The 140,994-nt window shown below is 38.3% G+C and overlaps 12 protein-coding genes, 2 long non-coding RNA genes, 1 other non-coding gene and 2 pseudogenes across 22 annotated transcripts; 8 read left to right on the top strand and 9 right to left on the bottom strand.

The window, feature by feature from the left end:
- Positions 1–13,608: 13,608 nt before the first annotated feature.
- On the top strand, positions 13,609–20,162 carry LOC137737596 (glucose-6-phosphate isomerase 1, chloroplastic). Its single transcript, XM_068477132.2, has 14 exons — positions 13,609–14,524; positions 14,648–14,770; positions 15,015–15,113; positions 15,524–15,607; positions 16,405–16,548; positions 16,632–16,697; positions 17,383–17,451; positions 17,561–17,668; positions 18,279–18,331; positions 18,413–18,551; positions 18,692–18,848; positions 19,050–19,128; positions 19,592–19,658; positions 19,761–20,162. The coding sequence occupies exons 1-14, from the start codon at positions 13,991–13,993 to the stop codon at positions 19,893–19,895; spliced, it is 1,857 nt and encodes a 618-aa protein (XP_068333233.2). The 5' UTR covers positions 13,609–13,990; the 3' UTR covers positions 19,896–20,162.
- Positions 20,163–24,433: 4,271 nt separating this feature from the next.
- LOC137708068 (uncharacterized) lies at positions 24,434–34,202 on the top strand. The gene is made up of 23 exons (XM_068447054.2): positions 24,434–24,747; positions 24,839–24,908; positions 25,145–25,678; positions 25,998–26,221; positions 26,423–26,488; positions 26,584–26,718; positions 27,131–27,249; positions 27,333–27,638; positions 28,209–28,296; positions 28,372–28,477; positions 28,571–28,678; positions 29,397–29,560; positions 29,697–29,817; positions 29,942–30,166; positions 30,253–30,443; positions 31,237–31,404; positions 31,496–31,601; positions 31,794–31,931; positions 32,500–32,661; positions 32,752–32,952; positions 33,379–33,573; positions 33,661–33,732; positions 33,828–34,202. The coding sequence occupies exons 2-23, from the start codon at positions 24,861–24,863 to the stop codon at positions 33,978–33,980; spliced, it is 3,630 nt and encodes a 1,209-aa protein (XP_068303155.2). The 5' UTR covers positions 24,434–24,747; positions 24,839–24,860; the 3' UTR covers positions 33,981–34,202.
- Positions 34,203–34,653: 451 nt separating this feature from the next.
- LOC137708077 (phosphoribosylformylglycinamidine cyclo-ligase, chloroplastic/mitochondrial) lies at positions 34,654–37,020 on the bottom strand. Its single transcript, XM_068447066.2, has 8 exons — positions 36,543–37,020; positions 36,331–36,425; positions 36,142–36,243; positions 35,987–36,046; positions 35,561–35,733; positions 35,359–35,461; positions 35,098–35,256; positions 34,654–34,973 (listed from the first exon to the last, which is right to left on the bottom strand). The coding sequence occupies exons 1-8, from the start codon at positions 36,886–36,888 to the stop codon at positions 34,803–34,805; spliced, it is 1,209 nt and encodes a 402-aa protein (XP_068303167.2). The 5' UTR covers positions 36,889–37,020; the 3' UTR covers positions 34,654–34,802.
- Positions 37,021–38,150: 1,130 nt separating this feature from the next.
- On the bottom strand, positions 38,151–40,418 carry LOC137717824 (phosphoribosylformylglycinamidine cyclo-ligase, chloroplastic/mitochondrial-like). The gene is made up of 7 exons (XM_068457349.2): positions 39,939–40,418; positions 39,745–39,833; positions 39,520–39,621; positions 39,374–39,439; positions 39,026–39,198; positions 38,718–38,823; positions 38,151–38,567 (listed from the first exon to the last, which is right to left on the bottom strand). The coding sequence occupies exons 1-7, from the start codon at positions 40,264–40,266 to the stop codon at positions 38,244–38,246; spliced, it is 1,188 nt and encodes a 395-aa protein (XP_068313450.2). The 5' UTR covers positions 40,267–40,418; the 3' UTR covers positions 38,151–38,243.
- A 2,436-nt stretch (positions 40,419–42,854) lies between these two features.
- Positions 42,855–46,447, bottom strand: LOC137739589 (uncharacterized). Of its 2 annotated transcripts, none has more exons than XM_068479222.2 (6): positions 45,944–46,447; positions 45,208–45,298; positions 44,965–45,125; positions 43,687–43,714; positions 43,417–43,525; positions 42,855–43,208 (listed from the first exon to the last, which is right to left on the bottom strand). In XM_068479222.2, exons 1-6 carry the CDS (start codon positions 46,235–46,237, stop codon positions 43,127–43,129), a joined length of 765 nt encoding a protein of 254 aa, XP_068335323.1. In that variant the 5' UTR covers positions 46,238–46,447; the 3' UTR covers positions 42,855–43,126. The 2 variants fall into 2 exon arrangements, with proteins under 2 accessions (XP_068335323.1, XP_068335316.1); XM_068479215.2 differs by having other exon boundaries at positions 44,965–45,128; positions 45,944–46,427.
- A 3,276-nt stretch (positions 46,448–49,723) lies between these two features.
- On the top strand, positions 49,724–51,925 carry LOC137727311 (BURP domain protein RD22 pseudogene; annotated as a pseudogene).
- Positions 51,926–57,269: 5,344 nt separating this feature from the next.
- Positions 57,270–59,132, top strand: LOC148690417 (uncharacterized). Of its 2 annotated transcripts, none has more exons than XR_015957088.1 (4): positions 57,270–57,339; positions 57,434–57,543; positions 58,075–58,141; positions 58,966–59,132. It is a non-coding gene; the product is annotated as an uncharacterized LOC148690417 (long non-coding RNA). The 2 variants fall into 2 exon arrangements; XR_015957089.1 differs by having other exon boundaries at positions 58,060–58,141.
- A 5,323-nt stretch (positions 59,133–64,455) lies between these two features.
- Positions 64,456–66,318, top strand: LOC148690416 (uncharacterized). 2 transcript variants are annotated; one of them, XR_015957086.1, is made up of 4 exons: positions 64,456–64,525; positions 64,620–64,729; positions 65,261–65,327; positions 66,152–66,318. It is a non-coding gene; the product is annotated as an uncharacterized LOC148690416 (long non-coding RNA). The 2 variants fall into 2 exon arrangements; XR_015957087.1 differs by having other exon boundaries at positions 65,246–65,327.
- Positions 66,319–67,198: 880 nt separating this feature from the next.
- LOC137727321 (BURP domain protein RD22 pseudogene) lies at positions 67,199–67,746 on the top strand (annotated as a pseudogene).
- Positions 67,747–70,753: 3,007 nt separating this feature from the next.
- On the top strand, positions 70,754–81,107 carry LOC137708105 (rho GTPase-activating protein REN1). 4 transcript variants are annotated; one of them, XM_088686319.1, is made up of 23 exons: positions 70,754–71,118; positions 71,289–71,377; positions 71,567–71,650; positions 72,117–72,230; positions 72,366–72,433; positions 72,523–72,601; positions 73,330–73,477; positions 74,032–74,151; positions 74,607–74,684; positions 75,121–75,176; positions 75,273–75,351; positions 76,290–76,374; positions 76,823–77,066; positions 77,327–77,533; positions 77,763–78,077; positions 78,267–78,316; positions 78,606–78,666; positions 78,791–78,874; positions 79,032–79,145; positions 79,234–79,403; positions 79,600–79,666; positions 80,025–80,189; positions 80,543–81,107. In XM_088686319.1, exons 2-23 carry the CDS (start codon positions 71,348–71,350, stop codon positions 80,816–80,818), a joined length of 2,694 nt encoding a protein of 897 aa, XP_088542445.1. In that variant the 5' UTR covers positions 70,754–71,118; positions 71,289–71,347; the 3' UTR covers positions 80,819–81,107. The 4 variants fall into 4 exon arrangements, with proteins under 4 accessions (XP_088542445.1, XP_088542444.1, XP_088542446.1 ...); XM_088686318.1 differs by having other exon boundaries at positions 70,763–70,905; positions 80,483–81,107; XM_088686320.1 differs by having other exon boundaries at positions 70,764–70,905.
- A 597-nt stretch (positions 81,108–81,704) lies between these two features.
- On the bottom strand, positions 81,705–83,117 carry LOC137708115 (mitochondrial uncoupling protein 5). The gene has a single exon (XM_068447111.2). It carries the CDS (start codon positions 82,756–82,758, stop codon positions 81,805–81,807), a length of 954 nt encoding a protein of 317 aa, XP_068303212.2. The 5' UTR covers positions 82,759–83,117; the 3' UTR covers positions 81,705–81,804.
- A 9,008-nt stretch (positions 83,118–92,125) lies between these two features.
- Positions 92,126–92,207, bottom strand: TRNAS-GCU (transfer RNA serine (anticodon GCU)). The gene has a single exon. It is a non-coding gene; the product is annotated as a tRNA-Ser (tRNA).
- Positions 92,208–94,712: 2,505 nt separating this feature from the next.
- On the bottom strand, positions 94,713–100,966 carry LOC148690415 (uncharacterized). The gene has a single exon (XM_088684884.1). The coding sequence runs from the start codon at positions 100,954–100,956 to the stop codon at positions 99,160–99,162; it is 1,797 nt and encodes a 598-aa protein (XP_088541010.1). The 5' UTR covers positions 100,957–100,966; the 3' UTR covers positions 94,713–99,159.
- Positions 100,967–106,219: 5,253 nt separating this feature from the next.
- On the top strand, positions 106,220–108,625 carry LOC137708125 (uncharacterized). Its single transcript, XM_068447122.2, has one exon. It carries the CDS (start codon positions 106,868–106,870, stop codon positions 108,104–108,106), a length of 1,239 nt encoding a protein of 412 aa, XP_068303223.2. The 5' UTR covers positions 106,220–106,867; the 3' UTR covers positions 108,107–108,625.
- A 1,092-nt stretch (positions 108,626–109,717) lies between these two features.
- On the bottom strand, positions 109,718–111,419 carry LOC137708133 (aspartyl protease AED3). Its single transcript, XM_068447136.2, has one exon. It carries the CDS (start codon positions 111,291–111,293, stop codon positions 109,965–109,967), a length of 1,329 nt encoding a protein of 442 aa, XP_068303237.2. The 5' UTR covers positions 111,294–111,419; the 3' UTR covers positions 109,718–109,964.
- A 2,606-nt stretch (positions 111,420–114,025) lies between these two features.
- Positions 114,026–118,221, bottom strand: LOC137708142 (Adenine nucleotide alpha hydrolases-like superfamily protein). 2 transcript variants are annotated; one of them, XM_068447154.2, is made up of 5 exons: positions 117,759–118,221; positions 117,506–117,609; positions 117,255–117,373; positions 115,898–115,991; positions 114,026–114,426 (listed from the first exon to the last, which is right to left on the bottom strand). In XM_068447154.2, exons 1-4 carry the CDS (start codon positions 117,967–117,969, stop codon positions 115,907–115,909), a joined length of 519 nt encoding a protein of 172 aa, XP_068303255.2. In that variant the 5' UTR covers positions 117,970–118,221; the 3' UTR covers positions 114,026–114,426; positions 115,898–115,906. The 2 variants fall into 2 exon arrangements, with proteins under 2 accessions (XP_068303255.2, XP_068303247.2); XM_068447146.2 differs by having other exon boundaries at positions 114,026–114,394.
- Positions 118,222–122,188: 3,967 nt separating this feature from the next.
- LOC137708164 (eukaryotic translation initiation factor 3 subunit C) lies at positions 122,189–126,983 on the bottom strand. Its single transcript, XM_068447177.2, has 4 exons — positions 126,796–126,983; positions 126,330–126,401; positions 124,418–126,199; positions 122,189–123,392 (listed from the first exon to the last, which is right to left on the bottom strand). The coding sequence occupies exons 2-4, from the start codon at positions 126,351–126,353 to the stop codon at positions 122,418–122,420; spliced, it is 2,781 nt and encodes a 926-aa protein (XP_068303278.2). The 5' UTR covers positions 126,354–126,401; positions 126,796–126,983; the 3' UTR covers positions 122,189–122,417.
- Between the last annotated feature and the right edge of the window lie 14,011 nt (positions 126,984–140,994).

Raw genomic sequence — 140,994 nt, 5'->3', positions numbered from 1 at the left:
ACTGAGTTGAGGTTGAAGTAGTTGTTTATTAGATTGGCATACGACATCGTTCTGTTTCGTAGGTTGTAAGAACGACCAGCAATAGAGTCACCCCATTGAGGTTGTTCCTCAGTTGACTGACACACCATGCCCGCAGTCATGACTGCTACTCTGTTTTGTTTGTTGCGCCTTACTTGAACTTCTTCATTAGACTCCTCATCTTCTCATCTCATTTGCGCCAATTTTGTTAAAAATGGGCTTAGGTTCCCATCCTTCATTTTTTTACTCCATTGATTAAAACCTTATTCCTTTTTAATTTTTGATCAAGATCCTTGGTATTAATAACATCATTAATTATTTCAATAATAAAATATTTGTTATTTTTAAATACATTCCTTTAGTGTTAAAAATGTTACAATTAGTATATTGTTGTAAAATTGACGGTGTGTGCAGTGGAATAAATAAACAAGACACAAAATTTACAAGATTCTTCTACAGTCAGTGTAACTGGAGTACGTCCTTGGGCAAACAGTAGTGCTTTCATTATAATATGGAATAATAAGATTACAAAGATAACTCTTTCTATTATGTCTTCTCTTCTTCCTCTCTTCTTTCTTCCTCTACCAACCGTATGTCTATCTGTGTATATTTGCTTTCCTTCTTTTCATCCATTTTATAGACAAAACTTTAGACAAAGTTGTGGTGGGATGAACAATGGATTGGTAGTGGGATAGGTGGCCATCCGTAATGAATGGCCTGTGAATTACAACACTCCCCCTTGGATGACCACAAGTTTTCAATTAACTTATTAAAATCTTGATCTGTTTTGGATGCTCCCCCTGATGAGTATCTCCCCTTGATTTCAAATTCTTTAGGTTGATTATTGATCATTCTGCTTTAGTCTCTTAGCGGGGAGAGTTGCCAAATAAGGTGCTTTACTTGTTGTTAACTTTCCACAGGCTTTTTCTTGAACTAGGTTTTAGGACTTTCTGCTAGACTTGCACCAAAGGTCTGAATTTACTCCTTTTATCTGGAACGGAATTTGATTCAAGGGTGGTAGACACTTGATCTTGAATCGGACTTATGATTTCTTCAAAATATTTGGGACTTGTCCTTGAATGAAATAGAACCATGAGCAGCTCCACATGACAAGTGATCTTCGGCTCCGTCGGGGATGAATCAGTTCGTGTTTTGTTGTGCTTGTCTCTGCATGCTTCAATGTATCATTTTCGCTTACCTTATCTGCTCCCCTTGCAGAAGTGGTATTTTCCCTATGCAAGTTTGGCACCTTCTCTTTCAGTATTTGTCCTCTGATGCATGAGTGGAATGCAAACCTTGCATTTGAAAGGTCCTTTAGAACATCACTTCTTAATGACTCATCATGCTTGGCAGCTCCAATCATTATATCAGCAGTTTGAAAATGAGTACTCAAGAGCAATGCTAGGTAAGCAATCAAGAAAGTTTCTAGGCAGTCCGTTCTTGACTGGAAATTTGATTTCAAGTTCCGACTGATTGCTTTCTTTCTCCTTAGTCCTCCAGATGAGAATAAGGACAAAGAAAAAGATAGGGAGATTGCATGATATGAGATACTTTTGCTTCGTCCTTGATGATATGAGATATTCTTACTCTAGTGTGACTTATTTGAAGAGGTATTCTTGGAGAGGAAGAAAACTGAGTATTTCGAGATGTTTTGTTAAAGATGCATTCTCATAAAGGATGAAGAGTTAGATATTTTTGTAGGTCTGCCTTGTTATGGAAGATAAAGGTCGACATATATAGGGATTTCCCAATAACAGGTAGTGGTGATGTGTTTTTGCTCTTGTTAGCAACTGTGGTGTAATTAGAACAGTAAGATTCACGCGTTTTCAACTTTATCATAGATCTTTGACAAAGTTGCACATGATATCCAAAAGATGAGATTGCGTCTGAGAAATGTTGACGAACTTTATCCTGAAAATCTGGCTTTTGAAATTCGAAGAGCGGTGTCTCTTCGATTTTTGAACAAGTGGTCATGTTGCTTCTTCTTTTATAAAGGCATCAATTGTGCTAAAAATGTATGCTCGAAAAACTACTGCATGTAGAATTTTCCCTTTCTTGTACTTTTGAGATTTTATCTGACCTCCTTTTTCCTTCATCATTTCTGAAAAATGGATTGCCCATCTAACATTTGCTTAGATTTGAGTCTTAAGAATGGTATAGACGAGCCGCATCAGGATAATATATGGCGCCCGTCCTTCTTATCTTTTAATGGTTCTTTTACGGTTGGGGACTCTGTGATGAAGAATAACCTAACCGCTGCAGTGGTAGCTAGGAATCTTCTCACTCCCAATTATAACAAAATCCTTTCAAACCGGTCTGATGAGTCGGCCGTTCAAGACTCATTGGCTTTCAGTATTCAGTGTGAGGGCTCTGTTTCTAATATAAGTCAACGCCTACTTACTTGAACTCACCAAGTTGAATCATTGATGATTGAGGTGGCAAGTCTTAAACAAGAGATTAGAAGGCTCAAGCACGAGAATAGAATGTTACACATGCTTGCAAATAATTACTCGACGAGCATGAAAAGAAAGCTCGACAGCTATTGGAATCCGAAGGTCAGACTCAAAATGACAATTAGGGGTTCGAGTCTTTATTCCAAAGACACCCATTGTCTCAGCCGTCTGGAGTTTCACCAAGTATTGAGGCTCCAAATAATCAACCTCTGGTGCCTTCCCATTCTGGGGTACTTCCGAGTAATGAGGCTTCACATGAGCAACCTTTGTGAAGGTTCCCTCCTGTTTTTTTGTTTTAACTCATGTGTATGTAATTTCTCGGAGATATTAATAGATAAGCTTTATTTCATCCAATGTATTGTGTAAATACAATAAAGTATAAACTTCACTAAGATGTGGTACTTCTGGACCAAACATCCATTCATCTTTTCCTCATGAGGATGAATGATTTTTTTTAGTGTCTATATATTAATTAACCACTTGAGTGTTCAACTCATGATTATCAATCCATATGGTTCTTTAATACCATAAACATCATGGATAAAATTCGTATTGGCATATTGTTCAATCTGCAGCTTGAGATAATATTTTTCTCAATACTTTATAATCTCTCTTGACTCTTCAGGAGTTCCAATTTAATAATATCAAGAGATTTTAGTATGTTGCAATAATATCATATTGATAGTACTCACCAAGGTAATTCATATCATTCATTGGTATTGAGTACATAATTTATGTTTTACCCTTCTAGGACTTACTTCAAGCAATTTGAATCATTCAAGGATTTTCTACACTTCATGACACATTCTCCTTTGAAATTTATACAGAGCAACTTGCTTCCACATATACTTAAGGGATTTACTTGTAGAGATACGCTTCAAGCATCTCATAAAGTTTTGTGTAATATATAATTTTCCATTTAAATGGACAAGCTTCATAATGAGAAATCATGTTTCCAAGAGTGTATTACAATTTCAGGTTTCAACTAAGAACCTTGTGTCATATCATTTGAGTGTAGCTCACTGTATTACAAATGCCCTATGTAACCTTCTGGGTTCAACATCATTTGGCGATTTGTACAATAGGTCCATTTTCCACGTTCTTGGTAAAGTGATATGGAGTTGCCTTTCTCCATCTTTTGGCCAATAATTTTTTCTTTTGTCGATGAACAAAAGAACGCAGCTCAATATCAACACAGCTCATTGATGAATTTAGTAGCTACTTGTAAAAACCAAAATTACCATTGGTTATCATCAATCCGAGATCCCATATTCTCATGTGCATGCGCATGCATAAAATCTTTTCATTTCTTTGGATATCCATTGCCTCTTCAAGGGCATTACACTCTCTCTTTCAAGATAGTCATAATTTAGAGAATGTGAATCTTAACCTCATTTGGAGCGTTATAGAGCTTGGATTCTAATCTCCGCTTCTGGTAGTTGAGTCATTGGAACCTATACGTCTATCATGTTTCATGCATGAGATATCAAAATTCCCCTGTCCGCGAATTGTCCTTTCTAGGACGTGTATCCATGCGGTGACCGTCATGCTTCTGGCATGCAACATTTATGTTTCAAGAATGCAATAGTTCAGTAGTGTCATATTATTCTTCTTTCGAATGATTGAACCTTCTGAATCTAAGGGTCTGCCACGCTTCAGGCGTGTAACAGATAAATCATTTGCTACCACATTATTTTGTCCAACAGGAGCATCAATTCTTGTAGGCACATTTGTAGCAAGTACATTGATTTTATCACTTTCGTTGCATCATTCAATTATTCTTACTTCATTTTCTCATTTATTGCTTCGTGAATCAAAATTAGACAAATTCTCTTTGTTTTTCTAGAACGATCTTTTTTCATCATTCTTCTGGAATGATATTTTCTCATCGTTCTTCTGGAACGATGTCATTTTTTCCCCTAAAGACGGGAAAACTGTCTTACCAAAATCATAGTTCGTAAATTAGTACATTGTGGCAATACAACATGCACATGGATAACACAACAAAAAACTCGTAAATGTGTAATGTTTAGCTGGTGTCCAAACACAAGTTGTACTGAGAAATATTGATGGTTGACAACTGGTCTCAACCGACGTTAATAATGAATTATGTAAAATGGTATGTACCCATCTTGCAATTTCTTTTTCATGAGCAGAGCGCGGGTAATCAATTTCATCCGCTTAATAAAAGTTTATGCTGAACCATTTTTGGGTATGGACATGAGGAACATGGCGTTCAATATCAATGCCCAGTGATATGCAATAATCATCAAGACTTTGAGATGTAAACTCTACAGCAAATATGCATTATATCATCATTTACATACATCAAGGAACTTCTAGTCCTTATTTAATAGTATGTGGACTGAGACTCTTATGTCATTTATTACAATTAAGTTGTGGCACTTCGGCTCTTCAAACTTAAGGTACTCATCAAGGAACTTCATGTCTGATCTTGAGGATCTAAGGACTTCATGCCTGATCTTTTTGCATGATGGAACTTCAGGTCCAATCATTTTATGTGATGAGGATCAAGAAACTTCAGGTTCTGATCTAATCAAGGAACTTCGGATCCAATATGCACTCATCGTAACAAAAAAAAGTACAATAAATAAATTAATTAAAGCAATAGGCGGTAATTCCAATCATGGTAAATAAATTGCTTTTAAGTAAATAAAGATTGTGACAGGGCTTTGATTCAGCACCATTCACATAAATATCAAAGCTTTAGAGCAAAGGGTAATAATTCTACCCACTATAAATAAATAGAACTTGTGATAGAGCTTTAAACCAACAACATGCACATAAATATGCCAAAACAGAAAATGCAATGATTAAGTCCTCATCTTTTGCCTTTTCTTTTTCTTGGTATTATTATTATTTCAACTCACAACTCTAAGACCTGATTTGGTACTGAGGTGATTCTGAAAAAAGCTGGTATCAAAAAAAGCTGGGAGCTGTTTTTGTGTTTGGTAAACATTCAGCTTCAGCTTTTTTTCACAGTTTTGGGTGAAAAAAGCCAAAAACAAGAAGCTGCAAAACCCAGCTTTGAAAAATCAGTTTTTTTTCACATCTGTTTTACATAAAAGTTTACCAAACACTATAATACTGTTTTTTTTTTTTTTTTCAAAAGCACTTTTAAAAAAAAGTTTACCAAACACTTTGCTGCTTTATTTCACAGCCGCTTATTCTCACAGCACAGCAGAATCAGCTTTTTTTTCAAAGTACAGTAATACCAAACCAGCCCAAGTCCTTTTAGTTACTCAGGAAGTAATAGTAACAATAAGTTCCAATTTTTGTTCCTCCTCCAGTGAATTTTGAAAAAGTCGAAACAGTTCCTATAAGTTTTGGAGTCAAAAGTGTCTGCAACTTATGAGAATATCAAACCGTTAGATTCAGCTCAAATTTTAATATGATATGGATAAGAGGATACCGAACAACTTTCGTGAAGAAATGATTTTGATCTGAGCTACTGAAATGGAGTTTTGGTACTCATAAGGTGCCTGTCCAATTTTCTGCGGAAATTGGAAACTGGTTTGGTATTTCAGACATTTGCGATGATCGCATAGTTGGAATTTTCTGAAAATTTGATAGGTTGCAGGTACTAGGCATACGAACAACTTTGAAGAGGAAAGTATTTCAATCTGCGGTTTGCAAGTTGGAGTTCCAAGGCCGTTTACATGGCTGCCAGATTCTCTACGAATTTTGAGTCTGTACTATTTTGCTTCTGCAAATGATGATATACAGTCATACGACAACATATATATATTTGCTTCAGGAAAATAGGTAGTACAAAGATTTTAAGATGAAATGAAAAGATTTTCTTATCTGTGAGATTCCAGGCAACATAGGTGAACAGGATTTGTGGCTTTGTGCTTTCCACTGACGCGAGAGCTTCTCGTGCTGATAACATGTTGTAAAATCAACGATGTGTGCAGTGGAATAAATAAACATGACACAAAATTTATGAGGTTCCTCTACAGTCAGTGTGACTGGAGTACGTCCTCGGGGCAGCAGTGGTGCTTTCATTATAATATGAAATAATAAGATCACAAAGATAACTATTTCTATTATCTCCTTTCTTCTTCCTCTCTTCTTTCTTCCTTTATCAGCCGTATGTCTATCTGTGTATATTTGCTCTCCTTCTTCTCATCCATTTTATAGACAAGGCTTTAGACAAAGTTGTGGTAGGATGAACAATGGATGGGTAGTGGGATAGGTGGCCATCCACAATGAATAGTCTGTGAATTACAACATATATTTATATTTATGGCTAAATTTTATATCATATATTTTTATTTTTAGTTTGTACCCATTTTTAATTTGCAAACATTTTTTAATTTGTACCAATTTTCTTTTCCGTTTTAATTTGTACCCATATATAAATTTCTTTTTGTGCTCATATTTTTAAAAGTTTTATTTGTATTTGTGCCCATGTGTTTACCGTCACGTGACATTGTATAATGAATCAATGATAGAAAAATTACATATGGTATATTGATGTTTTATGGCTAAACTTTGTATCATATATTTGTATTTTTAGTTTGTACCCACTTTTAATTTGCAACCTTTTTTTTTAATTTTAATTTGTAGTATTTTTTTTTTTAGTTTTAATTTGTACCCATGTATTAATTTCTTTTTACGCCCATATTTTTTAAAATTTCATTTGCACTGATAATTTTTTAATCTTTTAGTTGTACCTAATTTATTTATAATGTACCCATTCTTCTTTATTAATGTACCACTTTGTTATATGTGAAATGTACCAATTTTTTAACACTATGGATACATTCTTTTGCCATTTATTATTTCTTATTGTTACATAGTTTTTATCCATTTATTCAATCAATATGTTTGAATTTTTTTTATTGTAGCCGTTTCTAATAGTATTATAATGAGGGATTTTAAATTTATAGAATTATAAATCTCATAAAATATCAAACAATAAATGTCAAAACTATAAAAATATAAATATTAATAGTAATATAATGAGGTGTATAAAGTCAAGGGACTTTGATCAAACCTTGAATATCATTAAGGTTTTAGTCAAAGAGTGTTAGAGACTAGGGACCACATCCAAAGTATTCCTAAAGAAAATATCTATTTTTATTTTAAATTAGGCAAGATTTTATTTAAGCTTTGAGGAATACCACTAACAAGAGAGTAACACAAAATTTCTTATGGTCCTCTAGAATAAGACGTGTATTCAATTGAGATTTTTTTTCAAGGATTTTAATGCTTTATACACATTCAGGACTATTAAATCAAAATTTTAAAAGATTCTTTAAAAGTGACGTATTCAATTGATTTTTAAGAGAGTTTATAAAAATTTACAAAATCCAGGTTTATTCAATTATAATTTTAAAATAACTCGCAAAATTCAGGTGTATTAAGAGAGCCTATAAATTAGGAATTAGAATTTTAAGAGAGTTTATAAGTTAGGAATTGATTTCTGGAACTATTATTGGTAGTCTCAAGTCAAAAACTTTTAAAATGGAAGTTTAATTCTACTAAGAAAAGGAAATTTTCATTCTATAAGTCTTTCTGAATAACACCTTTTGTTTTATAAATGTAATCACCCAAAGTAAGGGTCTTCATTGCTTGCTCTTTGAGTTTTGAATTGAGTTTTGGTTCACCATTTATGAAGCTTTAAATTTCATGGGAAACAATTTTTTTTTTTTTGTTTTTTTTTGTTCATGTTAATATGTGTTTCCTTCAATCGCATTTAAAATGTATGTGTTACTCAAATACTCCTCTTTCAAACAAAATTTTCCTTCAATTAGAGACTTAGTGGAGCCTTCCTATACTTACTTAGGCGGCCTATAGGTAGAGATACGAAGGTCCGACGACCATGTCCCCTAAAGAGAAACATATCTGCTTGTGGGTCATTTGAGTTAGATCAGCTTACTTCATACACAAGAGGTTGGTCGAGACACTTGAATCTTAACTAGCCACATTTGCGTTGGATCAGCCTACATCATGTACGAGAAGATACCACCCCTACCTTCCTAATATGAACTAAAGGTATTGCGAAACCATTTGAAGATCCAACAAGAAAAAAGTGAACAAAATAGCTTGACTGCCTCAGAGATTAGAGTTATGATCTTTACACCTTCATTTATGGGATCAGATCAAATTGTGGGTCTAGAAAAGGGGCAAGCATGACTATCTAAGGCATGGTGCGAAGCAAGACCTATAAAAACTGATACCCAAATCTGCCTCGAATCAATATCCGAAGCTAACCTCATCAATACTTGTTACACAAATTCACTATAAACTGACTAGTCAACTTCCTTCTACTCCCAACCAATGGTGGACTAAGGCCCATTGAAGAAAATTATGGTATTATCTTAGGAAAGTAGTTTTGAAAGAACGTTCCCTTTGGTCAAAACGACAGACATTTATTTTCATTCATTCTATCAACCCAAGCAGTGTTTTAAAAATTGGCCTAGGTGTTCGGCGGTGGTGTTCCGATCCGATTCAAGCCAAAACGTTCAGAAAATTAAGGAGGATTTAGGCGGCTCTAGACAGCAGTCTAGGCAATGTGAGCGATGTGGACATTCAGCGAAAACATCAACTTGCCATCGAACAACTCGCATCAATTTGCTTTGCTTATTATGAATCCTGAAACGATGTACACCAGTGGTTTAGATATCGACTGATATGGTCGGATTTCAAACTTAATGAAAGCCAAAATCAACCAAAAGCAAAAAAATCAAATCCAAATCACCGTCGACGGGTTAAGTTGTAGACATTCGCAAGGGAAAAGAAGCCTCTGAACTCCTCTATTTTTTTCTTTCTAAGAGATGACGTTGTCTGAGTAGTTAGTAAAGTGAAATGTGTCTGGGGAAAAGTGAAGCAAGCCTGTTTGGTGTTGATGTGGCATTAAATCCCTAATTCCTATAATCCTAATGATTTATAATACAGAAAAAATTGAAAAAGAAAATTATTCGTAGAATTGTGACATCCCACATCACCTAGGGGAGTGATCCTTAAATGTATATTCTCATCCCTACCTAGCACGAGGCCTTTTGGGAGCTCACTGGCTTCGGGTTCCGTAGGAACTCCGAAGTTAAGCGAGAAGGAGGCTTGAGCACTCCCATGATGGGTGACCCACTGGGAAGTTGCTCGTGAGTTCCCAAAAACAAAACCGTGAGGGAATGGTAAGCCCAAAGCGGACAATATCGTGCTACGGTGGTGGAGCGGGCCCGGGAAGTGGTCCGCCCCGGGCCGGGATGTGACAATTTGGTATCAGAGCCTAACCCTAGTCGCGTGTGTGCCGACGAGGACGTCGGGCCCCTAAGGGGGGTGGATTGTGACATCCCACATCGCCCAGGGGAATGATCCTTAAATGAATATTCTCATCCCTACCTAGCACGAGGCTTTTTGGGAGCTCACTGGCTTCGGGTTCCGTAGGAACTCCGAAGTTAAGCGAGAAGGGGACTTGAGCACTCCTATGATGGGTGACCCACTGGGAAGTTGCTCGTGAGTTCCCAAAAACAAAACCGTGAGGGAATGGTAAGCCCAAAGCGGACAATATCGTGCTACGGTGGTGGAGCGGGCTCGGGAAGTGGTCCGTCCCGGGCCGGGATGTGACAAGAATCCTAATACCACGTAATCACACATAAAAGAGAACTGTTAATAAAATTTATTCAAATACTCATAATATTTAGTATGTACTATAATTTGTAATTAAATATATGTAACATATATGTTTTTTAGTTCTTTATTTCTTAGATGAGTTATATATGGTTTTTAGTATAATGACATAACCTAATTTTTATACAAAATATATAATTTTTTAAGTATAAGTGTGCACTTATTTATTTTTTTATACAATAAATTTCCTTAAACCGCCTAATCCACCTGAACCCAAGGCTTTAACAAGTAGCTTCGTTTCTTCCCCATATCTGAATAGTGCATAAGGGATATTTTCTTGCTGGTCGAGCCCATTTCTCTCAACTTCAACGCAAGGAAAAGAAATTGTTCCATGATATACTCCCTTCGGTAATTTAAAACATTCACATATATATGCAGTTAACGGAATAGCAGCAACCTTCCATTCTTCAGTAGACTAATATGCTTAGCCCATTAGGGTTGAGGTAGCGGTCTGCTCACACAGTCTGTCACATCCCAGTCTCGACTCCGCCGTAGCACGATATTTTCCGTTTTGGGCCCCAGCCACGCCCTCACGATTTGGTTTCTAAGAACTCACACGAGAATTTCCTAGTGGGTCACCCATCCTGGAATGCTTTCGCCCAAACTCGCTTAACTTTGGAGTTCTGATGGAATCCAAAGTCAGTGAATTCCGAAAAGGCCTCGTGCTATATGGAGGTGGGCATGTACATATAAGGCACATCACCTCATCTTCGTTGGTTGATGTGGGATGTTACAATCCACCCCCTTAGGGGCCCGACGTCCTCGTCACTCGCACCACTCAATAGAGTGGCTCTAATACCATTCTGTCACATCCCAATCTCGACTTCGTCGTAGCACGATATTGTCTGCTTTGGGCCATGGCCACGCCCTCACGGTTTTGTTTCTAGGAACTCACGCGAGAACTTCCCAATGGGTCACCCATCCTAGGAATGCTCTTGCCTGAACTCGCTTAACTTCGGAGTTCCGATGGAATCCGAAGCCAGTGAGTTCCCAAAATGCCTCGTGCTATATGGAGGTGGGCATGTACATATAAGGCACATCACCCCCTCTCCATTGGTCAATGTAAGATGTTACGATTTTTGGGATTCTGTCATGCCCCGAACCTGGGATAGGTAATTAAAACTCGAACCCGAATCCGTAACGTGAGTTAAAAGCTTAATAAATAAAAGGAAATTGACACGGGTTGGAAAAATAAACTTCTCTTATTAAAATAACTCCAAAACCTTACAAGGTGTACAAAAGTAATAAATTAAAATCATTAAATTTCTCCTCAATCACAACCTCAGCTCGTCTATCACCTGTCTTGCCAAATAACTAATCTGTAAAATAATAGGTGAGAAGTGAGCAACAACCACCATCGCTCAGTGAGAAGAATATGTAATATGCCAGTTAAGCGATGCCTTTTTACACACTCTAGAAAATAGGATAATAATATCAAAGCTTTAACCACGTAATTTCATATCACATCATCTCTTTACGTGTTCATTACATCCTTCATAAGTTGTAACTCACCACGTGACCCCTACTGGCCCTTCCGCCTTAATGTCCCCGTGTGCAGTTTACATTTATCCCTCAGATTAATGCAACACTAAAGTTCTCATGCTCCATGAACATATCCAAATAATCCACATATCACCATATTAATAATTCCAAAAGCATTTCAACAAATCCAACATGCTTGACTTAAAATAGATAGAGATTTATAAATAGATAAAACCCACGTTAGTTCATGGTAAACCCCACGATAGTTCGTGGTTTTCATTTATCAGAAAATAAGAATACTTTGAAACATATTACATAAACCACTCACCTTGATCGATAGCTAGAACCTCGGCAAGACAAGTATACAAAGAATCTCCACACAACAAACCCTAAACCCTATTCTTTCTCTCTTTACCCTCACTCCCATTCTCTACGTTGAACCTTCGATGCATGCTCTACATGTTTCCTTCTTTTTATGCTCCAAAAATAATGGTGCAAGCTCCTATTTATACTAGGAGAAGACGGCAAAGATTAAGCCATTTAATTGGTTGGAAGTGCAACGCATGACAGCTAGACCTAGGTTTTTCGTAAAAATCCGACACCTCAAGCAATAGAGTGGTGACTCACCTTAGTATCTAATAGCTCTTGCTTAAAATTCATGAGTCACAGAGGCCGCCGGAAACCCTAGGATTGGTGCCCCTTGAATTGTCATCCACTTGGACTCCAACGCCTCAATCTATGCTTAGGACTTGTTCCTGGGTTCAAGGGGAATCTACTAGTGTTGGTGGTCAAGGGAATAACCTTCAAAAAGGGCAGATCGCCACCGCGGAATCCACGAACTCGCCAAAGGAGTTCATCATGAAATTGGGGAAAAACCGAGTTGAGTTTGGGTGGAAATTGAAGAGGAAAGGTCGGTGAGTAGTGTGGTGGTGATGGGTGGTTTCATCTCGTCAAAAAATCGATCGAAATGACTTCGAAAATTTCGCCAAGGACCGGGTTGGAAGTCGGGTTTCACGCGGGTCAAGAGTATCTGGGTGCTGGCTCCCCCTTCTTTTTTTTTTTTTTTTTTTTTTCTTCTTTCTTTCTCATTTCCCTCTTTTCTTCCTCTCCTCCTTGGGCAAGTCCCTCTCTCATTTCTCTCATTTCCTTCCCTTCTCCAATCACAGCCACACACGTGGCTTTTCTTTACCAGAATACTGCTCCAGCAAGCTGGAGCCTTCTAGAAATTAATGGTCCAATGACCATTTTGCCTTTGTCTTTGCTCGTTTATAAATCCTTCATTATAATTTCGATTTACAAACAGTTTTCATGTACGCGCTTATGTGATCGAGCTCTATCCAAATATACCAAGAAATATGATGAAACATGGAAGGATAAAGTATGTCCCCACATAATTCTATTTAACCAATTACGGGCATTTTCGTCTTTTTAACTTATCGAAAAAATTATACACCGTAAATAATAAATATAAATGCATCGTAACTCTGAATACGAATACGAAATACTTAATTTAATAATACTCTGCGGGAACGGGATTTCACATTTCTCTTCATTTGAATTTCATAACCATCAATTGATTTGTCTTCAACTTCCTCCACATAATCATAAAAATGAATAACTAAATCATATACCTAAAAATACACTGGGTATTACATTTTTGAAGTAGCGAAATGATCAAATTACTCTTCCATAGTGTGCAATGTTTCTATTTAACGGCAATGTGGATGAAATGAATAGAAAATAGAAGTCGAGGGAAATTAGCTAAAAAAAATTGTTTGAGTCCTTAACTCTCAACATAATGTCTTTTTATTTAAGAATTAAAAAATCAAAAGTAGTTATCAAACAATGGAAACTGAAAACTCAATTGGAAACCAATCGACGAAATGAAAAAAGACAAAATTACAAGAACTCAAGTGGAAACCTCCATAATCTACAGGGCCTCTCAGTGCAATTTGGCCAAACAAAAGAACTCTGGGTTGATTCCACGCAGGATTTAAATAATCAACGGCACTGAAGCGGATGGATGCCTTTTGACCAAATTGTCCTTTCGAGACATCCGGTAGCCAGGTCCGCGCGCCGGCAAATGACCAAGAGCACAAAAGAGCGCGATGAATAGGAAACGCAAGATTATTCGCGGGCATTCCCGTAATAACACCACCAACGGAGGCCGTTTCCGTCAACGAAATAATAAACCGCCAACTAATCAATGTGTGAACCATGTCAAACGCCGCCCGCTCACGCCTAAAATACATACCGAGAGAGAGAAAGGGCCAAAAAGCCGAACGCATTTCTCAACCGCAACTCCCGAGCACACATCCATGGTGTGACTGAGTGTGGGAGCACCAAAATCCTCAAAAGTTCCTCAATCGGCGATTCCAATGGCTTCAATCTCCGGCATTTACTCTGCTTCTCCGACGATCAAGCGCCAGCTGAAACCGGCGAGTTCGCTGCGGAAGGACTCCGTTTCGGTTTCGGTTGCGTTTCCCGGCCGGGTCAAATCGGCCGATCGCGGCTTTGATCTGTCGGTGGCTCGGGAGGTCTCGGCGGAGTTAGCGAAGACCACCGATGGGGCTCCGAGTAAGAAGAAGGGGCTGGTGAAGGACCCACACGCGCTGTGGCGGAGGTACGTTGACTGGCTGTACCAGCACAAGGAGCTCGGGTTGTTTCTGGATGTGAGTCGGGTCGGGTTCACGGACGAGTTCGTTTCCGAAATGGAGCCCCGGTTCCAGGCGGCGTTCAAGGCCATGGAGGAGCTGGAGAAAGGCGCGATTGCTAATCCCGATGAGGGCCGCATGGTCGGCCATTACTGGCTCCGAAACCCAAAGCTCGCCCCCACCTCGTTCCTCAGGTTGCAGATTGAGAACACCCTCGAGGCACTTCTGAAGTTCTCGAACGACGTCGTCAGCGGTAAGGTCAGATTTTTGTGTTTTAATATCCGTTCGTTAATTGGTTAATCTGATTAGCTACTGATAATTTGATAAATAGATATGTTCGTATATGTGATTTGATGAAATGGGATTTGTTGGAAATTGCAGATTAAGCCGCCATCTTCGCCGGAAGGTCGGTTTACTCAGGTACTATCAGTTGGAATTGGAGGCTCAGCACTTGGACCACAGTTCGTTGCTGAGGCATTAGCTCCGGATAACCCTCCTCTTAAGGTACATTTACAAGTGCATTCTACTTTCTGCCCACATGCAAGCTTTTCTGTGACATTATAGGCTTCCCCTATCGAACCAAAATCGGTGTACCATATTTACATGCTTGAAGAATGCTAAGATTCGGTTCTGGTATGAAATATGCTAGCTACTGGGTGTAGTTCAATGCCAATCACTCTATCCCCTCCTATTTTGATCCTTTATATATTTGTGTAAATGATTATTTTTGTTTTTGTCTTGTTTCCAGATAAGATTTATTGACAATACCGATCCAGCAGGAATTGATCATCAGATTGCACAGCTTGGGCCCGAGCTGGCTTCAACACTTGTCATTGTGATTTCAAAGGTTTGAATACAATATCTCTTTGCCTTTTTTCTGTTATTATGCATTAATTTTACTACACGTCCGGTGAAATATGTGTGATGGTATGGTTTAAAACACATATAATTAGTGATTGATAAACCTAAGAGAATATTTTTCACTTTACGCTATAATGAACAATTTTACTTCATCCACACTTTCATGACAAAGCCACATGGACTGCAGTTTTTTTTCCAATTAGTTTCTAGTATCCCCAGATTTAAGAAAAATAAGCCTTTTTTGGTACCATAAATGTGAGAAACTAATATGAGAGGAGACACGATGTGTGCATTCAGTGTACATTTCCATCTAATTTTGTATTCTAAATTCTTTGTCTTGATTATGTTGTAATCCAAGTTGCTGATATGATGTCAATTTCAAATTATTAATTGCAGAGTGGAGGTACTCCTGAAACTAGAAATGGGTTACTGGAAGTACAGAAGGCCTTCCGTGAGGCTGGCCTGAACTTTGCAAAACAGGTTTTGATCTCAGGTTTTTCTTTCTGCTTTATTAATGTTCTGACAGTCAACTTATCAAATGTTAAATCTCGTCATTATAGAAAACTAGTAATCTGTGATAGCACTATTGGAGCTAGAGTTGTGGAGTAGGATATTAGGTTTATTAGGTTGTAGAAGGGGATGTTAAGCTCTATTTTATTTATTTATTATCATTTATGGTGTCCAACACTCTGACTGACGAACATGCCACATGCATTAGGAAATTGCATTGATCATCTTCCTTTTCTATGATTTAAGATGATGGGGAGCGTAGGTACCTGTCATGGTATATTGTTCCTATTGGCTGTATCTTCAAAAACCTTTCCTTGAAAACACTATTGTTTTGTTCTGATTTACCAGTTTTAGCCAACAATTCTCACAAATCCCTTGCAATTCCTTTTGTCTAAAGTGATGGTTAAACCTCTAACCTCTTATTCTAATGAGTGCTTTGGACTATTAATCAAAAGGGCTTAGTTGTCTACACAACACCACCATTTGATGTTTAATTTCAATCAATTTTTATGGCTGGCTTCTTTTCATAATTTATAAGGAGTTTTAGAGCTATTAGGATTTCTCTATTTGTCTGCATCAGATTCCCTATTTTAAAGGTGAGATAGAACCTCATTGATCGACCTTTCACCTCATATTTAGTGTTGGGCAGTGCTTGCTGCTATATGGTGATGTAACTTATAGTTTCATTTTTGCCAGTACTCTTATTTAGGTCTTTCTTCTCTTATTGTAATCGTCAACTTGTCATGTATTGCTATGTGTATGTGTAGGGTGTCGCTATAACTCAAGAAAATTCATTATTGGACAACACTGCCAGAATTGAGGGATGGTTAGCTAGACTCCCCATGTTTGACTGGGTTGGTGGCAGAACATCCGAAATGTCTGCAGTTGGTCTTCTTCCGGCAGCACTGCAGGTTGGAGACCTTAAATTCAGGTTTTGATATGATCACCATTCATTTTTATCATGGGTAACTCTTATATAATTGATCCTCTTCAGGGGATTGATATTAAAGAAATGCTCGCTGGTGGACACTTGATGGATGAGGCAAACCGAACCACTGTGGTGAGCATCAGTTCACTACCTCTGTTTTTTATGGTTGATTGGATATAGTGCTGCCTGGTTGGTCAGAGCGAATTTTCTGAATCACAATATCAGTGGGGTTGTATACGATAGTTAACATATTGAAAAAATCATTTTATCTATTTTGATGGATAATTCTGCTGTTTTGCAAATTTTTCTATAATTTAACTTGATGTAATAGGAGTTGTGTAATATAGGTGTGAAACCTTTTCGGTTGGAAATTATTCCTTTACCTTGTAATGAAAAAGAATTACCCAGCTGGCAGTAAAAAAAATAAAAATAGAAGTACTGGCTGAGCTGCACCTTTCAGAGAACCTTCAGTGAAGTCAATTCCAGTGTACTTACATGCCTTACACCACCGGCTCCCCAAATTTGATAGTTCTCTTTGGAAAAGTCATTGACTTACTTGCTCTGTTGCTGCTATATTCTGTTACTCTCAGCAGTAAAGTTATTTCTTCGGTTTAGTTTTTGGTAATACAGTTAGTTGTTTTCCCCAACGGTGAATGATTTTCCAGTCTGACCTCAAGTTGAACTCCATGAGAGTAAAATTGCATAACTAAGTGGGAAGTAATGAGTAATGACTAGTTATGTTGTTTGGCTAGTACTCCCCTAACCGAAATAGGAGTGGAAAACAAATAACCAATGTATTTCATGCTTTTTTGTTCAGCTTAGGAATAATCCGGCTGCGTTGCTTGCTTTATGCTGGTATTGGGCTTCTGATGGGGTGGGATCAAAGGTACTTTTTATTCGCTCTATTCTACTCCTTAAATACTGTCAAATTTTAGTGTGATCTCTTTATGATGTTTTTCATTTTGAAGTTATGTTTGCCCTTCGCACTTTGTCAGGATATGGTTGTTCTTCCTTACAAGGATAGCCTATTATTATTTAGTCGGTATTTACAACAGCTGGTCATGGAATCTATTGGGAAGGAATTTGACCTTGATGGAAATCGGGTATGTGCAACAATCTGTATACCATTCTTTTGTTCATTTAGTTCTATTTTGAGTGGGAAAAAGTTGATCACCTGAAAACATTTAGTTAGTTTCCAAGATAGACTTGGATTTTGCGATATTTTTAGATTTTGCCTTCTGCGGGTAGGTATTTGCACTAAAAAATGGGAGTCTAGTTTAGTTTTGACTTCCGTACCATGTTTTTGCCCTTGTATAAGTTCCCAAGGCGATCAGGCTTCAATGCTTCATCACTTAGACTGGTTCGCATATGTGACGTGTTTAGTGCTAGCATGGAATAATATGATATTTAAATGTGAACAAGCTTTGAATTTGTGTATGTAGCCTCGCAGATAGTGTCAAGCTTTTATTAAGTTCTGTAAGTCCTGCTCCTTGAATTTTGATCCCTCTCATAATGTGTGTAGCTCCATTAGTTGATTACATAGGAATTTAGCATAGATTGCTTTCTGAACCCTCTTGATGATCAACATACTAGATTATTTAAGACTGTTCATACCCTAATTAGTAGTATCTGTTAGAGGTGCTCCAATGGTGGGTTATTTTTTGGGTCAATATTTTGTAATTGATAGTTTTAGTGCGCACCTTTCTTTCACAGGTGAATCAAGGACTTACTGTCTATGGAAATAAAGGGAGCACAGATCAGCATGCGTAAGTTTTCAATTTTCATTACTAAGTTGATCCATAAATTGATGTATACTATTTGTGAGCTTCATGAACCTGTTTCAACAGCTACATTCAACAACTAAGAGACGGCGTGCACAATTTCTTTGTGACATTCATTGAGGTACTACGTGATAGGCCACCAGGTCATGATTGGGAGCTTGAACCCGGCGTCACATGTGGTGACTACCTGTTCGGAATGCTGCAGGTTAGATTCATTATAAATGACTACCTGTTGGGTGTCACTTCCTTTTATTTTTTTTGTTTTATTAGCTATAACTGGTTTGCTACGTTTTTATTTCCTAGCATACATGCATCAATGTTAAGATTCTAAACTGAGTTTTGCAGGGAACAAGGTCAGCTCTTTATTCAAACAACCGGGAGTCAATTACGGTTACAGTGGAAGAAGTGACACCAAGATCTGTTGGCGCTCTCATAGCACTTTATGAGAGAGCAGTTGGGATATATGCTTCACTTGTCAACATTAACGCTTACCATCAACCTGGTAAATAACATGTTTTGACCATCCTTGGGTCTGGAAGTGAATGAGTAGAAATGAAAGGTTATTTGTTTTATTTAGTTTTTGTGCATTATGCATTTGTCCCCGATATAGGTAGTAACTGAGAACGTTCATTTGTTATTGATATGTGACGTGAGTTACCTTCTTTTGTCTCTGTTAATCCTCTGTATTTAATTTTTGTCTCAGGTGTTGAAGCTGGGAAAAAGGCAGCTGGAGAAGTATTAGCCCTTCAGAAGCGGGTTTTAGCAGTGCTCAATGAGGCCAGGTATGCCGTCAAATTATTAGAAATCCAGCTCATTCTATGCATAGGTTCTGAAATGAACACTTTCGCAATTCTCTGTTCATCGTCCTTGCATATGATTTTATATTTTCACTGAATTAAGGTACAAAACCAATTTCTTACAAACATTTCCCAAATGAAGGAAAACTTCTGGAACTGTAACAACAGGATCATTATTTGAAAGATTCTTACAGAGAATCCGAATCAAATAATTTTGTATTTTTACGAAATAAAAGGAGTGGCAATTTGCTGCGGAAATTTTTTGCTGTCACATCCTTGTGAGAAAGGTCTTATCTGTTGCACTAATACGAAAATCACAACCTTGTCATTGATTGGAAAAGAAACAAAATCCGAATGAAGGACCACTTCTACCGTGTGTCACATAAGCAATGTGACCGGGGTTGTCATTGTTTGTTTCTAATTCTCACCACCACTATCTGTGTTTCAGCTGCAAGGATCCTGTCGAACCATTGACGCTTGAAGAAGTAGCTGACCGGTGCCACGCTACTGAAGATGTATTACCAGTTTCCCCTTTTCATATCTTCCTTTTTAACAGAAAAATCTGTTTCACTGTGCAGTTCATTTCTTTCACTAACGTTGTTACCTGGTTCCTTCAGATCGAAATGATCTACAAGATCATCGCTCACGTGGCTGCCAATGACAGAGCAATTATCGCTGAAGGCAACTGCGGTTCGCCACGAAGCATCAAAGTTTTCCTCGGGGAGTGTAATGTCGATGCGTTGTACGGTTAAGTTGTGTGCTTTCCTGTATTATGCATGTATTGGAACTTACACATCCGGAAAACTTCATCTTCTTCCCTTTGTATTTTGTCTTGTATTTTTATTTTTTTTTTCTTTTGAGAAGAAACTTTAACAATTTATTTGGAATCGCGAATCTGGTCGAGTTAACCCGGAAATAAAATTCCATTTACGGCTTGTCGTTTTGAGCGTGTCACAAACGATGACGATGTAATTAGGAATAATATGGTGGTTTATTTCAGAATATTATACTTTAAATCATCCTCCTTTGTCAACATTTTCTGCACGCTTTGTCAACATTTTCTGCACACTATCGGTTTTGGCACGCTAATTGTGTTAGTGCTATATTCTAATGTTGATTTGATTATAGTAATAATAATTGCAGACATTCCAATGACTCAATTGTCTTATTGCATTATTTTCACGAGAGGTTCTTATGTGAGACTGTCGGACGTGGTTGGTCATGGAAGAACATGATTTTATTTGGATCTTTTTTGTGAGGATCTTAAGGATCAATTCATCTTATTCATTTGTTAGTTATTATGTAGTCATAAATTATTTTGATTTTTTATTTAAATTTGAAGATAAATAATATTTAACGAAAACTGGCTGCATGATGTACGATAAATGATTAAGATGAATTGATTCCTAAGATCCTCATAAGGAGGATCCGGAGAGAATCCTCATTCGGTCATGGATGTGGTGGGAGGAGGTGTGACACAAAATGAGGGGTGAGTAGGGAAATTTCCTGGTGTCTAGTATCTGCAAGGACACATGGTCCAAGTGTCCGACTCTAGAATTTCTTTATTTTCATACATTATTTTTAACGTCTCTTACAATTTTCTTTATTTTTGATTGTTGAATGAACAAATCAAATAAAAATAACAGACATAATTAAACAAAAGTGTGTAGAAAATTGAAAATAATGTGTGTTTGTCATTTTTCTAATCGAAAAGAGCACATGAAAGTTTTGTTGATGGAATGAAGGATTGAATATTCAAATGGTTTTTGTCCAGCACTAGAAAATGACAGACAGTCATAGTCAATAATCAAAAGGAAAATTAATGAAAAGTGTTTGAAAACTTTGAATTTTAACGATAAAGACAAAATAAAGGGTAAAATGAATAGTATCATAATTAACTTTTTAATATAAAAATATAGTTTTTCGTTAAATTCAATAGTCCCGAAAACTTTTCGTTAAAATTCCTATAATCAAATGCGGAGAGATTCAAATCCAATTTGTCAATATCAGTCGGTCATTGTCCATCTCCAACTGTTGCCTGCTAATTATTTCCCCTTTAAGCCAGCCAGCACACGCCTAATTAAGGCTTATTGTCTCCAATTATTTGAAAATTCTATTTGTGGAAACCGACTGAAACTCTTGATTTTTAGTACTTGAAGCGTTTTTTAATGAAAATATTTTAAATAAATGCGTTTATGAGTATAAATATTTTTTATATAAGTATTTTCTAATGGTTCTAAATGCGTTTATGAGTACAAATATATTTTAGTTTTAGCCCTTTTTTAGTTATTTGAAATAAATTTTTAGTCATTAAAAAAATAGTTTCAAACAAATTCTAAACTTTATTGTGGGACAAAGTTAGCGAAATTCCATCATGTGCATACAATTATTATGTCCTTGTAAGCAGAGAGAAAAATTTATTATGTTTTCAATTTTTTTGGTACACAAATATTCTCTCACCTTTCATAATGTAGTAGCATCTTTCATCGATTTTATGATTTTTATAGTTATTGTACATTTTAAGAAAAAAATATCAGTTGGTGGCTTCGCATTGAATATATTGAAATTCTGAAACTCACTACTTTATAAAATAAAAATAAGCATCAGATTACTTGCACTCGGATTAGCCGATTAGGATTTAAAGATGCTACATCAATATGGTATCCAATATAATCAAAGATATAAGATTTGGAAAATGATTCATATATGAGATAAATCTTTACCTTGACGACCTAGAACCAAAAAGTCCTTCCTACTATTCATTTTATGTGTTTAGCTTCTGTGTATCACCAAAGAAAATTGTCAAGTTAATCCAAAATACATATATGCATAATCTCTAAGAAGTCAATCTAGTGGAAAGCAAGTAAGTGTTTGAAACTTCCCACTTGAGTTCAAATTTCCGCAAATTCAAACATATCCATTTTTTGGAGACGCTAATGCTAATTTGAAATACTGTTTGACTTGAGAGCTAAAATTATCTTGCTGCCACATGTGATTCGAAAAGTAGATTGAGAGGGATATAGCTACAATTTACTGTTGTGTCACGGCTGATGCGCATGATAATATTTCTTCCAAACTTGTTGACGTTGTTTCACATCGCCCGTACCCGTTTTTATGTTTGAGTACAAGGAAAATTGCGAAATATTTGGTAGGAGAGTGAGTTTTAGAGTTAGGCTTCTAGATGTGTACAGCTCATGTGCGTACAACGTCAGACCAAAAAGACAGAGAGGAATTAAAAGTTTTTGAGGGTGTTTGGTTGGCAGTGTGAGTAGCATGTGGCCGGTGGCTCCCACCCCATGCAGAAATAGCTTAAGGGTTAAGGCACTAAACCACCACTAATCTAGTAGATTTAGTCATTAAGCACTGGGTTGGTCAATTCCAATCTCAAGTGGTATAATTTTTTGTTTCAAATTAAAGTGCCCAGACCCCACCAATGACTTAACGGTTGACCCAAAACAGGCCAAGTGAAGTCGGTCATCTGCTTTTCTGTAAATTACAGTTACATACACAAAAGTAATTTAATAAAGTTACAAATTCAGTGTTATAAGTTTTTTAATGTCAAGAGGTATTCTATATGAAATTGATCTAAATGATAAAGAGAAAGATTCAATCATAATTACATAAATGATAGCAAGTGATCATTTATTACAGTGGTGGAGATGAGTCTTGCCCTCACGGTGTGGTTCGAACCTATTTGACTCTCTAATTTAACAAATCTATTGTTTGACATAAGAAAAATATAGTTAATTGGGTTCGAGGGAAGGAGGAAAAAATGTGGGAGATTGTCGATGTGAGGAGGGCTATAAGACTGTTTGATTTCACTATACCACTAACTTATTTATGTTGTTACAGTTAACTTGACTAAGCCTATTTCCGCTACAATTAACATAATTTTTGTTTAGCTGCATGCCGCAAAATCACAATCACAATGTATAATTTTTGTTTAGCTGCATGCCGCAAAATCACAATCACAATGTATGTATAAAAAAAATATTAAAATTACAAAAATCTCTTGTCATGCATATCTTCTATATATAAAACCAGTAGGGCTTTTGAACAGTGGTTTTTGGGATCACAAGCTTCATAAAAAATAAGTGGATAGAAATGCCCTTCAAATAAAAAACTTCAAAAACAATCTAAAATAATACATCAAATGTGGCAGGGGTATTTTCATCATATAAACAATGTTTTTAATAAGTAACTTTTTCCTGTACAGTGTTTTTTTATTATTATTTATAATTAGTACCTCACAATGAGCTAGTAATAATGTGATTCAATCAGTTTTTTATTAAATATTATTTTCTCTATTCTTAATGTAAATTCAATTGAATGTGGATCGAAATTGAAAGACTAATTTTATTATGTTGATTTAGCTACTTTGATTGATTTATGAGGGATTTCTTCTCGCATGGTCTAATATTATTCATTTAAAACGTGTAAGTCGCACGTAGCATGCCGTGATTCAAAAAATATCTTCTCGTGCGTGCATAAAGGCCAGTCGAATTGTAATTTAACACTTAGAAAAATTGATTTCACCTAAAAAATAGGTATTTTTCATTGCCAATAAGTTACAAAAGATTTGCATGCAGTCTAATATCCTACGAAATACTGTATTAAATTCTACCTATGTGCCCCACGTTCTAAACTTCCAATCCTCTTCATTTGTAATAGTTCCGAATAGTTCCCTTCTCGATAATAACAAAATTGAAAAGAAAATTACAAAAGAAGAAAAGTATGGTATGTGGGACCCCACTGCAGAACCAATCCATGTGAGTGGAAAATCTGGTTTAGCGCGAAATTAGGACCACCATCCTCTCCGATGAGTATCCTCATGATTAAGGAATGTGGATCGTTTGATGAAAATTCAACGGTTACAAATAAGAGGATCCCTTTAAAGTTATAATAATTATAATCGTTGGATTTTCATCCAACGATCCATATCCCATGATCATAAGGATCCTCATCCTTAGATTAAGAGAGGAGCCTGATCCCGAAATTAGACCAAAAAAGCGTGTTCCCATTACAACGTTCGGAATTTAGGAACATTATTATTATTTTTTTCGGCTGATATAAATAATTAAAAAAAAGCTAAAAAACAAAAGCTCCGGGCTCCGCTCTGCCACGTCGACTACCCGTTACTTGTTGACGGCTACGTCGGAAAAGCATTTTATTTTCCATTAATAATCTAACGTTAGAACTTTTAATTAATTTAATAAATTACCTTTTTTGATGAAGATTAATTAATTACACAATCCAATTTATTTCCTTCTACGTCGCCGTTTTGGCTTCCAAATCCAAAATATTCTTGCCTATTCGACCGCGTACGAGATTCGTTGGGATTTTTGAAAATCTATAACAAAGAAAAGGAAAGCAGTAGACGAAATCCTAAATTAATTAAGAAAAGAAAATAGAAAGAAAGAAGTCAGAATATAGTTCACAGTGTGTGAGATTTCCACACCCAGAAGAAACAGAGAGATCATTAAACAAGCACGTCTTCTGAAATAGCTTTTCGCAGAAGCACTTTTCTCTTCCAAAATCTCGCTGATTTTACTTCTTCTTCTCTGAAATCCCTCTCTCTCATTTGGGTTTTCTGCATTGCCATATGTAAGTTGTTTGTGGGTGGTGGGAAGATTCTGGAGAAAAAAAGTTGATTTTTTTTTATTTTAAAATTTTTGGTTTGTGGGTTTTGAATCAGGTAAAGGAAGAATCCAGAAGAGATGTTCACTGAAGGACTTGATAGGAGCGCCCTTCGTTGGGTTAGAGAGGTTTGTGAAGATAAATCATACCCTGTTTCCTTTTTCTTTTTTTTTTAATTAAAAATAAATAAATAATAAAGTAGAGTTTGATTTATACTGTTGTTTGAGTGAATACTGCTTCTTGTTCTAGTGTGTTTGGGAATTTAGGATCTGGGTTTGTGTTAATTTTGCATGTGCGCTTCAAAGTCAGAAAATTTTGTTCTGAATTCTGAAATTTGGATTTATGGGTTGTGTTGCTTAATCAGAAGGAGGAAGTTCCATTTTCGGGTTCTAATTTGCGGCCTAGGATTGATCCGATTATGCACATTCGCAATGGTAGTGGTGGCAGGGGGTTTGGACTCCCCCCTCCGTCTAAATTTAGAAGTGGACACTTGCCCTCCAATGCCATACCGGTTCGGACAATTCCAGCCGATGGGGATGAGAGTGGGTCTGCTTCTGATAATGACAGAACCACTGATTCAGAAGATGGAGTTTATGGAGGCAGGTACTCGCTTGATTCGTCACCGCAAGATGATAGGGTTCCCAGTGCTGCTGCTCATAGGTATGGGAAGCCGTCGCAAGGGCAGACCAATTATGGCAGTGATTATACTTACTCAGATGTCAGTTCCTCGATGGACACTGTTGTGGGGAGACAGAAACCTGTGGCAGAGAGATTGGTGAGGGGAGCGAGGAAGTATCCAGTTGCGCAGAATGGTTATATGGAGGACGAGTCATCTGATTCAGCTGCAAGCTCAGAGTTTTCTACTTCACGTAGGAACTTGGAAAGTGCTGCTGAAAAGGTTTGTATATTTATATCTTTAATTGTATCTGGATTGTTGTTTGACATCCAAGACAGCATGCTATCACTTACACTCCTACTTGAGATTCTAAAGTTATGCTGACTAAATCATTGTTAGTTAATAACTGTTGGATAACATTTCCTTTTATTCACCCCTACTAAAAAGAGTTGGTAAAGCTAAAATTGGTAAGGCAAAAGTTTTATTTATGTATCGAGGGACTCTCTATCTAACAGACCAGCATTGCAGCATAATAATTATCAAGGTATCTAAATGGTGTACTACCGCACTGATTCTCTTTCTGAACCTGTCCATTTTGCAGAATTTGCATTCCACAAACCTGCAGAGTAAAAATTTTCCTGATGACGATGTTCCCAGTGCACCACCCTTTAGTGGTGCAACTCAGGAAATTAGACAAGATGATGAGAAAAGTCCTACTAGAGTGCATAGGACACCGCATGCTACTTCTCCATCTGAATTCAAAACAACCCCTGGTAAAAAGCAGGATGTTGTTACTGGAAATGGGAATCTTGAACAGTTTGCAAGGTATGCATATTACTGCAGTCCTATTTGGAAACAATGGCATGCATCTGTGCTTATGTTGGAAAGAAACATGAAACTTTTTGTTTCACAAACTTAAGTACTTGAAGCATGCTGCTATTTTACATTTCTCAGTCATACAGTTTGTCACATAAGTATGTTTTAGTTTTGGTAACTGGACCAACTTATGTCAATCTCTGTTCACAGAACTACAACTAGTTCCGAAGCTGCTGCGCCATCATGCCCAGCTCGGCTCCCAACATATTATGCAAGGTATCTCTAACCAATGCCATAATTGTTTTTTAGGTTTAACCTTTGTTTCTGTCATCTAAAATGTATTGACTTTATGTGCCATAAACCAATATCAGTGCTCTAGGGCCATGGCATGGTGTCATTGCATATGATGCATGTGTGCGTTTGTGCCTTCATGCTTGGGCAATGGAATGCATGGAAGCTCCCATGTTCTTGGAAAATGAATGTGCTCTTCTACGAGATGCATTTAGGTGAGTCCATTCTCTTTATCACCTTATTCTCCTATCTTAAACTTAATTTAGACGGCTTTTCATGGCATTCTTATTAGACCCTGTATAATTACGTGTCTGTTGCCAGTTTCGTGTTCAAATCCTCACATGGATTCATATTCTAAAAAAAGTTATGCAACATAGCAAATTAATATAATTGAGTTTATGGTTTGACTAAGCCAGAAGTGAATTAGGTTACGATGGGTTTTGAGAAAAAAAGTTTGAACCTTATGGGAGTTCAGTGATGTTGACATTGTTTCTGATCAGGCGATTAGTAAAATATTTAGTGTTGAAAGCTTAAACTAGTACAGTGAATGATGTGAAAAACTTCTTTACTTTTATCTTTTCCACCATTGACACTCCATCTCATTAAAACCTTGCTGTCAAACTGTAGTTTACGACAAGTGCTTTTACAATCAGAGGAAGAACTGTTGGCAAAGCAGACTTCAGAGCTTGCAAGTGAGAAAGCTGCTCCAAAACCAAAGAAAGTTGTTGGCAAAATGAAAGTGCAAGGTAGCATCTAACGCCTGTTTTTAAATTCTTACTATTCAAGTGCGTGGTTATGAGATCATTCTGAATTCTTTTTCATTGTACAGTGCGCAGAATTAAAATGGGCCTGGACCCACCTACCGGGTGCAGTATTTCGTCTATAAGGCCACCAGTAATCAAACTGGAATCCATTCGTTATCATCTCTCCAGCTTCCAGTCTACACTTGCCTCTGGATGGCAAGCCCTTCGAAAGATTCGAGTTGCACCTCGGGTACCTGCAAATGGTTCTTTTTCACGTCAAAGCTTGGCATATGTGCATGCTGGTACTCAGTATATAAAACAGGTGTCTGGACTTTTGAAAACTGGTGTAACAAGTCTACGTGACAGTTCGTCCTCATATGAAGTTGTGCATGGTATGAGCATGGAAAATTCAACTCTCTCTCTCTCTCTACATTTTATTTTGAAATGCCCCTTGTACCACAAGGATTGATGATAAAATTTCGTTCATTCAACCTGCACCATCTTTTACAATAATCTCGATATCCCACTTCACAGGGAAAGATCTTTTGTCTTTAGGAGTATAATTGATAGTGTGCAACCTTTCGTACAACTTAGATGAGGGAAACCCATAGATATAGATATAGAAATATGCAATGAAACTCCACGCCCTAGTGCTTCCTGACAATTGGTGTACTCTAATCTGTATATCGAGACTATCTTAAAGCCTTGAAGGTTTATGTGCTTATTCTGTCATTAAATCATAGATTTAGTTTGTAAGTGTTTACTTTTAAACTGTGACTAGCATTTCTTGTATCCGTAACTTATGGCCACTTATAAGGGTGCCTCATTTTGTTTCTTTTTTGCATGCTACGGTTTTCTGATAGTCTGCTGTGTTTGTACTTTGTAGTGTATATAACATAATTCTTTCCAAATGTCTTTCATGAATTACTGGAATGTTAACCTTCACTTTTAACTGGCATCAGAAACGTACTCTTGTTTGTTAAGACTGAAAAGTTCAACTGAAGAAGATGCTGTCAAGATGCAACCTGGATCCGGTGAAACTCATGTCTTGTATGCTCTCTTGTTCTTTTTTACTAAGCAATATCTGCTTGAGAATGTTGAGAAAGGTACTGACACCTCTTACAGCTTTCCAGATAGTTTGGGAGATGATCTAATAGTTGAAGTCTTTGATTCGAAGGGAAAGCATTTTGGTAGAGTCATTGTTCAAGTGGCAACAGTTGTTGATGACCCAGTAATGCCTTCTTAATCCTTAGGGTGGTAGCTTTAGGATAAATAAAAGCTATAATGGTTCTGGCAGAAAGGCTAATTTTATTGTTGATTGCAGGCTGACAAGCAACGCTGGTTCTCTGTCTATCGTGAACCAGAACATGAACCTGTGGGAAAGATGCAGCTATCTACATATTATTCAACAAGTTCAGATGACAATCCCAAGGTGTTTATTTGTTACTTCAGTATCCTTAAAGATATATTAGCCTTGTTTATAAAGAGTTTCTCCATTTGTTGTTTCATTTATGAATTAGTTTTTTTTGTAATCTAATACAATGGTAATCCTTAAGAAAAAAAAAAAATCTTAGTTTAATTGTCGTACAAGGTTAACTACACACTTGTATCTTGACGGGTTCAAGAAGTGGATGTAGAAATGATCGTCTGATTGCTTTTTGTTATCAGGTGTTAGGATCCATAGATATATAGTATATATTTGGTATGACTGACAGGACCTTAGAAGAGAATCTCTTCAATTTTAGTTAACTGGTGTATAACAGTATTTAGCTCAAGGGTTTCTTCCAATAGCACAATAATGTATACCCTCATTAAATATTGTGCTGTAATCTTCTAAAGATGAAGGAATGATAAGATTTGAATCTTTTCTTGAGTGATTTCTCGTATTATTCCTCAGCAATGTATATTAGCCACCATGTTCCAGTCCTGGGCCAAAAAAGGATAAGGAAAAAAAAAAAAAAAAAAAAAAACAAGAAAAGGGAAGAAAGTATATAGTTATTTATTTTATTATTATTTATAATTTGGACTTTAATATCGTACAAAGAATGATTATTAATCCATTAGCTGAATGTGGGAACATGGATACTTCCATTATATACGATGTATTGCAAAATGCCTTTTGTGATATTGGTTTTGCTTTTGTGGTTCAGTGTGGCTCTGTTGCAGAAACAGTTGCATATGACCTTGTTTTAGAAGCTGCTATGAAGGTTCAGCATTTTCAACAAAGGAATCTAGTGGTGCAGGGTCCATGGAAATGGCTTTTAACTGAGTTTGCAACATATTATGGTGTTTCTGATGTATACACCAAGCTGAGGTAATGGAATGTTGTTGGATTGATAGCTTGTTTCTGTTAAAATGATATGCCCATGTGAATGATTGTTATAAGCCGCTTCTTTTTGTTCACTGATTCCATATCCGAGTCTTGCTTCTAATATGAACATCTTGATTAGGTATCTCTCTTATGTTATGGATGTAGCTACACCAACAGCTGATTGCCTCAACTTGGTGTACGATTTGCTAAGGCCTGTTTTGATGAAAGGCCATAACAAGAGCACGCTGAGTCACCAAGAGGTATTCTTGAATCATTGTTGCTTTTGATATTAACTTTTATGTTGTGGCATGCTTTTTGCTTATTGCATTTTACTTTCTTGTCATTTCTATCATAACAAAATGTCTAATACTTTTGTTTTCACAGAACCGAATCTTAGGAGAAACTAAGGATCAGATTCAACAAACTCTTGCTCTAGCTTTTGAGAATTACAAGTCCTTGGATGAGTCATCACTTTCAGGAATTATGGAGGTCTTTCGACCTGCGACTGGGCATGCTGCACCTGCATTGGAGCCTGCTGTCAAACTTTACACGCTTCTTCATGATATCTTGTCTCCCGAGGCGCAGACTGCTTTATGCCACCATTTCCAGGTTTGAGAAATTTCCCTTTATTTAACAATGATTTGCGTGGGTGATATATCTGTTCTTTTCTCTAATTGTTTTAAGTGACTGGCCAGGTTGCTGCGAGAAAGAGATCACGGAGGCACTTAGCTGAGACAGATGAATATATTACTAGCAATAGCGATGGTACATTGCTTGATAGTTTGAGTATGGCGACTGCTTACCAGAAAATGAAATCTTTGTGCCTTAACATTAGGAATGAAATCCACACTGATATTGAGATCCATAATCAGCATATACTCCCCAGGTACACAGGTGAAACCGTCAAGTGATACTCTCTCAAATCTGATTTCATTTTTTTTTGGCAAAATATTTGTCCATTAGAGGCACTATCTAGTATTTGTAAACAGTTGGCTTGTTTTATTGTTATGAAATGAAATGATGATAAAAAGCTATCACTTGTGGTTACATTATTGAAAACCTACGCCAATTGATATTTTGACATATGGTGCTGAATCTTGTGTTGAGGTCTGACGTCTTATGTATATATGATCCTGTTCCTATCACACTATCTTTAGCAAAAATAATTATTTCATGTGCATAGGTGCTCTGAGGTGAAATTCTTATGCTATCTGCTGTACACTAATGATCCATTGGTTTAACTGAATAGCTCAAAATAGATACACTTCCCCTATCTCTGGTCAATGGATCTTGCTATGGAATGTGAGAGGATGCCCCTTGAAAATTTAGGCCCTAGGTGAAAGGAAAACTAGAAATTACCCTTTTGATATTTTATATTTAGTATGAATAGTGTCAACTAAATCTCCATATTATTAAGAAGAGTTTTATTAGTCATTTTCCTCACATTTTGAGATGCAAAAACCACTGATTTAAGTCTTTGTTAACATTTTAATATATGCTTTAGTTTGTTTAATATTTCTTACGACATGGCTGATCATAGTTAAGATATTAATTTGACTTTCTTTGTGATTGTGAAAATATAGAAAAGCTGTATTGTTTACTCAAACCAGTGCAGTGGTTTGTTTGGCTGTTTGATGTTGGACAGATATAATTCTGATGCTTTATTTTTCATTGCACAGTTTTGTAGACCTCCCACATCTGTCAGCATCAATATACAGCACAGACCTATGCAGTAGATTGCGTGCTTTCCTCATTGCTTGCCCCCCAACGGGTCCTTCATCCCCTGTAGGAGACCTTGTTATAGCCACATCAGATTTCCAAAGAGACCTTTCCAGTTGGAACATCGGGTAATGTTAATTTTGTTACTACTACTATTGTTAACACTTAATTATATTATTTGGTTTGCATTGTCCTAATTCATTTTCTTTGTTATCTCAGTCATATTAAAGCTGGCGTTGATGCAAAAGAATTGTTCCACCTCTATATTATGCTGTGGATTCAAAATAAGCGTGGATCTTTGCTCGAAGCATGCAAATTAGACAAGGTACTTATGTTATTAAGTGTTATTGTGTATGAAATTTATCTCAAATGAGTCGGTACTCTTTTTGTGGTGGTTTATCAACAATTTTATACCTGCATCTTTGGAGGGCTATGCTAAACGATGCTTCTAAAGATATCCTCACTCATATAAACTGGTGTACGTTCAATAAGGTATCTAAAGATTATACACTTGTAGGTAAAATGGTCAGGAGTTAGGACACAGCATTCGACGACTCCTTTTGTGGATGAAATGTATGATCGTCTGAAAGCAACTTTGAGTGACTATGAGATCATCATTTCCAGATGGCCTGAATATGCCTGCATTCTGGAGAATGTAAGTTGGATTCCTCATGTCGTCTTTGGTCTACTTTGGTTTTTCTCATCACCATCGTTCATTTTGAACTTATCCAACAATTTATTGTTGGACTTACACATATGTACCACATCCATGAATGTGGGATCCACCTTCTTCATTCATTTGCTTAATTAATTAATCTTTTTCCTACTTTAAACATGATGGTTAAAGAATAGAATACAGAGCTATTTGTTTTGCTTAAGGAATATGACATTTAGTGTTATAACAGTCTTGTTCATCCACATATTTTTGTATCCAGTTTATAAAAAATAATCGTTTCCTTATTTTATAATTTTTATTTTATTTTTGGTTTTTTGGAGGTTTACAAATTGAGTTTCTTGTCATCCGGTTATGGCTTCTTATTTTCTTGGCTTGCTTAGTTCAGAGTGAATCTCTCTTTATGCATCATTTTTGTCCTTATATTCCACATTAGAATTTGAATCCAGAAAATTGTCCTTGTGCGTTATGACGTTATCATATTAGAAATAGAAATAAATATACATATATTAAGCTTGTTTGGTAATTCCAAGTACGTTTCAATACAAAGGCTATTGCTGATGTCGAGAAGGCAATCATAGAATCTCTAGACAAGCAGTATGCAGACATCCTGTCACCATTAAAGGAAAATTTGGCCCCAAAGAAATTTGGCCTCAAGTATGTTCAGAAGCTTGCCAAAAGGTCTGTGAGCGCCTATACAGTCCCTGAAGAGGTTAGTTGACTATTAGAACTTTGGGGTTATCTTCAAGTGTGTATTCAATGTTTTAAAAAATAAAACTAAAAATTGATGATTGCATTCCAGTTGGGAATTCTATTGAATTCGTTGAAGAGAATGCTTGATGTCCTTCGTCCCCAAATCGAAGTTCAGTTCAAATCATGGGGTTCCTGCATTCCGGATGGTGGGAACACAGTTCCTGGAGAGCGTCTCAGTGAAGTCACTGTAATGTTGAGAGCCAAGTTCAAAAATTACATACAAGCAGTTGTTGAAAAACTTGCAGAGAATGTGAGTATCATTGTGGTTTGCACCTTTCTGTTTGAATTAGTTGTTGTGTGATAGTGTTACAAAATTAACGCGTATATGTTAACAGAAAAAGAAAATGGCTCGGGAGATGATCTAAGTATAGATAAGATGGATATAAAGGTTAAACATGTTAATTGCCAATCTGTCATAATGTACAAAATGCCTAATTTTTCCATCGAAGAATAATTAAAGCGTGTATTAATGCATGTTCTGGTGTATAAAGATCTGAATTACTGGTATATTCGTGTAACGATCTGAATTACTTGACCAATAAAAAGAACTGCTAGGCTTCTGCACATGTTTGCAGTAAGCAACCACTATCTGCTTCCATTCACTACCTGTGTGGATGCTTAAAATTATTAAGTAGTGATTTTTGTCAAGTGTCACTGATTTTCATGTTTATTGCAGTCAAAGTTGCAGAGTGCTACAAAACTGAAGAAGATTCTGCAAGATTCAAAAGAAACCGTTGTAGAATCTGATGTGAGAAGTAGAATGCAGCTTCTGAAAGACCAGCTGGCAACCACAGTTACTCACCTGCATACTGTGTTTGGGACTCACGTCTTCATTGCAATTTGTCGAGGTTATTGGGACCGAATGGGACAGGTAAATTCTTCAATCTAGCATTTCAAGAATTCAGGGCTCTGTGCTGATGCTTTTGCTCATCTAATGTCGGCTCTTTTTCTGTCGCAGGATGTTCTGAGTTTCTTAGAGAACCGAAAAGAAAATAAGTCGTGGTATAAGGGTTCTCGCATTGCTGTCTCTGTAAGTAGTGGTTGAAACCTTCCAACCTCTTTGCCTCTTTTTCTTCTTGGTATGGTTGTTTTCATTCTAATGTGCAACCTCTTTCGTATTTGCAGATTCTGGATGATACATTTGCATCACAGATGCAGCAGCTGTTGGGGAACACACTGCAGGAGAAGGACGTGCAGCCTCCTAGATCCATAATGGAAGTCCGGTCTATTCTTTGCAAGGATGCTGCCAATCCGAAGGACAATACCTACTACTTTTAGGTGCAAGTGTATGAGGTGGGGAGACAGATTGCCTTTTTGTATCGACATGTATAAGCCGGGTGCTGCTTATTTTTATAGAGGGAGCAAGCAACTCGGCTGCTCTTGAGTCACAAGAGAACTCAATGTTTCACATGTTTTTGCTCGAAAATATAGGATTGATAAACAATTTTTGTATTGACCAAATATTGGCTTAATAGATTTCCTTTTCACGATTTTATCCAACTATTTCTGAGTTTGTTCTTAGAAGTTACGATACCGATTTTGACATTCCTCTTTTGGCCGTCTGCACTCCCTGACGGAATTTTAGTGTGTTAAAATCAAGTTGAATCTTAGAAATCTGATCGGTAAAATCCTTGTGAAATGAGCAAGTCGTTAATCTTACAAGCAAGCAAATCCTGTAAATGGTGTTCATCGGTTTGGCTTGCGAGCATCGACCAAAACAGGTTCAGGACCTTTTTTCTGTACAACTACCGTTTCAATGCACACCAACACGAAAAACGCAAAGGCATATCAGCGCAGATGAGGTACCTTTGGTACATTGAACAGAAGATTCAGAATCAAAATTGGATCATTTGCGGTGAAAGCGAATATAGTTTAAGCACGTATTAGAAACGGATTAGAAAACAGACTTGATAACTTAAACAGAGCCCTGCCATCCTTAATGAACTCAAGCTTTCATGACAACTCTGACAAATCCCATTTAACTTGTGAACGTCAAGACTCAAGATACATAAACTGCAAAATCCAAGCCGCACTTACATTACCTTGCATCTCACTTCGTCAAATAGGCTCAAAAGAGCATACATTACCTCGTATCTCATTTCAACTATAACTAACTCCTTCACCACGTACAACCTCACCAATGCGGTAAGCTTTATTAGCTCCATTTGCATCCTCAAGTATTCTATGGGCTGCCTTTCGACTCACAACAAGAACCATCCCAACACCCATGTTAAACGTTCGCAACATTTCAGCCTCTTCTATTCTTCCGGCCTAGGGTTAGAAATAAGGACAGTCAGAAAACTAGATTATGTAGTTTCAAGATGCCAGCTCAAAGCGATATATCTAACAAAAATTAGAATTCCGAAATTGGTTGCTGGATGTAATATATTTATACCTCTTGGATCCATTTGAAAACAGCTGGGACTTCCCAAGAACCATTATAGATGACAGCGCCTAGGCCTTTCGGAAATACTCGAGGTATATTGTCCGTGAAACCACCCCCTGTGATGTGGGCTATCCCCTTTACGCCCCCCTTACTGATTATGTCAAGAACCTGTTATTGGTGCATGGAAAAAAAGAGGAGAGCGTTTTCAGCAACTAGCAAAACACCAGACAAGCACAAATGCAAAAGAATTGGAAGCGGGTTAGCATTCACCTGCTTAACGTATATCACAGTTGGGGCCATTAAAGCTTCACCTAACGTAATATCTTCCCCATGCAGCTGATCCTTCAGAGAAAGACCACTGTGAGCCAGAACCCTGTAAAGATATACCAGAAAAATTCTTGAGGTTGATTGCTTCCGTTACATTTAGTATATGAAAACCACTACACACTAATGTTGTTTGAGCAGCACCAACCTTCTCACGAGAGAGAAACCATTAGAATGAACCCCACTGGAGGGTAAGCCAATGAGCACATCTCCAGCCACAATGTTTTTCCCATCAACCACTGCATCTTTTTTCACACTTCCAACAGCAAAACCACTGAGGTCATACTCACCATCTGCGTAAAAATCTGGCATCTCTGCAGTCTGAAAATATATGCAATTCAGTGAGCCCTCCCTTAGCCAAAATATGTATAACAAGTGTACCAAATATAAGCACAAACACCATATATATACTAATTAACCGCAAGAAGACATGCTCGGCATATGCAATTCAGGGATCCATACCTTGTCAAAGTATTAATAAAGCGAGCGTGAAAGTAAAATGCTATTCATTCAAATTAACTGCAAAAAAATGCTTGATATACATATTAACACAAGAATTGATTATTTAGCATACCTCTCCACCTAAAAGAACACAGTCAGATTGTTTGCAACCATCGACAATACCTTTTACAACCTAGAAAAAGGTAAAACAAACAAAAAACGTGAGTAAGCTTCAATTAGTGATATGTATTTACACAACCCAAGAAACTCAGGCACTGTGAGCTCTACCTTTTCAGCAAGATCAACATCGAGCCGGCTTGTAGCATAGTAATCAAGGAAAAATAACGGCTTAGCACCAGAAGTAACAATATCATTGACACTCATAGCAACCTGAGAATCGAAACTGATTTAGAGCAGCAGTTTTCAACGACACATTGTGTACCACATGACAATTCATTCGAACAAGATTAGCATTACCAAATCAATACCAATGGTGTCGTGAATTCCAGTATCGAAAGCAAGCTTAAGCTTCGTCCCGACGCCATCTGTGCCGGCAACAAGGTATTTATCATCTGCAATCACCACAAAACTTGATCAGCGCGAGTAATCAAAAGTTCAAACAAACAGTGCACAAAAATTTCATCACCCCAAGTACTAAAAAATTCAAACAGCTAGCATGATATTCGTACCGAAGGGGAAAAGACCCCCAAAACCTCCAATCCCAGGAGCCATTTTTTTAATTCGCTGAACAAGTTCCGCGCCGGCGTCAATATCCACACCGGCGCCCTTATACGTCAGACCGACATTCCCGCTACCACTTTCTCCGGACTCGTTTTTTGAAGCTGAAAGCACGTGGCTTTTCCGGGAAGTTTCGGCAGAGGAAGACATGGACAGGGGGGAGAAGGCAGCGGAGTGAGACCCGGGTGAGAGTCTGCAGAGTTGGGTTTGGGCGGGGTTGGCGTTGGAGAAGGAGGGTCTGGGCGAAGTGGGAAAGCAGCGAGAGAGCTGAGTGTTTGGTATCAAGGAGGAGACCATGGCAACTGAACAGATGAGTCACTGAATAGCTGAGTTTCTGCCGAGAGCGACGGAGCTCAAAAAGAGAGAGTGGCGGGAATAAAACGCGAGCTGAAGCTCCACCTAGGGTTGTTGCTGTTGTTTTGTTAATTCTCCCGTCAACGAAACAGCTTTTGACTTATGCCTTATTTACCTTTTTGCCCTTGTAAGTACATTGGATTTTTTTTTTGAAGAACTAGTACATTGGATTTTGGAACTGTATGGTCGTCACATATTTGTGTCTCCCTTACTTCTTTGTCTTGGGCTTCATTTAAAATTGACTTACGTGTTAAAAGTTGAATTTTTTTTTTATATACAATATTAGGATCTGTTTGGTACTTTACTTGAATACAACTTTTTAAATTCAAAAATAATTTTTAAGTTTTAGGCCTTAAAAACTTGTTTCGTAAGATTATTTTAAAAAACTGAACTCAAAAATATATTTTATTTTCTAAACCATAAAAAATGAGTTTTTAGAGTTTTTAAACTTAAATTCAATCTTTTCATTTCTCTCACTCCTCCCCTCTCACTCCAAATCTCTCTCTCTCTCTCTCTCCTCTTTTTTTTACATTTCTCGTCTCTCTTTCAATCTGCTGTCTTCATTCTCTCGGTTCTTTCTCTCAATCCTCTTCCTCTCTATCTCGTCCGATCCTCTCTCTTCTTTCTCTTTCCTTCAATCATATCTTACTTTCTTTCCTCCTCTCTCCTCTTTCTCCTTCTCCTGCGACCCTCTCTTTTTAGATCTCTTTATCTAGTTTAAGTCGTAAGATTTAAAAATTTTAAATCAAGTTTTTGAGTCTTAAAGAAAATTGTTTTCAAGAAATGTTCTGAAAAATGTAAAAATTTTCAAACAGGATACCAGACAAGTCCTTAATTTTTTAAAAATTGTGAAAGCGTACGTGTCGCTTAGTTACTTCTTCATCTTAGTCCGAGTGTAAGTGTGGCTTCCACATCAAATTATAAATAGATCTCTAGCTTGTCAAGACATCAATTTACCAAAAGATTAGACAATCAATCAATCAAACAAACAAACAAAAGACATGAATTGAAATGATTTCAAACCATCGATGCAATGTTTGTGACTAATTTTGAAAATTACTTGAAACCTAAAAAGTCTAAAACGTAGTTGGCCCTATTTTTAACAATCACCATCTCCTTCACCACTCTTCTACATCCCTAATTTTTCCTATGTATCTTCTACGCGTAAAACTAAACAGAAAGCACATTAAATATTACCATCAAAGAAACAGAAAGCGCGTTAACGTTGACTTTTTTTTTCTTTTATCAAAGTGACAATAAAAACTGGAACAAGAAAAGTTGTGGTTCCGTCAAATCAACTATACATAAGCCACCCCATCATGACTGCTTACAACCTCACCAATGCGGTAAACATTCCTATCCTCCTCAAGTATCCTCTGGGATGCCTCCGGACTCACAACAAGAACCATTTCAATTCCCAGGTTAAAAGTCCGTCTCATCTCAGCCTCTTCTACTCTTCCGGCCTTCTGGATCCATTTGAAAATACATGGGACTTCCCATGAGTCTTTATAAATGTCCGCTCCTAGGCCTTTCGGGAACACTCGACGTATATTTTCTGTGAAACCACCCCCTGTGATATGAGCTACTCCTTTCACACCTCCCTTGCTTATTAGGTCAAGGACCTGCATGTTTTGGTGCAAAGCAATAATAAGTTAACAAAGAGTTCAATGATGGGAGCACTTGCACGTTGATTTTCAGCAGCTAGTTATTTAGTTAAACACAAACATGTATCTGCATAGTATAATAATGGGTTTGATCGATGTCGACCCTACCTGCTTAACATATATCACAGTCGGGACCATCAAAGCTTCGCCAAATGTAATACCTTCTCCACCAGGCAGTTGGTCCTTGAGAGAAACCCCAGCATCAGCCAGAACCCTGTAACAATATGAATGCAACAGTAGTAAGGTAGGACTATTTTGTAATGAGTCAGCGAGTCAACCGACCGGCCAGCGAGACAAAATTTAATCGCATACTGCAAGCTACTTGCCATAGACTACAATAGTGTCGTAGCTAACAAAAACTGAAAGTTAATTTTTATTTTAATTTTTTTAAATTTGTAATAGGCTGAAGCACCAACCTTCTCACAAGAGAGAAACCATTGGAATGAACGCCGCTGGACGGCAGGCCAATGATGACATCTCCGGGAACAATGTTTTTCCCATCAATGATCGAATCCTTTTTCACAGCTCCAACAGCAGAGCCACCCAGGTCATACTCCCCGTGTTTGTAAAGGCCCGGCATCTCTGCAGTCTAAAAACGTCCGCAGTTATCAGCAAGACGTGTATACCTTATAAAAAAGTTTGTATAAATTAAGGATTGCAAACATTAAGATTTATTCTGCATGTTCGGAAAGATTTAATCTCCAGCTCACAGAGTCACAGGCAATTAATGACGCGATTCAAAAAGACTAGTTAGTTACGAATACCTCTCCGCCTGACAGTTTACAGCTGCAGCCGGATTGTTGGCAACCATCGCGAATACCTTGTATAACCTAAACGACAGTGCAGAAGAAGAAACTTGGAATAAGCGATAGTGCAGTTAGTGGGCATACACACTGTCTGTGAACTGTACCTTAACAGCGATGTCAACATCAAGGCGGCCTGTAGCAAAGTAATCCTGCAAAGATAATGGCTTCGCCCCACAAGTAACGATATCATTGACATTCATGGCAACCTGAGAGTCGAACGGACGAACAAAGGAACAAACAAACGAAGATATAATGATTATAGTCGAGGTATTGCAAAAGCAATTATCAATTGAAAACAATATGTATATTAGAAACAGGTGGTCGATTACCAAATCAATGCCAATGGTATCATGAATTCCAGTCTCAAATGCAAGCTTAAGTTTAGTTCCAACGCCATCTGTCCCGTGAACAAGGCATATATATATCATCTGTTCAACATCATCACCATACAATTAAAATTACAAACAGCATACGAATAAAAATCAAACATTAATTAATTAGTTAATTATATACATTGATTAATCATACTTACCGCCGAGTATCTCATCGTGGACAATGACCCCAAAGGATCCAATTTCAGGAGCCATGGCTTTAATTTTATCAACAAGCGCCGTTCCAGCATCTATATCTACACCAGCATCCTTGTACGTCAGGCCTCCTCCTCCGGCGGCCTCCTGCTCCGGAGAAAAGACGCGCCTGCTCTGCGAAATTTTACCAGCTGATGATGATGATGATGAAGACAGAGAGATAAACCCAACTGACGATGGCGGCAGTCTACGTAGATGGGCTCCAGAGTAAGAGGATCTTAGCCAAGATGCTTGGGAGGCGCTGATCATGCCGTTGGCAGCCATTGTAAATTTGTAAGAGGGAGGACGACGGTTGTCTGGGACGGAGGGAGCAGAGGTTGCACTCTCCTGATATCACACGAATGACAAACGCTAATAATACACTCCTAAAGTGACTAAATTGAGTTGGACTCGCTAGTCCCATCCGTAGGGGCGCCGACACGACACAAACTAACTTTTCGATTTTCGGGTGGGCTCGTCCGAATAAAAATGCGGCAAATCCAATTTCTTTTGTAATATTTTATGCACATTTGACAACAACCGTCCAAACAAATATAATTAAATAAATACTCAATTCTTTTTTGTCCCTTACCTTATGCTTTTATGACTGATACTTCTCTCATTAGGTTAAATAATAAAGAATATTACATTAGACGGTAGTTCTCACTTTACTACTTTCAAATATTATAAATTGGCACATTGATACCTATAGTTTTATTCGTCTCACTTTTATACTTAAAGTTACGATTTGTTCCTAAAATCATACTTTCGTTGGTTTAGTTATTAAGTCCTTCATTAAACAATGACATGGCAAGCCTTTGGCCCCACCAAAAATTTAAAATTAGTCAAAAATCAAAACCATTTTTTATTACTAAAGAAACATAAATATTGAAAAGTTAAAAAATAAAATACAACAAAAAAACATGCTCTCTATCACTCCCATCTCCACTCGTGTAACCTCCTACACATCGTTGACTATCAAGTTTAATCCTGGATTGATGATTGTTTACGCAAGGGTTAAACTTTAGTGAATGTGAACATTTCATTATTTACGATTAGTTACATTTATCATTTAAGATGAGGAATGAGTTGAAATTCGACCTTAGACCTAACTTGGTGAAAACGAAAAAAGGTGGACATCGTCTATGCAACCAAGTAAGCTTGAGCAGGGCGATCCTCCTTCTACACCCAAGTTTGAAGCTCCCTCTTAATCGTTTAGAATTTAGAGTGGGGGAATAATCCATCACAAGGGTTCAACAATGAAAATCTTGTGACCGATGAAATCACTTGTGCACATTAGACCATAACATTGCGCATTAAAAATGCAAATGAGAATTGTTACCAAATAAAAGAAGAAGAAGATGCAAACCTGAACAAAGATATACGAAGAGATCCGGACCTCTGGAGTTTGAAGCGTCGATCATCAAAAAAGTTGTCTGTTTCAAACAAATAATTGATGATCAATACTAATTTTAATACATAATCAGGCGTAACATACCAGCCCTCGCCCTAAACGCGTAATATGACAATGATCAAAGCAACCACATGGTGTAAATCGGATAAGTGTATGGTTACCTAGGTGATGATATAGTCTTAAAGAATAATGTTCATCATCCATGACACAAAACACTTCCAACCACATTCTGTCATCAACGGAATCTACTGCAACTTGTGCTTGGTAAAATTTAACCTCATCGGCATCAACTGCCTCCAACATCACTTCATAATAACGTTGATAATAATATCCCGGGGAACACCACAACTCTTTCCTCATGCGCCGGCAGGTTGCCTTCAACACTCTCGAAATCTGCAGTTGGGCATTCTAGAAGAGAATGCCAAACCATAAGATGTAAACATTTAAACCATTAGTTTGCAAAACCATTAATAAAGTCTCTAAATCTTAAGCTACAAAAATAATGGCCATTATATTCTTACAAGCGATATTCTAATCGAAGCTACACTAATGCCCTACGCATAACGGCGGTAAGTTTTAATACACGTATATGAGAATCAGATATTGATGATATGAGTTTATGCATACCTTAAGTAGGTTAGGAGGTCATGACCGGACTTCATAAACCATTGAATTCATAAACGGAGAATATCTGTTTAGTCAACTCCGCAATGGAGGCTATTGAGTTCATGACCGGACTTCTGAGGTATGCGTATTCCGATCCGCCTTACTCTAGCCCGGGTAAATCATGGTCCCACAAGTATCTTTGCTATAGAAGTTTCATAATGGGAATCGTTCAATTTCTTAATCTTCATTTGAAGATCATCCGTACAAAATATCATTCAAATAAGAGATTGTTAAGTCACCCAAATATATCAAATAAATCGACAGTGTATGTACCAAGTTACACGTTCATGATAAACAGCTGATTGAATTGATAGGCACGATATTCACAATAGGCTAGCCATAATAATTGATTCGAATTCCCTTTTGGCAGAGGTCGAACCTAAGATCTCTCACTTATAAGTGAAATGGAATACCATAGAACCGTAAAATTGGCTAAACTAATACATTTATATGACTAAACGATGTCCGATTCAAAATCTATGAGGCCGGGTGGCGTGACGCACACGGTTCTCCCCCGAACAAGCAATGTTTATGTTCAGTAGGTAGCTACATAACAATGAGATTGAAAATGAGAAAGCCCTTCCATTATGTTTCCACGATTCTTGTGTGTAAGATTGTTGGACAAAGACTTGTCCAAATTGCTTGAGTAAGAGAATTCCTTACCAATACCAAATGCCAACTCGTTTGGAGAAACGTACATTCGGTACGTTAGACGTTTTTGCTTAATTTCAAAATCCGAGATAGAACGCAACAGATCTTGAATTTTCCTATGCGAAAAGTTAGCCTAATGCGATTGAAAACATCATTGGTGACATTATGCACAAGTAAATAAATATCTAAAATGTCCGACACATGTTCAATGCTGTGTTACATAAATTTGAACTGCACTCTTCAATCGGAAGCAAATATTTACAGGATTAAAATCATCAAGGAATCACGCCATTCGGTATCATGAAAAGAATGCCAGTAATGTTACGCACTTTTTGAAACACGAAGCTGCGTTGGAAGTACACAAAGTACTAAATACAAGAAGCAAATCCTGCTTTTCCCGGCAGCAGAGACAAATTAGATAAACTTTGATATAACTTCACAAGATGTCCAGAAGGCTTTCGAGGCAACCCTTATGATCACAGGGTTTTGGTATATCCTGTAAATAACGAAAAGAGAGGGTCAAATAAGAGAATTCAAATTAAGATCGAGACAACGATTTCTGTATAAAGTTACACCAGTAAAAAGTTCGGTAAGTAAACAAATTGTTTGATTAGAGAGTAATCCACAACATGCTGCATGATGAAGGTGAGAAATTCCAAAACCATCAGATTAGGTGAGAATGGGTTGAAGTAAGAGTAACCTACCCAATGGCAGTTGCCCCCCACGATGCTACATTATAGATAACTTTACTTCCATCCCATGCCTTCCGAAGCTTTCCCTTCTTCGTTTTCACTGAGAATGTTTTGCTAAGGGCTATACCAGAAATAGGACATCTAAGATTCCATTTGTAAAATGCGGACACCAAATCTAATCAAATAAAGCACAAAATGCATATGGCACTACCCGATTTGAAGCGAGAGTTTTTTATTCCGCTTAAACTTAAGAAGTAATTTAAAAACAGATATTAGACTCACCTGCCTGAAGTTGATTAGGGGTCAATTCCTGCAAATCAAACAGCAACCAATTAAAAAGAGTGGATACCTCCAACCAATCCAATTTGGCATATGAAACATGCCCAATTGACAAAAAAGAGGCTACATATGCACAATTTAAAAATCTGCCTGAATACTGGTTTGACAATCATAGAACGAAGATATTGACATGTCAATTCGACAAGTTAAAAATTCTGACACTAGTGCTAAAGTCTAATGGTTCATTACTAATGAATTCAATGGTTTGACCTCCTAACCTACTTGCATTGATCCACACGGTCAATGATATGTGGAAATACTAGCAGCAATAAAAGATGGAAACTACAAATGCAGTGACAGCCAAATCTCTTAGGTATGTCATGTCATTAGGTCATACATCACACACCAACCTACTTTATAAAAGACTACTAGATGGACTAAAAAGAAAAGTTCCACAAACTGTCAATAAGCAAGCTATTCTGTATGGTACTCCTAAGAGAAAAAAACCATTCTTTTAAAGGATGATGATGGGCTCTAAAGCAAAAGCAAGAGATCCATATCCACCTCACAGAGATGAGAATTTTAAGATGAAAATGATAGGAGTAATCAGAAAGGATCAATTTAAAAGACTAGTTGGTATAAACAGATTGTGAGTGGAACCAATTAGGTGCAAATAACAAGAAGCTACGCCTATGGCTATGTATTAGCATCACATCCATGTAAAGCCAGAATAATGCTAAGATGTCTTATGTGTGTGATGAGAATAAAAATGTAAAAATCTACGTAGTGAAACATTGGGAGTGGCATCTAAGAGTAATAACTCATAAGACACAAGAAACCGGCTACAGCATAGATGCACCCTAACAAAAAGGAAGAATAGTGGAAGTAAATGTAAAAGATCAAAAAGCCAACCAAGACTAACATGGATCAAGTAATAAAAAAGTTAATAACATACTACATGCCCAAGTATCGGCCATACAGGTCAATGCCAAATACTAGACTAGGATGAAACTAGGACCAACAGTGGGACCAAAATTTTCAATTAGCATTATGCATGTTTAACCCTAGCATATCCACAAAGCAGGATACATAATCAATCCCTGTGTTTCTTTTCCTTCATTCTCTTTGTAAAAACTAAGATGGATATACTATTCCGCTAGACAGTCATATAGGTTGAATTTTCTCAGTATGTCAATCATAGTGTTTTTTTTGGGCAGTGTGTGAATCATAGTTGCGATAGTATAAAATCAAATGAAGTAGCTGAGCAGAGTTTGAAGATACCTTAGTCTGTTTAAGGGACAACAGGTATGCAGCCATAAAGCACGCAATACCCTCTACTATATCTTCTTGCCTAACAAGAACATAATCTTCTTCGCCAGAGTTGCTATCCTCATCTTCCCATAGATCATTCTTACTAACCAGATCCCAAGAATTACCTTCTTCTGCTGCCACACAATAACAGTTTAGCATGTACACCATATAGAGAACTCGATCTCTAAAATGCAACTATCTTTGGATGCATACCAGGTATATTTTGGGAAGCTGATGCTTGTGCACTTTCTAGCTTTTGGAGGAAGTCGGGGCATTCAACTCTCGATTTAAGAAGGTCGCATAACTGCATCAAGATGCAAAATGTGTCTACTTCAGAATATGTAAAGTTTGCATAATAAAGAGTAACCGTCCCCCTTATTGGGAAAAAAAAAAATCAATAGCAAAAGCAAAATTAGTGATACAAGGTTTCAGAATGGACTAGACAACTTTTGCGGACCACACCAATTTCTTCAGTGAAGATATCATAACACACAAAAAGATTGGATCAAGGACTCAGACGTCCGCTGCATCATGCCAGATTATGTATCGTTTGGCACATTTATTGTTTACAGAACTAATCAAAGCAATTAAGTCGTTCATGAAAAGCTACATCCTTTGACCTTATAAGAAATAACTGTCCACACCGACACTGTTATCAAACTTGACAATCGCCAGTAACCATAGTAATCAAGTCCGAAGCTTGCAATTAACTCAAAATTAACTACAGATTGTACCAGAAGCAGCTCGATTGCCAATTTTATTCAATATTTATGCCAATTTTCAAAATCAACTGAATCTCAATTTCAAACTCCAAACTAATTTGTTAAATTTCAAGCTATATATATACAATTTATCCCCAAAACCCCAAATTTCAACCCAAATCAATTCCCAAAACCTCTCAATTCCCACACAAAATCCTAAATTCATCAAAATCATCAACAATCCATACCTCATCGGCCTCGCAATCAGCCCGTGAACTAGTCGATCCCCGGCCCTGTCGGCGCTCGTCGTCAACGGCCGAACCACGAGAACTGTTATCGTCATCGTCTTCTTCGCCATCATCTCCACCATCCTCCTCGTCAGCACCCCCAGTTGTACCGAGCGACTCGAGCGCTCTCTGGCACTGCTCGAGCACCGCCTGCAGAGTCTTCCTCTTCACGCGGAGCTGATCCTTCTGCGAATCCACTCTCCTCAATTTCGCGTCGGCCGAGGGTTTCGAGCCGGAGACGACCTCGACCTCCATGGCTGCGAGCTTCGTAATAATTAAGATCCTGCGGCAGTTCTTCGATCGCTGACGAGGTCGGAAGGAAGAAGATATGGGAGTTTGGATCCGAAGATATTGTCGGGGTCGGCAGTTGCTGTTGCAAATTGCAATGCCACAACATGCGATTGATTAAAAGATTAAGGGGTTTTGTATTTTGTTTTCTTCTGGTGTTTTTCTGTCTTTTAAAATAGTTTATTATATATATATATATATATTTTTTATTTTTATTTTTTTTGTGGGATATGGTTTTCGAAGAGGAAGGGGGATACAATTTTGTATTACATATATATACCAATACGCGACGTACTTTAATAATAAAAAAATAATTTACATGAATTTTTATTCTCTCTAATATCAGAAAATCAGAAAAGTACTTTGGTAGAAACAAAGCAGATCCTCTCCTAATGCGAACATTTCGAATTTTACAAACCAAATAATATCAGCTGCTCGCTTAAAATAGTACGGCTGAGATCAGTCTTCTTCTTTAACTTTCTCATCTCTCTTTCTCCTCAACATCCTTACCTTCTTTTCGACAAAGCAGTACCGAATAAATAGAAAGAAAGAAAAAAAAAATGGGAGGGGTTGAAGGTCGGGGAAATATGCAGTGGGAATTGGGTCGGGGAAAGTGAGTGATGGTAGGAGAATTGGATCCTCTCCGATCTCCAAACTGGGATCCTAGGAATCAATTAATACAAACTGTTCGTCAAAAATTGTTCAACCACAATTTTTTTTTGTTTTTTATATCTTCAACAGTAAGACAACCTCATTTTACATGAAAAATATAAAAAAGAAAAAACTGGCCACACGATTTTTTATAAACGTTTGTTATTAATTGATCCGCGGGATCTCTAGAAAGAATCTAATTCCAATGGTAGGGAGGTCCACAGGATCCGAATGGTTCAAATATGGAGAGGATATGTTCCTCTAGTGGTGTATATGTAAATTTTTAAATTTACGTATATTTTTATTTTATTATTATAATGTATTTAAGTTACCGTAACAATATATCCGTAAATTCATGACATGTAGAATCATTCATGAGGAGGAGGACTAATGCTAAAGGCTGCGTTTGGTTCCGTGGAAGGGAATACATCCCACTCACACGAAATGACGGAATGGTTCATTTGTTTTATCAAATAATATTTATTTTCCGGAGGTTTATGTTTGTCAAGTTAGATGTCCTTGATGAGGTGAGCTGGAATATCGTTGGTGATTAAAATATTGTAAAGTTGTATTTGGACACCTAATCAAATGTTTAGCAAATCTTGCTCAACCACAAGCTGATGGTGTAGACTGAAGTTATATAAGTTTAAATAAAATTTCCTCATATGCATTGCAGGTGCCTGACAAGAAGGCTTCATCAAATACTTTCACATTTGCCCGAAGACCTTATGCGACCATTTCTCTAGTTCTACATGCTCAAGGAACAGTGTTGCAGTCAATATTATTATAAGAATGTGATTGTGTGAACTAGATGTAGGAGTCCTATAGGATTTAGAAGATTTTTTTCTTGTATGATTTGTATTATCTGGAGGGCAAGAAAAGTTCATCATGATTAGTATAAATAAAAGCAAGACCAAAGGGAAATCAATCAAGTTAAACAATTGAACCCATTCTCTCATCTCTCTATATAAAATCTCGAATGTAGGGTCCTCATTTAATATATAAAATCTCGAATTAAACTCACATCAGTGTGATAATAATGCAACACAAATCAGAAATACGGTATCTAATTCTTATATATAAATATCACACTCATTTTAACAAGTGTAAAAGACCTAAAAGGCAAAAATGCAACTTAGATTAGTGCACTGAATTAAATTCTCCATTTCCCCATAAAAGTACAATTTAAAAAGACGAAATGTTTCCTCGGGCCACTGCATTCTGAACGTTTTTGGGTTCATCATAATGGAGGAACTTTACTTGAGGCAATGGAATGGACTTGCATGGTTTATACCAAACCAAATCCCCTTCGGACCAAAGAAATTGAGTCTAAGAATTAAATAATTCGGACCATTAAAATTTGATCAAACAGTTACAATTATTATCACTTTAGAGGGTCTCCTGTTTGTAGTTGTTAAATCAAATTTCAATGACTTTGATCATTTGATGAGTAGGCTCAGTTCTCTTGAGTTCGGAGGGGATCCAGTTCCGTTTACACCTAATCCCAATAAATTTTGGTAGTTTTTTCGGTAACAACAATTTTGGTAGTTCATTTCTTACTTCCCCTGTAAGAGGAGAAATTTTTAGGTGTACCCTCACTCATTAGAATTTGATTTTATTTATTTATTGAAAAATAAGTGAGGGATAAGTGAGGATTTATGAGTGAGGGTACACCAAAATTTTTTGGTGTACCCGGTACACCTAAAAATTTCTCCGGTAAGAGAGAGGTTACGTAAACTCTTTCAAAAGTGACTATTTTTTAATTCTATGCCACTTTATGTTTCTTACACAATATTTTAAAATATTAGCACAAAAATCAATGCAAATTATTGTAGGAGTTTGAGACCCTCTTGTTCCACATTGGGCAACAGTATTTTTTTCACTAGCCTTTATATAGGCTTATTTCTTATTCTTAGTAATTAGAACTTTGGACCATTTGGAAATGAATTGAAGGCTTGTGCCTTATGGTTGTGTGGATTAGGCTTGAATATAATATACCCTAAATACAATTAATATTATTTAATCAAGACAGGGCACTTGGGGCCTTGGAATTTAAAATTAATTAGATTCATTAATTTTAAATTTTCGGATTAAGTTTTTTAATTAATTTATTAATTAAAAACATTTTGATCAAAAGACACAACTATTAGAAAGAGTTGTGTACTTTCAAATACACTGAACATGTATTTGAAAGGGTGTGAAATAGCCTATATATTTCCAATCACAATATCCAAGTGAGATTATATTTTCTTCCTCTTTTTCTTCCGTACGAAATTTCCAGAGAGTAAGCACACAAAGCAAATTCGCTAGAATTCTAGAATTCAGTGCGGGTTGTAGAATTAGGTAGTTGAATCTTGATCGAGCAGACGTTGTAGAACCACAAGCACAAGAGTGGAACGAAAATACTGTTCAAAGGATATGGCTTTTATGCTAGCCTCTATCTTATGTGATCAAGTTAGTATCATTAATATTCTTATATTAGTTTCTGTATTTATTGTATAATTTCATTCTACACATCAAGTATTTTTGGTTAATAAAATATTAGAATTTCAAGTTTTGTTTATTTCTGTTATTTTTTATCTATTTCTGAATTGTTCTCCAACAATTATGAGGTGACAAGAGTCCTAATTTGAAAAGTCTTGTAAGCATTTCTCTCCTCTATAAATATAGAATCCATCTGCTACTGTTTCATTATCCAATAGTTTTCAATTCTGTCACAAAACTTGTCCAGATTCTTTGTTTTTCTCACTTTCTCTATATATCTCTTACTAATGAGAGCTTAAATGTTGCATGCAGCTCTCAATGGTGGGAAGTCATGTTGCTGCCTTACCTGTACCACCACCTCAACTTTACTGGAACTCTGTCCTTCCAAACACACCAATGCCGAAATCTCTCAACCAACTCGTCCAGCCCGATTAGTACATATATTTTTCGTTTGCACGAATTTTCATTTTCGCTCTTGCAACATTTTTAATTTTGTTGCAACTTCGTCATGTTAGTTCAATTTTGTTCAACTTTAGCATGTAAAGCAAATTGGTATGTATTTCCATTCTTTTTCGCGCACTCCTTTTCGTTTGAAAATTTCATTTCATTTTTTTCTGGTTTTTCTTAAAAAGAGCTTAGGGTAAAGTTTGAAAAATGTTTGACTCCCTGCTGAGTGTTGGTTGCTGCATATCTAACTTGTTTTCGATTTATGATGCAAAAATTTCCGCAAACTTCATTAGTGTTGGCAAATGGGGAGTTATCCTTACAACCAAGTTCAAAAGGAAGAGAACTGGGTTTATTCAAAAGATGCAAATGAGAACGCTCTTAAATACTTAAAAGGTGCAGATGAGAACGCTCTGTTTAGATACTCAAATGGTGCATATGGGAATCCTCCATTTAAATACTCAAAGGATGCATCTAAAAATGTAACCCGAACAATTTTCTTCTTGGAGAAGTCCTTCATCTTGGCACGACAATGAATTACCTCTTAGCAGGAAATTCTTCAAGTACCATAGGCCTGACCCAGGCCCAGTGCAGGCAGGGCGACCGTCCAGGACCCAAAAAATTGGGGGCACCAAAATTATTAGGGTGATATATTTATATATGTTTTTATAAGAGTATAAATTTATAAAATTTGGTTTAGTGACAAAGAAATTTAACTAGAACTAGTGATTTTGTTGTTTAAAATGAATGAGGATGTCTTAGGTTCAAAACACCATGTGTGCTTATTTACATTCTAATTTTTACAAATTTCTTTTCATAACAGTATAAATTTATAAAATTTGGCTAAATGATCAAGAAATTTAATTAGAAGCAATGGTTTTTGTTGGTTAAAATTAACGAGAGGTTCTAAGTTCGAAATGCTATGTGAATGTTTATTTTTTTTCAATTTTTACAAATATTTGTTTGGTTGTTAATTTATTTACTAGCTAGTAGCTATATGGGTTGCTATTTTTAAATATCCGTTCCAATTCAAGTCTAATCTTCAGCAAAGAGTAATGAGTAGACTAAATTTTTAGACCAAATTTGCAAATAATATTACGTGTCATCAAAAGGTTTAATTTAGTGTTCATTCATTACTTTTCCATATCCTTAAAGACTCAAAAACATTAATATTTTTTTAGTCTTATATTGACGAGGTTAGTAAATAAGAAAAAATAACTCACGATTTATACAAAAACACTTTAAAAATTCAAATGGAAAACAAAACTCATAATCTATCTACTTGAAAGCCCGAAGTTTTTTAGTTTCCTTCTATTGATACAAAATAAATTAATTATTCCGTGTTTCTAAATTATTGAGTTTGAAGTTTTTTTTTTCTAAATATAATTTTATCGATGTCTTACATGTGAAAACAAATATTTTTTTATATGAAATGAGAGCACATTTTTTTACGTCGCCCCGGGTCTCAAAAATCTCTGGACTGGCCTACTACCTTTCTTGTCCTCCAAATTTGTAGAGTTAATCCCTTTCAGCTCAAGCAAACTGCTAGAAATTCTCAACAAGTTCTCAGTGAAATCGGAGTTTGAGGCAGCGGATATGATAAACAATACTATTCAAGATTGTGAACTTCAAGGCGCGAGAAATGAAGCAAAACAGTGTGCCACCTTGTTAGAGTCGATGATTTGACTTTGCCACCTCCACGTTGGGAAAAAATGCTCTGGCAATCGCGACGGAGGTGGACAAAAAAGGAGCAGGCCTGATACAGAAGTACATTATAACAACTCCTGGAGTGAAAGAGCTGGCAGGCAAAAAATTTGTAGTGTGCCATAAGATGAGCTATCCGCATGCCGTCTTCTATTGCCATGCAATTGAAAAAAAAGGACTTATATGGTGCCGCTGCAAGGAACTGATGGGATGAGAGCTAAAGCAGTAGTAGACTGCCATGAAGACACATCTGAATGGAACCCTAATCATTATGCCTTCAAAGAGCTCAAAGTTGAGCCAGGAACCGTTCCCATCTACCATTTTCTTAAAGTCGAGGATGTCATTTGGGTTCCAAACCAAAAACCTACTTGAGTTGAATCCATCGATCGGTTCTTGTACCTGATCCATCACTCAGCCCGTAAAAGCTACTGGGCCTTTATATGTTCTCTAGTAATAAAAGTAATTCAACAAGATGGTCAGTTAGTTGTTCATATCTGAGACTACTTACTGCCGTAACACACGCACACGCACAGTTATTCACTAGGAACGCAAAATTCCTTTTATAAAGACACCAAAGGAAACAGTAGTAGAGTTGAAATAAATCAATCGTGGGAAAATTAAGATTTTCAATAAGCAAGGGGCTGTGATAAAGGGAAGTCTAGAGGACCTTTGAAATACTAAGACCTTCTAACAATATTCTTAAGAGTTCCAGATTTCATAATTTGGAAATTAATGGACCACACCAACCCCTTGGTGTATAATTATAAACAAACACTTAAAAGATTCAATTGGAGAAAGAAAAAAAAATCCAACTATAACTGTATATAGTCTTTGTATAAAATATAAAAAAGCCTAGGCATGTTTCTATTCATGCTGGTTTGGAACTTTGGTAGGTGTGGTTTGGACAATATTGTGCAAAACCAAAACTACTTTCCCCACAACTTGCAAAAGTTTACTACAAAATCAGCTTATTGCCTTGCTCTAGAGGAGAGAAAATTGAGTGAATTCCGAAGTTATTACTGTTAATTACAATAATCAGAATCATTTATGTGCACATGGAAAGAAAATGGTTGGTGGTTTAGGCACGTCGCGGCCCAATTTTTCTGTGTGACCAAGAAATATGCTAGTGTTAAGAAGTCATTTGTAAATCTTATGTTTATTTCTTTGTAACGATCATGTCGCGTGCTGAAAACACCACCCAACTTCCTATGGAAGATACAGCTGCAGTACTTGATCATTCTTAACATTCCGATTCTCCCACAATCTTATGGAGCTGGAGGAGGAGGAGGAGGAGACATGCAGTGGGACAAGGTCTCTCACATAAAAAACATCCAAATTTTAATTAATGGTAAGTCTTATGTTTATCACTCCCCAATTTGGATAAGTGTGTAAAAGGAGATATTGATAAATGATCATAATGTACTTGTGTGCACTCCCCAATTTGGAGTCTCTTTTTGAATGATGATGCTCGGACTTCTTTACGTGCCAATTGATTACAAACTTACAACCACGAGCAGAAAGGGGGCACTCATGGCAATGGCTTCTGCTAGATGAAACGATTCATTTATTATTTCTAAGACTAATTTCACGTTACACCCTTTTGATTTGGGTTCCAGATTTTTTTTCCCTTCGTATCTCCCTCCCCTCCAGTGCCCTCCTTCCATCCACAACCATTCATAATATTTTCAAACTCATTCGATGGTCAAGATTATGCTCCATCATCAACCCTCCCCCACAAGGTGTAAAATGTAGTTAACATCAAATCAATATATATCATCAATGTTTATTTGTTGTGTTGTTGATATTAAATTAGTAAGTTATTGATATTATTGTTTTCTTCCGGTGTTTTTCTATCTTTTAAAATAGTTTATTATATATATATATATATATATTTTTTTTTGTGGGATATGGTTTTCGAAGCGGAAGGGGGATACAATTTGTATTACATATATATACCAATACGCGACGTACTTTAATAATAATAAAATAATTTACATGAATTTTTATTCTCTCTAATATCAGAAAATCAGAAAAGTACTTTGGTAGAAACAAAGCAGATCCTCTCCTAATGCGAACATTTCGAATTTTACAAACCAAATAATATCAGCTGCTCGCTTAAAATAGTACGGCTGAGATCAGTCTTCTTCTTTAACTTTCTCATCTCTCTTTCTCCTCAACATCCTTACCTTCTTTTCGACAAAGCAGTACCGAATAAATAGAAAGAAAGAAAAAAAAAATGGGAGGGGTTGAAGGTCGGGGAAATATGCAGTGGGAATTGGGTCGGGGAAAGTGAGTGATGGTAGGAGAATTGGATCCTCTCCGATCTCCTCACTGGGATCCTAGGAATCAATTAATACAAACTGTTCGTCAAAAATTGTTCAACCACAATTTTTTTTTGTTTTTTATATCTTCAACAGTAAGACAACCTCATTTTACATGAAAAATATAAAAAAGAAAAAACTGGCCACACGATTTTTTATAAACATTTGTTATTAATTGATCCGCGGGATCTCTAGAAAGAATCTAATTCCAATGGTAGGGAGGTCCACAGGATCCGAATGGTTCAAATATGGAGAGGATATGTTCCTCTAGTGGTGTATATGTAAATTTTTAAATTTACGTATATTTTTATTTTATTATTATAATGTATTTTCGTTACCGTAACAATATATCCGTAAATTCATGACATGTAGAATCATTCATGAGGAGGAGGACTAATGCTAAAGGCTGCGTTTGGTTCCGTGGAAGGGAATACATCCCACTCACACGAAATGACGGTGGTTCATTTGTTTTATCAAATAATATTTATTTTCCGGAGGTTTATGTTTGTCAAGTTAGATGTCCTTGATGAGGTGAGCTGGAATATCGTTGGTGATTAAAATATTGTAAAGTTGTATTTGGACACCTAATCAAATGTTTGGCAAATCTTGCTCAACCACAAATTGATGGTGTAGACTGAAGTTATATGAGTTTAAATAAAATTTCCTCATATGCATTGCATGTGCCTAACAAGAAGGCTTCATCAAATACTTCCACATTTGCCCGAAGACCTTATGCGACCATTTCTCTAGTTCTACATGCTCAAGGAACAGTGTTGCAGTCAATATTATTATAGGAATGTGATTGTGTGAACTAGATGTAGGAGTCCTATAGGATTTAGAAGATTTTTTTCTTGTATGATTTGTATTATCTGGAGGGCAAGAAAAGTTCATCATGATTAGTATAAATAAAAGCAAGACCAAAGGGAAATCAATCAAGTTAAACAATTGAACCCATTCTCTCATCCGTCCCTTTCTTTTCCTTCTCCAAAGTATATATTATTTACTACAGCAATACGGAATTTAAATTTTCATTTTTCTTACAAAAATACAACTTAAGGCCTTACACACTAGACCAAAAAACGAAGTGTGATACTAATAAAATAAGAATCAAACTCCTACAATTGGTCGAAAAATCTGAGTATTATGAGAGTGATTCTTATTTTGGAGTTCAATATATTGGCGTATGAGTGCGATATTTATACAATAAATAATAAGAGAGATAAAGAAAATAAGTAGTCAATTATAAAAAATAAAAAAAAAGAAGAAGAAAAAAAAGAGTAGATAGGTCCTCATTTAATATATAAAACCTCGTATCAAACTCACATCAATGTGATAGTAGTGCAACACAAATCAGAATTACGATATCTAATTCGCATATATAAATATCAGACTCACTTCAACAAGTGTAAAAGACCTAAAAGGCAAAAAATGCAACTTAGATTAGTGCACTGAATTAAATTCTCCATTTCCCCATAAAAGTACAATTTAAAAAGACGAAATGTTTCCTCGGGGCACCGCATGCTCAACGTTTTTGGGTTCATCTTACTGGAGGAACTTTACTTGAGGCAATGGAATGGACTTGCATGGTTTACACCGAACCGAATCCCTTTCGGATCCAAAGAAACTAAACCTAATGATCAAATAATCCGGACCATTAAAATTTGATCTAACGGCTACAATTATTATCATTTTAGAGGATCTCATGTTTGTAGCCGTTGAATCAAATTTCAATGGCTTGGATCATTTGATGAGTATGCTCAGTTCTCTTGTGTTCGGAGGGGATCCGGTTCCCTTTACACCTAATCCCATTAAATTTTGGTAGTTTTTTTGGTAACAACAATTTTAGTAGTTCATTTCTTACTTCCCCTATAAGAGAAATGTTACGTAAACTCTTTCAAAAATGACTCTTTTTGAATTTTATGTCACTTCATGTTTTTTACATAATATTTTAAAATGGTAGCACAAAAATTAATGCAAATTATGAGGTGACAAGAATCCTGCTAAAAGTGTCGTAAGCATTTCTCTCCTCTATAAATACCATCTGCTATTGTTTCGTCATCCAATAATTTTCAATTGTGTCACAAAACTTGTTGAGTCAATCTTAATGGGGTTCCTCCTCTCCAGATTCTTTGTTTTTCTCACTGTAAGTGAGCTCTGTAATTGTAGTTTTGTACATGATTTTAGTTTTTCTCACTTTCGCTATATATCTCTTACTAATGAGAGCTCAAATGTTGCATGCAGCTCGCAATGGTGGGAAGTCATGTTGCTGCCTTACCTGTACCACCACCTCAACTTTACTGGAACTCCGTCCTTCCAAACACACCAATGCCGAAATCTCTCAGCCAACTCGTCATGCCCGGTTAGTACATATATTTGCCGTTTGCACGAATTTTCATTTTCGCTCTTGCAACATTTTTAATTTTGTTGCAACTTCGTCATGTTAGTTCAATTTTGTTCAACTTTAGCATGTAAAGCAAATTGGTATGTATTTCCATTCTTTTTCGCGCACACCTTTTCGTTTGAAAATTTCATTTCATTTTTTTTCTGGTTTTTCTTAAAAAGAGCTTAGGGTAAAGTTCGAAAAATGTTTGACTCCCTACTGAGTGCTGGCTGCTGCATATCTAACTTGTTTTCGATTTATGATGCGAAAATTTCCGCAGACTTCATTAGTGTTGGCAAATGGGGAGTTATCCTTACAACTAAGTTCAAAAGGAAGAGAACTGGGTTTATTCAAAAGATGCAGATGAGAACGCTCTTAAATACTCAAAAGGTGCAGATGAGAATGCTTCATTTAGATACTCAAATGGTGCATATGGGAATCCTCCATTTAAATACTCAAAGGATGCATTTGAAAATGTAACCCGAGCAATTTTCTTCTTAGAGAAGACCTTCATCTTGGCACGACAATGAATTACCTCTTAGCAGGAAATTCTTCAAGTACCATAGGCTCGGCACAGGCCTAGTGCGGGCAGGGCGACCGTCCGGGACCCAAAAAAATTGGGGGCATCAAAATTATTAGGGTGATATATTTATATATGTTTTTATAAGAGTATAAATTTATAAAATTTGGTTTAGTGACAAATAAATTTAACTAGAACTAGTGATTTTGTTGTTTAAAATGAATGAGGATGTCTTAGGTTCAAAACACCATGTGACATCCCGTCCCGGAAATACCGAAATGTACGTATGAAATTACAATTTTACCCCTAGTGTGCTTTCGTCACGTTTTGGTTGTTTGTTGTGTTGTGGCATGTGTTTGGAACCTCACACACTCCCACACACACACAGACACTATCCTTCTCTCTCTCCCTCTGTCTTCTCTCTCTCCCGAGTCCTCTACCCTTCTTCTTCTTCCTAAAAACGTACGGACCAACACACTTACCCCTCAAACCGTGACAGATCGAGGAAACTAAGGACACCATTCAACTCGTGAGGTCGAGGCGAGCACAACCATACCATTTTCAGGTAGGAACCTCAACGTTTTCACGTCGAATTCACAAGCCTCGATTTATGTACTGTTCATGCAAAATTTATACGTTGAGTTTTTGGGATTTCTAAGCTCATAGGTAGCTTGGTGGTGTCCCAAGGAGCCTCGGAGTGCTTCGTTGGACGAAATTGGACGTCGGGATCGTCCTACTCGAAGTTGGCCGGTTTTGGTTGTTTGCACAGGTAAGATTTCGTAATTTTTAGCCTTTAAAAGTGGTCCAACGTGATTCTTCTAGTCTAGGGCTTTCTTTTGGTCCAAGAATCATAGAAAATGGTTGAGAAACGAAGGAGATTAGTAAGTTTAAAGTTTTTCCCAGTTTCCGGCGACCGGAGTCCGGCGAGGGTAGGCCGGAGAAGAAAGGGGAATATTCCGTCAAGTTTGACGGAATATTCCTAACGGCAGTGACGGTATCCGGTCAGATTTGACGGAATATTCCGTCAGTTTAACGGAATATTCCTGACGGCGTCTGTTGACACCGTCAGTGTGCCTGGCACGTGGCCGCGCGTGGGGGGCGCGTAGGTCCGTGCCTGTGCTGGCGCGTGGGGGCGCGTGCGGGGTCAAAAAATTATTTTAAAAATATGGTTGTGATCCTGAGGTTGTGTAGAGCACGTTGGTATATTCATGTGTCCATTTTGAGCAATGTATGAGAAGTTATTACGAGAAACGGGTTATGTGCTTTAAAGTTAACGTTTTTATAGTTGTTTCGCATTTAGGTGACACGTACCCAGAGGACGAGCGTGCACACGCGAGGCAGGGGGGCTACGACCCTTCTACATACCAGTGAGTGGGCTTTTGTTTTCCGTATATACCTATATACATTTATATTCCCAGAAATTGATTTAAAAAAGGGTTATTTGCCGTATGCCATGCATGTTATTATTATCGTTTATGCATCATCACATTTATTAGTAGTGGCATGCATATACATATTTATATGTGGGTGCTGTGGAGGCATAGGTAAGTGCCAGGTAAGCGTTAATTAACGATTGCATTAATTAGTGGTTAGAGATGCTTAGAGAGCTCATAACCTGCACCCCCGGTGTTAGTGCTCCCGCCCAGAGTAGGGCACAGTCCTTCACGTGTTGTTCACCTCCCGCACCATACGCTCAGCTTGGATCCAAGCTAGGTGCATAGGCCTGTCGTACAGACCACAATAGGTGGTTCCGACTCGTAGGTGACCCGCGATTATTCGCACAGCCTTCACGTGATCGTAGCACTAGAGCGTATATATATGTTACACCCAGGCTTGTCGTACAGACCACTTTAGGTGGTTCCGACTCGTGGGCAGGTTTAGATATTGAGATTGAGATTTGAGCTCTAGATGCAGCCGTACAGGTCACGTTAGGTGACTCCGGCTGCCAGATTACATGATATTGATATGGTTATACCTGAGCACTTGCATATCACTTTGAGATTGTGGCATGGCATATCTTGAGCATGATTGGTATACCCTTGAGCATGTTTTGCATGTTTACACATACGTATATATGTTTATTTTCTGGAAAGTATACAGGTTTTACGGCGAGGGGTTAGAAAGTATTTTGTAAATGGTTTTAGAAAGAATTGTTTTTGCCCACTCACGCTTTTGTTTTGCGCCCCTCCAGGTTCTAGTTGCTTAGCCGTTGCGGTGGTTTCCCTTGTGAGCTTTTCGGCGTTCTGACAGACACTCCACATTGTAGGGTCGCCTTCGGGCGTACTACTGTTGTCGTTTTATTTGGACTGCTATAGACCTGCTCTGAATTTGTATCGCACTAACTAGCACTCATTCTAGTACTTGTATGCTAGTTTTTAATTATTCATACTTTTATATTACTACTTTAGCTTCCGCACGTGCACATGGCTACGTCACCTTTGTGTGACGGCCAGCACGCTCCGATCTCGGTCGGGGTGTGTCAGTTTGGTATCAGAGCCTAGGTTTGGCAGTCCTGTGTCCTTGTGAGTATTCTAATAATTTTGGTGTCTTCTGTCAGAACTATGCCGCCTCGTCGGGAACCCCGTCGCTCTTCTGAGCCTATGTTCCCCGATATTACTCAGTTGGGGGAAGCTTTTGCTACAGCCCTTCAGGCAGTGATGCGCCCTCCCCAGAGGACTCCTCTGGAGACCATGTACAATCTGAAGTTGGATAAGTTTAAGGGCAATGAGGGACCCGAGAGCGCAGAGCGCTGGCTAGAACACATAGAGAAGACTTTCCGGGTGCTGCATAATCAGGGGAACTTGCCTATGGAGAGGTGGGTCGAGACGACCGCTTGGTTTCTAGATACGGAGTCGGCAGCTTGGTGGGAGCAGGAGCTTCGTAGGTTGACTCCGGATCAGAGGATTGATTGGAACGTGTTTACGGGGTTGTTTAGGAGAAGATATGTACCCCCTGAGTACATTGACCGCAAGAAGCAGGAGTTTTCCGAACTGAAACAGCGGAAGATGTCAGCGAATGAGTACTACCGTAAGTTTACGGACTTGTCCCGTTATCACCCTGATGTCGCTGGTAATCCGGCGGAGATGCTCCGTCTTTTCCGTCTGGGCACCAGGAAGAAGTGGCGTTCTATGGCGTCTACGGTCCACAGCGAGACTTATCGGGACTTCTATGAGATACTACTGAGGATCGAGGACTCCGAGAATATGTCGAGCGATACTGATGAAGAGAAGGACGGCAACCAGAAGAAAGATGACAAAGGCAAAGGTCAGGCATCGCTCGGGGCCCGTCAGACTCAGAGCTTCAAGAGAGGTGGAGCTAGTTCTAGTTCTTCGAGTGGTGGCTTCAGTGCCACTGGGCAGGGTCGTGGAGGTAGATTTTCTGGTGGCGCTAGAGGCCAGAGGCAGGGCGATGGTGGGCGAGGCAGAGCCCCTATTTGCCGCAGGTGTAACAACCGACATTTCGGTGAGTGTAGACGTGGTAGCAACGGTTGTTTCACATGTGGACAGGTGGGACATAGAGCGGCAAATTGTCCCCAGGGTCAGCAGCAGCAGAAACCACAGCAGACCTTTATGCCACCGCCTGCACCACTCCAGCAGATCCAGGGTCCTAGTAGTTACGGCCAGACGGGTCGAGGTGGTGCTTACCACTATCAGGGTGATGCTGTCCCTTATGCTCCGGGGCAGTATCAGTACCCTCAGGATCCCTATTCCCAGGGTGGCTATCCCCAGTATTCGGGCGGCTATATGCCGTATCCTCCAGCCCCAGCGGGTGGTTCACAGTGGTATCAGGGAGGACAGTATCAGCAGGGGGAGATTGCCACTAGCAGTGCAGGATCTTTGAGACAGTCAGGCCAGCCCAGTCAGGGGCGTGGTGCTCAGGGACGCGGTGTTCAGGCGAGCCGAGGCCGCGGTGGGCGTCAGCAGGGACAGGGGCGTCTTCACAATATTTCTCTGCAGGACGCTCAGAACAACCCAGACTTGATTATGGGTACGTTGAACATTCTTGGTTGTTTTGCTAGAGTCTTAATTGATTGTGGAGCTACACATTCCGTAATTTCTCATACATTTGCTCAAGCGACGCAACCTCGCCCCACACCCCTAGGGTATGATTTAGAGTTTGTTATGCCTAGGGGAGAGAGTTGCGTTGTAGATTGTGTGTACCCGGGGTGTCCAGTGATCGTAGAGGGTGTTGCTTTGTCAGCCGATCTTATCCCGCTAGATATTGTGGACTTTGATGTGATTCTGGGCACGGATTGGTTGCACTTCTATCGTGCCAACATTGACTGTTATGGGAAAGTGGTTACGTTTCACCGACCTGGACTACCTGTGGTTACCTTCGTGGGTGAGCAGAGTGGGGTGAGATATGGCGTTATTTCGGCGCTACGAGCGAAAAAGTTGTTAACTGAGGGTTGTCAGGGGTATCTGGCTCATGTGGTGCTGGATGAGGTTGTTACTAGCAGAATAGAGGATGTGAGAGTGGTCAGACACTTCCCTGATGTATTTCCTGAGGATTTACCTGGGTTACCCCCAGATCGAGACGTAGAGTTCACCATTGAGTTGATTCCAGGTACCAATCCTATTTATTTAACTCCTTATCGTATGGCTCCTGCGGAGTTAAGGGAATTGAAAGTTCAGCTGCAAGAGTTAGTAGATAAGGGATTTATCCAGCCTAGTACTTCGCCTTGGGGTGCTCCAGTGTTGTTTGTGAGGAAGAAGGATGGAACTTTGAGACTGTGCATCGACTACAGGCAACTCAATCGGGTGACGATTAAAAACCGTTATCCATTGCCTCGTATCGATGATTTGTTCGATCAGCTGAGAGGTGCTTGCGTGTTCTCTAAGATAGACTTGAGGTCTGGTTACTATCAGCTGAAGATCAGTAGGGATGATGTCCCTAAGACGGCGTTCAGGACTCGTTACGGTCATTACGAGTTTCTGGTTATGCCATTTGGGTTGACGAATGCACCAGCCGCCTTTATGGATTTGATGAACCGAGTATTCCAGCCTTACTTGGATAGATTCGTCATTGTCTTCATTAACGATATTCTGGTGTATTCTAAGTCGAAAGCGGAGCATGTTCGACATCTTACTTTGGTGTTGAAAAGGTTGAGGGAACACCAGTTATATGCTAAGTTTAGCAAGTGCCAGTTCTGGTTAGACCAAGTTGCGTTCTTGGGACACGTCATTTCTGCTCAGGGTATTTTGGTTGACCCTCAGAAGGTTGCAGCGGTAGAGAGTTGGGAGCAACCGAGAACCGTCACCGAGGTGAGAAGTTTCCTTGGTTTGGCAGGGTATTATCGGAGATTCGTTAAGGATTTTTCGGTGATTGCCTTACCACTGACGAGGTTAACGAGGAAGGATGTCAAATTTGAGTGGGACGATAGGTGCGAGCGGAGTTTCCAACAGTTGAAGCATTGTCTCACTCATGCACCTGTTTTGGCACTCCCAGACGATAGTGGTGATTTCGAGGTTTACAGCGATGCTTCCTTGAATGGTTTGGGATGTGTATTAATGCAGCATGGTAGGGTGATTGCTTATGCTTCGCGGCAGTTGAAACCTCATGAGAGGAATTACCCTACACATGATTTGGAGTTGGCCGCTATCATTTTTGCGTTAAAGTTGTGGAGGCACTATCTTTACGGAGAAAAGTGCAGGATCTTTACGGATCACAAGAGTCTCCAGTATCTCTTTACTCAGAAGGAACTCAATCTTCGTCAGCGGAGGTGGTTGGAGTTGCTCAGCGATTACGATTGCACGATTGATTATCATCCTGGTCGTGCGAACGTAGTGGCTGATGCACTTAGCAGGAAGTCACAGGGCCGTATTAATGCGTTGTACGCTAGTCGTGCTCCTCTCTTGGTGGACTTGCGTACTACGGGGGTAAGGCTAGAAGCCGAAGATCGAGATGTGGCATTACTTGCTAATTTCCAAGTTAGGCCGATACTTGTTGATCGGGTGCTTGAAGCCCAAGTAACTGATCAGGAGACTCAAGAACTTATTCAAGCTCGAGAGCAAGGAAGGAGGCGGGACCTCAGAGTTCGGGATTCGGATGGCATGTTGATGCTAGAAGGTAGAATGTTCGTGCCTAAGAGTGTGGAGTTGAAGAAAGAAATTCTCGATGAAGCACATATATCGGCTTATGCCATGCACCCAGGAGCTACTAAAATGTATCATACCATTCGACCGTTTTATTATTGGCCGGGTATGAAGAGGGAGATAGCCGAGTATGTGAGCAGGTGTGCTGTTTGTCAGCAAGTTAAAGCAGAAAGGAAGAAGCCGTTTGGGTTGTTGCAGCCGCTTCCCGTTCCAGAGTGGAAATGGGAAAATATCACCATGGATTTTGTGTACAAGCTCCCGCGTACACATAATGGCTTTGACGGCATTTGGGTGATCGTCGATCGACTCACTAAGTCGGCTCATTTTATTCCTGTGAGAGAGAAGTATTCTCTGAGCCGTTTAGCGGAGTTGTTCATTTCGAAGGTTGTGAAGTACCACGGTGTCCCAGTGAGTATTGTTTCGGATCGAGATCCACGATTTACGTCGAAGTTTTGGGTAGCTTTCCAGGAAGCTTTGGGCACGAGATTACTTTACAGCACGGCGTACCATCCACAGACAGACGGACAGTCAGAGAGAACTATTCAGACCTTGGAGGATATGCTGCGAGCTTCGGTGTTGCAGTTTGGTGACGCTTGGCACCAAAGATTGGATTTGATGGAATTTGCTTACAACAACAGTTTTCATTCGAGCATTGGCATGGCGCCATTTGAGGCCTTGTATGGCAGAGCTTGTCGCACACCGTTATGTTGGTCAGAGGTTGGAGAAAGAGTTTTAGTGGGTCCAGAGATTGTCGAGGAGACTACTCAGAATGTTCAGGTGATTAAGTCTAACCTGAAAGCAGCTCAGGACAGGCAGAAGAGTCTAGCGGATCGGCGTGCTACGGACAGAACATATGAGGTCGGAGATTGGGTATTTCTGAAGCTTTCACCGTGGAGAGGTGTTGTGCGGTTCGGAAAGAAGGGGAAACTGAGTCCTAGGTACATCGGACCATACATGGTCACCGAACGAGTTGGTGAGGTAGCTTACAGGTTGGAGTTGCCTTCGGAGTTGGCTAGAGTGCATAATGTTTTTCACGTGTCTATGCTCCAACACTATGTTGCTGATCCATCTCACGTGATACCTCCTCAACCGCTTGAGATTAACCCAGATCTGACGTATGATGAGGAACCGGTGACGATCATTGATTGGAAAGAGAAGGTTTTGAGGAACAAGACAGTGAATTTAGTGAAGGTTTTGTGGAGGAACCATTCAGTTGAGGAAGCTACGTGGGAGACAGAAGATCGGATGAGGGATTTGTATCCCCGGTTGTTCTTTGACCACTAGGGGTTGTTATTTGGTTGTTTTGAATTTCGGGACGAAATTCTTTTAAGGTGGGAAGGTTGTGACATCCCGTCCCGGAAATACCGAAATGTACGTATGAAATTACAATTTTACCCCTAGTGTGCTTTCGTCACGTTTTGGTTGTTTGTTGTGTTGTGGCATGTGTTTGGAACCTCACACACTCCCACACACACACAGACACTATCCTTCTCTCTCTCCCTCTGTCTTCTCTCTCTCCCGAGTCCTCTACCCTTCTTCTTCTTCCTAAAAACGTACGGACCAACACACTTACCCCTCAAACCGTGACAGATCGAGGAAACTAAGGACACCATTCAACTCGTGAGGTCGAGGCGAGCACAACCATACCATTTTCAGGTAGGAACCTCAACGTTTTCACGTCGAATTCACAAGCCTCGATTTATGTACTGTTCATGCAAAATTTATACGTTGAGTTTTTGGGATTTCTAAGCTCATAGGTAGCTTGGTGGTGTCCCAAGGAGCCTCGGAGTGCTTCGTTGGACGAAATTGGACGTCGGGATCGTCCTACTCGAAGTTGGCCGGTTTTGGTTGTTTGCACAGGTAAGATTTCGTAATTTTTAGCCTTTAAAAGTGGTCCAACGTGATTCTTCTAGTCTAGGGCTTTCTTTTGGTCCAAGAATCATAGAAAATGGTTGAGAAACGAAGGAGATTAGTAAGTTTAAAGTTTTTCCCAGTTTCCGGCGACCGGAGTCCGGCGAGGGTAGGCCGGAGAAGAAAGGGGAATATTCCGTCAAGTTTGACGGAATATTCCTAACGGCAGTGACGGTATCCGGTCAGATTTGACGGAATATTCCGTCAGTTTAACGGAATATTCCTGACGGCGTCTGTTGACACTGTCAGTGTGCCTGGCACGTGGCCGCGCGTGGGGGGCGCGTAGGTCCGTGCCTGTGCTGGCGCGTGGGGGCGCGTGCGGGGTCAAAAAATTATTTTAAAAATATGGTTGTGATCCTGAGGTTGTGTAGAGCACGTTGGTATATTCATGTGTCCATTTTGAGCAATGTATGAGAAGTTATTACGAGAAACGGGTTATGTGCTTTAAAGTTAACGTTTTTATAGTTGTTTCGCATTTAGGTGACACGTACCCAGAGGACGAGCGTGCACACGCGAGGCAGGGGGGCTACGACCCTTCTACATACCAGTGAGTGGGCTTTTGTTTTCCGTATATACCTATATACATTTATATTCCCAGAAATTGATTTAAAAAAGGGTTATTTGCCGTATGCCATGCATGTTATTATTATCGTTTATGCATCATCACATTTATTAGTAGTGGCATGCATATACATATTTATATGTGGGTGCTGTGGAGGCATAGGTAAGTGCCAGGTAAGCGTTAATTAACGATTGCATTAATTAGTGGTTAGAGATGCTTAGAGAGCTCATAACCTGCACCCCCGGTGTTAGTGCTCCCGCCCAGAGTAGGGCACAGTCCTTCACGTGTTGTTCACCTCCCGCACCATACGCTCAGCTTGGATCCAAGCTAGGTGCATAGGCCTGTCGTACAGACCACAATAGGTGGTTCCGACTCGTAGGTGACCCGCGATTATTCGCACAGCCTTCACGTGATCGTAGCACTAGAGCGTATATATATGTTACACCCAGGCTTGTCGTACAGACCACTTTAGGTGGTTCCGACTCGTGGGCAGGTTTAGATATTGAGATTGAGATTTGAGCTCTAGATGCAGCCGTACAGGTCACGTTAGGTGACTCCGGCTGCCAGATTACATGATATTGATATGGTTATACCTGAGCACTTGCATATCACTTTGAGATTGTGGCATGGCATATCTTGAGCATGATTGGTATACCCTTGAGCATGTTTTGCATGTTTACACATACGTATATATGTTTATTTTCTGGGAAGTATACAGGTTTTACGGCGAGGGGTTAGAAAGTATTTTGTAAATGGTTTTAGAAAGAATTGTTTTTGCCCACTCACGCTTTTGTTTTGCGCCCCTCCAGGTTCTAGTTGCTTAGCCGTTGCGGTGGTTTCCCTTGTGAGCTTTTCGGCGTTCTGACAGACACTCCACATTGTAGGGTCGCCTTCGGGCGTACTACTGTTGTCGTTTTATTTGGACTGCTATAGACCTGCTCTGAATTTGTATCGCACTAACTAGCACTCATTCTAGTACTTGTATGCTAGTTTTTAATTATTCATACTTTTATATTACTACTTTAGCTTCCGCACGTGCACATGGCTACGTCACCTTTGTGTGACGGCCAGCACGCTCCGATCTCGGTCGGGGTGTGTCACACCATGTGTGCTTATTTACATTCCAATTTTTACAAATTTCTTTTCATAACAGTATAAATTTATAAAATTTGGCTAAATGATCAAGAAGTTTAATTAGAAGCAATGGTTTTTGTTGTTTAAAATTAACGAGAGGTTCTAAGTTCGAAATGCTATGTGCATGTTTATTTTTTTCAATTTTTACAAATTTTTGTTTGGTTGGTAATTTATTTACTAGCTAGTAGCTATATGGGTTGCTATTTTTAAATATCCGTTCCAATTCAAGTCTAATCTTCAACAAAGAGTGATGAGTAGGCTAAATTTTTAGACCAAATTTGCAAATGATATTACGTGTCATCAAAAGGTTTAATTTAGTGCTCATTCATTACTTATACATATCCTTAAAGACTCAAAAACATTAATATTTTTTTAGTCTTATATTGACGAGGTTAGTAAATAAGAAAAAATAACTCACGATTTTTACAAAAACACTTTAAAAGTTCAGATGGAAAACAAAACACATAATCTATCTACTTGAAAGCCCGAAGTTTTTTAGTTTCTTTCTCTTGATACAAAATAAATTAATTATTCCATGTTTCTAAATTATTGAGTTTGAAGTTTTTTTTCTAAATATAATTTTATCGATGTCTTACGTGTGAAAACAAATATTTTTTTTATATGAAATGAGAGCACATTTTTTTACGTCGCCCTGGATCTCAAAAATCTCTAGACCGGCCTACTACCTTTCATGTCCCCCAAATTTGTAGAGTTAATCCCCTTTCAGCTCAAGCAAACTGCTAGAAATTCTCAACAAGTTCGCAGTGAAACCGGAGTTTGAGGCAGCGGATATGATAAACAATACTATTCAAGATTGTGAACTTCAAGGCGCGAGAAATGAAGCAAAACAGTGTGCCACCTCGTTAGAGTCGATGATTGACTTTGCCACCTCCACGTTGGGAAAAAATGCTCTGGCAATCGCGACGGAGGTGGACAAAAAAGGAGCTGGCCTGATACAGAAGTACACTATAACAACTCCTGGAGTGAAAGAGCTGGCAGGCAAAGAATTTATAGTGTGCCATAAGATGAGCTATCCGTATGCCGTCTTCTATTGCCATGCAATTGAAAAAAAAGGACTTATATGGTGCCGCTGCAAGGAACTGATGGGACGAGAGCTAAAGTAGTAGTAGCCTGCCATGAAGACACATCTGAATGGAACCCTAATCATTATGCTTTCAAAGAGCTCAAAGTTGAGCCAGGAACCGTTCCCATCTACCATTTTCTTAAAGTCGAGGATGTCATTTGGGTTCCAAACCAAAAACCTACTTGAGTTGAATCCATCGATCGGTTCTTGTACCTGATCCATCACTCAGCCCGTAAAAGCTACTGGACCTTTATATGTCCTCTAGTAATAAAAGTAATTCAACAAGATGGTCAGTTAGTTGTTCATATTTGAGACTACTTACTGTCGTAACATACGCACACGCACAGTTATTCACTAGGAACGCAAAATTCCTCTTATAAAGACACCAAAGGAAACAGTAGTAGAGTTGAAATAAATCGATCGTGGGAAAATTAAGATTTTCAATAAGCAAGGGACTGTGATAAGAGGAAGTCTAGAGGACCTTTGAAATACTAAGATCTTCTAACAATATTCTTAAGAGTTCCAGATTTCATAATTTGGAAATTAATGGACCATTAGTAACACCAACCCCTTGGTGTATAATTATAAACAAACACTTAAAAGATTCATTTGGAGAAAGAAAAAAAAAATCCAATTATAACTGTATATATAGTCTTTGTATAAAAAATAAAAAAGCATAGGCATGTTTCTATTCATGCTGGTTTGGAACTTTTGTAGGTGTGGTTTGGACAATATTGTGTAAAACCAAAACTACTTTCCCCACAACTCGCAAAAGTTTACTACAAAATCAGCTTAGTGCCTTGCTCTAGAGGAGAGAAAATTGGGTGAATTCCGAAGTTATTACTATTAAAAGACTGAAATAGTGAATTACAATAAACAGAATCATTTATGTGCACGTGGAAAGAAAATGGTTGGTGGTTTAGGCACGTCGCGGGCCAATTTTTCTATGTGTGGCCAAGGAATGTGCTAGTGTTAAGAAGTCATTTGTAAATCTTATGTTTATTTCTTTGTAACGATCACGTCGCATGCTGAAAACACCACCCAACTTCCTATGGAAGACACAGCTGCAGAACTTGATCATTCTTAACAGTCCGATTCTCCCACAATCTTATGGAGCTCGAGGAGGAGGAGGAGACATGCAGTGGGACAAGGTCTCACATAAAAAAAACATCCAAATTTTAATTAATGGTAAGTCTTATGTTTATCACTTCCCAATTTGGATAGGTGTGTAAAGAGGAGATATTGATAATTGATCATAATGTACTTGTGTGCACTCCCCAATTTGGAGTCTCTTTTTGAATGATGATGCTCGGACTTCTTTACGTGCCAATTGATTACAAATTTACCACCACGAGCAGAAAGGGGGCACTCATGGCAATGGCTTCTGCTAGATGAAAGGATTCATTTATTATTTCTAAGACTAATTTCACGTTACACCCTTTTGATTTGGGTTCCAGATTTTTTTTCCTTCGTATCTCCCTCCCCTCCAGTGCCCTCCTTCCATCCACAACCATTCATAATATTTCCAAACTCATTCGATGGTAAAAATTATGCCACATCATCAACCCTCCCCCCAAGGTGTAAAATGTAGTTAACATCAAATCAATATATATCATCGATGTTTATTTGTTGTGTCGTTGATATTAAATTAATAAGTTATTGATATTATTGTAAATGATATTTTTCTCTACAGTATTAGAAGAGATCCTAAATTCGGACGTAGATTTTTGTTTGTAAAAAAAGGCACACAGTGGATTTTGCATCAAATCATGCGGTTTTACCGCTCATCAGGGCTATTGGACTTAGTGGTGTGGGCAATTGCCAAAATCAGCGCAAACATTTATTTGTCTTTCAAAGTTGCGCACTGGCGCCTCTAATTTGGAGTTACTTTTCCAACTCACAAGTGACAATGACACAAACGCACCAACATATTTATAGTTAAAAGAGCTTTAACAATTTCTTTTTCTATCTTAAATATAATGTTATGCGATGATATAACATGATCTAATAAGGAACTAATATTTTTTTGGATCTTTATCACCAATGGTTTATGAAATTATCAAACTCATCATTTTGGTATTTCGCTTTTAAAATCAATCAATGTCATTCCTCCCTGAAATTTACTATTGTAGATTAACAAACTGATCTACTTTAGTAAATGTCTACTTTAGTAAGTGTCAGAGACGTTATTGATTGATTTTGAAAGTAAATGACCAAAATGATGAGTTTGATTAATCTGAGAGACCATTAGTGATAAAAACCCTATTTTTTCCCTCAACAAATAAGTAACTAATATGGATGCGGTAAAAATGAATTTGTAAACTAAATTTGGAAACTAAATTTGCAAACTAAATGATATGTCACCTATAGGAATAAACACGTTTATCAATGTCTAAATAATAAACCAATCATCAACTTCTATGTTCTTTAGTTTCCAAAACTTTATCTACAAAATTAGTCTCTTTAGAATATAAGATATCACTTTAATCAGAATTACATAAGAAGAAGAATTAATTTATCATCAATGTGTGATAGGGTACCTTTTAAATTCAGAAAGTAACCATATTTATGAATTAACATATATGTCAACAAAATTAAGTGGTTAGCTTAAATAAAATTCGAGTCATTAAATCAAATTTGACTATTGAGACTTATCGACTTGTACCTGAACTGTCCCTATTCTTCAAATGTTGCTTACCCACATTCCAATGTTGTCCGGGCATGTTACTCATCTTTCAATATATTATTAGTTTGTTCAAATCTAGTTAATTTCGATATTTTCAATAAGGAATTTATAGTTCAGTTAGTTAACCTAATTATTTTTTTTTGCATTTGCAATCGTGAGTTCAAATCCTCTGTTCCGAGCAAAGAAAAATAGTAAGAAGAGAAAACTTTTGAAACAATATTTATTTTCTTCATTAATTAGCAAGGAAATGTTAGTAACATTCTAACTTGAATCGTTTCATTTTACTTTCTTGATTTTCGTTCCTTAAAGATTAACTCCGCAAAAGTTTAACCAAATCAAACCGTTAACCGTTATATTCACATTCCCGAAATGTTGAGACAGACAGTTCGGACAACAATGTGTTTTAACAAGTTGGCAATGTGACATGATTAAGGGAAATACGATGCCACGTGTCGGCACCGTGAAAACCTTAAAAACAGGGGAATGATACCAAGTTAGAGAGAGAGAGAGAGAGATAGAGAGGAGGATTGGTGAAATACCAAAAGAGGGCCTGCACGTTTTTCCCTCCAACACGTTGGAAGGAAGAAAGACCAGGAATCGGTGTACAACTGCCCCGTTCTCTTTGGGCTCGTGATTGACCACCCACCACCACACCCCAGGTTTCTTTCTGTTTCTGTTTCTGTTTCTGTGTCTCTTTCTGTTTCTGTTGGGAACAACAACACAACAATCTCTCTCTCTCTCTCTCTCTCTAATCTAATCTCTCAGCAAAAACAAAAAAAAAAAAAAATCAGAAGAAAAAGAAAGAGATTCCATCGTCTCCTTTCTCTTTCCAATCCAACAACAACAACCCGCATTTCGATTTTCCATACAAGGTACTTTATTTTTTTTGTGATTTTGGTGAATTGGGTTTTTTCTTATTGGTAAAATGGATTCTGGGTTTGATTGTTTGATGAGAAATGGTGTTGCTTTTGTGGGGTTGTGTTGGTTTTGGTTTCTGGGTTTGATCCTTTGGATTACATTGTTGAGTTTTTGATCAATGTAGGCACCGGTGGTGCTGATCCGTGTGGGATATGATTCTGTGACTCTGGAATCCCTCAGAGGATGACTAACCGAATCACCGATGCGCCTCAGGTATATATATTTTGGTTTAATTACAAATGCCGCTTTCCTTTTTCTAATAGCTTCACTCTACAGGAATCCACATAGATATTGCACATGCATGTTAATTGTTAGGCAAATTGACTAGGGCAGACTCAATCTGAATGTACATAAATTGTGGCGTGGTGAAAAGGAAATTTATCGGATTGTTGTGTGTTTCAGGGAGAGGGCGATGCTCCTCCTCCTCCTCCCCCATCTGGTGGCCCTGGTCCACCTGAATCTCAGCCTTCTCGTGGTGGCAACACGGTAATGTCATCATTTTATATTCAATCATAACTTCATCGTGGCTGAATATGTTTACGTAAATCTAATATTCATTTTCATCATTCAACAATACCATGTTCGGCCCCTATGCTTGGCAGATCCTGTTAATTTACCTCGTAGGAAGCATATATTTCTTGCAGCTAAAATGTCAAGGACAAAGTTCTGTGAAAAGGAATAACAACATATGATTGCAAATTGCAATGCCAGAGAATTGTAGCTTTTTTTTTTTGTGTTGTTGCAACCTAAGCTTTTCAACTGACAATTAGAATAGAACTATACCATTTGCAAAAAGACAAACGCACTCGAGACTCTAAGTGCTCGTGAGTAATTTATATGCAAGAGGGTGAAATAATGTCCTATGCTATTCATTGCCATGTAATATCTTGTTTATTATCTCTTGGTTAACCAAAGTAAAACAATGCACTCTGAAGTATAATCTGTTTTGCAGATTTTCAAGAGTGGGCCGTTGTTTATATCATCCAAAGGAATTGGATGGACGTCCTGGAAGAAAAGATGGTTTATCTTAACCCGCACTTCACTCGTTTTCTTCAGAAGTGATCCAGTAAGTAATTCTTTTCTGCTAAATAGTGTGCATGTGCTTGCATCTGTTCTTCTTGTAGACAATATTACTCTCTCTCTCTCTCTCTCTCTCCCTCTCTCCCCGAATGTTTCATTTACAATTATTCTACATTGCCAGAGTGCTGCTCTAAAGGGGAGTGAAGTGAATTTGACCCTGGGTGGTATTGACCTCAACAATTCAGGCAGGTTGGCTTGTAATTCGAATTATAATGATCTGCTGTTCTGCTCTTGTATTACTGCTAACCTCACGTCATTTAATTGTACAATTTTTCTAGTGTGGTTGTCAAAGCAGACAAGAAACTCTTGACAGTGCTCTTTCCAGATGGCCGTGATGGACGAGCCTTCACACTTAAGGTGTGCTTTCCTTTTTATCCCGATTATTTTGCTTGGTTGAAAACTTGAAATGCTCCTTTTTCCTTGGTGGAATTTTTAGATTTACAACTGCTTTTCCCGAAATAAGAAAGTTAATTTTAGCAAGTCACAACAGTTTCTATTGATAACATCCTCATAAAAGAATATATTCAACTGACTCAGAAAACAAATTCCTCACATAAATCTGCTGTTCGCTCATGGATAAAGATGATCTATCAGTAAAATCTTAATCTTCTGTGTTCGTTGTCCTGTATTCTTTGCATGATAAAATTGTCTTCCTATAAGGGTGATGAATTATTGTTTTGATGGTATTTTGAATACAATTTTTTTCCATACATTCCCTTTAAAGAAGGTAAATGTTTGTTGATTAATTGACTTTAGGTCTTATTTGGTGTCATCGTATTCTATCATAACCACATTTCAAGCTTGTTGGGACACTGCATTGGTTGTGTGGCCAAGTCAGGACTTTATGAGGCACTACTTGTTAGGGACACTGCATTGGTTGTGTGGAAATTCCATGAGACCATTTCATAGGAGTTCATTGATATACTCTTTTCTATAAAAGTAAAATGCGTTTATTTTTATGGAAAACATTGAGAAGTTGGTTAAAAACAAAGTTTTGTTAGAAATCCTTTCGACCAAAAGTTATATATGGACGATGTTGATCTTTCTATCTTCTGCTGATTTGTTTTTTATTACCTCTTCTGCAGGCTGAAACATTGGAGGATCTACATGAGTGGAAGACTGCACTTGAAAATGCGTTGTCACAATCCCCAAGTGGTGGCGTTCATGCTATGGGGCAAAATGGAATCTTAGGGAATGATAAGACTGAGGCAGTTGATGGTTCTGCGGATCAGTGTATGCTCTTCTTACAGTGTCTCTCATGACATAGTGTTTAATATGGCACATATTTATGCCATCCACTGTGCATTTTTCTTACTGCTGTTCCCATAGTCTCATTAAACCAGTATTTGGTGTTAAATCATACATTACCTAATCGTCTATTATATCTCCTTTATGTGGTATACCAGAAACGAAACTTTGTACTTTGTAAGAAAAATGGAGAAAAATGGAGAAAACTTCAGTATATTTATTTAACTTAGAGTTCAAGTGCAAAACAATATGGTAAGATAGCAAAAGTAGTCAAGTATGTAACTTCAAGCCATTTTACAAATTAAATTAGACAGTTAAAAATACAAAGAGACGAGTTGTGCTTTTATATGTAGAATGTTTTGCCACATGGCTACCAACTAAGCATGAAATCCTGTCAGATTGTTTAGCTAGTATCTGTAAGACAAGTTTTCTTATGATCGGGTCTTGCATTGGAATTTTTTTTTTTTTTTTCCCAACTTTTTCTTGCTATCCTTGTACCACCTCATTGAAATATTGTTGTTGTCTGTTTTTCTTTACAGCGAAGGATAAGAAGCCAGTGAAATCTACAGTCATTGGAGTGCCTGTTCTGCTGGCCTTGGAAGATGTTGATGGAGCTCCGTCTTTCTTGGAAAAAGCCCTTAGGTTTGTAGAAGAATATGGTGGGTTATCCGTATTACGCTATCAGATGTCATTTCAACTTACCTTGGTGGTCTAATAATATACATATATACAATCCGTTGCACCCACCCCCAGTTCTTGTGGTAGATTGGCTTTTCTCGTGCTTTTGGAAACGTTTTTAACGCCTGCACCGTCTGAGAAACCTTAGTTGGCAGCTAGTCTTCTGATTTGGATGTTATATTTTAATGCATATCCGTTGCATAATTTTTAGTCCTCCCTGGACTCAGTTGTTTAGTTCAACTGGAAACTTTTTTATACGATATATGGGATACGGTTCTGTTCAGCAGTGCCATGATCATATGATCTATTATTATTATTGGTTTTGATTCAAGTATGAGCAATCTTAAGTCTGTATGACCTCTTCCATTATTGGTTTTGAAATAGATTAATGTCTTTTCTTGTTCGAAATATGTATCTGATCATTTGATACAAATAGGAGTCAAAGTAGAAGGGATCTTACGACAAGCTGCAGACGTTGAAGATGTGGAGAGTCGAATAAGAGCGTATGAACAGGGTTAGTGTTACCTTCGTTTTTAATAATATTTGGTGTTCGTCACCATTTTTTCAAAGTTATATATTTTTCGTTCAATGGAGCTGTTATGGACCATTTCTATATACAGTCACCTTCTATTGAGGTATCCCTCAAGTAAGGTTATGAATTATATATCTCCGAATTTTTTCAATGATCCAAATTTTATATTTTTATTCAGGATTGGCTGTTTTAAATTAATTTCTAGAATCTAAATTCAGTTTATCACTGGTGGCTTGTGGAGCTGTACAAATGGAAAAAAAAAAAAAAAAAAAAAAAAAAATTCTAAAAACTGATCTTTTTCGAGCTTCTGAAGGAACCCCGCTGCTTGATCCAGCCAAGGGACATATAGTATAGTTCCATGATGCGCATTGACTTGTTTATATCTATAATATTTTCGGGTTGTATTTTTATGTATCAGGGAAAACTGAGTTTTCTTGTGAGGAGGATGCACATGTTATTGCTGATTGTGTCAAGGTATCTATTTTGATAATAAATGCTGATTTCTTCGTGTAGATTATAGAATGTTCTGAAAGTTGGTTTTATATTTTCTTTCTTGATGCAAACTTCCAGTACGTCCTCCGGGCGTTGCCATCTTCCCCGGTCCCTGCGTCTTGTTGTAACGCACTACTAGATGCCTTTCGTAAATCTGGTACGGTACATCTGATTTAAACTATATCATCTGTTTCTTAGTACCTTTTCAATTAATTTTATGATATTTATTGTGTCATAAGGTTGGGCTTAAAAACTACCACATAGAACCGCTGATCTTTTAACAGTCTCGTAATATCAGTTTATAATTTATAACATGCATAGGTGTTGTCATATGTTTAAATAGAATTATTCTTGTTGTTCTGATATTGGAACATAAGATATATATATATATATATATATATATATATATATATAAAGTTTTACGTTCGTATGCTGTCACGCTATCTATTAGGGCCAACTCAATGAAGCCTCATTTACCTTGATCTACATTCTTTCTTGGCCTGGCTTTATGTTTGAAGTCAATCAGTAGAGTTTCTATTTTCTAACAGGGAAAACAAAGAAAAGAGAAATCGATCTTCAAAAGCACGATGTTACTGGAGAGTTTTTCCTGGATTTTTTTGTTTTTGTTTTGTGAATTTGGAGTGGCAAAAGTAATGGTGAAAATTATTTGAAACCTAGTGAGGGTTCGGTGAGCGCTTGTTGGGTTAATGTTTTGTTATTGCCAAACCATTGACCCTACTTGCTCAAGGAAGGTCCATTTTCCCACATCTGAAAGTAATAGAGAGATCTTTTTCTAGTTAGACTTCTGTCAATGGAATGAATGAACCATCCCTTCCTATCTGGTTGTCGTCTCAGATATAGAAAGATAAATTGGCGATCCTTGTTTACACAAAAGTTCCCAGAGTTTGACTTAAGTTATGCCTAAATGTCAATGAGTTTTTCTTGAGAGGGGAGGTTTTAAATTTTCAACCGTTCCAGTTTGGCCTTTAAGTCTGTGCGTGCCATCTTCTACTCAAGATTTGTTGTATAAGACTACAGTGTTATATTAGTATTACTGTTGTTCTACTTTCTTAATACAAATTTCCCATTGATTAGGTAATGATCGTGGTGGTAGAGTCAATGCTATGCGCACAACAATATGTGATACATTCCCGGAGCCAAATCGCCATTTATTGCAAAGGTTATTTTATGTTACTTCATTATTTCTGAGTTTTGGTCTCGTTCATTTTTTCTACGAGTGTGTTTTGCGCGTGCAGTTGATCTAAAGCTTTGATATCTTTTTCCATGTTTGATTGAATAGATTATTGCTTTCGTTTGTTAATAATTTGACCTTTAGATTTGTTTTCCTCGTTTCTTTAAGTATCAGGCGTTCTCTTAAAAGAAGTTTTAACATGCTTGTGCGGTGCCAAATTATTGTGCTAGCAAAGATTACTAGAAATAGTTATCTTTTTAGTAAGATTCCTAGCGGTAGTTATGCCATTTGCTTGCATAAACTTCAGTTATCTTTGGAAACCAGTTTTGGGAGATTTCCTTTTTGTTCCCAGTATTATCTCGCTCGCTTTACTATCTTGCATTCATATAATGCCCGGTTATAATTTTTCAAATTTAATTTGTATTTTTTCGTTCAGAATTCTTTTGATGATGCAAAGTGTGGCTGCTCAGAAAGCTGTGAACCGGATGAGCTGCTCTGCTGTTGCAGCTTGTATGGCTCCCTTGCTTCTTCGTCCACTCTTAGCTGGGGATTGTGAAGTTGACAATGATATTGATGTGGGGGGTGATGGTTCTGTTCAACTATTGCAAGCAGCTGCTGCCGCTAATCATGCTCAAGCGATTGTTATAACGTTGTTGGAGGAGTATAATCACATATTTGGGGTACGCTCCAAGAAGCCTTTCACCTTATACCATTACTTTAATGATAACACTTTCTACTTTGCGTTGGTCTGGTTTTGAGCTATGAAGATTTTCTATTCATAATGTTGTTCTTCAAAAAAGATTTCGACTAGCTCACTCTAGAGTCGTGAATTATTTCACATGAATAGTTGGGACTCCGGATTTCTGTATAGTTATGATGTTGAGAATATTTCATAATTTGGAAGTTGAACCAAGTCGGTTCTTTCTCCATGTATTTGCAGGAAGGTGGTCCCCTGTCCCAGGAACTATACAGTGACACAGAAGATAGTGAAAGTGAGACCGAGGGGGCAACCGATGATGACGATTACTATGAAGATGATGAAACTGATGCAGAAACAGGGGATGAAGACGTGGAAATTGTTTCTGATGGAGATGGAACGTGCAGTGAGAGTGGTCAATCTGAAGACAAGGATCGGCATGATGATAAGGCTCGTTACTATACTCCATGACTTTTCTACATCAAACTATACATTCAGTGTGATGATTAAAAGTCCTACGTACTTAGTCCTTCAGTATATTAGTGCAAGACCTTGTCGTTGAGATTTGGTGCTTTCAAGTGCCAGTCATTAGCATTCTGGTTTTTGTTCATGTCTTACTGTTTGTTTCCGTTGCCAGAAAAACTTGGAGATTCATGTATAACATATTCACTGTTTGCAGGATGATGACGGTTTAAGACTAGGTGTGAAGTCTCCTCATGGAGGCAATGATGGCAAAGCTCATGAGAAATTGTCATCAAGCTCAATTAAAGTTTTGCAGCCTCAACATGCTGTAGAGAGCAGTAAGAATGAACTGAGCTTAAGTAAAACCAATGCGCTAGAGCAGGCTAATGAGTCATCTGTAGTAGAAGAGGTTTCTAGAGAAATAAGTTCACTGAACCAGCCACCGGTTCCATCCCGATCCATCCAAAAATCTTCAACTATATCCAATGAACCTGAGCATGGCAGGAATCGTACTGGTTGGGGACGTACCGCTGTAAGTCTATGTTTACTGGATTGGTGATACAGTCTTTTGCTTATTAGGCCTTTCGTCATTATTTATACCTTCCTAGATTATGTTATCCAGGAACGGACTTTGAATTTTCCCATAAACTGTTTCCATTCAGAGAGTTTTTGTTAATTGTGTTACCTTTTTCTTTTGATGGGTGGTGGGATTCGGGTCCAGGCAAAGAGGAACCTTTCCATGGAGTCCATTGACTACGGCCTTGAGGAAGAGTAAGTGATGCATATTTCATCTCTGTAGAGTTTCTTTCCCTCATAGAGATTTGCCTATAATCTTTTTCGCGTGAATCTTGTATCTTGTTTAATGTCAGTAGATGCCCTGTATTGCACGCTTCATACATACAGGCACACGCACGCACATGAGCATGCATCAGTAGTATATTTTTTCTAAGTGTATCAGTGTTTTACTTACTCAAGATCAGCCATTAGTATATTTTTTTATGAAGCTTCTCTTCAGGTCATGTGGTTTGTTCTAACATCTAATTTTTCCTCCTATATGAAGGGCTGAAATACAGAAGCTCGAGATGACTAAATCTGAGTTAGAAAACAGAATTGCAGAAGAGGTATCTCACTTTCCAATTACCTTGTATCTTCGTCAAAAATAAAATAAAAAATAAAAAAAATAAAAAAAACCTTGTATCAAATTGTTTGGAATTTGTGATACTTAGTTGTCAGTTTCCTTTACAGGCTGAAGCGAATGCTGCTCTACAAGCAAGTCTGGAGAGACAGAAGACGGCCTTGCATGAGCGTCGCCTAGCTCTCGAGCAAGATGTAAATTCCATACTGAGAGAACAAATTTTCTTATTAGCAAAACATGCTTCTGGAACCGTAGAATATAATGCTTGTTCGATTATTATTTAATGGTTATCAAGTGACTAGCCAAGAAGGGTGAAGCTAATACTGATATTGGGCATTAACATACTTGTAGGTGGCAAGACTACAGGAACAGTTACTGAAGGAGAAGGATTTAACAGCAGCTCTTGAAGCAGGACTAAAAGGGAAGGGGGGACGTGTGCCCAATTTAGCCGCAGTTGATGAAAAAGTTAGTATTGATTGTGCGCTTAAACTGGTATGGCCTAAGAGCTTTTTATCATGCACCAAATGATTTAACTTGCATATGTCCTATATAGACAAGGGCAGATCTTACTGAAATAGCTCAGGCAGAGGAGAATGTTGCCAACTTGAACAAGAAGGTTGATGATCTTGGCATGCAGCTTAATCAACAGCGTGATCAAAACCATGGCCCTATGGCTGATACTTCCATTTCATCCAGAAATAGTCGCGATCATCAAGCAAAACCGTGAGATCTTTAGTTATTTCATGATGCTTTCTTGTTAGATCATTCATCTATTTTTGTCAAGGATAGTTCGTGATCTGTGGTTATAATAATTAATGCTTAAAAGTTTTCGAATGCAAGTTACATGAAGATGCAGACATAGCCATCCATTGATAACTCATTTGCACTTTCTTTTTCCCCTTTTCTGTGTCATTTTTAGGCACACGACAGATAGACAGGACAGTGAAACCATAGTCCCTTCACATTCAGAATCGTCAAGAAGCAAGGTACATTTATTTTGACATTTGAGATATCGACATGAACAAATGTCGTGATTAACTTAATTTTTGTACTATTTGGTCTTGAAACTTGTCCAATTATGTTTTAAGCTAAACTGAGCCTTTAGAAGCAGATGTGGGCATAGTCACATTGGCTAGAGCAGAAGTGGTCCAGCCTATGCACCCGAGTTATTCCCTCTCGGCACTTTGGATTAGTTCAAAGTAGAATATCTTTTGCATAAAAAAAAAAAAAGGAAATTAAGCCTTTAGAAACCTTGTAGGATGAACTTAACAAGCAGTTCGTGCTGAAGTGTATTCGTTAAAAGTCATAAATTTGTTCGAACTAATATCTGGGCATGTTGAACAGGATACTCATCAAGATGGAACGGAAAATGTGAATGAAAAGAAGATAGATGCAGCAAACAAAAGCAACTCCCGGTCTGTTGGGCTGCCAGCTGATTCATCTGCAGTAGAGCCAGTGGTAGCCAAGCCTACTGCTTCAACGAACTCCAAGAAAGGTGGTGGGGGTGAGGTAAGATTGGTCACATTAGTTCGGATTCAATAGGAATTTTAACCAATAGACTACCATCAAATTGAAGATTCAATTTCCACATTGCACGTATGCATTCCGTCTTTCATTTTGATGATGTTGATTACTATTATGGATTGGATGCTTTGATTAATGGGGGAAGGATTACAACGCCGATTGAATAAACTAGAAAACGTTTATGTTTATACTTGTTGCTTTATTCCGAGCTGATTTCTTTCTGTGATTAGATAGAAAGGTAGAAATGGTTACATACCTCTTTGCCTGTGGCATAACAGGGAGGTAATTCCACAACTTCAGCAATAACGAAGTTGACATCGCGACTGAATTTTTTGAAGGAGCGGCGGAGCCAAATAGCAAATGAGCTTCAAGGCCATGGTCCTGCTCAAAATTTGGTTAAAAGTCAGTCGCTCCAATACATGTCAGAGAAGCCGGAGAAACTTAGGAAAGCGGAGAGTCATTCAGAGAGAGGAGGAAAGAGACCGGAAAGCCAACAGCAGCAGCATAGCCTGGACAGAGGAAAATCGGAGAGCCATTTGTCTGTTACCGTGGAGAAAGGTCGAGTTGTAGAGAGTAGTAAACAGAAAACTTCTCCGAGGACGGACACCAGATGATAACAAATGTTTTACAAGTTGCGTTAAGGCCGAGAGGGATGTGTGTACAGATGAAGCATTTCCTTGAAGTAAAACTGATTTATCTGCAACCCCAAACTGTTCATTTATGCTGTCAGGCACTCACACAGCACAAATTGCTCAGTTATTTGCGTGCGTTGTACTTGTACGGATGAATGAATATGTAATTTTCTGCAAAACAATTTTAGTTTTTGGGTCTCATTGTTGAACTTAATATCAAATGATTTTACGAACAGAGTTCGTTATTAATACCAAAAAAGCCATCATGCAATCACACTGTTGAAACACTGTTATGAAGTGTGAATAACAACTCGCTTAAGAAAAGCTCATTTCTATGCAAATTTCTTTACACTGTTTGGATGAGGAAATTTGCGATTACTAAGAAATTTCAAAATGAAGGAAATTGAAATTACGGATTTTATTTTTTAGAATTTTTGAATTATCGTGTTTGGTTAACCCAAAAGAACAATAGAATTTAAATACGAAATTTTTTATTTTTAAACTCGTTCATAAAAATTGGAAAATAACACCTATTTACATGAAATTTAAATAGGTATTTGGACAGGGTGATGCAAATGATCAAAACCATGTTAATAAAGTTGTAATAGAAATTTCTAACATTGGTTGTAATAGAATTGTTTTTCCACACTAAACTTTTTATTTTGGATGGACATAAAATTTTCATCGTATTTGGATATCAATATGCACATATTTTTAGTTATTTAACTTATTTTTAATTCAAGGATCAGATATCCAATAACCCCAAAACGCTTCTTTCTTGCTAATCGGGTATCGGATTATTTGCATGGCGAAAAAATTACTCAAAATTATAAATCAATTTAACCCATAAAAAAAATCAATAGCCAAATTCCAAAGGTAAAATTTCATTAATCAATAATAATAGCCATAGTCGAAAATAATAATAATATTATTATTTTTCATCATGGTAATTGGTCGGACTCCGACTCTCAATAGTCCTTAAGCACCTTCCTGATCTGCTCAAGGGTCACAAACAGCACCACAGTGAACGGCCCCTGCCTCGAAATCGTAGGGATGAAGCCCTTGTAAAGGGCCATGGGCCCCTCCGCCCTCACGGTCTTTAGGGCACAGTCGAGGGCCCCAGTGTAGGGCGGGTCCCGCCCAGCCTCCACCTTCATGTTCATAACCCTCGTCTTAATCACGTCGATCGGATTCGAGGCCACGGACGCCACAAACCCCGCCGCGAAACTCGCCGTCACGTGCGTCCCAAGGCCGTCCTTCATCAAGTGCCTATCTAGAATCGCCTCCTTGATCTGGTCGTACGACGCCAGCTGCGACGCCGTCACGATCATAGCGCGGTTCACCGTAAGGCTGGACCCGCGCCACAGACTAAGAACCCCTTCGCTCCTCGCCATCTTGGCAATCGCGTCGATCACGTTCTTGTAGTCGCGGCCGCCGGCCTGCATCCTGACCATGGCCACATCGGCGGGGTTGCCGACGGCGGCTCCGACTCCACCGGCGACAAGCCCGGCAAAAATTTTGCGGGCCAGTGGCAGGTTCCCGGAGTTCGGGTCGGCCCATTTGACTTTCAAAATTTCGTAGAGGCCCATTCGGGTGGTGGAGTACAGAGTCTGGCGGAGAACTGTTGCTGAGACTCCCGAGAACAACGCCTTAACGCCTTCGGTCTGAAAAATTTTGACTCCGACCGAGATTGGACCGGCACGTACGGCGGCCGGTGGGGGCGGCGGGGCAACAAGGGTGGCGGAGTGGGAATTAAAAGCAAAAGCGGGGCGGAGATTGTGGATGGGCTGGGGGGCGGCGGCGCGAGCGGGGTTGCTCTCGCCCTGGAGCTGCATACGGACCTTGATAAGATCCAGAGGGTGGGTGGAGCAGCCGGCGACAATGGAAGCGACGCCTCCCTCGACAAATCCCTTGATACCCATTTTCCAATCGAATCAAAGGTCGAATCTTTTGGGATTTTTTTCCCTTTTTCTGGGATCGTCTGTTAAAAAATGAATGAAAGAATAAAAAAAAATAGGATCAAAATTGAATGGATGGGTTTAGGAGGACCAATTAGGGTTCATATCACTGGAGATTAAGAGGTGGGAGTGGAGGGCAAAGGCAATGGAGGAGGAGTGAGGGACGTTGGGCCTCTGAGACATATGCTGTAAGTAAGTAGCAATGTGTCTGAATGGTTGAGTTGGAGGGTGAGGGCGTTGGGGGTGTACTTATATAGTGGGAAACGGAGAGGAGTACCAAGAAGGAAAGGAAGTGGGGAAGGAGGGGGGAAGGAGATGGGCGAGATGCGCCGTGGCTAGTAAAATTTGGTGGGAGTCATAGCACGCGTTTCGGTTGATTGATGTCTCTGGGACCCTTTTGGTTTGTGCTGCTGCCCTAGATCTAGTAAAACATTCAAACTGCCAAAAATACCCTTCTCCTCTTACAACTTTTAAAAATAACTATTTAGTTAAAAGATTGAAAAGAAACAACTGATGTTGCCGGGCTTTGCCCTCCATTGTACCAAAAAAAAAAAAAAAAAAAGAAACAACTGCATCCCAGCAATGGAAGTTATTCGCCTTTTTGGAATTTTATTGGGTATTAATTAAGCTTGACTTCTAAGCATGACAAAGGGTCAAGCCAAATGGTAGCCCTAGGACAGCCGTCGGTCTGTGCCTCCCAACTTTTTGAGAAATTTTTCCAAGTGACGGGAACACTATGACACGTGGTGTTCCCTCACACATTAGGATTTAACATCTTGAATATCTTTCAATTTTATATTTCAATAAATAAATAAAACTAAATCCTAATGTGTGAGGGAATACCACGTGTCATGGTGTTCCCGTCACTTGGAAAAATTTCTCCAACTTTTTGGGGCACCGGGTCTCCCAACCTTTGAAAATTTGACACGTCATTTTTAATTTGAAATACTGAAAGTTCCTTGTCTTCTGGACGAGTTCTCAATGCATCTACCCCCGCGTTGGACTTTTATTTTATTCTTTATATTCTCGTTTTATTATTTCATTAATACTTGCATATGGAAAGCTTTGAGATTAAAATCATAATATGATTCTTTTATGAAATAAAAAATATAACGTAGGCGCTCCCGAATTCTTTCAATATATTAATATTAACACAATTTATTATGTTGCTTCCTAATGATACGCTGCGTATTATACTATGCATGCACACTTATTTTAAATGATTATAAGTATGTCGACCCAAGTTCAATTCACTCTTCATATTCTAAGGGAGGTGTAGTCAAATGATCATAAGTATAACATTGAAACAAATTCGTAAATTAATGTATGACATTATAACGAATTCATAAGTTGATGTATAACATTGTCATGTTTAAAAGATAAGATGTGAGTATGTTGAAAAATCCAAAGTTGAAGTGCTAAAATGTAATGTACCCTTATTTTACCATATGACTGATATGGGATTCTATTCTTCGACAATAATTATAATTTAATTGCAACAAATCTCGAATTAAAATACTAGACGCATTGTCATAAACATACAACAATATAATTGTTTTGTATTCCAAATAATTTATTCACAAAACGTTATTACAAAAAGTGTGACTTTCGGACTCATATGCTCTTCTTGGTCAACCAAAATTGTATTAGTTTGATTCGTGATTTTCAAATATGGGGAATGCTTGGCCCATTAATATGTGGCGAATCGTTTGGTCCGTCCATGGCCTCTAGAAGTGTTTGGTGCGAAGTTGAACAAATGATCGCACTTGTTCACATTAGATTCTACCATTGACATCACAAAGTTGAAACTCTCTTAGCTCATTCATCTCCATCTAGTTGCTTTTCAATTTTCATTTCTTATTTAACTTTCTCAGAAGAGTCGACGTTCCACCAACGGCTCCAAATTATTTAGATTAATTGTTTCCTGCATGCATCACTCGCCCAAACGTAAAATATCTGATTCCGTGTTCACTACTTACGCCACGAGAATTGTTCTGCCCATCTTCCAGTAGTTTTCATTCCCACTTGAGAGAGAATATTACACATATATTCAGACTGATAACTATAACATCGAAGAAAGTTGAGGTTTTACCGTTAAATTAATTGGTTATGTGAATAATAATTAAACTACTCATAGACATAAATAATGTTCCTTTCTAATGTGGAATTTAAACTCTCAATAGGCCTATTTTCTCACATGTAACAAATTTTCAAACTTAACACGTTACAATAAAAATTGAATGACGTGGGGCACGTTTATTCATTGGAGTTCACACGTAGAATAACATATTCTAACACTACGAAAGAATTGAAATTTCACTATAAAATCTCTGCGCGGCTAAAACTTTAAACTGGTATTAGTTTGACAATTTAGTTTCACTCACGATAAAAGTGTCGGAGGTTAAACTAATATGTGAAAATCAGTATTCACATAACTCTTCTTGTATCGGTCACTTGATCAACGTCGTCCACATGGCATGCTTTATGATAAAAGTAGTATGTGGGCAAACGACAGATCCACCCATGACCCAACATAACAAATATCAAGGATTTCAATTTCTGTGGTCAAACGCTTAATACGGGAATAAAAATCTCATTAGATTTTAGTGGACGTAATTGAAGCTTCGTTCGTATCACATGGCAAAGAAAGTTGAAGTTGGCAAAGAAAGTTGGCAGGGGAGGTAACAACCGAGGCAGGGTACCACTAATTCTCGACCTAATTTGGGATTTTCACAATGAATTGTTTAAAAAATGGGTTTCCGCTCTCCTCTTTAACCTTCTGCACAATTGATTTTTATTTCATTTATTGTTAAAACAAATTTTATAACACGAGTACATTGTTATGTTATTATTTTGTGTTATTGGTACAAGGTTATGTGGGAGCAACGAATATATTCTTTATATTATCATACAGAATGCTATGGTGTCCCGATGTCATCTAAGTCATTCCTTTTTTAATTTTTATTTTATTTTTATGATTTAATATTCATTCAGATAGACAAACAAGAAAGACAGAATTAAAATTTAAAATTTTTATTGGCTTATCTACGGCAATACTTTTCGGTGCTCAATTCCATTCTTAATTTGCCTCCCAAAACTTAAATTTTCTTGCTTTATATGTTGAAACTGAAATTGTGTCACTCCACGACTTAAACAATTCCGCTAAAAGACTGGTGTGACATAAAATGGGACCCCCTTCTTGCTGATATGCATAGATAATAATTTTATTCATTCATAGTAATCATAATTATTCTCGACGAATTTCATATTTTGAAACCATTGCATGATGTCATCTATGCAATTGAAAGAAATATTAAACTCAATAGAGAGAATTACTAAAAATTTTGCAAACCCTAAAACTCAAGTAAGATGTGGGATAGAATAGAAACAAATGTTTTATAGTTAATAATAGAGTATTACAAACCTTTTTGTTCTTTATTCAATAAATTTAGGATTTGGAATGGCTAAATACATGAAATTCAAGAAGAATAGGGAATAACTATGCTAGGGCATAAGTGAAAGACAATTTTTTTTTTTTAAATTAAAAGTAAATGATGGTTTTTAATTTAAATGTTACTGATTTGTGATAGGGTGGTGTTATCCACACACATTTTTTTACCTTCCACACACCCCACTCAATTTTTGGCCGTCAGATCGAATGAATTGAAGAATATCAAATCACATAAATTAATAGGGAGTGTGTGGAAGGTAAAAAAGGGTAGGTGAATAGTACCACCCTTTGTGATAAATAACCATTTAAAATATATACATAATTTTGGGATGAGATCTGTTGGATGAAAAATAGATAATGCTTGAATTTGTTTTAGTTGTTGAGAAGGGTTGCAAAGCAATAGATAGGTGTAATACTAATCTTTTTTTTTTTTTTTTTAAAGTCAGTGTAGGTCTAAGACTACTGTAGTCTTTAACTGCTTCCAAGTCCTTAACTACCTTCACCAGTGGTTGGATGATTCTTATTTGGGTTTAATTCTCTGCTAAGTAGTAATCCTTTATGCCAGATGATATATAGATATCCAGCCTATAAAGAGATTCGGTTGAGTCCTAACAGTGGGATTCATAAAGGATCAGGTTGAGAAATGATTCAGCTGAGTTCTAATTGAAGTAAAATTGTTACAGATCATAATAAGTTTTGATAAGATTCGAATTATTTCAAGAGTCAAGGCTTGTGGCTAATCAGATAAGGAATGAGTCTAATGCATAGGAAGACTAGGTTTCAGAATCCTAGTTCTAGTCGAAGTGACTGAAACCATGTGCATATCGGTTTTGGTTGGTGACAAGATAATGTTAAGAATATCCAAAGAAGCACCGAAGAAGTGTATTTTGTTAGGACTCTACTTCGGCATACTTGGTCATTACAAAACTCACTTTTATAAATAGAAGTGAGTGTGCAACGTGAAAATGACCTTCAACTTAACACATAAACGCTCTGCGTAAAACCTCGCTTTATGCAAGCCTTTCTCACACTCTGAGAAATCACTAACTCATCTAACTTCGTCACCACACCTTCAATTTGGGGTAACATCATTGTGTTGACAATGTTGACAACCGGCGACATTTTTAGTTTGGATTAATAACATTGAAATCGTAGAATTAGGCGATCGAGAATTATATAATGTTTAGATTAATATCACTACTTCAAGTTTGACTGATTATCTATCCAAGTCTCAGCTGGCAATGAGTTTTTGATTCTTTCACCGAACGAGGTCACTTCACTAGCTTCCAACCAAGTGAAGTGTTCTATGATTGGTTATTCCCAGGTGCATTTCAGAATTCGGCATTCTGACGGCTGAACAATGTTTACTATCAAAACACTTATCTCTTTTGAGTATTTGTGTCCTTATAATCTGATATTGATTCGGCACCCATATATTTTCACAAATATAGTTAAGGTAGCCGAACCTGGTGCAGGAGATCCTGAACTTCGCAGTGACTAGCAACCTTGTCTTTAGGTTCTAGAGCCTAGAGCCCAAATCCAAGATGTGTTCCTTCCTTGTCTATCACTCGAGTACAAAAGTCAGCATCGCATTTGAAACCACCACCACATACATTCTACTCGTCGAACGAGCTTGATCAGCGGTTGACAGACCTACAAACACTAAAAGATATAATTCGCTTATTAATTGCTCAGCCTACATGCCACATAGGCTTTATAGTTTTTAGGGTCAACAGTTGTGTTAATTTTTGCATGTTGAGGAAGAATATTTCCATCACAGGCCACTCTGTCATTGTCTGATTTCTGGTTGTCTGATCTCACTCAAAATTATATATTCACTCACTTTCTATTCTGCCTGAGAAAGGGAATATGTTTGATCGGTTTCATAAGTAACTGTTATCCGCCTGACTTGGCTTGACTTGATGCAGCTCTACTTTACGTTGATTGGCTTATTCTTGCTTATTCTTCTCTTTTGACTTTTTAGTATCTTTTTTTCCTATGCAAAAATAAATGCAGGCATATGGTTCCTCCTAATTTAATTTACTAACATGTTTTTTCCACATGGAATACTATTTTAACAAGAATTGGATCCCACTTCGCCTTAATCAGCCTGTGAACGGCTTTATGAGAAATTTTATAATAAAATGGGACAATGTGTGATATATTTTGAGTTTTAAAGTGTTAAGACCAACTCCAACCTTGGAGTAAGTCTCAACATTTCCCTTATATTCCCCTCCCATTTCATTCCAACCCTTGTGCTAAAATTGAGTTATGTGTTAAAACTAAAAAAAAAAAAGCCAAATTCCAGCCAAGATATAGGCCAAAATTAGTGGTGGAGCTCACATGTGAGAGTGAGAAAGAGGAATTGAAGCTTACCTGCCAGGCAAGGACGCGTGTACGCGTGGCACGCGCCAAGCCCAACAGGTCTTCTAACCCCCCCTATGTGGCCATGTTGGCCACTTGTCGACAACAAGAATGAGCCTAATAGCTCTTTTGCTTAATCCTAAGGCACAAATTCAAATGGACCAACGGTCCAGATTCATATGTGTGTTTGTTTGTTTTATTTATATTTATAATTTCATTGAATCCAATGGCTGGTATCTAATATGATCGAATCCAACAGTATAAAAAGAGATCTAACGGCCCAAATTTAAATCCAACAACTAAAATAATTAAAAAAATTATTTAACTTAAAATTAGTGATATTGAATATCGAAATCTAAATATTTTAAGGTTAAAATGTTCATAAAATTAAATTAGGATACTGTACATAATTCTTTTCAAAAAAATTCAGTTAAAAATAAAATTAGCCTAAATTTATTCTTTTAAGAACTTTGGGCTAAAAAATTTAACTCAGAAGGGTTGGAGGAGAAAAATTATTTTTGGGTTGAAACCTAAATTTTCTGAGCCAAAAATTATAGGTTTTACTCCAAGGGTTGATCTAATAAGAATGAAATCGAGTTTTATTTGTAGTAAACAAGTCTTTTTAATTTTTAAGTTTTAAACGTGGTTCATATTTTTGTTGTTATTGTTGTAGGCCTATTAGCTCAGCTGGTTAGAGCATTATGCTGATAGCGTGTTGTAGGCTTCTGGATCAAGTTTCCTCTTTTGGATGGGCCTCTCTTCGGTAGACCTTGGGCCCGTGGTAGGGCTTGCCGCCCTTTCCCAAGGCAACGACGGGATCTCTGTCGATTATGGCTGCTAGAAGTTATTGCATACGCTTCAAGCGCGACGTTCGAGCCAGTAGGTCGAGCTTGATGATTCTTCATCAAAAGCTAGTTTTTCTTTTCAATGAGAAGTAGAACAGATATCAAATCCAAAAATTTGGATAACTTTTGTGCCCTATATTGTTGCTGCAGGACAATATTGGTGGCATTGAAGGTCGAATAGGTATTCTCCAGGAGATCCTGTTCGATTAAGTCCTTGTTACAGAACTTAAGTAGTGATCAGATTCTACAAACTTCAGAGTTGTATTCATTCACAAACTTAAAGTCTTGGAAGCGTAAATGTTGTAAGTCGTATCTTGCTTTAGGTAAGAAGATGTCTTTCTGGTGATCAATGTGATCCGCCAGTGTAAGCCAGAGGGTACGGGGATCCTCCTCTTCGAGGTACTTGATTTGCAATGCATCATGGATGTGTCTTCAGATGAAGATCATAGCAGTAGCTTTCTGAGCTTCATTGAGAGGTGCACCATCGGTTGGTTCCTCGATGGTAGCTCTAAGACTCTTTGCAGTAAGATGGAGCTTCACGTGTTGAACCCACTTCAGGTAGTTTCTTCCGGAGACTTCCAGAGCGGTGAAATCAAGATTATTCAAGTTCGACATGTCCCTAAACAAAGGGTACAAAAACGTGGTTAGTCATATGGAAAGCCATAGACATATATTGTAGAACAGTCGGGTTCTATAGACATATATTGGTTTAATTTATGCATGAAAGCTACATGTTTCATGTGGTAAGTTTTGAATGAAAACTTCGGGTTTCAAAGGCCCTAAATTCGAAACTACAGGCTTGATTTAGTTATGAACGTTTAGGTCATATAGGGGTACTTGCAAGAACACATAATACAATATACAATAAAGTGTAGTGGGTTTGTGGATTGCTTCAGGAACCCAAGCATGAGTGCTTTAGGACTACAAAAGATAGTCAACGGTTCAAAGAAAACAAAATAATTTATTGAATCGTTAATGCCAAAAAGTGAGTTTCATGTCAATAATTTTGGATTAACTGTCAGATTAGTGGACTGTTGATCACTTTAAAATGCCAAAAATTAGTATTGGATTCGAAAAACCATAGCCCAAACACAGTGGGCATAGGTGCCGTGAGTAAGGCAAAGCCCTAAAGAGTTTATTAGGCTCAGGTGGCTACTAAGAGCAGCCTAAATCATGGTTGCAGGCCGTGGGCGGATCTGGGTAAGCCCAGCCGTAAAGGCTGGCATTTTATGTGGACCGGGTCAGACGCACAGGGCAAGCCCAAAGGCTTGCTGGTGTGCAAGGAACCGCAGCTGGGTTTCGAGCCTTGGACCGCAGGGACAAGCCCAACCCTATGGGCTAGCTGATGGTGTGGGCCGTAGCTAAATCTAAGCCCAGCTGCTGGCGTGGGTCGAGACTAAAAACCAGTCCAGCAAGCCAATGAGGTTGTTACAGAAGGGCTGGGGCTTCAGGCCCATGTTAGGGACAAACCCAGCATGCTTCTGGCATGCGGGTTGAGTTGGGTTTGGACTAGGGCTCCAGGCCCGTGTGGTAGCCAATCCAGGCCGAGGCCTGGTTGAGTTCCGAGAGAAACAGTAAGCCTAGAGGGCTGCGTGCTAGGTCTAAGGCGTCGAAGACGCTGTCCCAAGGTCTGCCGGCACACGATTGGGCTTCAGGCCAACACAGTGGTGCTACGGCGGTGCCGCAAAAATCCCAGATTTTTGTTTTGTTTTGTTTTCGAATTTTAGGGTTAAAAACCCTAATTGATTTTATATTAATTTTAATTCTTTGACTCACAATTCCACATAGGATAAATGCGTAATGCATGAACAATTATATATATTGACAAAATATATGAACATATATGCGATATATATAATTGGAAGGAAAATATAAATATAAGGGATTCATGCATAATGAGAATGTTTTCATCCTTCAAGGTTTTTTCAAATATCTTAATTTATTTTAGAACCTGATTGATAGAAAACAATTGAAAGCCTTTGAATTTGTGGAAGATAGCCTCCTCCTAAGATCCCTCACTTCCTTAGTTTCTGACAAGCTGAATTGTATAAAGGACAAAGAGGGAAAGGGGGCTGGTGGCAACAAGAGAGAAGAGAGATTTAATTTTGAGGTGTGTGTTGTATCATCCCCTTATGTCTTTATTTATAGTGATAGGATATGTAGAATCCTTACCCTTTTAGGATTACATCTTTAAATTGGTAATTAACTCCTAATAAGAATAAACTAATTACTTTTAAATATACTATGATTTACACAATTACGTTCTTAATATGAAAGGAGGACAACAGTTATTTATATATCACTTGTCGCGCATAAAATATCTGCAACATCTATGGGGTCAAGCAGTCAGTCGAACAGAGAATCTGTGGGGTCAAGCAGTCAGTCGAACAAGAAATTTTTCCAAGTGCCGGGTACACATGACACTTGGTGTTCCCTCACCTATTAGCATTTAGTTTTATTTATTTATTGAAAAATAAGATTGAAGGATATCCAAGATGTCAAATGCTAATAGGTGGGGAACACCAAGTGTCATGTGTATCCGGCACTTGGAAAAATTTCTCTAGTCGAACAGAGAATCTGTGGGGTCAAGCAGTCGAACTGCACGCTAAATTGGCGGATTTTCTTTGTGTGGAACCAAGCGCAGGAAAAAAAGATATAAAAAAAAATGAAACGACGCCTGAGAGATTCGAACTCTCGCGGGGAAACCCCATGTACTTAGCAGGCACACGCCTTAACCACTCGGCCAAAGCGTCACTTATTGGTATGTGGTGCTGCTTGGTTATATATATTACAACGCAATTATAGGACCTGACCAGCCGAAAGGCTTTTAGAAACCTAAATTCCAAAACTGTTCGTCGCTTTAGATGAAAAATGATAACACAATAAAGCAAAATAATTGACTTAAAAAAAGAAGAAATAGAGCAGAAGAAAATAGCAAATGGTTCATCTGGCCGACATGAAAACAACAAAAGAACGTCATGTGGGATTTTTTTTTTGTTGAACAAATTATATTATCTACACTAAAAAATAAGTTAACAATAATGTGGTTCAAATTCACATTTGGCGATAATCGAACCTAAGACCTCTCACTTACAAGTGAAGAGAAATACCACTAGACCGTAATATTAAATGACCATCTAAAGAAGGCTTTTGTTACCTCAAGTTATTTTAAGCCCGTCATAGATCCCCACGTAACAAAGTTTTGTGTTTTTTAGGGACCATTTCGACATAAAGACAACTTAAGTTATAACCTTTCAACAATAAATGATATTCTAACCCCAAGCGGTTGGTCTAGTGGAAACCGAAAAAAGGTTTTAAACCCCTAATCCTAGGTTGAATTCCCACAAATGCTTTCATTAGGACCACTGACTCTGGTTAGACGTATCGTTTGACGCGGGGCCAAAGTAATGCCGCTTCATGTGTTACAAGATTTGCATAAGAGGTAATTAGTCTATCATCTGTGTGTGATGAAACCCCTCATATATTAAAAAAATGATATTCTATTTTAATTTGGTATTAAACTTGTCGTCCAACCTCTAGTGCTCAAATGGGTTTTGACACTCATGAAGTTGTCTCAGATTATATTATATGCCTATATCATGTAAGTTTTCTTTGTCATTTCAAATGATCCTTTTGCTAAGTATTAATGCGTGATACTATGAGGGGTATAATTAACTTGTCCATCTCAGGGTTATCTCTCTCATCATGTAACCTATCACAAGACATGGAAAATACTTAGATAAAAGGATAGTCGCTTAGTACTAAAGATAGTCACTTAGTACTATAGTTTAATGATATTCATCTTCACCTTTAAATGAGAGGCCTTAAGTTCGATTATCATGGAAACTAAATTCGAAAAAAATTATTATGGTTAATTCATTATGAAATTTAGCCCACTTTCTCACCACTTATTGTAAATAGTATTCGTATGCATTCAACTAAAAGATAGTCAAACGATAACAAAAAAAAGTCTTTCAAGTCTCGTTATGTGTGAGAAAGAGAGAATGCATACACCCTTCATCATGAGGTATAATTAGGAACCAGATCCCCTCCTGAGCAAAGGATCCAGCTCGTTGAAATTCGATCAAACGGTTACAAACAGAGAGTTCCTTTAAAAGTCATAATAATTGCAGCCGTTAGATTAAATTTCAACGGGCATTGTGATTTGCTTAGGAAACTCAGCCTCTTAAGCTCATGAGGGAATCCGGCTGCTTATAAGTAGGTGCGTAAAAGCAGGATTATCGATCTATGGCTAAGCGATGCCAATCCATAGTTAATTTCCATTTGCTACAGATAATATCAATTTGTAAGCAAATATCGGTCCAATCACGTGCAGCCGACGACCCAACAAGCTCAGCAACTTGGGTTTAGTTGGTCTGATTCATCTCATAGAGCAATCACTCCACTGGAATTAATATTTCATAGTTTTCTAGTTGATTCGGTTCTTTGTGGATCTGTTAAAGAATGGTTCTTGCTGCTCCTTTAAAATCACCATTTGGCGTTTGACTTTATGTGCATGGTGGTGTGGCATTTGTGGCAAGAGAGGAATGATAGAATTTGGAAGGGGAAGCACGGGTCTCCAGCTGTGGTGGCTCAGCCTGCGGTGGCCTGGTTGCAGGAGTTCCAGGTCGCGGCGGAGCTCATAACTGCTGCTCACAAAAGGCGTCCTCGAGACGGGCTTAGGGATGGTGCTGCTGCGGTCCTGGAGGGGGTGGCGGAGGACTGGGTACGGTTGAATGTGGATGGTGCGACCCAATTGCAGAATTAGGTGGGTGGGGCTGGGGCGGTTCTCCGGGATGGGCAGGGATCCTTTGTGGCAGCAGCGGCATGTTTCCTCCCTACGGTGTCGTCGGCCCTCCAAGCAGAAATGCTAGCGATCAAGCATGGTGTGGAGCTCGCCCATTAGCTTGGCTATCAGAAGGTTCTAGTTCAGAGTGACTCCTCCCAAGCAATTTCCATCATTAATTCTTGTGTGGATCGTGCGTCGGCTATGGATTTGTTAGCGGGGGATGTCCTACACATTGCAGATTCGTTTACTGCTTCCAAATTTATTTCCATTTCCAGGAATAATAATAGTATTGCTCATTGTTTGGCAAAGGTGGCATTGCCCATTGAGACAAGACTAGTTTGGGTGTTATTCTGGATCTCCTCATCCAAGATGCTTTGTAATTTTCTCAAGTTAATGATATTGTTTTCCTTTCAAAAAAAAAAAAAAAAAAAATTAATGCGGTTTGTATTATGTTGGCCATGCAGCTTGCTTCTGAAGTTTTGAGCCACTTTTTTATTTTCTTTTTATCAAAGGTTACTTTATTAACACAACACAGCTAATTACACAAATTGAGGCCCAAATATAATAATCACACAAGCAAAAGAATGGACCCAAATGTCCAAAACTAAAAAGCACAGAAGCTAAACCTAATTGCTTCATTCCAAAGACACCGCCGAAAGAAGATTGTGAACACGAAAGATTCCTTGAAACAAGAAATCAGAATAAACGTGTACAAAATAATATTTTTGTGTTTATGATTTTGGGGTTACGATCTCTCTAATTTGGTCCTCTGATTCGATCTCCGTAAGATGTAGATTTGTTGATCCAAGGGCCGTTGAGGCTTGATCTTGGATGAACAGTTGTAAGTTTCTTCAAGGGCCTTCAGGGCTTGATCTTGAATGTTGATGGATGAGCGGATCTTCAAGGGCTTTTGGGCTTGATCTTGAAGAACGGTTGGTTTTCTTCAAGGGCCGTCGAGGCTTGATCTTGAATGAACAGCTGGTTTTCTTCAAGGGCTTTTGGGCTTGATCTTGAAGAATAGATGTGTGGATTTGTTGAGGTTGTTGATCCAAAGGGCCGTTGGGGCTTGATCTTAGGATGAACGGATGATGAATGATGAACACTTTCTTCAAGGGGCCGTCGGGGCTTGATCTTGAGTAATGGTGGGAGTTCTTCAAGGGCCGTTGGGGCTTGATCTTGAGGGAGGATTTGACGAAGAACGAAGAGAGCTTTCTTGATCCTTCGGGATTTGCTTGAAAGCTTTAGAGTTTCAAAGCTTCAAGGATTTGGGGAATTCTCTTCCAATTTGGGAGTAGAGAAATGTATTTGTGAATTCCTTGATGCTTGATACCTTGATGGAGAAGCCTATTTATAGGCTTTGAGAATGAATCACCACCACAAAATATTTTTTTCCTTTCCAAGCACCTTTGCCTAATTTTCCCACTTAATGCAATATTGAAATTGAAGTGGTCTAACTTATGGCCTAATTTCCCACTTAATGCAATATTGAAATTGAAGTGGTGTAACTTATGGCCTAATTTCCCACTTAATGCAATATTGAAATTGAAGTGGTGTAACTTATGGCCTAATTTCCCACTTAATACCATTTTAAACTTGAAATGTGTATGCTTTGTCATTGCCCAAATGAGAAAAACTTACTTTGATCCGTAATGGATTGAAGTGTGCTTACCTTGTCATTGCCCAACATGAGAAGAAAAACTTGTTTTGATCCTCAATGGATTGAAATGTACTTGCCTTGTCATTACCCAAAATGAGAAGAAAAACTTGTTTAATCCTTCAAGGGTATTTCTTCCTATTTTGTTGAGTCACACGCCATGTGTACAATTTGTACAACACATGGCGTATGCCATGTATGCCTTGACACGTCAAAACTTTAATGCATTGGTGAACATTTGTTTTACTGAAATTTCGATGTCTACAAATGCCCCCACTTCAAGGCGCGTCGTAGACATGTGCTTGTCACGTGTAGAAGATGCGTTTTGAAGTCCCTTAATGTAAATGTCAACCCAAGGGCCGTCGAGGCTTGATCTTGAATTGGGCTGGAAATTTCTTCAAGGGCCATTGAGGCTTGATCTTGAGTTTGACTGGAAGATTTTCTGGTTTCCTCCAATCGTTGATTTTCCACAGGCTTAGTCTTGAACTGGGCTGGAAATTTCTTCAAGGGCCATCGAGGCTTGATCTTGAGTTCGACTGGAAGATTTTCTGGTTTCCTCCAATCGTTGATTTTCCACAGGCTTAGTCTTGAACTGGGCTGGAAATTTCTTCAAGGGCCATCGAGGCTTGATCTTGAGTTCGACTGGAAGATTTTCTGGTTTCCTCCAATCGTTGATTTTCCACAAGCTTAGTCTTGAACTGGGCTGGAAATTTCTTCAAGGGCCATCGAGGCTTGATCTTGAGTTCGACTGGAAGATTTTCTGGTTTCCTCCAATCGTTGATTTTCCTTTGTGCTACTCTTGAACTGGGCAGCAAATTTCTTCAAGGGCCATCGAGGCTTGATCTTGAGTTCGACTGGAAGATTTTCTGGTTTCCTCCAATCGTTGATTTTCCTTTGTGCTACTCTTGAACTGGGCAGCAGGATTCTTTTGGTCTCCCCCGAAGGTCTGAGCTTTACTCCTTTTTTCTGTTTCTTTGTTCAATCTCTCCAATTCGTATTGAAGAGGGTTAGAGGATAGCTCAGCATATGCAGTTGTTGCTTGTCTCCACATGCTTCAATGTATCATTTTCACTTGCCTTACTTGCTCCCCTTTGCAGAAGTGGTCCCTTCTCTGGAAGTGTATCAACCGTTGAAGATGACTACTCGAGAGCAACGCTAGGTAAGCAACCAGGGAATAGATTCCAGGCAGTCGGTTCCAGATCGGAAGACTGACTCCAAGTGCCGGCTGATTGCTTCTTTCACTTTGCCATGCGAGTAAGAACAAGGACAAAGGAAAAGACAAGGAAAAAGCATGATATGAGATACCTTTGCTTTCGACCTTGATGATATGAGATACCTTTGCTTTTGAAGAAGCGGCGAATGGATCAGCACATGTATTTGTTGTGCTTGTCTCCACATACTTCAATCTACCGTTTCCTCCTGGGTCATCTGTACTCCAGGCATCTGGTATCTTCTTTGGGGAAGAAGAAAAAATTGAGTATTTCGAAAGGCTTTGCTGGGAGTGCGCCCTCAGAGGTAAGGAAGAGTTGGGCATTTTTTTTTTTTCAGGTCTGCCTTGCCATAAAAGATGAAGGTCGACATATATAGGGATTTCCCAATAGCAAGTGGTGGTTATGTTCTTTTACCCTTGTCGACAAACGTCTCTTCGATTTTTTAACAAGCGTCTCTTCGATTTCTGAGCGAGTGCCTCTTCGAAAAAGTAGTCACGGGTGCGGCTCTGTCACCACGCTTGTTGGCAAAGGCGCGTAGTTGGGATGATAACCTTCACGTGTTTTCAACTTTGTCAGAGATCTTTTGACAAAGTTGAACGCGTTATCTGAAAAGCCGCGAAAGCGTCGCCGAACTTCACACAGGAAAATCCGATTTTTTGAATCGGTGGTCGTGTCGCCTTGGCTTTTTATAGAGGTATCGATTACCTCCAACATGCACACTTTGAAGATCGCCCGTTTGTGAAAATCGTCTTCGGCCCTTTCTGATTTTACTCCATCCACCTTTCTCTTTTAACCTTTTGACAATGGCTAACCCGTCTAACATTTGCTTAGATTTGAGTCTCAGCAGTGATCCGAGTGCGCCGCGTCAGGTAAATGTATGGTGCCCTTCTTTCTTATCTTCTAATGGCCCTTTGACAGGTGAAGATTCTGTGATGAAGGACGCAACAACAGCTACGATAGTAGCTAGGAACTTCCTCACTCCAAAAGATAGTAGGCTGCTTTCAGAACGGTCCGATGAGTTGGCCGTTCAAGAGTCCCTAACTCTCAGTGTTCAGTGCGCAGGCTCTGTGTCCAACATGGGCCAACGCCTACTTGCTCGATCCCGCCAAGTGGAATCATTGATGGCGGAGGTGGAAACTCTTAAGCAAGAGATCAAACAGCTTAAGCACGAGAATAGAAGTTTGCATGTGCTTGCAAATAACTATTCGACGGGCATGAAGAGGAAGCTTGATGAGCTGCAAGAATCCAGTGGTCGAATTCAAAGTGACCGTCAAAGTGACCGTCAAAGGCTTGCTGCTTTTTTCCAGAGGCACCTTTTTCCTGGCTCATCTAGCGTTCCACCAAGTATTGAGGCCTCTTCTTTGATGCCTCCCGCTTCTGTAGTTTTCCCAAGTAGTGGGGCTTCACGTGAACAACCTTTATGAAAGCTCCATCTCTCTTTTTTTTTTTTTTTTTTTTTTTTTTTTTTTTTTGTACGCACTTGTAATTTCTCGGAGATCAATGAACATGCTTTACTTATTTAGTGTATTGTGCTAAATACAGATAAAACATATACATCACCAAGATGTGTTATTTCCTTTTTTTTTTTTTTTTTTTTTTTTTTTTTTTTGATGATGTGACTGTACTTGAAGTTTTGAAGTTTCAAGTTGCCTACGTACCCTTGGTTGAGGAGGGATCAAGTCATGATGTAGTTCAAATGAGTGATGGTTTTGATGATGATTTTGCCGTACACAGTTTATGCTCTTGCGGGCCAGGAGCGTTTTGGTGCCGTTTGCAGTTTCAACTCGTGCAGACAATGAGCTTTTGTTGTCACCTTTTAGGCTCGTGCGAACGAGGAGCTTGTGGTGTCGTTTGCAGTTTCAACTCGTGCAGACAAGGAGCTTTTGTTGTCACCTTTTAGGCTCGTGCGAACGAGGAGCTTTTGGTTGTCGCCTTTTAGGCTCGTGCGAACGAGGAGCTTGTGGTGTCGTTTGCAGTTTCAACTCTTGCAGACAAGGAGCTTTTGTTGTCACCTTTTAGGCTCGTGCGAACGAGGAGCTTGTTTGAATTTGTCAAACGATCTTAGAGAGGCATTCCTTGCAATCTTCATAGCAAGGAGTCTTGACTGAGTGATTGAAGAAGTCTTCTGGGAAGAAATCGCGCATCGTGATGGCAACGGACGATCTTTGTGTCATAATTTCATCATCCTCAACATTTTCATGTAGCTTTGAAGGTTGACGGTAGCTGCTTTGCCCCCTTTCCGATTGGTGAACTTGTGGAGGAGACCTATGTTTCTTGTGCATTTTCTTTGGAGTGACATAAGTCCATCCTTCAACTTCACTTGACTTGACTGACATGGTTTTGGAGCATGCCCCCAGCGGTTGAGGTGAAGATTTTGAGTTCAAAGAGCCAGAAGTGACGGTGGTATAGTTTGACTTCACCACATCATTAAGGTCTAGCTCGATGATCCCTTTCTGAGCTAACTTCATGATGAGATCTTTTAGCACAAAGCACTTTTCCGTCGGATGACCAATGAAGCGGTGGAATTTACAGTACCTTGGACTGTCAGTACGGTTCATCTCTTCCGGCCGTTTGCACTCAGGTAGGTCGATCACCTTTTTGTCAAGCAAGTTTTTCAACATGGCAACCACGTCAGAGTCGGCGAATGGATAAGTCTTCTCCTCAAGCTCCTTCAAAGTGCGTCTACGTATCTCTTGATCACGAAAAGCTTCGGTTTGAATCGCCTTGCCTCGTGTATGGGTTTTGACTAGAGTTGTGTTGACCGTCATTGCTTCCTTGGTGGGTTTCCACGCAGCCTTATCCACCTTGGGCCCCAAAACTTTGTCATTCTTGTAGTCGGCGATCTGTTCTTTCTTCCCATGACGGGTGATGCTTAACTCCATATCATGGGCGCGGGTGGCTAACTCCTCAAATGTTCGTGGTTTGATGCCTTGAAGGATGTAGTGTAGTCCCCACTGCATGCCTTGAACGCACATCTCAATGGCAGAGGTTTCAGAAAGCCGATCTTTACAATCCAAACTTAAGGAGCGCCATCTATTTATGTAGTTGATGACAGGTTCATCTCTCCACTGTTTCGTACTGGTCAGCTCTAGCATGCTTACAGTACGACGAGTGCTGTAGAAACGGTTGAGGAATTCCCTTTCTAGCTGGTCCCAACTGTTGATAGACTCGGGTTCGAGGTCGGTGTACCAGTCAAAAGCATTACTTTTCAGCGAACGTACGAACTGTTTGACAAGGTAGTCTCCCTCTGTCCCAGCATTGTTGCAAGTTTCAATGAAATGGGCGACATGTTGCTTCGGGTTGCCTTTTCCATCGAACTGCATGAATTTTGGGGGCTGATAACCCCTTGGCATCTTCAAAGCATCAATCTTCTTGGAGTAAGGCTTTGAGTACAGTACGGAGTCATGCGAACTTCCTTCGTACTGTGTCTTGACAGTGCTTGCGATCATCTCCTGTAGCTGCTGGATAGAGAGAGATTCCATGAACGCCGTTGCTTGGTCTAGCTTCAGCTTCTCTTCGACTTTCTCCACTGGAGGCTCCTCTTCTTCGTCGACTTCTTTCTTTAATGGACCAACATTTGGGTCGACTTTCATGTCGAGATGCGCATCTAGTTGGTTGATGAGTGCGGCGATCTGCAAATCCTTTTCTTCCACAGTCTGTGTAAGCTTTGCAATTGCTTCGCTCATTTGAGCCAGTTGTTCTTCAATAGAGGTGACACCGATGGTCATGACTTGTGCAACCAATAGACACGACTTTCCTTCAGACATCCATAGTGCTGATGAAGAACCCCATTGGCCGTTTTCGGGTGTCATCTTGTGCGCCTCAATAGCATGCTTTGGTGCCCCCATCAAGGTCAGGTGGATGACCGACTCGCGCCTTTGATGCTGCTCTTGCTTGCTTAGCAATACCAACTTTGCAGCGGCATGTTGAGAAGTGGTTGTGGCACCAATGGATACTCCATTTGCGGCGGAAGTGCTTATGCTTCTTCCCTTGGTGGTTGCAAGAACGGCTTGTCCCTTGCTTGATGCCATTGATTTTGGAGGTGTGCTTTGGTTGTTGTCAACTCCGTAACCATGCTCCTTCAACTTCTTTTGAGTTTTGGTGAGGTCACGATCTTTGTCGTTGACGGTGTTTGAAACCATCTTTCCAAGATTTGACGAGAAAGCAAAGTCATGCCTAGCCTTTGACATGAGTTCGTAGGCATTTGGGTTAAAGCCTTCTTCGGTCTTCTTAGTTGGAAGAGAGCTTGGTTTCACTTTGACGCTATGCTGTGCCTCCAGACGGTTGATGAGTCCGGCGGTTTGCAAGTTTTTCTCCTCTGCAGTCTTTATCAGCCTTGCAACTGTTTCCTTCATCTGAACCAGCTGTTTTTCAATGGAGGTAGTGCCGATAGTCATGACTTGTTCTTTGTTTGAAGCCATGGACTGTGCTTGAATATCTTGAACGGAGACAGAGATGAAAGGTAGAGATTATCCCACCGGGCGTGCCAAATTTGTGAACACGAAAGATTCCTTGAAACAAGAAACCAGAATAAACGTGTACAAAATAATATTTTTGTGTTTATGATTTTGGGGTTATGATCTCTCTAATTTGGTCCTCTGATTCGATCTCCGTAAGATGTAGATTTGTTGATCCAAGGGCCGTTGAGGCTTGATCTTGGATGAACAGTTGTAAGTTTCCTCAAGGGCCTTCAGGGCTTGATCTTGAATGTTGATGGATGAGCGGATCTTCAAGGGCTTTTGGGCTTGATCTTGAAGAACGGTTGGTTTTCTTCAAGGGCCGTCGAGGCTTGATCTTGAATGAACAGCTGGTTTTCTTCAAGGGCTTTTGGGCTTGATCTTGAATGAACAGTTGGTTTTCTTCAAGGGCTTTTGGGCTTGATCTTGAAGAATAGATGTGTGGATTTGTTGAGGTTGTTGATCCAAAGGGCCGTTGGGGCTTGATCTTAGGATGAACGGATGATGAATGATGAACACTTTCTTCAAGGGGCCGTCGGGGCTTGATCTTGAGTAATGGTGGGAGTTCTTCAAGGGCCGTTGGGGCTTGATCTTGAGGGAGGATTTGACGAAGAACGAAGAGAGCTTTCTTGATCCTTCGGGATTTGCTTGAAAGCTTTAGAGTTTCAAAGCTTCAAGGATTTGGGGAATTCTCTTCCAATTTGGGAGTAGAGAAATGTATTTGTGAATTCCTTGATGCTTGATACCTTGATGGAGAAGCCTATTTATAGGCTTTGAGAATGAATCACCACCACAAAATATTTTTTTCCTTTCCAAGCACCTTTGCCTAATTTTCCCACTTAATGCAATATTGAAATTGAAGTGGTCTAACTTATGGCCTAATTTCCCACTTAATGCAATATTGAAATTGAAGTGGTCTAACTTATGGCCTAATTTCCCACTTAATGCAATATTGAAATTGAAGTGGTGTAACTTATGGCCTAATTTCCCACTTAATGCAATATTGAAATTGAAGTGGTGTAACTTATGGCCTAATTTCCCACTTAATACCATTTTAAACTTGAAATGTGTATGCTTTGTCATTGCCCAAATGAGAAAAACTTACTTTGATCCGTAATGGATTGAAGTGTGCTTACCTTGTCATTGCCCAACATGAGAAGAAAAACTTGTTTTGATCCTCAATGGATTGAAATGTACTTGCCTTGTCATTACCCAAAATGAGAAGAAAAACTTGTTTAATCCTTCAAGGGTATTTCTTCCTATTTTGTTGAGTCACACGCCATGTGTACAATTTGTACAACACATGGCGTATGCCATGTATGCCTTGACACGTCAAAACTTTAATGCATTGGTGAACATTTGTTTTACTGAAATTTCGATGTCTACAAAGATCTCTTACTCACGGAGAGAAAAGTCAAATAAGGGTTTGTTTGATATGTTATAAGTCACTAGTGTGACAGTAATTGTTTTGTTTTTGGTATTGACAACTATATATTAATTCATAATTAATATTGGATCCCAATATTTATTTTAATAAGTATAAGATGTCACTAAACGAAATAGCCATGAACTTTGGGTCACTGAGAAACTTCATGAAGTGAGTTGCAAATAGGCCTGGGCATCAATCTGGCCGAAGCCGAACTGACCAAGTCGGCCTATCTGTAGAGTAGTGGCCAGTTTGATTTGGTTTGGTTATAGTTTTGAGTGACCTATTTTTGCTAATTCATATGCAAGCAAATTGGCATCACTATACATACCGAACTTGAACATCCTCCAAATGATAAATTGACCTCCTCAATTGAATCTAAAGATGCCGGCTTGGCCGCCCTCCCAACAACTGAATTGAAAGTTAGCAGAGCTCTAATATTCAGTGTACTCGACCTTACAGACGAATGCGTGACATTTTTGTCCCAGCCATAATTTGCATGGACACCCACGTGCACAAGATCAACACAAGCAGTGTTATTGTCTTGCAAACACGGCTAGTAGGCCTGTTCATCAGCAAAACCTCCATGCCTTCAGACAATTCTACAACTGTCGGTCGAAAATTTGTCAAGTCTTCAGCTTGAACATGGGTTTTACTCAACAAACCCTATTTAAAAAATCAACTAAAATCCTCTTGAATAATGGCTAGACCACCTGGATTATAAAAATTAATACCCAAATCGAAACTAGAGGAACAATATTTAACAGTGGTAGAGCCACATAGAGACAAAGAGACACTGTACAACGCACCGTTATGTTGTATAATGTCTCTTTGGCGTGCATTGTACAATATCTCTTTGGCTCTTTTTACCGAGGTTGGGTGCCTAAGGACAGAAGTGGGGTGCCAAAACAACCCATGTGTGTAAAAGCCATCAAGGCTACAACTATATATAAAAACTGACATATCTCCCCAACCTAATCCAATAAATGACTGAGTTGAAGTTGGGCTGGGTTAGGGCAGGGTTTTAACTAAAAAAAAAAAAAACCCGCTTGATCAGGTTCGTGTTGGACATGAATGAGGTGGGTTGGTCCAACCCAAATTGCACCCTTAGTGTGAACTTGTTGACCCTAAAAACTACCAAGCTTACGTGGCGCGCATGCTGAGTAATTAATAAGCTAAGTACGTCATTCGGTTGTGTGTGGGGCGTGCTAACTCGTCAGCCGAGGAGTAAAATGTGTTGATGTTGCGTTGTGCGCGCTGTTGACTTCTTGATCTTGCGACTATGGCCGAGGAAGGAACACATATCCGCCTTCAGGTTCTAGAGCCTGAAGACAAGGTTGCTAGTCTTGCGAAGTTCAATATCAAATTCAGCTTTCAATGTGCCAAATGTAGTAACCTGCAACACCTCACTTCGCCAAGAAGGCTAATGAGATGACCTCTGCCAATAAGGATTTGAAAATCCTTCTCGACTGATACTTGGATAGATAACCAGTCGGCCTCAACGCAGTGCTGTTTATCCAAACTGAAGGTGCTCTGCGGTCGGCTGATTCTACGGCAACAGTGTTGTTTATCTAAACTGAAGATGTTCGTTGGTTGCCTTCATAGTGCTGTTTATCCAAACTGAAGATGTGTCGGCAGGAAAAAGAAAATAAAAATCTCAAGGTTGTTGAGAGGTTTCGTGTAGAGTGAGAGTTTACGTATGGCAGTTTGTGTGTTGAATTTGAGGCCTCTCACTTGTTGCAACGCACCTTGTATTTACAGCATTCATATCTTCTACTGGGCACGGCCAGATAATTTTGTAGAGTCCAACTACAACTCTAATTTGTGGAACTGAACTTGATCCGCATTAGAAACTAAGGCATATCCTTCAAATTGATCCGTGGAATTTGTTCCTTGACTTTTCAAACCTAATAAAAGTTAGGCTTATCACATCTCATAAGAAGCCTAGCCCACCTAGGCTTCTTATCATCAAAACTCCATCATTAGCTTTTAAACCTATCTGACAACATCCATCACCATGCAAAAGGGCCTAGTTTACCTAGGTTCCTTATCTCATCATTATCCAAGACCATGATTTTAAGATCATCAAATCCCATATGCTGATCTCCACTTCAAGCTATTTCAATCTACACGTCCACTGCCAGACATCCAAATCAATTTGAACTGCACTGCTTGCTTCATTATCTAACGCCGTGCATATCCCAATATTCCACCATCATTCAAATTAATTGGGATTTAGACAAATATTAGGTTTAAATAATTTAATATATTACTAAGAGATAATATAATGATTAAAATCACAATATTATTTCTCAATAATAACTAAAAATCATTTCAACCACTCTGGTATTCAATGGTCTAAAATCCTGCTCATTCATCGGTCTTGATTACTTAAGCCGATAGTGTAAAATCGGGTCCAAAAAGAACTGTTCTTGAAGATTCCTTCCTGTGTGGATTTGGGAAGAAAAAGGTATGTTAAGAAGCAAAAGAAAATATCAACTTGCTTTAAAAAATTGTAAAAGAAATTCTGATGAAATTTAATATTGAATCATAACTAATAGAGAATTTATAATTAATTGGTAAGACACATATTAGTTAAATATTGATTAATGTACTTATTTTCTATTAATAACACTTTAAAAAAAAATTGGTTTAAAAAATTTGTTCTACCTAGTATTACCCTGAAAACGACGGCTTATAATACATCTGATATCTGAATTGTAAATCAATGTTGAATAAAAATTCTATAAGCTGAGATTGTCTAACATATATGAGTGTGAGGCACCTAAATTGAAAGCTCCCTTTATCTAGCATGAAAATATGCACCTGTCGTAGATAATATAGTAAATGATTAATGATCAGTTAGATCAGTTAAGATGGTACAAATAGCAGTATTCTTTGTTTCCAAACGATTGATGGTTTTGGTAATTATCTGGTAGACAGTAGACACTCCGATAGTACATTCGCTAGATGGGATTCACAACCCACACAACAAATTGTCGGGAAAATGTAACATATATATATATATATATATATCGAAGATTCTAAGTGAAGCAATGCATATATGCCACCCCAAAGTCGTTGTGTATGTCACAACCAATTACGCTTTAGTTATAGCCGTTTGATAAGAAAAATTACACTCCATGCATATATGCATAACTGAATATGCGTGAAGGACGAAGCAATGGCCAAGCTAAATTCTCGTTGCACCGCCCATTTCTTTCTCACAGCAAAATTTAGCTCCATCCATCTTTTAGGACCTCTCCCTTCTCTCTCTCTCCTTCAAAACCTATCTGTAAAGTATTCCATATATTCTTCCTCTCTCCCATCCCCACAGACCCCCATCTCCCAATTGTAAATATCATTTCCCTCTAGACCAAGTTAAAAAGGAAATACAACGCCTCTCTTTCTGCAGCCTCTCTCCATGAATCTCTGATCGGCGTATGATGTGGTTTTCGCGCACAATGTATCGCTAACTTACACATGCATCATACAAATTATGGTGATGATGATGGCGAGCAAGTAAAGTGTATTAATTGGTGGAGAATCACATTAAACACACTGATCTGGGTTGAAAAATCAAGAAAAATGGAGGTGCAGAGGATGAGGCAGTTGATGTTATTATGGTCTAGAATGCAAAGCGCTCGTGTGGCCCTCGTGGGTGGGAATCACACCGCCGCCCGGTTTTGCACTCGCTAAATTCTTTTGGCTTTCCGCGCTAAATCTCCCTCTCTCTCTTTCCCAAAACAATCATTCATCTGCTCTCTTTTTTTCTCACAATTAAATCTTTTACCTGTCTTCACCAGCTGAAATATTAGTCTAGAAATTCTCAAATTTTGCTCACAGAATTAATACTCAATATTTTTTTTCGAGACTATGGCGTTCAATTTGGTCCAAGGTTTCCGTGCCAAACGCCACCCGAAGTATGCTGCTCCAATCGGATTGTATCCAGATGCCAAGTACTTGGTTATTCGAATTCCGGATTCTAGAGCCTTGATCCTCGTCGCTCGTTCTTTAATCTTGGCTTTGTGCATCGTCTCACTCCCGTGGTTGAACTCACTCCTTCCCACAGCAACCACTTATCTGCCTAAAATAATTAGCTCATCCAACGTCGTTAATCTGGAGCTCCTTCCTTTGATCTTCCGTGACTTGGCCAACGAAGGCCTATACAAGAAAGACGCACATAAAGCTATTTTCGTAAACAGCGGAGACAACGAAGCTGTCAAAGCATCTCAGATCCTCAATAACGAAGATATTAATGAGATCGAGCTCATTAACTCCGACATGCAAAGCTCAGTCCCTGAAAACTCAATCGACTTTGCATTCGTCTCTGCCTTCCCTGCAGCCTCAAAGTTCGTTGAAAGGACTCTTAAAATTGGTGGGATTGTCGTGCTTCAGCTCAGCAATGACGCTTCCAACATCTTCAAGAAGCCTGACAACTACAAGATGGTGTACCTGAGGCGATTTGACAAAACCATTTTTGCAATGAGGAAGACCAGCAACCGTGCAAGCGAAACTTCGTCCTCTACCACCACCTCTCCCACAAGGAGAAGGCTCTTGGCTAGGGAGGCAAAGAAGGAGGCGCTGAAGAATCTAGAAGATGTGCTTCTAGAACCCCCGAGAGCCTCGTCTGGGAAATCGAGGCGGTACTTGAAGCGAACGAGGTACCTTCCGGACTTGATGGGTGACTCGCTCGAGAGCTACCCTAGGAGGGTTTTTATTGATGTAGGGTTACCGGAGAAGGAAGGCGGAAGTGGGACGAGCTGGTTCACGAAGAACTACCCTACCCGGAACAAGAACTTTGAGATGTACAAGATTGAGACTGTGACAGAGGAGAGTTCCGGTAAGGAGGTGGTTCAAACCGGAATGTCAGAGTGGCTGAACAAGAATGTTAAGGAGGAGGAGTACGTGGTGATGAAGGCCGAGGCCGAGGTGGTGGAGGACATGGTAAAGAGTAAAGCGATTCACTTGGTGGATGAGCTTTTCTTGGAGTGTAAGCCACAGGGACATAATGGGAAAATTAATGTTAGGAGCCGCAGGGCATATTGGCAGTGCTTGGCATTGTACGGACAGCTTCGGGACGAAGGTGTTGCGGTGCATCAATGGTGGGGTTAGACTGAAAAAAGTTTCCGAAGCATAGAGAGAGAGAGCAGAGGGAGTTCCATGAGTTCACAGAGAGAGAGAGAGAGAGAGAGAGAGGTAAAAATATAGCAAGCAAAAAACTGTCGTTTTTTTTATTTTTTATTTTTTCTTATCTTCGATTGCGTTTGTTGTGTGGTGTGTACTTGTATGTATGGGCTTGGAGTTCATATAATTCGTCGTCATGAAGAAAAAGAAGAAGCTGTCTGCAAGATCAAGTGACGACGATGAAAAGAAAAAGATGAAGCGTTTGTGACACGAGGGATGGTTTCAACGGAAGGTTGGAGGGTGTTCTGTTAATAAAAAAAAATAAAAAATAAAAATCGAAACAAAGAAATAAATACAGAGAGGGAGATACATATAGAGTGTGCTGTGGCCAATTCCTTCATTGATTTTTGGTACTTGTATCATATAGTCATGATTCAGAGCTATAAGCTGCTCAGATGTGTATGAATTGGGATCATGGTTTTACAGAAATTTCAAAATTTGCTCATATATGAGGCGTCTAAATTCAAGTTCTCTAATAATATCATATGCATCTTATTAACTTTATTATGTTTCATCTTGAGCGGATTTGAGTTCTCTAGTTTCACCAACCCTCTTGCAGTTGATAAAGAAAGGTTTTTGGTAGTAAGTCACTTTGGGGTTAGCTCAGTAACGAGGGCCGTTAGAGTGATGGGTCAGATAGGCTAAAGATTCAGAGTTTGAAAAACTCCTTAGTAACCAAAAGGTTGTCAAGAATTAGCCTATGGGTCATAAGCGACTCATAAGGGACTGCATTTTTGTTGAATTACTCAACTCCTTATTCTTGAGGTTAAAAAATTTAGTTACGTTCAATTGCTTGTTTTGTATACATATTCTAATATACAAGCAGTAATGAGATACGTCTTAATTAAATATGGAACCTCGACTGTAAGAGTAAACGCTCTTAATCACTTGTTGCAAGCCATTAGCTATAAAAATCCTCTTTAAATATCTGGCTGCTGCACTAGCTCTCGTGTTTTTCTTATATGTATAAATGCTTTGGCTAACCAAAAGATTGGGACGAAGTTTGTAGTTGAAATCTGGAAGAATAAGTGTTTGGCAATATCAGACGCTTAAGGGTGTGCACAATCGCTTGGGCGATCATGCCGACCAGCAGCAATATTAAGGTTGTTCAGAGTGCTTAAGCGAGTGCATGAGGCGTTCAGGCGGCCATCAATGGTTTCAAAGGGTTTTCCAAGTGTCTAAGTGTGTTCACGCAGCACTTAAACAAGCAATGAGTTTTTATTTATTATTTTGAAGGATTTATTTTTCGTACTTCAACTCCGATTGTAACTTAGATTATTAACATAACGAGAATTGCAAGGGAGACTCCAAGAGGATTAGAGTAGATGACAAAGAAATACCTAGAATTTGTAAGGGAATTCTTTTAGCCAAATTTGCTTCTTTTTACTAATGAAATTTTTCAAGGCGACCACGAGAACGTAAACAAAAATTACTAAACCTCGTTATATTCTTGTGTTTTTTAAACCTAAATGGCTACTATTATTGTTATGTGAAATCCAATATTAGTTCACTTCAAAGCTCACCAAGTAACAATCAGAATCAAAAGCTCCAAAAGTTCTCTTTCCAAAAATTACCACATACATAAAAAGTTAATATTAATAGCATACAGGCACCTTCTCCAAATTCAACACCCAGCAGGCTTATCCTGCTTTTTTATTTGTCACAAGTCACCACCTATACACACACACACACACACACACACATAAATATAGATGTTCTTTTGCATTGCGACAATTTAAACACAGCACAAAGAGACAGAACACCAGAAACCCTACACAACTAGTTGTTAATTACAACTCTCACGAGCAATGCCAACGACAGAGTTGGCAACGTCAAACAAAATCCTAAGGTTCTGCTGCTGCAAGTTGGCTATCACGTTCAACACCGAGTTCACATTATTGGGAGCTGCCGCCATCGCCAAGCAAGCCAGAGAACCCGAGCTGCTGTGAATCAAGCTGTTCTCCATTGGCAGTGTCAACTTCAACCCCGTGAATTGCAACGTGATGGCTGGGGATACAACTTCATTGGTGGCAGAAAAACAAGTGTCAAAGGCCCCTAATGACGAAAATGGTCCGTTCAGTTGTTTTCTAAATTCGTCCCGGAGTGCCATGTAGACGGGTTGCACAAATCGGGTTATGACCGTGCCCGAGTCTATGATGGTTCCGGCCCCGGTGTTTGGGTTGAATGCTAGAAGCTCAGGTGCAATGGGTACAAGAACCCGGCCCACACTGATTCCGGTCAGGTTTACATAGTACAGTGAGGGCCGGCGGGGGTTTCTTAGAAGTGGGGTGGTCCGGATAGACTTGGGTTGGCCAGCCGGTCCAAGCTTGAGTGACCCGGAAAAGTAGTAAGATTTGAAGCTTGGTAAACAATACGAAAACACGCCGGAGTAGAGTGACCCGGTCTGTGAGAGTAATGACATGGATCCGCGACCTAGACCCAATAGCCCTTGGGATGGGATCGACCCACCTGAGATGGAATTAATGCAACCAAAAGAGTACTTGGGAATAACATCTTTACCTAGTGTCAAAGCATCTTGTACTAGGGTGGCAGAAAATGATGAATCTCCACCATACGATTGGTTAAAGAAGCAACCGTTGGCCGCAGTAGACCCAGTGGTGGAGCATGAGAGCCCGCGAGCCTGAGCACATTCAGGCACTGAGCAATCTAGTGACCCGTATGTGCTCGATGAGTTGGGTAAGAAAGTGGTAGAGGAGCACCCTGTGCAGCCCGAACATGGGGCCCAAGCAATGTCATTGCTAGTGTCTAGGACCATGTTCATGAGCTGACCCGGGGTACCGAGCTTGAGCCGGACCACGTAGTTGGCAATGTTGAGGACCTGCTGGCCCGAAGCGATCGGAGCGGAGGTGGTCTTTTGGGCAACTAGGCTTGACAAGTAGTTAAACCTAGCTGGATCTTTGGAGGCCATGTTGAGGACTGTGGTGAACAAAGAGTCTGCTTTGTGTGTGGAGAAGGGAGAGCATTTGCTGTAGGTGGGAATGATTGAGAGGTCATCTGAGCCGTCAGATTGGGATGCACAAGAAGGATCAAGGGCTTTGGCAATGGAGATTAACAGGGCAAAGAAGAAAAATGGGGAAATATTCTTCAAGTCCATGACTTTGGAGTCAAGATATGGACTCTAAGCTGAGCAAAGAAAGAATGCTTGTAGTGCGGGTGAAGGGTTATGAGAACCAATATGTATATATAAGTTGTTGGGGGTTAAATTATTGTAGCCAATGCGTCCTTAGAATTATTGGGAATTTGAAAGCTATATCCTCTAAAATCATGTGAAAATTGTGGGGACCATTGGTGAGAATAAGGACGGATCAAGCTGGAGGATGTGCTGCTTGTGACAACTGATCAGTTGAGGATCCCAAAACAGCCAAGCTCTCTGACTCTGACTGGTACAAAAGAAGAATGTCGTCATTTAGTAGAGTTCAAACCCTTAAATTCAGCCCCAAAATCTCTCAAATGAAATAAGGGTGAATGTCAAATTACTGAGTGAATTTCAAGCATTGCATTGTGTGATCTAGCATGTGTTCTAGTACTGCACAAGAGGGCAATTACATAAATCAAATCAAGCACTGAAGATAGACTTTAGCGTTCTTGATGATTTAACCATATATGTAGCTTAATTTTCTTTTACGGAAATGAAGAAAACCTAGCCAAGGTTCGAGGTGTTAAAGTAAATTTTGAGTAGATACAATCACCTGAAACCGTACGTATTAGGTAAATATGAATGTTTTATAGTCTGTAAACTTTTGAATCTAGAACGTTTGAGTTTACAGCTCGTCTTATGCTCACTTTAGATCGAGTGAGATTTCTGTTAACTTTTCACTAATCAATTCTTGATCTACTTCATCCGGCAATGAAGTCATGATATTTTATGAACCCATTTTGACATCCAGCTCATTAGCAATTCAAATCGTATGATATTTACTTTGTCAAGTGTGGGGTGGATATAAGAAGACACCATTGGAGGGTATTGGATAATTGCAGTGAATGACAGCAATATCCTTGCTTATTGTCCTTACTTGGGCCCATCTCGGGATGCGGTCGGTCACGGGTTAAGGAGACTTTTCGCCATGGCCCGGCTCCACTAAGCACAACCATAAACCAGATGGGAATTAGGATTCCAGGACACATACATATATTTTGCAAAGCTTATTTTGTAATATATTTCAACGTTTCAATCGTTTCTCTTTTATATCTTACCTCAAAGATCATGTCTACCAAAAATTATTTAAATCTAAAATCATATGATCGTTGTATTAAATTTAGTGTTTCTTTGCATAACCATATTAGTCTGTTTTCTTCACTATAACTAAATGTTTTAATGGTTTTAGATTTGTCTAATTTTTTTAAAAGAATGATCGATAAATGGTGTATTAAAATATAGACGGTTTAGATCATTAAAATACATTACGAAGTGAGTCCTACAAAATAAGTGTCAAAATATGTATCAAAAGCGTACGTCCTGAATCCTAACCCCTAGATATATAGGTAATGAATTGTGTTAGCATCGGTCGCAAGTTGGCACGTGATGCTAATCATGCTATCACAATCGTTGATCAATGCTCATTTGTGGCTCAAAAACATCAATAGTTATATGTTAACGATCGTGCACTCACAATTGACATTATTTCAATATCGAGTATGAATAGAGGAAAAAAAAATCAGAATTGTCAGAAATACACCAACAATGTTCCTATCTCACCCCTCATTAATCAGTCGCATGAAAAACGAGAAAAGAATATTGAAGAGCCGATTACATGTAAGTTATACTCAATTGATTGCGAGTTCCATAAAGAATCTCACAATAATCACAAAGGCTACAAACGAAGGAAACAAAGCTCTTTCTTTAAGTTTGGTGGGTGTTGCACATTAGCCCACCATGCTCACGAGATTACATTGTTCAGCTCAATTGCTTGCATGTCACAACGATTGCTTGCTTTAGGAGCCGAAACCCAAAAAAAATAAAAAATAAAAAAATAAAATAAAATAAAAAACAGAAGATAAAATTGCGAATAGGCTCCAAAACCACAACACAACATTCCACTTATATTATGGTGGTGGACCAAAATTGCCACTGAGATGCTACAAATACTATCCAAATAATAACAAATGCATTGATGCGGATATTATTTTAGAAGATGCTCGAGTCAATCATAAGTTTCGTAAGTACTCGCTCACGTGACCCTAGTGTATTACCTATCTACAAACAGCCACAGAAGGCAGCCAAGGTTGCATGCAGGCTGCCAGTGTGGCACTTTTACTTCACTCATGATATCAATCATGAATTGTGAAATGATGTGATTAAATTCTTTTACTGTACTCTGGCATATGATATTAATCAGAAGAATGGAGAGTTTGATGTGCAGCTAAAGATCTAACAAGAGTTTAACGGTTATAAATATCAATAAATAAGTACATACCAGTGCATATTAGAAAATTCGTGAATTAACTTTTTTGATCACCATATGTAGGTTCAATTTTATGGCCATGATTGAAAGAATGCATCCCTAGTAAAAAGGTGCATACAAATCTCCAAAGAGACGCAGAACCTTTGTTTTTTTTTTTTCCTCCTTGTGTTAAATTTAAGGAAAACTAACGAAAAATTCAAACAAACTTCTCTTTTAATGAAAAGCCATTTTTAAAGGTATAGTGAATAGTACCAAGAAAAGGTATAAATGTGATTTTTTGTTAAAAGTAAACAGTCCCATGAGTGTTTTGTTAAACCTCCCTTGAATTTAGCGTCGTGTTACTGCACGGATTATTGACAAGCTTCCAACAATTCAAAAGTATTCAGTAATTCTGTTATGCTTTCGTCAATACACAATGCAGACAAGAGGAAAATAACAACTTTTTTAGGCCATAATAATCAAAATGAAAGATGGTCAGGGACGGTTATGATTTCATCAATACACAATGCAGACATGAGGAAAATAACAGCCAATGAGAGATGGTCAAGGACAGTTGGTAACATAACCGTATCATTACTTCGACCTTATTACCGCTATACACTACTCATTTAACATTCTCCAGCAGAAGACGACTACACATCTTACTGTAATTTCCTCCAAATATTCACAGGGCTTGAAAAGTGGGTTCAAAACAGTTGGTCACACAGCAACGTATTGGTCGAGCATTGCAGAAACATTCCACATTTACAGTTGATCTTGATGAGCTTTCACGCGAGGGCAGATGCAATCAAGTCTGAAGATAAAGCACAGATCGATCAAAGCCATCTATAATTTCGAAAATAAGGATGCAAAGTCAACAACTGAGGTATGACATCAAACAGCATAACTACGGTGCTTACTGCATAATGAATCAAAATTTTATGGAATTGCAACAGCTGGTTGCAAGCAAAGCAGCTGGGCACCTTTTCACTATCAACGTGATTTGGTCGTCAAAACAAAACAAAATGAAAATATTGACAATGATACAATGGTCGCATGAAAGAAAGATTAGTATGGGAGAAATGGAGCTACACGTGAGCCACGGTTCTTCAGTATATCATGAACATATGAATATAAAAGAAAATGAGCCAGGGTTCTTCAATATATGACCAACATATGAATATAAAAGGAAATATGAAACGAAAATATCAAATTTGGTAGGCAGCCAATACTCAAGCAAACCAACCTTACATCAAACTTCTTTGATTCTTCTACATGAACACTTTTGTTAAGCAATGCAAATCAGATCAGCATTTAGTTTAGTTTTCCTTTTAATACCTCAGGTTATGAAATAGTATTCATGAACCAATAACTGACCCATAAGGGACACAAGCATCATCTCATTAGAGAAAATAAGCACGTCTATGCATTTAACCATCGCAGCCTCCAAATAAATATAGCTTAAACCAGCCAACTTCTATCTCACCTTATTGAAAGTCAACATAACCATAGACCAGCACGGAAAGATGAGCAAGAAACATCCACAACAATTTACTATCCTCATTCATCATCCATAGATAACTCACTCTAAGATTCATCATTGATCTTTCCCAGTGCCACAACTGAGACATCATGAATGATGAAAGTGCCATTTATCCTGTAATTACTACTCCAACCATTACGTCAACCTCCTATCTTGATGCAAAGAGTAATCATCTTGAACTAAATTAGCTAGATAATCATCAACCCAGATAATCATCAACCTCCTATCTTGATGCAAAGTGACGTTGAACGCATGATACGCTAGTAGCTTAACAGAGCAAAGGTTCTAACATGACTCGGTTTTGTCCAAAATGAAATATGCAGGTAGGATCTATATGACAATTTAGCTCACAGGTCCCAAACTAGAAAATCTGTCAACCCTTTTAAAACCATCCACTTCAAATGGATTTTCTTCTGTGTGGGATTTTCCAATTAGAATGCTCACAACAAACCTCGGCTAGGTACTCAACCATGTCCTGAAGTTGAAATGCAAGAATATATCATTTAAATCAGATAACATGCACCATCAGGGTATGTTTGGCGAAACAAATCTAAGTCTGAGTCAGATAGAGTCATTTGATTGATACGAGGAAAGGTCGATATTACGTTGCACAAAAGCATGGAGAGCTTTGAAGAGAAGTGAATCATAATATAGATCATAAAAATAAATAAAAACAAATTGAAGAGCAATAAAAGTTAGAAAGAAAATCGCAAGAAAGAAAATTGAGAATGGAAATGCTGCTGTAGATGGGTGATAGATTAATGAGATGTGTACCTTTCCTTATCAGGTAACAGTCTTGGCCTTAACAATGAGGACTGGGCATTGCACATGGTTCGCACAGAAGTTGCTTACGCTTCCCAGAAACATCCTGTGTACAGAGTGCACAATGTAAATCTTGTTATGTTTAATCATAGTTCTGGTCTAATTAGTTGAAGTTACTCTTTAAAACAAAGGAAATAATTCAAAGGTTGCCTTCCTGAGTTCTATCACCTCGCCCCTACAGGCTACAGCCCTACCCTCACTCTCATCGAGAAACAAAAGATGTAAGACCAAGTACAGATATATAAAGCTAAAACATGAAGTCAAATCCTCCTCGCACATAAGTTTGCTTTTATCAAAATACAACAGGAAACTTCAATTTCTTGCTCCCAACAAATTTTGAAACATTAAGACTAATACTTTTGCCGCACGGTATCACAAAGACTTATCAGTTTTGTGTCTTCACATGGAAAAATCCTAGCATACAACTGTTGTGTACAAACTCCCTCCAATAAAACTATTCAAATTACTGGCATGTGAGGCATTGAAACTTGAATGTGAGAGGGCTTTTCAAAGGATTATCCCGGACCTACAAGAGGTATTGATGGTGATTCTCAAATATCGCAGAACAGAATGTGAGACGATGAGATAGAATCCAATAGAAACAAAGACACAGGGAACGGGCTTGCATCACAGGTTGCATTCAAGAAACATTTACTTCTCCTGGGCTTTAAAATATCGACAATTTTACACAACCCATTTGAGAAACAGAAAAACAAACAGATGTAGTAAATGACTATCCCTCAAGTCCATGCCTACTGTGACCACGTCATGCTCCTCCCACACAAAACTAGCAGCTCTAGAAGGAAAATGTGTTGGTAGCACTATAGGGCTATAAACACTAAAGAGACAGTCCATTGGACAGATGACAGAAGCATGGAAACACAAGGTTGCTGACATAGTCAAATGCCATGCATATACATCTCATAAAGAGGGCTCATCAACTTGCTTCAAGAAGGTACTCACAGGCGCATTCTATGACCCTTCCTCAGCTAATCAGCTTGTACGCAATTGCCTATGGTTCTCAAAGACCTCAGCAGTATTATTAGCTCGAATAAGTTCACAAACATGTTTACTTACGCAAATGTAAGAACTTCAGATAAGATATTTCCTATTTGGATGCTCAAAAAATAAGTACATTCCTCCAATGAAATTAAACTGGTCCCAATGTATGTCATTGGAGAAAATTTTTCTGTATAACTATCACACTGCCACATGGTGGTACTAATGCACGCATTGAAATCTCAAAAATTTCTCGTGTCGGTTGGTAGTTTTATCAGTCCTATCAACAAATAGAAACGAAAAAAGTCACCTTTTAATTGGGCCAAAAGCCCTGGACCCCATGACAAGCAAATCAGCATGCAAATTCTCAACAGCTTCACCAATTTTCTCCTTAGGATCCCCAACAACCACTTGGGTTTTCACATTTACCTATTCCCAGCAAAACCATGAAAATATACTTTCATACAATAAAAACTATGAAAATCAAATCCTCAAATTAAACCTGGTCTTAAAAAACTTATCAGTAAGGCAAGAGGCTTTAAACCCTAAATAAACCCTAACCTTCTTTTCGGAGCAAATTTTCAAAGCGTGTTCAATTATGACCTCCGTAATCCGCCTCTGGTGCGCCTCGATCGCCGCCGTGAACGCCGGCACCTCCAAATCGTCTAAACCAATTTATCCAGATCCAATTTATTAATATCAGGCCAGAAAATCCCAGAAATGTAACAGAATTATTAATTGGTAATTTGAAATGAATTAACGAATGAAAACGGTGGACGGCGGTGGCGGTGGCGGTGGGGACAAGAGACTTAACTGGGACCACCGAAGGGAATGGCCGGCGGACTGAGGCCGGCTGCGATAGAGGGCGGAGACTGGACGTGGAGGACGACGAAATGGCCGGCGGAGGTGGTGGAGTCGGGTGCAGAGGATCGGAGCTTGAGGTTGTCGAGGGCCCAGGTCAAGGCGTTCATGCTCTCCTCGCTGCCATCAACGGCCACGATCACGCATCCGAGGTTTCCGGTCATGGTTTTTCAACTTGAAATTCGCCGGCGATTGCCCTAAAAGAAAAGCTCCACTTGCTACTGACTTTTTCGGGTCACTTGCTACCGATTGTGATCGGACTTCAGATTACCAAATTTAAATAAATAAAAGAAATCTTTCTCCATTGCCCCAAGAAAAAAAAAATAATTTCTCAAAAAGGAAAGGTATTATTATTTATTAAACATTTACGGCTTTGGCCGAAACCGAAAGGACACTATGACTTTGGGTTTTGTTTAATGAGTCTGGAATTATGGCTCCTTTCTCGATGTTGGGAGGATGTGGAGCAGTGATAATATTTTGTTCTTTTTATTTTACTACGACTTAAACATTAATGAGTACAAATGATAACTCAAAAAATAAAAAGATAGGAGAGCATGAAGAATTTAGAAAGAGGTAGAGGAGTAGAAAAGTGAGGTTTATTTATTTATATTTTAATTTTAAATAGGATATATTATCTTTACATTTATGTTCAGTTCTGGTGAGAGAGTTAGAATGATAATTTGATGGAGTTCTGGTTAACAGAAAAAGTTTTATTAATATGTAGTTTAGGTAATTTCCAGAAACACGATAGGAGTTTGATGATTTGATTTCTCCTTCTACGAGAGTTTTTGTATTTTTAGTTTTTTATGTTGGTATGTTGAACAGTTGAATCTCTTTTCAGATAGTATGGAGTTATTTGATTAATTGGATCTAGTAGATCTATAAGCATTGTACTCTCTTTCTCAATATATCTCAAAAATTTTTTGCTCTCACATAATTTTTGTATAACACGAGATTTAGTAATTTATTGGTCTTCGTGATTTTGCAATTCTAATTGAGCTCAATTTTCAACGAAGTTCGTGAAGTACACTTATTGCCTTGAAATTAGTCATTCAATTCTCTAAGATCTACCGTGTAATGACCATTTTGGGGCTGACCAAAAATGAAAATACGTGTACAAACGAGATGCAATAAGCATTTGAATTTTTGAATGCTCAGAACATCTCCAGTAGTCACCAATTTACAAAAGGCACTTTGGTTGAATTGTCTTTTGCCCAGACAAATCAGCTCCAGCAGTGAAATATTGAAAATATGGAAAGCGATCGCAGGGCAGGCAAGTGTTTTGTTGGCAGCTGCCCTCCCAGTTCTTGCAAAGGCATGAGCCCGCGTGGAGAAGCATCAGACATGGAGGGGGCCCACCCCACGTGAAGGACCAGTGCCAAATGGCTCCATTCCTATTATGTTTTGAATCCGGATCCTCGCCGGATTTTTTTTACGAGGATTCCGAAGATTCGTCAATCTTATCCGTTTATCGTACATAGTGCTATCAAAAATTATTTTAAATATTTTTATTTAAAATTAAATACAAATAGTACTTGATAAAAACTGATCGCACGATGTACGATGAATGAACACGATTTACGAATTCTCAAGATCTTGCCAAAAAGATTCTTATGTTTTTTAGTTGGACTTTCAAATGTTAATTTGATGGACAAAAGGTTATAAATATATTATTGAATTTATATATTTTATTCTTTCACTTGCATTCTTATCAACGTTCACGATTGTTCTAAAAGTAAAAAATTAAAAAAAAACAAAAACAAAAACCTAAATTTTTTTCTACAAATACCCAATCATATATTAAAAAATAAATAAAATTTTTAAAAATTGAAAAACATATTTGTGAATACTAATCACTTGTTTTTGCCCTTCTTCCTTCCGAACTACAGGCCTTGCACAAAGAAATTATTGTTTAGAGTGAAAAGTAAAGGTAATTTTATTGCGCTAATTGTCATTGCCCTCCACCAACTGGTGAAGATACTTTTATACATAGAAGTATAGTAGCATATTAAATGTGTTTATTTACCAAAAAATAGTTAAGAAATCGCACCATAATAATACAATTAGTACATAAAACACTCCAAAAATGAAAACTTCATGAATATTTCTATAACTAGATACTGTGAGAAGAATGATAAGTACATATTACAACAAAAAAATGTCTTATCAAGTACTATTTTTTGCATAACGGGACTTGAGTTTTGATCGACTGAGTTTTCATTCAATCAACCGCACGAGACTAGGTACGTAGATCATACCTTTTTATTTTTGGGGTCGATTAAGTTACCTCAATGTTGCCAAGGTCATAATGGACATATGTTGATGGGAAATGCTCTCCCAATACATGGATAGGCACAGTCCACATAGGATTTTTTTTACCTTTAATGTCAAATTGAGGGCTGGCTACAATATATGGAATGTATGTATTTAGTACAATCGCGTATTAATGCTTAAATATGATTGATGGGTGTCATTACAATATAGATGAGTTAATTGGGTGATTCGGCCAAGTACATGAATATATTGTAACTAAGTTCATCTTAAAAGATAACACAAATCTCATTTCGTAACAAGGAGCTTGTTTTTCGAGTAGATAAAAGTATTTTGCTTAACATGTTAATAACTGAAGTCCGGACTCCGATTATAATAAAAAAAAACATTATCTTATTGGCATGAGAAGAGAATTAATTTTTTTTTTTTTTTTGCATAATGTAATTATTGCGTATATCCTTACATACAAATGCACTTTTTAAATGGATGAATCTGAATTTTAGTTGTTAAATTCACTAAGAAGATAAAGCATAAATATAAAAACAAATTGTTGGAAATGACAAAAACACAAGTCATTTTTAACTCCTCCACTAACATTACAAGGCAAATTTTTTGTTTTTTTAACAATACAAGGCAACTTATTAAACAAAGAACATTCGACCAAAAAAAATATATTAAACAAAGTACAAAGAAAAAGCTTGCACGCTTCGGTAACCATAGTATCTAGCATTTAATAATAAATGCTATGAATTAGCCAGTCGCTATGTATTTAGTTTGAAGTGTGGAAGTGGAAGCTAATAATATTTCCAGGGAACCAAATTTTTAAAATTGAATTTATAAATTAAATAATGTATTACTAATAAAAAAAACACGTTAGTCGATATTTAGTTAATAATCCAATCATCTACGACCATATCATTTGATTTGCAAATTTGATTTAAAAAAGTTGCGTAATGGTAGGAAGACAAAATTTGCAAACTAAATGATATGTCACCAATAGAAAACACATTTATCAACCCTTAAGTAATAAACCAATCATCAACTTCCATGTCATTTAGTTTCGAAAATTTAGTCTACAAATTTAGTCTCTCTAGCATTACTCTCTAAAAATTTTTTGATTTCCCTAGCATTACCCTATTGGTAATGAAAGTGTTGGTGTCGTCGCGTTTTTCTGTTGTTTGTGTTAAGGGGGTTTTTTTTTTTTTTTTTTTAAATTAAAAGTTAACAGTGTTATGAAGAAGTTATAGTGGTATTCCTCTTCACTTGTAAATGAGAGGTTTAAGGTTCGATTCTCATCAAATACAAATTTGAACCACATAATTACTAACCCATTATGAGACTTAACCCGTTTCTTACCCCCTTAATGTCGATAAAAACAGTGTTACGTTGAAGTTACAGGAAGGAATGTGTCATCCAAAAAATTGGACTTGCCGCAGAGTTGGCAGAGGAAAGTTGGGCATAAGAGATTTGAACTCTTCTTTATGATTTCCTACACCGCCAGCTAAAGTTGGGCAATTGCTTTATCTCGCATCTTTTTATTTTAACAAAATAGTATAAGTAGTTTTATTTATTTATTTATTTTAAAATACAATATCAAATTAGCTCTGAATCGTAAGTAACCTATGCTCTTGGAAATAGTTTTCGAACCTATCCGTGGACAACCCTAGGCTTAAGGAAATTAGTTCCATCCACTACTCTAATTTTATCCTTCTCCATTCATGTGTTTGGTGCTTCGTTGTATAATGAGCTAGACAATTTTCTCAAAATGCTATTTTGGTTTTTATTGGCCTTTTAAGTTTTGGATTGGACAAAGTAGAATTTAATCAACATAAACAAAAGGAAAAGTGCAGAGGAGAAAACGGAAGTGAGAAAATCACTATCATCTCAAAAATCGGCATTGGTGTGTTCCCAAGTGGCATCGAGAGTGGGTTTAAGTATAATTTTATCCTTCTTAAAAGCAAATATCCTAAAACGTGTTTTAACTTTTAAGTACAAAACTTGAAGACGGGCAAGATCAAGCATAAATATAAAAACATGCATTGCCTTACCAGCCAACTTATGAAACAAAATACAAAGGGGTTTCAAAAAAAAAAAAAAAAAAAAAAAAAAAAATGAAACAAAATACAAAGAAAAACCTTGCATGCTTTGATAACCATAGTATTTTAGCATACAAAACCCCACCTCTCAAAGTTTAAAAGTACAAATTTAAGCCTCCAAATACGTAAATCCAAACGATCAAAGACTTGGTTTACAAAGAGAGAACTTAATCGAGAACAGAAACGAAACAGAAAGCGCTCTAATCAAAATGCTGCTGAATAATTATACTTCTTTTTCTTTATGTTTAGGCGTGAAGCCCTCTATTTAGACTGACCATGCGGGTTGAAGTGTCCTGAGAACCCCTTGTGGACCTCCCTGATCCTGCATATGCACCATCTTGATAACGGGTGTTTTGCCCTGTCCCTCTGTATTGACCTGTGCGGTCCCTGTTATACCCACCTCCAGCATTTTGGTTGAATGGTCTCCCTCCAGCGTTGTAACCTGTACGCCCAGTGCCACCACCTTGCCTTTGATTGAAGGACATGTTATCTTGCCATCTACCGCCACTCCCAGCAACTGATCCCGCACCATAGTCCTGGTTGTCTCTCCGCCTTTGAGGTAGATCTAACCCACCACCACCACCTATTCTTGTTTCTGTTGCCCTTTCATTACTTTCGGCAAGGATTGCCAACTTCTCAGTCAACTGGAATGCTAGAGCCTGCAGCCTAGTCTGCTCAATGTCATGGAAAACAATGCAACGTGTTGGCTGGTCCCAACTGGCAAAGAGCTCTTCGTTGATCATCATCTTGCTAACAATGCTGTGTGTCTGGACCTCTGTAAGGTCAAACAACGTGCTGAGTTGTTCCAAGCTCAGAGTCTTATAGGATGAGGAGAAGGTAAAAAGATAGGTCCTGAGAGCTTCTTCCTTGATCTTAGCCTTGAGCATCTCAAGAACATGCTCACGGTTCCTAAGGAGCTTCCAAACATCAAGAGAATTGATGACATCAAAGGCCTTCTGGCAGTCACCTTTGCCAAGGGCCCTGGAAGCTGCCATTACATGGTCCCTAACATTTTCAGGGGGACCGGTGAATGTTTGCTTCTCACTCACCTCAAGCAACCGACGGAATGTCTTACTGATTAATCTGCGTTTCGCATCATGGGTGTTTGCAGCCATATTAGGCACTTCCAGCAGCATAGCACATATCAAATGCACTGCCTCCAGGAGCTCAGGGTTGATATGCATATGGTAAGGCATTTGTCGTCTCCTCTCCAGCCTTTCCTGAAAACGGAAAAAAATAGAACAATTATATAGAATAGAGGGATGATACCAAAGTGTACTTGGAGCAGTAATATTGTAGGGTCTGGAAAAAAAAATGAGTTAACTGTTTCTTAGGCCCCATTTTCTAAGACATGATGACTAAATCATACTCTATTACTAGTTTCAGCTTTTCCAAATGTGAATCATCTGTTGTCCCTAGCTATTTCGCTCAAAGTGACCAATTTGTTGTGTCAAATCAACAAGGATCTTAAAGATATGCCACTTATATTAGAGAAACAGCAGCACACGCAGCAATTTCCGAATTGTATTACAGGGCCAAAATTACCATGAATTTCATAACTCCACAAAATCAGTATATTTGGCCAAAAAAAAAACATTCTAAATGAAAGTGTTTAAATACATCTTACATATTCACAAACATCTTTCATGATTGAATAGTATAACTCTAACAAGTCCCAGTTCCAACTTTCAACATCCTATTGCAAGGTGCAGAAAGAATTTATAGCTTTTTTTTTTTTTTTTTTTTTGAAACTAGTGTCTCCAGATCTTTGACCCGACTAAGATGGCTTATCAGATCATATAAGATGGCTTATCAGATCATTTATGTAATTCATAAATAATAGTTTTTGCAGATAACGTAATTCTTAAATAATAAATCATTTCCATCACTTTAAAAAAAGATTTCACGCAAATTTTATTTGGTTGTTGAAACCAACAGCTAGTTCTGAAACACTAAAATTTTGAACTTGTGGATTTTCTTTTCATGAACAAAACAGTGACTTCAAATCACATAGAAGAATGGTGCTATATGACCTTGCTCTTCCCCAATTTTTTCCCTAATTCTTGCATAGGGTTGGTCCCACTATATTATGGGGGCCTTGCTCCCAGTGAGGGACTTTGGAAGAATAAAAATTTGGGATAAGAGTTGGGTACTAACTACTAAAGCCTTTTCCTAAAGCATAATACGCAAAGAGATAATAAAAAGAATAAGCACATGGAATAAAACAACAGAGACAACTGCACACCTGTTCTGGAGTTTTCTCGTGATATCTACTTTGTGATACACCTTGGGCAAGCAACTCTTTTACTCTTCCACCAGAATATAGTTCAGAAAGGCAGCTATGCGCTTCAGTAATTAATCCATTACGAAATGCACACAGACCAAGTTGTGCCATGGCCCTGTTATAAAGTATCTGGGTCGAAATGTCCATCTGCTGAACATTATCTTGCAGGTGACTCATAAGCAGCAAGTCGCGGGAAGTGGAAAACTCATCCAGCAGAGCATGGTGATAAATATCACAAAGCATTGCACGAGCTTTAGTCCTCTCATCTCCATACTTGTATATGAGGGAAACCAATATATCCATCATAGTCCTGCTACTCTCAGAGAAGGTGGGTTTTCGAGGAACGAGCTCGGGAACAACAATAAATGAAGATGGACCACGACTTTCCTCAGCTGCTCGAGGCTCTTCACCATTATCACTCTCTCCTGTATGCTCTGCCAATTTTCGCATGGCATCATAAACTTCTTGTGGCTTATAATAGATAAGTTCGACCCGCCTTAGGGCTACCTTAGCAGCAGCTTTGTAATTTCCAACCCGTTCTAAATACTCTTGAACATTTTGAGCTAGAACCAAAAACATAGGCTCATCCCTGAGTCTTTCAATGTACTCACGAGTGTGGGGATCAATGCATTGCAAGCTCTTGAAGAACTCAGTATCTATCCTTTCCAAGAAGGCCACCAAGTTTCCCCAAACCCTAATTGTCCCATCATAATCTGGTCCCTTCTGGGATTCATTCTCATCAGGCTCTACCATGTCATCCACCGTAATATTAGGATACTTCACAAGAATATCAAGTATAACGTGCATATTCTGCACACACTTCTTCCACACATTTATAGGCATGTGCCCGTTGAGACCAGGATTCACATCAAACTGAGCAGAAACAACACTGAAAAATATCTCCAGCTTCTGTGCAGGGGTCTTAGCAACCTTTGTCAAGAAGGTAAGCTGCTCAACCTGCTCAAACCTTCCAGTTCCCTTCCTGCCCCGAGCAGCCACAACCTCTTTAAATTTCTTGTTAACAGTATCCCACGTGATTTCACTAGGGTCCTTACTGAATTGCTTATCCATGAGCTTATCTTTCTTACTCATCTTCTTCTGCCAACCAGCTTCAGTTGGTTCTTCCTCTTCTTCTTCTTCCTCCTCTGGTTCTTCGCTACCTGACAATGCAATATCAGTAGGATCCTCAATTTCAGAATCATCGTCATCATCCGTTTCCTCTTCTGGAGGCTTATCATCTTCACTCTGCTCAGGATTCTCCCTATATTTATTAATTAAGTCCTCGTATTGCTTATTGTTCTTCTTCAGTTTCTGTTTCATTGAGTTCAAGGCCTTGGCATTGCTACTACTCATCTTCTTCTTAGCATCCTTGTTTGCCAAAGCCTGAGCCAGAAAGTCTTCTAACAATACAAGAGCTTTTATGTAGAGAGTAGGTACTTTTACAGCCTCGGTAACACGCATGACCTTCTCAAGCTGCTTATTTATCTTGTCAAAGCTCTCTTGCAAGCTAACCCAGTCATTGATATTCATCGCATTCTTCATTTGGTGTACAGTCGCAGACAATTCATCAAAGCGCTTATCTTTCGCCGATCTAACGACGCGCTTTTGGTCATCAGAATCTTCGCTATCACTTGCATTAGCCTGAAGGTAAGGGTTTAGGCCGGGTTCAGTGGTAGTCTCACCACCCGTAGGTTCAACCTCCTCTTCAAAGTCACTTTCCTCATCCTCAGAATCGCTACCAGGCTAATTTAACACACACAAAAAAAAAAACAAATTAGGGTTTAGGAAACACTACGCTCAATATTTTACCGCAACACACAAACCAGTAATTATAAACAAAACCCTAATTATATCAAAAAATTAAAGTAAATACCTGAGTCCAGAATCGAGATGCCATCCTTTCGTACAAGAAAATCGCAACAAGTCAGAGAAGAATCACAAGAATCTGCATTGAAAACGTACACAAAAAGATCTTACCGTAAGAGAACTAACAGAACAGGCTAAAATTAAAATACCCAATTTCACAGCAATATAAAAAATTCGGGTCATCAAAAAAAAATAAAATCCATGTTCGGTTTTGGAGAAACGGTAAGAAAATCCGGCCAAGAGCTCGCCTTCCTGTTCGTCAGAAAATCATCTTGAAACATATTCTCCGATTTACAAAATCTTTCACAGCTTATATGAGTCTTGCAATAAAAACCCTAAGCGAAAGCGAGAAAATTTGCAAAATTGGCTAACATACATACATATATGAGATTCGATTCGATTCGTGACGAAACTCTAAACAGAAAACGAATTGAAACATATGCATATGACGAGAGAGAGAGATAAGGACTTACAGTGGATGAACAAAGCTTTGCTGAAGATTTGGGGGCAGAGCTTCAATGGCAGATACGGTGAGGGGAAATCTCAGAGGAAGTCCGGGTGCGGCTTGAAAGAGACTTTTAACTCTTGCACTGTTGGGGAGAAAATTAGAGTCAATATTAGGGCTGACTCACTCACACTCGAACGTTCTACTTTTCTTTTTGGGCTGGGCCGAAGCTATTGATGGAATTTATCAGTTCTCCAAAGCCCAGACCCAACAACTTTTTGCACATTTTAAATTCCAATTTTACCCTTGTGACAAATCTTCATTTTTGAGAAATAAAAAATAAAAAAGTGTTGAAGGTTAGAGAGTGAGGATAGGAGAGAGAGAGAGAGGGGCAAGAATCATATGATGGCTTAGGGGATGGCAACTTTACTCGTGGTTGAGTAAGGATAGAACAAAAACAAACCCACAGTAGAATTAAGATAACGTAGCATATCTTAAACACCTTCTCAATGTCCGTGTGTAGGTGTAGGTCGTATCTTGCTAAAAGATTCACAACAAAGATGTTCGGCCCATGGGTGGAGCCACCTTATAGTTAGATCTGTAAGTGGGTTGGATTTATTAGGTTTGGGTCGGGTTCAATCCGACCTATTAATTTAACGGGCCATTCAAACCCAACCCGTTAAGCTAACAAGTCACATGAACCCGACCCATTAAGCTTAATAAGTCACCCGTTTCACCCGTTAACAATTTTTTTTTACATATTGCATTCCAATACAAATTACACATCTTTTACCCAAAATTACAAACATTATATACATACATACATATATATATATATATATATATATCTGTGGGGATTGAAGTACATACACTGTGCAAATGTTTTGCACCGCGACCTGAAACCGAGTAACCTGATTCTCAATGCTTATTGTGATCTTTAACAGCAAAAGCACAATCAAGTGTGTGATGGGATGGAGAAGTGGGAAGATCTCTCTCTATCTAACTTGTGAAGGAAGAGAACAAAAGCACAATCACACACAGAAAGCACCATTTGCATAACAAAGGCACAATCGCAATCGAAATCATCAAACACAAATCAACTAATTCCAAATTAATTCGAAGCTCATCTTAAGAGTACCACCTCAAACCAAGCTCAAGCAAAAACTGAGAAAATTAGATGAAAAATATAATCTGCAAAAACGAAAAGTAATCGTCATGGAAGAAAAGGTGAAAGGGAATCAGAACTTTCCGAAGAGAGGGTGGCAGAACTTAGTGAACGGCAGCCAACTTTGAGGAAGAAGATGAGGGAGAGAACGACATCCACTCAATCCGGATTCGAACGTGAGAGAACAGAGAGAGCTAGGTTTTCTTTTCCAACTATGAAATTACACAAAAGTCCTTCTTAACGGGTGTTAACGGGTTTCGCGGGTTGACCCAAAATGACCCGTTACTTAACGAATTACTAACGGGTTGATCGGTTAACAACCCAACCCGTTAAACACTCACCCAAATACTAGTTTTAACGGGTCGGATCGGGTCGGGTTAATGGGTCGGGTTCAAAATGCCAGTCGTACTTATAGTTAAGGTGGTCATTTGACCCTTGTGAACTTTTAATGATTCCATTAAAATAGTATGGATTAATATTATAATTTATTAGTGATCTATATTCATATATATTGACCCTTGTGGTCTACTGAACAACTTAATCCCTATTTGTTAGATGATCGAAGAGTCCAATATGGTAGAGTTATTTCTTACCTAAACTTTTAAACTTCTCTTATTGAGAGAATTGGGCATCTCCAACTCTAAGACAGCAAGCCTTCACTCATTCATCTTTGGAATTCTTTTCTAAATCAACAAATCAATTAAGTAATTCTTAACTCTTAGTTTACAATTTTCTTGCTCGTGACACTAGAACTAATCTTACTAGTTGCCACTACTAGTGTCAAAAGAGTTTTTTCTACTATGAATATATTGAAAAGTGATTTTCGAAACTAAATGGGAGATATATGGATGAATGATAACATGATATTATATATCGAAAAAAATATCTTTGATAATATTGACAATGGTGTGATTATGAGAAGCTTTCAGAATTCAAACTCTAAAAATCATCGAGGGCAATTGTAATTTTAGTATAATATTTCCTATTAAGACTAAAACTGTTATTTTTATATGAGTTTTTCTTATTATCCTTCAATCTTACTTTAAAGTTGACCCTCCTTCAAAGTTTTTCTGACTACACCATTGTCTAGCCTCGTGCATTGAGCTAAGTACAATAAAATACTAGTTGCAATTAAGTATGGAACTTTAGGCTGGAAAACCTTTTTATCATCCTCCTTAGGACGGTATGGGCCTCATTGTGCATCAAGCGTACGAAAAACCATGATTGTACTCTAATAAGAGCATATTTAGGCGACTTAGTTAGCTTGTTTTCGTACATTTATGTTGTTAGTTCATAGTTATTTTAGTAGTTTAAGCTATTTTCGTGTGTTTTTAGGTTCATATGGCTAAGGAAGCAAAAATGTGCATTTTGGAGCACAATTGGAATTGGAATGGATAGCATATGCTTGGAGCAAAAGGAATGGACGAAATTGAAGACCTAAAGATGTTAGGATTCCTAATCAAAGAAGGATTCCTAATCAAAAGAGGAATCCTAGTCAAAGAAGGTTTCCTACTTGAAGTAGGAAAGTTAAGCCAATGTTTCCTATTTTGGTTTAACCTTTCCTAATCCTAAAAGACCTTATGTTTTAGCAACATTGAAGACTCCTATGCATTTTAGGACACAAACCAAGCCTTCCTTGCAACCTAATTACCCTTGCCGTGCATTCCATAACTTTCCCTTCCTTGCCGTGCAAGGGAAATGCATATTTCCTATTTTGTGTCACATGATTACATTCCTATTTCACCCCACTCTCAGCCGCACCTTACATACCTATTCTATCTCAAATCCTTGCCTAATTTCAGCCTTAAATCACATTCCCTTTCATACAATTGAATGCCGCAAGTTTCCTTCCCATTTCCCCTTGATTTCTGATTTTATATCTCTTTTTCCTTATGGATTTGGGGGTCCAATCCTTTCCTAAACTATGTAATAAACCTTAGGATTCTTTCTCTCAAATAAATACCAAAGCCGCACCCCTATTCAACCGGAATCATTCATCCATACAATCTGCCATCTTTCACAAACACTTGAGCCTTTGCCGCAACCTTCAACCTTTCTTCCACCATTCATACACTTCCATACCTTCATCCAAACACCCATACACCATTCCCAACCTTTGCCACACCACCCTACCAACCTAAATCCATTCACAACCCAAAAATCCATCCAAAATCACCCAAGAACTCTTGTGCCGCAGCTTTGCAAGGAAGAAGAAGAGAAGAAGAAGCCTTGGATGTTTGTGCATTCAAGTTGGAGTGTTGGAACGTTTTTAGGTGTAATCTATCTTTTGTTTTCAATGTTTAATTCAATTTTCCTTTGTTTTGTTGTGAATATGAGAGGCTAAACTCGTTTTAGTTAGGGGAGGCTTTGAAACCATGATTATATTTATGATATGAATTGATTAAGTCCAGTTGTGATTTCATAAATTGTGAATGCAATTTACTTAACCGTTTGATGGATAACTTATTCTTGTATGTTGATTAGGGAGGCCTACTTAATTTGCATGCATGAATTTGGTGGTAGAATATAAGGGAGTTTCACATAATCGTCACAAACTTATATTCACAAGTAGTTAAGGTTGTTTTCACAATCATGTTAAGTAAATTCCTAGCATGAGTATCATGATGTCATAGTTACAAGTGCTTTGTCAATACTTATGATTTTCATTGAACGTAATGATCTTTGATTGTATTTCTATTATGATGTCATGTAGGGAACTTTTGAAGAATGCTTTGGGTTGTCGTATGATGTCATGCAATCCAATAACTTAAGGAAAATCTGAAGGTTAATTAGTGATGTCACGGTTAATCTTGGATGTTGAGGTTCATGGTTTATCGGAAAAGCAACTGTAAATCAATTTGTGTTTGAATGTATCATGTGTGGAAAAGTATCCTCTAGCTATCTTCCCATCCATTGTTTTTCTCAAATTCGTCCAAAGTCTACTTAAGTTTTTAAGTCACTTGTTTTTACATTAATTTTGTCCAAAACCCAATCCCCTTTACTTACTTGTTTCAAATATGTCCTAAAGTGTGTTTTTGAGTATTTTAAGTCAAAACCAATTCTATTTTCGTCCAAATTGAGTCCTAGAGTTTAAATTGAGTCTTTTTTATTGTTTTGAGTATTTTAAGTTTGTTTTGAGTCATATAAGTTTAGTTAAGAGTCTTTGAGTTTGTTTAAGTGTTTTTATGCATATTTTTGTATCTTTGAGTCAGTTTTCATTAGATTAGTAATCCCTCCTAATCCCCGGCCTAGAACGAACCCTACTTATATCTATACTACAATTGTCAAAAAGAGGGTTTAATTTGAGTGCTATTTTTTACCACATCATACTCGAAAGAAACATTTTCTCCTCATTAAAGCGGCATAACTTTGTCTTGGTTTAGTTCGCCTAGTGAACCAGAATACAATCAGAACAATGCTTGATCTGAAAACCAAGACAATATTGAGTTTTCCTAGATATTTCATCTCACATTCCAACTTAGGTGTACCAACTTCTTACAAGCAAGATATATCCAAGGTGGTGTCTTTAGGACCCCCAAGTTGAGCAACATTGATAGGTAGGTGCGTAAACAATGATATGTACTGTTGAAAAAAGGCATATCATGAGAAGATACTTTACGGATATTTCACATGTTAAACTAATCTAGTTTAATATAAAGACAAATATTATTATTTAAAGCTATTTCATTAAATGTTATACGTTTAAACAATAAGTATAAGGAATATGTTATAAAGAGAATGTGATCTAAAAATGTTTTTTTTAATAGAAAAGTGATTTAAAGATGTTAGATTCATGAGACCTTTCCTTTTTCAGACACATATTATAAACATTCATGATCATATAATTGCCAATTGGGCATTAATAACCCCAAACTTAGAAATAACTAAAGAATCCCACAATAATAAAACTTTACGCCACTATTCCCCAAAATGATCGTGGGACTAAGAGATATATCTCTTAGGAACTCATACTCATGTTTATTTTATAGAACATGAAATTGAGTTAGTTCAATTTTATTTTTTTTTATTTTTTGAGATATAAACAACTAAAATACCCTTAGACGTATTTCAAACTATGCCTTAAATACTTGATGCTAATCTATAGACGTTTACCTATGACGTTAACTATGTAGGATTAAAATAGGAAGAGGGTTGAAAGAAAAGATCAAGGTTCTAAAAGACGTTAGGCGTTAGTCGGGCGGCAGGCTAGGACCTAGCGTCTAAGCGGGGCGTAGACGGGCTAGGCGGCTTTAATAAATATATTATTTATTTTATAATAATTAAGGGTTATTTACACTTAAGAAATAATAATATTAGAAATTAAAAATAATATAAAATAAAAGATACAAATTGGTTTGTAATAGTTGCTATTCTACAAATCTTTAAAGGAAAAAAAACAAAAAAACAAAAAAAACAAAACTCATAAATTGATTACAAAACCCAAAAAGTCCACAAATCTGATCGTCCAAAAAGCCTACAAATTGGACAAAAAACCCCTAGAAATAAAAAATTGGTTTTACATCCAATTGGATTAGCAAAGAAACCAAATGGTTTCCTATTTAGTTTATCCGTGCCATCCCACACGAGGTCCCGGGAGTAATTGGAAAACAATAAAGAAATATAAAAACAAGTAAATGAGTAGATGGTGGGGGCCATCTTATGAAGAAATCGTGCAGAGGCAAATAAGGTCATCTTCTTCTTCTCAACGCCGGCTCTGCAAAAATATATTCAGATTTCGGCGTTCTCCACAGGCGCCTGCCTAACCCCTGCCTAGTTCCTTCCAACCTCATCCAGCCCTGCTTAACTCCGTCCAGGTATTTGCCTAATATTCTTTCTGATTTTATGACCCATTAGAAGCTAATCACGACGGTAGCCGACCATTTAGCACCTAGGCCACCTAGACCTAAGATAATTATAACCAAAACCTGAAGTAAATATCAAAGTTTATTTCAGTGTTATTTGAGTCATAAGCAACTATTCAGAAATTAGTACATGGCTGGGTGAAGTCCTATTTAAAATACAAACTTACGCATACTAAGCTACTCAAGAAAATATGAAACAAAGATGTTAAGATAAGGAAAAGGGAGTAAAACAATTCGTCCTCTCGGAAATAATCTTTTATGTGTCCTCACCTGAACTATTGCTTTAAAAACGAAAATGCTCCAATACTAAGGATTGGAAATCCACTCTTTCGAAGCATCCTTGGTAAGCCTCGCCAAAAAACTCTTATGGACTTCCAAAATTAAAAAACTCATATTACACTCATGTTTTTATTCGTTTCGTTGATTGGTGATTCAGTGTTCAATTATGACATTTCTTTAACGCTTAGTTGTATATGTTGATTGTGTTATACTTATTGGGTTAGTGTAACTGATGATGCTACACCTCTATCTTTTTCATTTGGTAATGTAATATTTATGCAAAACTTAATTGTGCTCTCTCTTATTAAATAATAGTTTAACCCTGAGATATTTCAACGAAAATTGTTTTGAGTGTCTTTATACGCACACAACAAATACATGTGTCATATCTAAAAATTCAGGGAACGATGTGAAAATGAGGTGAAGTGTACATTGCACCCCATATCATCGATATTTCCGGAAATCAATTAATTTCATCGATACTTTATGTATTCTTGCAGAATTTTTGGCAAAAAATTAGCATACTAGTGGTCAAGTTTTCTTCTTCGTTTCTTTTTCACGTTTCCTTCTTTGTTTCTTTTTTTCTTTTATGTTAATTCAGCTTTTCAATTTACCATATATTTGAAGATTGATGCAATTTGAAAGTACTACGTAGAAAAGGCCTAATAAAAATGAATGATGAAGATTGACTATCAGTTTTAACTCCATGAACTTATGCATTCTATATGGTGTTAGTTTAATTCAATAAAACTTGTGTCGCTTTCATGAAGAAGCTTCAATTAAGTGATGTGTAATTTATTCGTGCTAGTGAAATATTTTATTTTATTACTTGTCATTAGAAAGAAGTTTTCCTTCTCACATATCACATAATACCTTGAAAATTTTAAAATATATGATTATGAGGAAAAAATTTATCGGAAAGTGAAAAGAAGAAAATGTCTCTCGTTGACTAAACGTAATTTTATGAGGACGTATTTTATCCTCATATATTTTATCGTATTTCTAAATATATTTGAATAGATAACGAGTCTACGAAAGCGTAGGTGCAAGCGGATTCTAATTTTGAGTTAGAACGGAGAAGTTACGAGCCTTGGAAGTAGTGAGACTTTTTAGACGTACACTTACGATTAGTAGGGAGTCTATAATTAGTCAACCTGAAAGAAGAAGGGAAGAGGCCCAAATAACCCAGAAAAAACCCCCATTTGAACTCCCTTGACCTCCCATTTTCCGAGGTCGATTCTGGCCAACTTAGGTGGAATTTTTCCACGCCACCACCACCATCTTGAAGCTCTCACTCCCCTCCACAAAATCCAACCAAGAACCACCTTGATTAGCCATCGTATGTGGCGGTGTGAGGTCATAAAAACCGATGAAAACCAATGGTGCTCTGACCACCCTTTTCATTTTTCCAGTGAATCGGCAAAGCGATGGCCGATGCCACCACTTAGGTTTTGTAGCCCATCATCCTAGGAGTAAATCCCGACAAACTTTGATCCCGTTGGACCACCGTGGGCAACGAATCGACACCGGAAAACTTTAGGCACCCACCGGTTTTATCAACGGAATTGACCTCTTCCGTCCACTTTTGGACTTCGTGGCAGGTATAAAACTTGTTGCTCTTGTTGAGCTCTATCTTCCTTTAAATTTTGGTAGAATTTGGAGTTAGACGAAAAAGTGGGTTTCTGGTCGTCAGAAACCACCATGCAAGGCGGCGCGTGGGGGAGAATCTGTTTACATGGATTTTGGACAGTGGGACATCCTTGACGTCCTGAGCCCAATCTAAAGTCCGTTCGTTGAAATTTGATGCAATGATTTGAATATTCAAATTTTTGGATAATTGTAGAGCCGTACGATTTTCTGTAATTGACGACCATTCAACTGTTGGATCGTCACCAAACTTTGAGACATTATAGTACATAATATTTGAAGACCTTAGGAACTTACGGATCGGGAGTCCGACTTACGAATTTTCTCAAATTGGATTTGCAAGTTAGTAAATTAAAACGTCGACCACCATTCGAATGTTGTGATTGGCGGAGATCCGACCGTTGGATTGAAATGAGATTTTAGTATGATGTTCTAGAAGCGTAATGTAAACTACGAATGGATTGATCCCTTAGTAGAGTACGTAGATAGTCTAACAAGAAGGTTAGATGCAGCCATAATAAAATACATAAGATTAATCTTTAAGTAAATTTGCTAAGAAAATGAATTTGGGGTCTATCTAAGTAATTAGCTTCCGAATTAGAAATTTCGGGTCTTTACAAAATTGGTATCAGAGCGAATTTGGGGTCTATATATATATATATATATATATATATATATATATATATATATATATATATATATGTGGTGCGACTCCATTGTGATTATGGAGTTCAGTTGGTGGAAATTATGATTGCATTGTGGTTGCATATTTCATAATTTCTATGAATATGTGAGTTACATATATGTATTATGGATTACTTGCGTGTGTTGTTGTGAGCATAGGTTCCTGTGGATTTTAAATGCAGGTTCCTAGGATGATTTTGATGACCTGAGAGTGAAAGGGACTGTGAGGTTCCCCTGGGTTTCGATCCCCTAAACCTTCAGAGGGTGTTATACGGTCGGGCTACTCTTGCATGATAGTCTATGTGGTATGGCCGTTGGAAATGGATACTCCTAGATTGAGAGTTACTAGGAGTGAGGGGCATCGTGCGCTGCCTTGGGTTTCAATCCCCAAAAGCTCTGGAGGCCTACACGGTCAGACTTGTACCATATCTGGTGGGGAGGGTACTTGGTTCTGCGGTGTAGGATTAAATGGACACTCTCGTTACCCTACTTTGTGCTGTTGTGGTCAGATTGAAGTAAGGGTAATCGGCCGTGGGATCAGTCATCAGGTTAGACTATGTTGGCACACGAATTCTGGAGGTGAATTGTGGTGACAGCTGTGTATAGCCAATAATGGCAAGTGATTTTACCAGTGATTGTGATTTGAAATTCCAATGATTTGGTGGGAATTTCTTATATTTGATTTGCCAATTTGAGTGGTTTGGCTTGAAATTGAGATGTGCACTTAGCCACTGATGATTATGGTTTGGTATTGTGATAATTATTTGGCCGATGAGGGCTATGTTTGAATTTATGTTATTTGTTTGTCAAGAATGAAAATGGAAAAATTTTCTAATGTTGATATCGTCAGTGATTGTGGCTAGAAATTTCAAGGAAGAATCATGGTGACGACTGCGTATATCCAATGATGGTAAGTAGTTTACCAATGACTTCGTGAAAGTATTTATTGGGCTTGAATAAAATCGTAGACTGAGGTTATGATTTTATTCACTATAAATGGAATGGCGGAATTAGCTCTAATACCTCTTTCATTATTCGCGGGTAGAAATCTCGAGGACAAGATTTATTTTAATGGGGGTCGAATGTAATATCCTAAAATTTTTTAAATATATGATTATGAGGAAAAAATTTGTCGGAAAGTGAAAAGACGAAAATGTCTCTCGTTGACTAAATGTAATTATGAGGACGTATTTTATCCTCATATACTTTATCATATTTCTAAATATATTTGAATAGAGGACGACCCTACGAGAGCGTAGGTGCAAATGGATCCTAATTCCGAGTTAAAGTAGAGAAGTTACCAGCCTTGGAATTAGTGAGACTTTTTAGACATGTTGACTTACTATTAGTAGGGAGTCTATAATTAGTCAGCCTGAAAGGAGAAGGTTTCCACTTCGGGAAACCTGGGGAAGAGGCCCAAATAACCCAGAAAAACCCCCATTTGAACTCCCTCGACCTCCCATTTTCCGAGGTCGATTCCGGCCAACTCAGGTGGAATTTTACCACACCACCACCACCATCTTGAAGCTCACTCCCCTCTACAAAATCCAACCAAGAACCACCTTGATTAACCACCATATGTGGCGGTGTGAGGCCATAAAAATCGATGAAAACCAATGGTGCTTCAGCCACCCTTTTCATTTTTTTCGGTGAATTGGCAAAGCGATGGCCGATGCTACCTTGGGTTTTGTAGCCCATCATCCCAGGAGTAAATCCCGACCAGCTTTGATCCCGTTGGACCACCGTGGGCGACGAATCGACACCGAGAAGCTTTAGGCACCCGCCGGTTTAATTAGCGGAATTGACTCTCTTTCGTCCACTTTTGGACTTCGTGGTAGTTATAAAACTTGTTCCTCTTGTTGAGCTCTATCTTCCTTTAAATTTTGGTAGAATTTGGAGTTAGACGAAAAAGTGGGTTTCCAGTCGCCGGAAACCACCACGCATGGCGACGTGTGTGGGGGCGCGTGGGAGAGAATTTGTTTACACAGATTTTGGACAGCGGGACATCCTCGATGTCCTGAGCCCATATCCAAAGTCTATTCGTTGAAATTTGATGCGATGATTCGAATATTCAAATTTTTGGATAATTGTACAACCGTACGATTTTTCGTAATTGACGACCATTCAACTGTTGGATCGTCACTAAACTTTGAGACATTATAGTACATAATATTTGAAGACCTTAGGAACTTATGGATCGGGAATCCGACATATGGATTTTCCCGAATTGGATTTGCAAGCTAGTAAATTAAAACGTTGACCGGCACTCGAATGTTATGATTGGCGGAAATCCGACCGTTGGATTGAAATGAAATTTTAGTATGATGTTCTAGAAGCATAATGTGAACTACGAATGGCTTATCTCTTAGTAGGGTACGTAGACAGTCTAATGAGAAGATTAGATGTAGCCATAATAAAATACCTGAGATTAACCTTTTAGTGAAATTTGCTAAGAAAATGAATTTGGGGCCTATCTAAGTAATTAGCTTCCGAATTAAAAATTTCGGGTTGTCACACATATGACATACTTATTTTTAACACAGTATTTAATCATTAATTCTTGATTCATACGTGTATTGTGCCTTCATGTGATATTCCCTAAACAATAATTTCAAATTTCCATGTTTTTTAGCAGATGTTCATCATTTTCATTAAAAGCACCCAATATCGATATTGATATTGGACATATCCATTGATATTTCTATAATTTTCATGTCCACAGTTCCACCGATACCAACATTTTAAATACTAGGGAGGATATTCTGACTGTATGAAGCAAGGAAACTGATCTAATTTGATAAAGTTCCCATTTATGATAATTTCTATTGACGACAATCCAGATATTCGAGTATCTTGCATAGAGTCACTAGGCGTGTGGATTATCTCCTATCCATCACTATTCCTTCAGGATTTATACCTGGACTATCTCCGATGTGCATTAGATCTTCTCTTTATCGTTCCAATTTTATCGGATGTCCTTGAAGGGCTGGGATGTGCATTAGATGACAAAGTAAGTTTGATTCTACCCTAGTCTGGCTGCTGGATGTGTCTTATAACTATTTTCCTTTATACTCCTGCTAGACAAACCTCATTTATTTTCCTCTTTTTCTGCTTATAAGATTGTTCATGTAAGAAAAGCTTCTGTCGAAGCATTGCAAAATTTGTACGAGGATGACTATGTGCCAATTCTTACTACATTTACTCAAACGAATTTGTGTCGCATGATAGAACTTACTCACGATATCATCATTGGTGTAGCTTTATCTGCAATTAACCTCGTTAAACTGATACTAAGGTGACTGATGTTTTTGGAACTCTTTAAAATTAAAATTTTTGTGTTTATAATTTTTGCAGAAGCTCATTGAATTAAGTTTTTTCTATGCTGTAAACACTGGCTTTTTCCAAACGATGACTTGGTTGCTTTCCATGATTTATGTACTGATGAGTCCTGTGGAACAAAAAATATTCCAAAAAATCATGGAGGCGAAACGTGGACTTTTGGATAAAAAGACGAGATTACCCTCAAGGCACACCAGAATTCCCACGTGTATGCAATGGACAATAATGGCTCAATAAAGGAAGAGTCAAAGATGATCAATATGGAATTTATTTCATATTCCTCTCGTCACTCCTCATCAATCCCTTATTGATTTTATTCAAATGGTAACTCCCAAAACTTCCTATTTAAATTAGGAATAATTGCCATATTAATTGCAAGATATTATTTCACATAATATCTTGCAATTACAACCCAAATACTCCATAAAGGGCCGGCCACTCCTCACCCTAAGGGTCGGCTACTCTCCTATAAATACCTCTCTCGTCCCATTAAAATGCTAAGTCATTTGCTATCCACAAACTCTCAAATACATTCTTTTCAAAATTCTAACTTTGGCATAAGAGATTCTTCAGTCAAAACCCCCATTCATCGTGGGGACGTGAGACTTTTGGCCTTAATATTAGGTGTTATTATTTTGCAGGTGCATTTTCTTCAAAGGAAGAGACGGCGGAAATTTGCATCAACAAGTCCCCATAAACCAAGCTTGCTATAAGGGTATTAATGCATGAACATTTGAATTGCCATAAGTAAAATAGTGCAAAAGGTTTCATTATTTGTGTACTCAATTGCATGTGGATAGGGTTTCTCAAGGGAGTGCAAGGAACTCGAGAAGGCTACTAATCCATTACCTCGCTCAGTCCATCTGAATGATGTGGTGACGAAGAACATTATCATGAAAGGTACATCGGTAGTATATAGTAGCCACGCTAATATATTATTTGATACTGGGAAATTCGACTCTTTCGTATCTTCAGCTTTTACTAAAGCTTTAGGACTAACACCTGCAACCTTAGGAGAATTGTTTTGTCTCATTTCCAAGATTTGGCCATCCTAACCCAAGTATGAAAGTCATGTCCTATAATTTTGACATTCAATATTGCCTGCAAACCTTATTATCTTACCCGTAAAACAATTCTACATAACACTAAGAATGGATTTGGCTAACAAAATATCATGCTCTTATTATTGCCATCATAAAATCATTTCCTTTTTAATTCCTAACCAACTGATTTAAGAAATGCATTGTACCTCATTCAAAGAATCATTTTCTAACAATTTTCTTGCCCATTTTGAAATGAAAATTTTTTGTACCTCCGATAGCCCAAATCCCTATTGTTAATTCATTCAAAGATGTTAATCGAGAAATCATTTGCTTACTTCTTGTGATATCCCATCCCGAATTTTAGTATTTTATTTTATTTTAGAAGTATTTCAAAGATTTAATTGAAATTAGTTTGTTAAATTCTCCTGTTTCAAGAAAGTGAAGGGTATTTTTGGTCATTTCAAATTTCCTCGACCATTTCGGTCAAGTCTTGAGTTGTTTAAGTAAAGCTTGATTCCATCAGCGCGTAGGCGCAAACGGAACTCAATTCCGAGTTAGAACGGAGAAGTTACGAGCCTTAGAAGTAGTGGGACATTTTAGACATTTGGACTTACCACATTAGAGGTTTCTATTTTGGGAAACCTGACCGACAGCCCAGAAACCAACCCAAAATCGCGACCCAGTGACCACCGCGACCTATGAACTTTTGACGACGAATCTGGCCAACTCTGGTGTAATTTTTCGACGCCACCACCACCAAATTGAAGCTCTCACTTCCTTCTACAAAACCCACCCAAGAACCACCTTGATTAACCACCATACGTGGCGGTGCGAGGCCATGAAAACTGATGAAAACCAACAGTGTTCCAACCACCCTTTTTATTTTTCTGGAAAATCGATGAAGCCAACGCCACCACTTGGGATTTGTAGCCCTTCCTCCCAAGAGTAAATCTCAACCAGGGCGGCGAATTGACGTTAGGAAACTTTAGGTACCTGTCGGCTTTACTGCCTGAATTGACCCTCTTCTGTCCACATTTGGACTTCGTGGCAATTATAAAAAATTGATCCTTATCTTGAGCTCTGTCGTCTTGTAAATTTTGGTAGAATTTGAAGTTAGTTAAAAAACTGCCGCATGCGGTGACCAGTGCGACGGCGTGTGGCCAGTAGGCCGATTTTATCTTTTTAGGCTAAATTCGATACTCTGATTA

This window comes from Pyrus communis, chromosome 15 (genome assembly GCF_041283825.1).
Source record: "Pyrus communis isolate YQ-2024b chromosome 15, ASM4128382v1, whole genome shotgun sequence".
NCBI lineage: Eukaryota > Viridiplantae > Streptophyta > Magnoliopsida > Rosales > Rosaceae > Pyrus > Pyrus communis.
Note: the sequence above shows the minus strand (reverse complement) of the source record. Positions and strands in the feature narration are given on the sequence as shown.

What these genes read in the sequence shown, in the direction of transcription:
- LOC137708142 (XM_068447154.2), bottom strand. Translation starts at nt 117,969, where the DNA reads ATGACCGGAAACCTCGGATGCGTGATCGTGGCCGTTGATGGCAGCGAG. An exon ending in AAATTTGCTCCGAAAAGAAG is followed by an intron (nt 117,374 to 117,505) that starts GTTAGGGTTTAT and finishes TGCTGGGAATAG; the next exon opens with GTAAATGTGAAAACCCAAGT. An exon ending in GCTTTTGGCCCAATTAAAAG is followed by an intron (nt 115,992 to 117,254) that starts GTGACTTTTTTC and finishes CTCTGTACACAG; the next exon opens with GATGTTTCTGGGAAGCGTAA.
- LOC137708125 (XM_068447122.2), top strand. Translation starts at nt 106,868, where the DNA reads ATGGCGTTCAATTTGGTCCAAGGTTTCCGTGCCAAACGCCACCCGAAG.
- LOC137708164 (XM_068447177.2), bottom strand. Translation starts at nt 126,353, where the DNA reads ATGGCATCTCGATTCTGGACTCAG. An exon ending in CATCTCGATTCTGGACTCAG is followed by an intron (nt 126,200 to 126,329) that starts GTATTTACTTTA and finishes GTGTTAAATTAG; the next exon opens with CCTGGTAGCGATTCTGAGGA. An exon ending in ACGAGAAAACTCCAGAACAG is followed by an intron (nt 123,393 to 124,417) that starts GTGTGCAGTTGT and finishes TTCCGTTTTCAG; the next exon opens with GAAAGGCTGGAGAGGAGACG.
- LOC137708105 (XM_088686318.1), top strand. Translation starts at nt 71,348, where the DNA reads ATGACTAACCGAATCACCGATGCGCCTCAG. An exon ending in AAAACAGAATTGCAGAAGAG is followed by an intron (nt 78,667 to 78,790) that starts GTATCTCACTTT and finishes TTTCCTTTACAG; the next exon opens with GCTGAAGCGAATGCTGCTCT. An exon ending in AGAAAGGTGGTGGGGGTGAG is followed by an intron (nt 80,190 to 80,482) that starts GTAAGATTGGTC and finishes GTGGCATAACAG; the next exon opens with GGAGGTAATTCCACAACTTC.
- LOC137708068 (XM_068447054.2), top strand. Translation starts at nt 24,861, where the DNA reads ATGTTCACTGAAGGACTTGATAGGAGCGCCCTTCGTTGGGTTAGAGAG. An exon ending in TCCGGTGAAACTCATGTCTT is followed by an intron (nt 28,297 to 28,371) that starts GTATGCTCTCTT and finishes CACCTCTTACAG; the next exon opens with CTTTCCAGATAGTTTGGGAG. An exon ending in CTTTCCAGTTGGAACATCGG is followed by an intron (nt 31,405 to 31,495) that starts GTAATGTTAATT and finishes TTGTTATCTCAG; the next exon opens with TCATATTAAAGCTGGCGTTG.
- LOC148690415 (XM_088684884.1), bottom strand. Translation starts at nt 100,956, where the DNA reads ATGGGGGCACCAAAGCATGCTATTGAGGCGCACAAGATGACACCCGAA.
- LOC137717824 (XM_068457349.2), bottom strand. Translation starts at nt 40,266, where the DNA reads ATGGCTGCCAACGGCATGATCAGCGCCTCCCAAGCATCTTGGCTAAGA. An exon ending in GATACTCGGCGGTAAGTATG is followed by an intron (nt 39,834 to 39,938) that starts ATTAATCAATGT and finishes AGATGATATATA; the next exon opens with TATGCCTTGTTCACGGGACA. An exon ending in GTAAACTGTCAGGCGGAGAG is followed by an intron (nt 39,199 to 39,373) that starts GTATTCGTAACT and finishes GGACGTTTTTAG; the next exon opens with ACTGCAGAGATGCCGGGCCT.
- LOC137708115 (XM_068447111.2), bottom strand. Translation starts at nt 82,758, where the DNA reads ATGGGTATCAAGGGATTTGTCGAGGGAGGCGTCGCTTCCATTGTCGCC.
- LOC137739589 (XM_068479215.2), bottom strand. Translation starts at nt 46,237, where the DNA reads ATGGAGGTCGAGGTCGTCTCCGGCTCGAAACCCTCGGCCGACGCGAAA. An exon ending in AGCTTCCCAAAATATACCTG is followed by an intron (nt 45,129 to 45,207) that starts GTATGCATCCAA and finishes ATTGTGTGGCAG; the next exon opens with CAGAAGAAGGTAATTCTTGG. An exon ending in CCCTAATCAACTTCAGGCAG is followed by an intron (nt 43,526 to 43,686) that starts GTGAGTCTAATA and finishes TTTCTGGTATAG; the next exon opens with CCCTTAGCAAAACATTCTCA.
- LOC137708133 (XM_068447136.2), bottom strand. Translation starts at nt 111,293, where the DNA reads ATGGACTTGAAGAATATTTCCCCATTTTTCTTCTTTGCCCTGTTAATC.
- LOC137737596 (XM_068477132.2), top strand. Translation starts at nt 13,991, where the DNA reads ATGGCTTCAATCTCCGGCATTTACTCTGCTTCTCCGACGATCAAGCGC. An exon ending in TTGTCATTGTGATTTCAAAG is followed by an intron (nt 15,114 to 15,523) that starts GTTTGAATACAA and finishes TATTAATTGCAG; the next exon opens with AGTGGAGGTACTCCTGAAAC. An exon ending in GGTGCCACGCTACTGAAGAT is followed by an intron (nt 19,659 to 19,760) that starts GTATTACCAGTT and finishes TGGTTCCTTCAG; the next exon opens with ATCGAAATGATCTACAAGAT.
- LOC137708077 (XM_068447066.2), bottom strand. Translation starts at nt 36,888, where the DNA reads ATGGTCTCCTCCTTGATACCAAACACTCAGCTCTCTCGCTGCTTTCCC. An exon ending in ATGTTGATCTTGCTGAAAAG is followed by an intron (nt 36,047 to 36,141) that starts GTAGAGCTCACA and finishes ACCTTTTTCTAG; the next exon opens with GTTGTAAAAGGTATTGTCGA. An exon ending in GGTTTCTCTCTCGTGAGAAG is followed by an intron (nt 35,462 to 35,560) that starts GTTGGTGCTGCT and finishes ATATCTTTACAG; the next exon opens with GGTTCTGGCTCACAGTGGTC.